General features: G+C 41.6%; 1 long non-coding RNA gene across 1 annotated transcript; it reads right to left on the bottom strand.

Annotated features, from left to right (window-relative positions):
* Positions 1 to 52,140: 52,140 nt before the first annotated feature.
* LOC148002826 (uncharacterized) lies at positions 52,141 to 143,817 on the bottom strand. Its single transcript, XR_015631196.1, has 4 exons — positions 143,671 to 143,817; positions 100,850 to 100,940; positions 67,159 to 67,362; positions 52,141 to 54,213 (listed from the first exon to the last, which is right to left on the bottom strand). It is a non-coding gene; the product is annotated as an uncharacterized LOC148002826 (long non-coding RNA).
* Positions 143,818 to 144,179: the final 362 nt, after the last annotated feature.

Raw genomic sequence — 144,179 nt, 5'->3', positions numbered from 1 at the left:
CCAGTCTCAGGTCCTCCACAAGAGCAATACAAGCTATTAATGGCTGTGCCATCTCTGCAGCATCAAGGAATGTTTTTAATTTATGAATAACATCTGGGTCTGTGTGACGGCATATGTCATGTGTGTGAGCATAACTACGGAAGCCACAAAAGGATGCTGAAACTCCTAGAACTGGAGTCTCAGGTGAATGAGAACTACTGGATGTAGGTGCTAGGAACCGAATTTGGGTCCTCTGCAAGAGCAGCAATTGCTCTTAACCGTGGAGCCATCCCTTCAGCACTTAGCCCAACACACTTCATGTATTTTCAGCTCAATCTTACATGCACGGTAAGAATGTAAATGCTGAGTTGTAGGAAAGGCACACTGTAACTTTACTGGAGGCAGGCAATTGTTTGCCATGTTTCCTGTTTTACTCTCCTGGGGTTAATGACCATGCAAATATTCCAGCTATGGGCAGTGTCAGTCTTTGTAGTTTGAGAATTATGACTCACATTGTAATTGATGACTAACATAACTGTTTGTCTTTGGGGTGCTAATCAGTCATTCAAAAACCTTGAAAATATCATCCTGAGTGAGGCAGCCCAATCACAAAAGAGCTCACATGGTATGCACTCATTGATAAGTGGATATTAGCTCAAAAGCTCAGAATACCCAAGATGCATTTTTACAGACCACATGAAGCTCAAGAAGGAATACCAAAGTGTGGATGCTTCAATCCTTCTTAGATAGGGGAACAAAATACTCACAGGAGGAAATACGAAGACAAAGTGTGGAGCAGAGACTAAAGGAAAGGCCATCCAGAGACTGCCCCACCTGGGGATCCATCCCATTATACAGTCACCAAATCCAGACACTATTGTGGATGCCAAGAAGTGCATGCTAACAGGAGCCTGATATAGCTGTCTCCTGAGAGGCTCTGACAAAGGCTGACAAATACAGAGGCAGATGTTTGCAACCAACCATTGAACTGAGAATGGGGTCCCCAATGGAGGAGTTAGAGAAAGGGCTGAAGGAGCTGAAGGGGTTTGGAGCCCATAGGAAGAACAACAATATCAATCAACCAGACCCCCAGAGCTCCTAGGGACTAAACCACCAACCAAAGAGTTCACACGGAGTGACCCATAGCTCCACCTGCATATGTATGCGTGGATAGCCTTGTTGGGCACCAATGGAAGAAGTTCTTGGTCCTGCCAAGGCTCAATGCCCCAGTGTAGGGGAATGCCAGGGTGGGGAGGTGGGAGTGGGTGGGTGGGAGAGCGCCCTCATAGAAGCAGGGAGAGAGGGGATTGGGATAAGGGATTTGTGGAGGGGAAACCAGGAAGGAGATAACATTTGAAATGTAAATAACGAAAATATCCAATAAAAGGAAGGAAAAATGATAGATATTTGTTTTTTTAAAATGCTTAAGTCTTTTTGTGTTATAAAGTTATGTTTTTAAGGGACCGATCCCAGGGCTTTGTGTGTGAACTTGACAGCTGCTGCAGGGAAAAGTGTCAGTTTTCTTTGATAATGTGAGTCTTGGTGGGCTGACTACAGGCCAGAGCAAGCTATACTCCCAAGACGAACTGGGTAACATACAAACTGGACCCAACACAGAAAGAAAAAAAGGAAAAAACCCCTCAAATCTGGATTGGCAGATGATAGAAAGGGTCTTATGGGAGGAGTCGCAGGTGGATATATTCACAGTGTACTCTATGAAAATTTAAAGAATTAATACAAATATTGTTAATATTTTTAATGAGGTGGGGAGATGTCTTTAGCATTTAGGAGCACTTGTTCATCTTGTAGAGGACATGGCTTCGATTCCTAATATCTACATGGTGGCTCACATCCAGTTCTAAGGTATCCCAAAGCCTTCTCACTTCAGTAGGCACTGTAGGTAGGCAGTGCATATACATGTATTCAGGAAATGCTCTTGTACACATGAAATAAAATAAATAAAAAGCTTTATAAGTTATTTATAACATTTAAAACAAGTTCCTTTCTGAAATGCCGTCAAGCAGATTATCCAGCTTATGACTCTATTGTATGGTTTTATTTCCCTTGAATAAACCTCTTTTTGTTTGTTTGTTTATGAGACAGGGTTTCTCTGTGTAGCCTTGGCTGTCTTGGAACTCTCTCTGTAGATCAGGCTGTCCTTGATCTCAGAGATTCACCTGCCTCTGCCTCCCGGGTGCTGAGATTAAAGATGAGCCCAGCTCAAATATCAGTTGAACTGCAGCTTGTATAAAAGATAAGCTAGAGATTGTAGTGCTTCAGATGAGATGTCTCCCACAGTCTTGGACATTTGAACAAATTGGTTCCAATTGATGGTGTTGTTTGGCAGATGTAGGAGGTGTGTCCTTGTTGGATGAAGAATGTCATTAGAGGTGGGCTTTGACAGTCAACATCCATTTCTGGATCTCACCCTCAGTTTCATGCTTATGGTTTAAGATGTGAGCCCTTGGCTTCCTGCTCCAGCCATCCAGCCATCATGCCTATCACCTGCTGCCTTTCTTCCACTATCATGAACTTTAACCCTCTGAAACCGTAAGCACAAATAAACACTTTCACTTTAAGTTGCTTTGGTCATGGTGTTTTATCACAGCAGTAGAGAGTAGCTACTAGTGATATGGAAGTAGCTCATAATCCCTCCAGAGCTTGCCCACCCTCTCCTCTGAGGTGTGTATGCTATTAGGGGTGCGCTAAGCAACTTTTATAGCTACTGAGCAGGATGATGCTGTGTTGCCTGTAGCGGTAATTTCCATACATCTCTGGTTCAAGAGTCTTGGGGTGGGAGGAGTCCTTTTTAGAAGCACTTGTGTCCTAAACATCATAAGACTGTGACTCTCCCTCTGCTTTCTAGACTTTGGTCAAGTTTTCTGGTTATTCCACTTATGACATGTTATTCCATGAGGAAGAGCTGTTGAGTGAAAAGGTTCAACAGATCCAATCTATTACAACAGCCTAGGCCTGGCTGACTTCTCTTATTCTCACAGAGTTCTCCAGCTTCCAGCAGTCTTGCTTCTTATTCAGATCCATCTCTTCTAGGGATAGATGTAGTTTCACCCATCTGCCCTCACTCAAGAAAGCCCTACTGTGCCTAGGGTGATGCTTGGTGGTAAGCATTTACCTTGTTCCTCTTGAGATGTCAATTGACTCATGGTTTTCTTTGTTTGTCTGTGTGCACTTTATAAGTGACTATAAAGAGAAATGGGTTACTATTTAGATTCAATGTTTTGTTGCCATCAGGATAGCAATTCTGATCTTGCTCATAACAAGGCTCTTGAGTCTGGTTTTGTTGAGTGAGATGATAAATCGCTCCAGCATTTTGTTTATTTAAAAAGGTGATTGATGCTTATCATAATATAATGTGTGTGAGGATGCTTTCTCTCATCCGAGGTGCCCAAAGCCAAGAGTCTTCCAAGACTTTACTTTCCCGCTTCCTTGGAGCAGTAAAATAGAGAAGAAATGGAGGACCCAACTGATAAATAAAGTGGAAAGGTAGTTAATATTCTTGATGCAAAAGGTTGTAGATTGTCCCTTGATACTTAGCTTGGTCCTTCACATACATCAAACTCTCAAAATGTTTATTGGGCATTTACATTGAGGTAAAAAAAAATTGCAGGGAAGGAGTAAGTTTGAATTTCAGGATTGAGAACCCAGCCAGGAAATACACAAAACGAGTAAAAGCCTTTCTGAGGTAGGAGTGGGAAGAAGGAGAAGAGTTAAAGTATTGGAGTTCAAGGTAAATTTGCTCATGATTTGATGTATGGCCAGAACCAGGAAACATGGCATCTGGACCCTTGTGTCAGCCATTTACTTGGATATTTGGTTCTGGTTCTCTGTTCAACAGTGAAACTCTTAGGCATCCTATGGTGGGAATAACAAGCCAAGTACAACCTCACACATGTTTAATTCTTAGCTTCCCTCAGTGTCCTACCACCCTGAATTGGTTTAAATCCATTTCAGCTAGGTTCTCTGGTCTCTTTCCTGGGAAAGGAAATACTGATTTTACACAACAGTGCCCTAAGGTGAAGAGCTGGCTTTCATCCTAGGAACTCAGCTTGACCATGGCCAATGGAATTATGTGGGAGCCACATTGTGCTCTGTGGGACATTTGGAATAATGTTCTCTTAAAGTTATGGTGATGCCTGCCTGATCTTGTCACTCAGCCCTGGTTGCCAGTCTACACAGTGTCACTAACTGCCACACGGTTTTCTCTCCTGCTTCCTTCACTGCTGTCCTCACTTCACCTTCCTCTCTCTTCTTGCCCCACTCTCCAGTCCTGTTTTCCTATCCTCTCTTGATCAGGTTTTTATATCTTCCTTATTTCTCTATTTGATCCTGTTGGTTTTATTAATATTCCTAACTTGGGCTGATTGGTGGGATATTGTCATTACCCTTTTAGGCTTCACATATTGCCCATATATGGTCACAGTCCTTTCAGAGATGTTGATGATGATTGATGATGATGATGATGATGATGATGATGATGATGATGATGATGATGACGACGACGACGACGGTGGTGGTGGTGGTGGTGGTGGTGGTGGTGGTGGTGGTGATGGTGGTGGTGATGGTGATGGTGATGGTGATGGAGCTAATGGTGTATAGGTAATCTTACTTTGTAGGGTGCTATTTTATATAGTCTGCATATATAATTCCCTCATCGTAGCCCAAGAAAGCCTCTGTAAAAACAGGAATTACTTTCATTCCCATTTATTCTCATTTTTACAAATGTGAAGGCTTAGGCAATGAGCATATAAGTAACTTGCTCAAGGTCATTCACGCAATTAATAGTTGAGCCATGGGAAAACCCAGGCAGCCAAGGTCCAAGTGCTGCTGAAAATAATCTCTTACTTAATTCCTTTAATTCTTATCCTGTGAAATGATATGCTGGGTGGTTTTGATTTTCATCTTAATAACACCTAGAGTCGCTTGAGAGGAGGTAATCTCAATTCAGGATGCCTGTGGACATGTCTTTGGGGGAATTGTCTTGATTGTTAATTGATCTAGCCCACTGTGGGTGGCACCTTTCCCTAGGCAGAAGGTCCAGCAGGAAAATAGTTGAGTAGAAGGAAGCAGCAAGGATGGGTTTATTTATCTCTGCTCTTGATTGCGTGTTTTGTCAGATCTGCTTGAGTTCCTGCTTTGATTTCCCCTCAATGATAACCTATGACTTGAAATTGTAAACCAAATAAGTCCCTTCTTCCCCTAAGCTACTTTTTATCAGGATGTTTATCAAAGCAATATAAATCAGAATAGAAGGAAAAAGTTAGGGAAGATGCAATTGTTAGTGCTGTGAGACTGAAGAAACTTAGACCAGAACTGTCCAAAAACACTCCAAAATGACACTAAATCATGTATTAGCCCATAGCTCCCAAATTCCTACAAGTTTATCCTGCCCAAAATGGTTGTGTGTCTTGTTACAGTAATCTTTCAAAATCCTCCACTGACAAGATTTTAGAAGAAAAGGTGTGTGTGTGTGGGGGGGGTGTATCTCAGAACATACTAGTTACAATAGGAGGACAAATCAGAAAGATTCAAACATACATCCAAATGAAAGGGATATTAGAGACCAGGAGCTAAAGGTGGCTCCAGGTACCACCTCTTCTGAGAGTCCACAGATTACTGCACAGCTTGCTACATGAGAATCTCAGACTCATGACCAAGGTGCAGTGATAAAATACCCCTCATTTCTATCATAAGTGGGTGGATTATGAAGGTAGAGGTGATGGCAGTAAATTACAGAACATTTGAATATTCATTTGAAGAAAAGTTTCCTGACTCTGAGGAGAATTCTGCTCTCTCTCTCTCTCTCTCTCTCTCTCTCTCTCTCTCTCTCTCTCTCTCCCCCCCCTCTCTCTTTCATGCGCGCGCGCGCACACACACACACACATACACACACACACACGTGTGTGTGTGTGTGTATGTGTTAGGAAAATAGATGGCTCAGAACAATCTTTTCTTATCTTTATCATATAGAGCCAGTAGACAGTGTATCAGTTGAGCTATTTTGGAGTGCAGGTAACAGAAAGTCTAACTAACACTCGCTACAACTCTATACCCATAGATATGATTAATTTAAAAAATAATTATTTTATTTACTTACTTCCAAAATGTTGCTCTCTATCCTGGGTTCCCTCTTGCAGAATTCTTCTCCTATCCCCTTCACCCCTGAGAGAGCACCCTTTGGCACATTCCCTCCTTTGGGTATCAGATCTCTACAGGATTACAGAATTAGGTACATCCTCTTCCTCTGAGGCCAGACAAGGAAGTCCTCTGTTAATATGTGCTGGCGCCTCAGACAAGCCCATGCTCTTTGGTTGGTGGCTCAGTCTCTGGGAGCTCTCAGGGGTCCAGGTTAGTTGACACTCTTGGTCTTCCTATAGGGTTGCAATCCCCTTCTGTTCCTTCAGTCCTTCCCCTAATTCTCTCAAAGGGGTCCCTGAGCTCAGACCAATGGTTGGCTATAGGAATTCGCATCTGTCCAGTCAGCTGCTGGTATAGCCTCTCAGAAGACAGCCCTGCTAGGCTCCTGTCTGTAAACACAGCATAGCATCAGTAATAGTGTTAGGGTTTGGCACCCACCTATGGGATGAATCCCAAGTTGGGCCGGTCACTGGTCAGCCTTTCCTTCAGTCTCTGCTCCATTTTTGTCCCTGCGTACTTTTTTAGACAGGAACAATTTTGGGTAGACAAAAACCCCCTTGAAGCCCAAGAACCATTGTAGTAGAAGTAGGTGGGGTCTTTGGGAAGAGGCTAAGTCATGACAGATACATCCTCATAAATCAAATAGATAATTTATAAAAGGACTCAGGAAACTAGTTAGGCTGTTGTCTCTATGCAAAGCCAGCAAGATGATGACATCGAGAGTTAACCTTCTCTAAAAAGTGAGTTCTAAAATTTTCAGTCTCCAGAACCAAGAGAAATAAATCCCTGTTGTTTACAGATTACTCACACTCAAGTATTTTACCATCGCACCAATAAGCTGAGAATAACTCACCATAGTGATCAGAACCCAGACCTTCCCATGCTGTTCTTAGCATTTCTGTTTTCCTTCATCATCCGGAGGCCTCATGGAAGCAAAGTAGCTGGCTCAATTGCAGAGCATCACATTTCCTTTCAACCACCTACAAAGACATGGAAACAGACGTAGACATGTTTGGGAAACTACCTCACGTGTGCCTCTTTCTTTTTTCTTTCTTTCCTTACTCATTTCTTTTCTTCTTCTTTCTTCCCGTCCTTCTTTTTCTTCTTTTGTTTGTCTTTTAAGATATAATCTCTCTATGTAGTCCATGTTGGCTTTAAGTTCACAATCCTCCTGCCTCATCCTCTTAAATGCTGGGGCTGCAGGTGTGTGGGGGAGCATACTAGGCTTTCCCTCTTCCTTTTCTTAGAAGTCAATCACATGGATACTTACGATCACAGGGAGGGTTAGAAAAGTACCTGGCAGAAAGATGCTAAGTTTCTCAGGATGGATAGCAGATACAAACATCATCATTTCTTAAGGGTTGTATACTGAGGAACCCAAACAAAATCAGGGCTCTCTCAGTGGTATATTGTAAGCATGGCAATTTACTTGAAATACTTCACTGTAAGTGATGCACATGTATGTATGTAAGTTAACAGTAATCAACACTCTGCCAGTGAGTGCTTAATTAGGATTTCAAGAGGTCTTAGCTGAATCAATACTTTGAGTTAGTTAATTAGCATATGAAATGCTAGAAACCTTTCTTTTAATTGGAGAAATTAGTTGTATTTAAGATCAGCCAGGAATGGGGGAGCAGACACCACGCCCTTGTGTATAAGATAGAGAAAAAATAAGCATGTTTGGCTGTCAATAACAGAAGCAGAAGCGCTCTAACCCACTGGACCTATATCCTCTCATTTTATGGAGCTGCCTAGTGATGAAGCCCTTCCTACTTTAAAGGAATCCATTTTTTGTGCGAGCTAATTCTGCAACAGCTTGTCAGGGGAAAGGAAGGTACAAGGAAGAGCTGTGTAGGTTTCATCAAGATAGAAGTCACTGCATATTTATAAGGATAAGAGAGAACCCTCTGATGGGTGTGAAGAACTGCTCCTGTTATGTCCTTGGATCTGCCCGGACATTCTCTTGCTTTGTTATCTTGGCTTGTATATCATTGTATATTGTCACCTAAGAAATTTCCACTGAAGGTCACAGTTTCTATGCCCAGAAGTCTAGATATAGTTTAACTAGCTTGAGTGTATGTGGGAATTAGTTTGGTTTTGAGTTTCCCAAATTGATTTCCTTATGCTCTACTGGACTGAGGACCTTGGTTCTTGCTATTGGCAGGTAGAAGAATTCTCAGTAAAGACTAGGATTACAGCTTTGTACAGATCTACAAAAGTTACTTTAACTTACAGCACTGGTTTAAAACAAGTAACAGATCTGGCTACTGCCAAGGGGAAGTTTACATGGGGTATGAGTACCAGAGAGTGGAGATCATCTTATTGTTGAATAACCACAACCTCTAACCTCATTTCTATATGTATCTCTCATAGATGTGAGAAGGCTTTGCCAAAACAGCTTTAAAGTAAAATGAGTGTTGAGCAAATATGGCATTCTAGCTTTAATGAACAAAGACACATGGTATAATTCCACTATGAAGAATTTATGTCTCTTTTTCTTTATCCTGTTGAAGAAAAAAAAACACCACAACTCTTATCTCGAAGGAAATAAGAGACATTTTATTCTGGAGTCCAATTTGACTAACCACAGGAAACAAAGAGCTAGGTTGTCCCCAGTGTGCTGGTTTGAATGAGAAGAGCTCCTGTAAGCCCATATGTTTGGATACTGGATCCTCAGTTGGCAGAACTCTTTGGAAAAGATTAGGAGGTGTGACGTTTCTGGAGGAGGAATGGCCTTAAAGGTCTCAAAAGCCCAAGCAATTTCTCCCTGTGTGCCTGATGCTTGTGGATGAAGTGTAAGCCTTCAGCTACTGCTCCAGCACCATGTCTGCCTGCCTGCTGCCAAGCTTTCCACCATGATGGTCATGGACTCTAACCCTCAGGAACTGTGAGTCCCAATAAACTCTTTCTTCATTGAGTTGCCTTGGTCATGGTGTCTTATTGAAGCAATGGAAAATGAAGACACCCAAGTTCCATGTTCCAGTGTGAAAGCAATTTCATGGGGTTTTTGTAGTAACAGAATTAAGGAAGGTATAAATCAAAGTATTTTTAAAATATGTTGGTGGAAACATTAAGTGAGCTGTTAAAACAGACAGAGGAATCTTTACTGTAGGTCTCAAATTCTGTTTGATTCCTAGCCATTCTGTTGGTGGAGAGTAAGATTCTGTAAAATTAATACATTTCAAGGGTATTTTTGAAAGATGTTTATCAGGATGTTAAGTCTGGTAGGAAAGGTTCATCTCTTAGGGGGCTAAAGATTTCACCAAAAAACTTTTAATTAGGCAATATCAGCATTCTAAATTCTACATAGTCACTGAAGTTTCTATCAGTTGATCAGCCCATGTAGACAGTTTCTCTCCAGGAATTCCTATTTATAATCCCAAAGTTGCAGTGTCAACCTAGACTATAGTAATATTTAAAAGAGGCCAGGCATGCTCTGGGTCAAGGGAAGAGCCAAGGAGAGGAGACTTCTAAGCCCACAAACCTCCATGGAACATGGGCTCCATGCTATACCTTGTGCTAGTCACTCCATGGGCATTATGTGGGATCCTCACAACAGATATATGGGAAAATAATTTCGTTAGCTCAATTTTCCAAAGGAAAAACATTAAAGTAACTTGCCAAAAATAGTAGAGTTAGCACTTGAATTGGGGTTTACTTGTCACCAACCCTAGCTTAAAGAAAGCATGGTTGCCTGCACAGTGGAGGCAATGGCAACATCCAAACAGAACCCTATCCACAATCAGAAGTGCTGGGTCTAAGAGTTGCTCAGTCATTCATAAAGTGTGTGAATTAGAGGTTCTTAGCTGGACTCTTTGGACCTCACTGTTTTCATTTGTTGTGGAGAAATTGTAAACAACACTGTTAGCTACATGCAAGCAAAATGAACCTTGATTGACCCTGGCATAAAATCAAAATGAATCATAAGATATATAATGACAAAACTTAATTGAAATGTACTGAAAAGGACAACTTATATTAAAAAAACTTAATAAATTGCTCTTTGCAAGAATTGAGATCTTTTGCATTTTTAAAGAAATTCTGTTAAGAGGATGAAAAGAGAAAGCCAGAATTTGGGAGAAATATTTGTAAGTTAAATATCTGATAACGAAATTGCATGCAGATGCTGTGGAAGGAACCCTAGCTTACTTGTGTTGCAAAGAACCCAGAAAGGTACAAAAGATAGGAATAGACCACTGCCAAAAAAGGTATGGAAACACACACATAAGCAGGTGTTATTGGTCATCACTGGAAATGCAAACCCAAACCACAGTAAGGCATCACTACAATTGCACCATGGCGTCTTCTATGTCTTTGCACCTGTACCATGACCCTTTTAGTAATGATTTCCTTTTTACATTTTACAGATAAGAAGACGTACTTGGCTTTATCAGATGCTGAAGGTTACACAGCTAAGATGTGGACATCAGACTTCAAACCCCAGCAGTCTAATTCCAGCATCCAGATGTCCATGATGACCCTACTAAGCCATTCTTCCATTGGATCTGTGAAGGTAAAGATGTGTTGACCTGTTACTCTGGTGGACCTGCTTGACACATAGTAGGCTTCCAAAAGTTTGTTAGATGAAAGCCATCTGCTTCAGAGTTGGAGCACTGTCAGCAGTTCCTCGTGCTCATACTGAGGTGTGTTTTTTAAGGGGGTGAGTCATAACCTCTAGTGGTTTAGAGTGACTCATTCATGACACCATCTATATGATATTGCTAAATTTTATAACTATTCTTGGGCAGGTGTACTTTCTATCTTTCCGTTACTTCTCTCCTTTGTCCACTTCCTTCTTTCTTTTCTTCTTTTTATTTCTCTCTGGTGGCCTTTACCTCACCTTGTCCATCACAAGAATATACATAAGCAGACTAACCTCCAGGAGGAGCTAGCTTTACCCACTAGGATTGCCCAGACTCCAGGACTCTCCCCCAAGTCTGTAGCAAGCTCTAACACCAAGTGACTTCTGCAAGCCTTTTCCTCATCCAAGGCTACCAGACCGTTGGACAGTTCTCTAAAGATGCTTCTTCCAAAGAGAGAGCCCAGAACATCTAAGAACGGAGCCTGTGGAGGAGGGAGGCACCACGCGCACAGGTGGCTCATTGGGGACTGCTTTCCCCAGGCTGAGAGAAGAGGCAGGCGGGTGGGCAAGTTTGCCTCCATCCTTCTGCTGAGGAGGATGGAGCCGCTATTGCCTTCCACTCTTGGATCAACACTGAGCCCGCCTAGTCTGCCAGGCCATATGGTCTGCAGCGAGGCAGAGTCATCCCAGGCTCTGGCAGATGGAGGGAGCTATGCTGAAAATGACAGAGTCTAGCAACTGGGGAGGCAGTGGCTGGCAGACTAGAACCCAGGGAGAAGGCTAGAGGGAAATAAAAAGGACAGGAGACAAAGCAAAGAAAAATCTTCCAGGAGAGGAGGGGAGAAGAGACATTTGTCCTGGAAAGAGAGTAGCAAGGAGCCTCAAATGAGGCCATACTCTCTGTGTTCACAAGATATTCTTCATCTCTTTATTTTGCCCCATCATTTATTGTGCTACCTACAGTAGTTAATATTTGTTTTCTCTACAGACTTTTGGAAATCATTAATTAGTTTATTTAAGAAGGGATTTTTTTCATGGCCACATGTGGAAATTTTGCCATAGCTAGACAGTTACTATAAATATAAATAAAGGGAAAACAAAACATCGTGTTAAATTCTAAGTAGATGCTACTGTCTGAAGACTCTGGACTTGACCCTACACTTTCATTAACTAACAGAATTAGTGCTTTAAAGACTAACTATCATGAAACCAGGATGTTTTCTGTGACACAATCAGATGGTTTAAAAACAGAACGATTTTTTTCCTCACTGTGTGATTCAGCATTGCTTAATGTAATATGAATCATTGGTACCAGCTTTGTGGGAAACGAGCAAGAATAAACACGGTCCCAGAGGTCAAGAGACAGGGTCACCATCTCTCCCTCTACTTGGACAAAGTTTTTTTATGATGAATCTTGATTTTTCTCATCTGTTGGAAGACATGGAGTGGAGTTGCCTAAAATTGTTGCTATGTTTTGAATTACATATTAAGGATTTTGAAGCTACATTTCAGCTTACTGGGAAAGGACACCATTGATAGATTAGTGATGTCTGCCACAGGTACAGAACTGGGAATGATGAGATGCATGATGACCACATGCCACTGATAGATGAGAAAACCTCTAGGGTACCCTGATTCTGACAGCTCACAATTTACATACTCATCCAACAGTATGTTTGGCTTGATTGTTAATGGCAAGATATGAAAAAAGGATAATCTTTGTAATAGTCAAGCAATCCAGTTGAGACCAAGAAATATTTATTGTATGCCCAACTTGTAGCAACTCCTAATTTGGAAATAGAGAGATTGGTAAAATTCCTTAGTCCACTTTCTTACTTACTTTTCCTGATGCAGTGGTGAAAAAGATCCTGAGAAAAGCAACTTCAGGGAAAAGGGACTAACTTTGCTCTATAGCTGAGGTTAGTTTATTGTGGTGGGGATATTGCAGAGGCAGGGGATGATGTCATCATATCCACAACCAAAAACCAGAGAGTTGTGAACGATTACTGCAACCCAGTCCCCTTCCCTCGCCCATATATTCCAGGATTCCAGTTAGAGAATGGTGCCATCCACCAGTGAATGGGTCTTCCCACTTCAATTAATGTAACTGAGGTAATCCCGATAGGCATGTCCAGCTGCCTATCTCACAGTAAGTCTATGTTCTTTTGGGTTAATGATTATCACTAAACATCACAATCTCTATCCTGGAAGAGCTCACTATTTTCTACAATGTAGGGAACAGACATTTAATGGTACACACATGAGTAGTTTTGAACATGTATTAGAGTGCCTCATTCACAGGGTCTCTGCATTAACATTCTGACCTGGAAGTTCTCAGGAGGCTTTGAAATAGAATGCTTTAGAGTGAATTGTATCCCTCAAAAAGTGCAACCCAGACTCCCATGACTTGTCAATAAAATATCATTTGGATATTGGCATTTTGCAGATTGCTGTGCTGTGATGGCTAATGGTGGTTGTCAATTTGACTGACTCTGGAATCAACTGAAATGCAAGCTGCTGGTCACTTCTGGAAACTTTCTGGATCAGATTATTTCAAGAGGAAAACCCATGCTAAATGCAGGTGGCATCTTCTAGTAGCAGTACAGATAAAGAGACATGGGGGAAAATGTTGCTTTTTGCCTATTTGCCTCCCATTCTTGCTGACAAGTTCATCTGCTCTGTTCCTTCAACATCCTCTCCTGATATTAAAACCAGCTTCTTTGGGTTTCCAACACATACTAAAGACCAACAGCTCTACAGGAACCCTCCAGGCCTTCTGTGGCAGGCTGGAACTGATGAGACATCTGCCTAGTAGAATGAACCTCTCCTAGATGCTTGACTTCTCCAGTAAGACAGCCATTGCTAGTGCTATGGCAAGTTTTATGTCAACTTGACACAAGCTACAGTCATCTGAGAAGAAAGGACCACTTTTAAGAAAATGCCTCAATAAGGTGGGGCTATAGGCAAGCTTGTAGAGCATTTTCTTAATTGGTGATTTATGTGTGAAGGCTCAGCCCAGTGTGGGTAGTGCCACCCCTGAGTTGGTGGTTCTGGGTTCTGTAAGAGAGCAGGCTGAGCAAGCCTTGGGGAACATGCCAGTAAGCAGCACTCCTCTATGGCCTCTGCCTCCAGGTTCCAGCCTTGCTTAATCTCCTGCCCTAACTTCTTTCAGTGATTAACATATGTGGGTGTGTAAGCCAAATAAACCCTTTTCCTCTCCAAGTTGTTTTTGGTCATGGTACTTCTTCACACCAACAATAACCCTAACTAAGATAAGTGAACTACTGGGACCATACAATGTAAGCTAATCTAAAAAATTCCATTATATTTCTATCTACATCTATCATGCTATCAGTTTTGTGTGTGTGTGTGTGTGTGTGTCTGTGTGTGTGTGTCTCTCTGTGTGTGTGTCTGTGTGTGTCTGTGTCTCTGTCTCTCTCTCTCTCTCTCTCTCTCTCTCTCTCTTTCTCTCTCTCTCTCTCTGTGTATGTTGAATCATGACCCTCCCCAGACCAAATATGTTTGATCATTAGCTTCCATGTGGTAAAGTATATACAGAAATAATTAAGTTAAACTGAGTATATTTGGATGAGTCCTGAATTGATGATATCCCTATGATATCCCTAGCACCCTTACAGGAGAGAAATTTCAATAGAGACAGGCACGTGTGCAAAGAAAGAGAATGGAGAGGGGATTGCTATCTTAAGCCAAGGGGAAGCCTGTAGCACATCCTCTTTCATAGCCTTTGGGAGGAACTAGCCCTACTGATGGGTCAAGTGAGAACTTAGTCTCCAGAGCTACTCACAAATCAGTCTTTGCTGTTTAAGTCTCCTAACACATAAAGCTTTGTTATAGCAGCCTCTGAAAACTAGTAGACAGATGTGACTCAGCCAAACTGAAGTCAGAGTGAGTTTGGGCATGAGTGGATTCAATGACAGCTACCCTTATAAAAAGAAGAAACTTGGAAACATCAGGACTCATAAGAGGACAATAAAATGAGTGTCAAACTAAGGATTTCAAGCATCTACTAAAAGCCCTGAGAAAGGTATGTTACTAATCCTCCATTAGAGGCTTCTAGAAGAAACCTGCCTTGCCAACTCCTTAACTCCATGCTTCTTGCCTCCAGAATATTGAGAGAATACAACTTATGTCAAGGAACCACTTAATGGTTGTCATTATAGAGGCTCTAGGCAGCTAATATACTGATTCTTTTATCTTCCCCTCATCTCTCACCCCATCCCACCCCAGAAAAATTCCTATTCCTCCTCCATTGAGAAGCTGCTCCCCCACACAGAAGATCTAGTCTACCAATAGGAATGGCATGTTTATCTGATAAAAAAAAAAGCTTCTGATTTCCCAGTTCTGGCCTGTGGGTTTCTCCTTGTATTTTCTGGAGGCTCTACCTTCCCTCTTGTTCTAGTTTTATTTCTGTTGCTATGACAAACAGCCTTACCAAAAAGGCAACATAAGAAAAGAAATAGTTTATCTGGCTTATAATTCTAGGGCATAGTTCATTCCGCCAGGTGAATCAGAGCAGGAGCTGAAGGTACTCACATCCGAACCACAGCCAAGAGCAAAGAGAAGTGAAGCACCCTTGGTGGATGCTCAGCTCTCATTACTCTAATACAGTTCAGGGCCCAACCCATGAAATGGTGTCGCCCATACTAGGGATAGGTCTTCCCACGTCAGTTATCAATAGAGACAATCTGTCATAGACTGGCCCACAGGTCAATCTGAGGTAGAAAAGTCTTCCATTGAGACTCCCTTCTCAAGTGATTCCAGTTGTGACTTTTGAAACTAACCAGCACATGCGCTCTCTCTCTCTCTCTCTCTCTCTCTCTCTCTCTCTCTCTCTCTCTCTCTCTCTCACACACACACACACACACACACACACACACACACACACACGCTCAGACTCCACACAGTCTTGATTCTTATTGCTTTAAAAAATGAGTAAGTTATGGTCTAGCTTTGGGTGTCTAGAGTGAAGGAGAGGAATCCTGACAGAGACAGACAGAAGAAAAGCAGAGCCTAGATGAGCAAATAACCAAAGACTGGTGAAAACGAGTGCAAGGGAGACAAGCTCTGGCAACAGTCAGTACAGCCCTCTCGAGTCCTATCAACATCCAGGACCACTGCCCTTTACTACTGGTGGCACTGGCTCAAGTGACAGCAATCACATCTAACAGCAGCAGGATGGGACCTGTACAGGGAGATGGGCAAGAAAAGAAACCGAGACTTACCATGTGAGTTTCACTTTAAAATGTCAGAGCAGGCAGACCACCCACCCCCATGTTGAGAAGTTTGGTGGAGATATGAGCCTTCTGCAGGAAAGTGACTCTTCTGTCCTCAAGGGAGACATACACTCCAAACAAAATTTGCATATTCAAGCTCTTATCTTCCCCTGCAAATTTATTGAAGTGTAACATATATGGAAATCAGAAATATACAGCTCAATTAGTATTCACAAAATTAAGTCACCTACCTAACCCAGACCCACAGAAGCTGAACTTTACAGTCACTGAGACTGCTTTATGGTTGCTCTTTCTGGTGTTAACCTCCCCTTCTCCCAAAGGATACCCACTCTCTGCTCTCCAACAGACTTACCTGCATTGTCTGAAGCCTCATACAAATGGCTTTTTTTTTTGTTCAACAGGCTAGTGAGCTGCTCCCACGTTTCTATGCGTAGCTGTAGTTTACTCTGTGTTGTGGCTACAATGATTATTCAGTGAACGAACCAAGATTTAGGTGAGTATATTATTCTAAGCAGACATATGGGATGTTCAGAGTTTAAGGTTATCGTATATAGTCCTTCTAGGAATATACTTGTACACGTAGATGAACATGACAGCGGGGGAATCACAGGACTCTGCAAAGCTTTTCTCTAATCACTTCCTGCTTTAGGTGGCCCAGTCTCCTCTTCCAAAGGACTTTGGGAAATTGGGGACAGCTATGCTTCCACCATTGTACAATATTGGAACTGAAATGTCTTTTAATACTATCTGCGTCATTTCCTATTGTATAGATGAGAAGCTACACCAGCAGAAGAAAGTGAATTTACAAACATCTTCTAGACAGACAGTACTCACAACAGATCTAAGCAGAAGTCTAGTGTGTCTTCTGTGTCCCTGCTGTTTCTCCACTGTAGCTTCCAAGCATCACTACTGGACTCCACAGCGGAGGCTGCCCTTTGAGGGCTGTAATAAATGTGTGCTGCTGGCCAATGTCTACACCACAAACCCACCTCTGTGGCCCGGCCCTTTGGTTGCCAAAGATCATCTGAGCCAAGGGTTTCTAGGTAGTGTGTAAGCGAATTCTCTAGCCTTGCTGTCTGCCTGGGGCTTGAGATGAGATTGTGTTTCAAAGCTTCCAGAAGTTTCCTTAATCCTCATTTCTCATCAGCCTTGGCATCTGTCCTCAAATTCTGTGTCCTAGTTTTTAGACAGAGCCATGGTATTACATTGGAGTGGACTGTAGGGATACTATCTCCGCTCTCCCTCTCCCTGTCCCTGTCCCCCCCTCTCTGTCTCTCTTTCTCTCTCTCTACCTCCCTCTCTCCCTCTCCCTCCATCCCTCCTTCCCTCCCTCCATCTCCTTCCCTCCCTCTCTCTCTCCCTCTCCCTCTCTTTCTCTATTTCTTTCTCCAGGGTTTCATCACTATGTAGTCTAAGATGTCTTTGGACTCATGATTTTTCTGCCTCAGCTCCTGGATGCTGAGGATTATAGGTTTGCACTCTCATCTCTAGCTCCTCTTCTATCTACTATGTCAATAAATGTATTTAATCACTCTTTCTTATATGATAAAATACCTAACTAATGAGTCTCTTCTACATGATATGTATATTTAATGCTTATAACAGTTCATGTGTCCTGTACTACTTATCTATTTATTTATTTAATTCATTAATTTAATGAAGCATGAATTTGTGTATTTTTATTTTCATTGTGTTTTAGTTTTGGTTTTGTGTTTCGTTGGTGCTTTTTGTGTTTTGCTTTGTTTTTTTATTTGTTTTTGTTCTTTTGAAAAAAAAATCATTTGGTCCAAAGATCCATTGGAGGTGAGTAAGTCAAAACTTGGACCAAAAATTCACAGCTACAATCTCTATGCAGGTGCTACAGCTTCTGTTACTGTTAACTATTATCATGGGGTCAAGTAGAGAAGTGCTGGCCTGGGACATGCTTTTCTTTAGGGAAACCACATGAAGGAAAACCTGTAGCCACAAAGCAGATGTTTCCTTTCAGAATGGATGCAGTGTTGTTCAAGTCCAGCCTTCTATCAGAGATGCTGAAGTATTTGTTTTCAGAGAGTTTACTCCTTACCTTGGGGACTCCAGAGAGTCAGGGAGTCTCAATCAGAGTGACTGATAGGAAATGGCTAGTTTCAGTAGTAACTGGGAATCAGAATGAGACAGCTCTTTGGGGACCAGATCAGAGGCCATGGAGGAGCTGTGTGATCACAGACTTTGGAAGAAGGGCATTGTGAGGGGAAAACCTCCATGTGTAAGGGATGTGGGGGAGAGGGAACCAAAGAACACACACCAGAACCAAGAAAGCTTCGTGCATACAAGTGGAGGTGCTCAGGCCATTCTTTTCTCAGAAATTGAAAGGAGTCTGGAAGAATGTCACTGGGAAACAACAGGAAGAAGCTAAGTGTGTATCTGGACTTTATGAACCAGGGTCAAACCAACTCACCCCAAGGAACAACTCTAAGAATGTATGAAAACCATCGCCATTGGGAATGTAAGGTTTAAACATCAAGAAGCCTATTTCCCATGGTTTCCTTATGTTACCTCCCTAATCTCTGCCTAAGACCTTCTACAGGATTCTCTCTGCACATAGACCAAATCACAAAGATACTGTGGGCTTCTACTTCATTCCTTGACCTGTTGCATGAGTCCTTGCCTGACTGTGCCTTCTGATGCTTTCACTATAGAACCTTGGCATTGCTGACAGTCTACAGCCTTGCACCCAGCTTCCTTTGGAGCACTTACCAACATCTCTAGTTACCTTGCTTATGCATCTTTCTAATTGTTTGCTGCATAACATCACCCACTAGTGTTCAAATTCCAAAAGAATTGGCGCACACTTTACTTGCTCTTAAGCTAAGTGCCATCTGCTCCTAAAGCAGTGGCTTTCAGCCTGTAGGTCTCTATCCCCTTTGGGGTCAAATGACTCTTTCACTGGAGTTGCCAAAGACCATCCTCCTATCAGATATTTACATTATAATTCATAACAGTAGCAAAATTATGAAGTATAAAATATAATTTTATACTTGGGGTCACAGTAACAGTAGGATCTGTTTGAAAGGGTTGCAGCATTACGAAGGTTCAGAAGCAGTGTCCTAAAGCAATAGGAAGGATTTCTGCACATTTGACATGAATTTGTTGAACACACAAATGAACAGTTAGATGCCAAAAAATTCAGATTTATAATTTTTACTTAAAAAAGTTTATAAAATAAAAGCTGTTTTTTGAAAAATCAATCTAATCCCAGAGTATCAGATGTTCCAGGTTGAAAACTATCAAGAAAAGCAAAAAAGATAAAAGAAAATACAAGCTGAAAATCAGTCCACGTTGTGGAATTCTACCATAACAGTAAGGCAACTTCATGAAGCTACTACCTGGTGAGACTGGTGGAAATTATTTAAAATGGATGTGTAAAGCCCCGAGTACATCTAGAAATAAGAAAATCTACTCATGAAAAGTAGGAAAAGTGAGATAGATGGACATTAATTTCAAAGATATGCAGAGATGAAATATCGGATCAAGGAAGACACAAAAAATAAACTCAGGCAGTATTTGGGAATGAATGAAAAAAATGACACAAATATGTAAGCACTCAGATGTACTGGATTGGGGCTGAGAGTCAGACGCACAGTCGAAAGGGAGAGAAGAAAATCTCCCGTAAGTAAGCCACCCATCCACTTGAGGCATGAAGGGATAACGGAGCGAGCTAAGCTTCCACACAGCACAGGGAAGAACACAGTGATGTCCAGCGTGGGAATTAATGAAATTGGAAGAGACAAACAACAGAGAGGAAACATAAAGCCAAGAGCGAGTTCTTCGAGAACATCAATTGATAAATTTTTATCTAGGTTGATGTCGGGGTCCGGGAAAGCTCATTACTGGAATGGAAAATGCAGGAAAGGAAACTATCACTAACCTTGGAAATCAAAAGAATTAAGATGAGATCTTATGAATAACTATGTTCTAGTAAATTAGATAAACTTAGATGGAATGGAGACTGTCCTGGAAAGACTGTAATGACATGACTCCCCATCCCCAACCCCCAAAGAGAATTAGTCTGAATAGAATTAGATCTATAGAAAGAAAGGAGAATGAATTAAAATCTACAGAAACTACCACAAAGAAATGCCCAGGTCCAGGTAGCTTCACCAGTAAACTCTACCACATATTTGATGAAGAATCAATTCCACTCCCTTCTAGATCTCAATAATAATAATAATAATAATAATAATAATAATAATAACAATAATAATATAAAAGAAAGAAAGAAAAGAAAAGAAAGCACTTCCTATCTTCTTTTTGAGACCAGAATTACACCCCAATGACAAACATTTATTTGTATGGCAAGAAAGGGAATGATCCTAATGTCACTCGTAAATGCCACAGTGAAATTCTCAACCAGATTCTCACAAACTGGATCCAGCAACAGGTGGAATCCATACAGTCTCATTTTACGTTCAAATAAAATTATTTCCAATTCGGTTCTGCCTCCATCTCAGGTTGACGGGTACACCTGCTGAGAAGGAGGCCTCCCGTGTGCGACCTCCTGCTAGGATGCTTTCAGAGGACAAGTCCTCTGCATGGCCAAAAGACAAGCAAGAACATTTGCCTGAGAAATTCAGAAGAAACCCCCACTGGAATGTGCCTATTCGTCATCCTGGGCAGCTCGGGAAACCTAGTGGAGGCATTGTACATGATACAGAGAAAAGAAACATAAACAAAATAATTAAATTATTTTCTGAGTTCCTCGGACTTTTGGGAGAGAGGATACAGTACTCTAGCCCTCTCCCATCCATATATGGTAAGTGTTCTTAGAATTTCGCAAGCACTCTGGCATGCGCTCACAATTTCACAGCCATAACTTGCAGACAAAATCCAACTTTGCTTTAAAAGAAACTAATGGAAAAAGTTTGTGATAACTAGTTGGTGCAGGGACATGCTAGTTATGGGGCTTTTTGTTAAACTTCAGTCAGGGCATCAGAACAACGGCTAGGGAGATAATAAAGCTATTTATCCCCCATCTCACAGGAAACCCACAATCAGACAGTTCCTGACCTAGTTCTGCAGCTCAGCAATGTCATTAAAATTTTACCCTCTTTCTGTTTAGTCCGTCAGCCTTAACTCTGAGAACGACGCTTCTTGCTCAATACCTCACTCCTATAAAGTGGGTACTATCTATCTCTACACATCTCATCTGTTCTCCGGGAAGAAAGATAAAGGGAAAGGTACCACTATGAGTATTTAACATCTATCTGTGCTTTTCATAAAAAGCGAATTGTTTCTATGACAATCCATTGTGGTTTGTTTATGAAATGTCCACCCCCACTAGCCTCACGTTTGGACACTTAGTCTCCAGCTAGTGGCACTGTTTGGAGAGATTGTGGAACCTCTAGGGAGTGGAGTCACTGGGTAGGAGGGGCTTGAAGGCCTAGAGACAAACTCTAGTTCCTGTTCACACTTTGCTGCCTGCCTGCTGACTTGATATGACACTCAGCCTCAGACTCCTGCCACCACTGCTGTCCCTGCTGTGATGGATCATAACTCCTCTGACTGTGGGCCAAAATAACCTTACCCATTAAGTTGCTTCTGGTCAGATACTTCTTGTGTACTTTGTTACAGCAATGAGATAAGTAATAATTATAGGCCCCAAACAGACTTACTAAAATACACTATTAGTCTGAAGTGGGGCTCACGGAGTCACCTCTGGATAAGAGTGAAGCTAGATGAAAGCAAATTAGTGCATGTGAAAGAGTGCCCGAGTTGTCTTAAAGCAAAGCTGCCTAGGGGTTTTTTTTTCCAGCTTATGCTATTTAAAAGAAAAATCATGATGAAAATTTAAAGGGAACATGGTTCACAGTTCAAAGTTACAGTTCATTATGGCGAAGAAATTACAATAGCAGGCGACTGAGGGCATCTGGTCACGTTGAATGAATGAGTGACGAATGGTGGTGCTCAATTCAGACTCTCCATTTTATACACTCCAAGCCCAGGGAATGATACCGCCCAGAGTGGCCTCTTTCTATCTCATTTAACCCAGTCAAGATAATCCTTCACAAGTATATGCAGGGGCACATCTCCCTGGTGATTCTAGAGCTCATCAACCTCTGGTGTAATTAAGAAATGTGGTAAGCCAAATCAGGATTCTACCAGCAATGAGAGACCTGCAGATGGCTGCTAGGAGCGATCCTAATAAGCATCTATATAATGACATGTAAATATTCTCTTCCTAAATCATTTTCCACTCATTTACTGTACCATCTTCACAGCTTCCCTGGGAGTCAAGAAGGCGCTGTGTGTGACAGAGGTCCAGTAGGTGAGTGGCCCTTCTGCTCTGTAGAGCTTTCTACCATGCCATTCTCAGAGTGACAATAATCCTGGAGATGAGATCTTCTGGAGAAATATTGCATTTGAAACACACTGCCCCACAGAGCATCCTTAAAACACAGAAGTTTCCTGAAAGCCATAGATGTTTCCATCTCATCTTTCAACCAGTCTTCCTTAGATGGGTTGTTTGGAACTCTGAGTATAGTTTTGTTGCTCCCTCTCTATGGTCTCTATTGCCCTCTGCAGGGGACAATTTGGGCAATATATGGAACATTTGGTTGGGACTCATATGGGAACAGCATATTATTTGGATCGAATGAGCAGAGGCCAAGGGTAGTCTGAATATTCTCTAATGCATAGGGCAAGACCCCATCTCCACTCCTGGCCCATAAGAAGGAATTATTCTGCTCTTGGATTTGCTGGTCTCTACTGGTTCCTCTTCCAACTGTCAATAAATTTGGGCATAATTTAATTTTTAATCATTTTTATAGTTTGCATAAAAATGGATTTCATAATGATATTTTCATATATACATATATTATTGTGTTCTGTTTGTGTACATCTCATAACCCTCCCTGCCTGCCCTTTTCTTCTCTCAAATTATTCCCCTCTATGTTCAGTTCCCTCCCTGTACTCCCTCATTGCTCCCTCGCTCACACACACACACACACACACACACACACACACACACACACCTCTAGATTCACATATAAGAGAAAAATATATATACACTGTCTTTCTTGTCTCCCATTAGCCTTTTTGATTCACCCTTGCTTTCTCTTTAGACTTATCCATCCACCTGTTGTCCACCTTCTACTTTTATGTCACACCTAAATCCTACACACAAATGAAAACGCACCATCTGTCTCTTTGAATCTGGCTCAATTCACTTGACATGATGCTCACCAGGTCCATATTCTACAAATAGCATAATTTTATCTTTATTAGATCATTGGTTAGATAAAATCAATTGTCCACATTTTCCTCATCCACTCATCTGTTGATAGGTATCAAGGCAGACTCTGTATCCTGGCAGTTGTGAAAATTACAGCTACAAACACTGTGGTGCAAGCCTTTCTGCAATAATGAGCAATTGTCTATTTTTTTTTTTTTGGCTCCAGAGCAAACTTAGAATTTATTGGGCACAAGCGAGACTCTAAAGTAGGCATGTTTGGAGGACATCTACTCACATCTTAAACCCCATTCCTGAGTGCCCCTGCACAACTTATCGGCAGGTTCTGGCAGCCATGTTTAGACTTTATGACTGTTTTTAGTTGACAGAGGTCAACGGTAAGCCTCATCTCAACTTATTTCTCTACAGGGAACCTAGAATTGTCTTTTCTGTTTCTCTGGACCTGAGGGTTGTTGAACAGCCATCTTGAGCACAGTCAATGATCAACTCGGATGAATGAGGGATAATTAGCCTACTTCAGATAGGCACGGTCACCTGACAGTGCTGTAGGTACAGATGCCAGCCTTGGCTTCCACTGGCTTTGAGTCCACACGAGAAGGTATGTCCCTCTTGTGCTTTGATTTGGGGATTCTTTTCCTGTGTGCCTATAATAAATTCTGTGTTTCATTTTGATCTGATCTAGAGGGTCCCAATTAAAACACAAGCTGGAAGCTGGAAATAGTCTGGTTTTCTTAACCTTTAATTCAAGGTTCTTCCTTCTCCCAAAGCATAAAAGAGAAAATAGAAGCTGTGCCAGAAAGAGCCTATGAGGTGGCCATAGATGGCACCTCTGTCAACCTTCTACAAAGGACAACTGGAAAGGCCTTCCCTATTTTTGGATGATTAGCCAGAAAGGGTGACTAATGCCTGGGGTCTTGCTTTGGACTCTAAACCATATAATGTTGCAGAACCCCAAGTCCTCCTCTCAGTGAAGGACATTAACAATCTGCTTCAGTTTCAACACATCAAAAGAGGTTTGTGGAGACAATTATTTGCTGAAGGGGCAAGTGACCTTGTTGAACTTGACATTTATTTTATCTTCCTTTGAAAACAGTTAAAATTGCACAGTTGATATTTTGTGCTTCTAATCCTTCGCCTCTAGATGATTACCAGAAAGAAATGATAGTAATAAAAAAAGATTAGATCTAGCTTTTGACTTGGGGTAGACTTTGGAATTATTTCTTTCCAAAGAAAAACAAGTACAAGACTCTGCCTACACCACTACCCCCACACGGGAAGAGCTCCTGATGGCCCCTGGTGGTGCCGGCCTGAGGACACAGCAGCTTCAGTGGTTGGTCCCTGGCCAGCTAGCTTCAAGTTCAAATTTTGTGCCTGGCTCCAAGTTGGCTAGAGAATAATGTGTCCGTAGTACTAGTGCTGTCTGCTGTGAGGCAGGCCAGTTCCCTGAAGCGAACCCGCCCCATGCTTGTTCCCTGACCTCCTCCCACAAATCTGGGATGGTTTTCTAGAGAAATAGTTGCTAGAGTCCTCCACCTATTCTGCTTTACACAGCATTGGGGCCAGAGAACACTTGAAGGGTGGATTCCAACACCCTGAGGTCAACACCATTTTCCCTGGCACACTCTGTGCTACTAGAAGGTTTTGAGACACTCTTGTCAACACCAGCCGTTTCTTTCTTTTTTCCTTTTTTTAATTTTACAAAACTGTGTGTGTATTTGTGTATATGTTTGTGTGGATGTGTGTGCATTTGTGTGTTTGTATACATGCTGGTGTGTGTATGTATGTGTATATTTCTATGTATGTATATGTGCTTAAGTGTATGTATTGTATGTATGTGTTTATATGTGTACATGTGTACATGTATGTATGTGTATATGTTGGTGTGTATATGTGTATGTGTATTTATGTGTGTATATGTGTATATATGTGAGTATATATGTGTGTGTGTGTGTGTGTGTGTGTGTGTGTGTGTGTGTGTGTGTGTCCATGGCCTATGTGGAAGCCAGAGGTTTCTTCCTTATTTTTTTGAGACAAAGTCTCTCACTAAGCCTTGAGTTCACCAATTTGACAAAAGTGGCTGTGACATACCCTCCTACCTCTGCCACATGCAGTACTGGGATGGTAGGCATAGATTGCCATGCCTGGCTTTTTTTTTTCACTGCTGGGGAGCTGAGATCAGTCCTGAAATGTTTCTTTATATCTCATGTTAGACCATAGATCGTCACTGGTGGAGCATGCCTGCAAGCTTGCCTAGTTTTCGGTTCTCTCGGCCTCCGATGGCAGAATTAAATTCAACGGAACAGAGAACCTAAAAGACATTATGAAGTTGAGAGTCAAACAGTAAACTCAGGCTCAGAAAAGTCTGTCTGCATGAAGGATTTTTGTGTTTTGTTAAATGAATGGGAAAGTAAAAATGAGGTGCATCCTTGGGTGTAAGGCCAATTACGAATGTCAGGGTTTCTGACTCTCTGGAGGAAAACTCCATGCTGATGTACTCATAGGTTCCCTTCAGAAGCCCATGTGAGAATGTAGGCATTCAGCAGGCGGTGTGAGACTCTGCAATTTTTTTTTCATGGCACTGAAGAGACCACTTAGAAATACTGAACGTCACCAGAACAAACGCAGCAGCCTTCCCTGATGTCATCCTGGCTTATTCTCGTTAAGGATCCAAGTGTGTAGGCGAGCTTTCCTGATGTAGCCTGTGATGGGGGCCTTGAGGACACCACAGGATGTCACTTGCGGGTCCCAGCTCCCTGCTGTGCAACTCTCCAGATGCCTGAGCTTTGATTGAGATGCCCGTTGGAGGCCATGACCTTTGCAGCCCAGCAGATGGCTGATGGTGTCAAACCCCTTCTGATTGGCGATGAAAATACCAGAAACCACACCGCATTGTGTACGATCCGTGAGGCTATTTTTTCATTCCTTTGTACCGCTGGATTCTATTTTGAGAATGGGTCAATCGTTCCTATGCCGAGCCCTAGCTGAATGAGCAATTATGCCAGGTGTGTGTCTGAAGTGTCTACTGCAATCTGTTCAATTTGGAATTAAAAAAAAAAATTAGACTTCAGAATCACACTCTTACGCTCGGGTTTCTTACAGACAGCCCATTAGTTGGAGATGGAAGAAAGAATTCCATTCTTCTTTTTCCAGAAGCCATCAGAGGCCGTCTCAAATTGAAACCCTAATTTAAATTGTTTTGCCCCTATCTGTTCAGAAGAGGTGTTGCTAATGACCCGTCTCTCACAAAACTGGGCTGTGGGGATGACAAAGAGCAGAGAAAACAGCAAAGGTCCAGGGAGACGGAGATGGTGTACTGCTTCAGTGTCTGCCTAGCATACATGAAGCCCTGGGCTCCATCCCGGCACCTTATGAATAAGGCGTAATGATGCAAGCCTGTTATCTGGACACTAAGAAGGTGGAGGTATGAGATATGTTGTCCAAGCTCATCTTTGGCTGAAAAGGAAGTTGGAAGCGTCTCCTAAACTCTGCATGCTCCATCCCTAGGCAACGAGTCCAGGCATTGCTGGAGTTGACTTCGGTTACAGATGCCCCATGGTGGCACTGCATCCATTGGCCCATTACTCTTAAATCTTTGACCATTGGAATCATGTACTTCTATAAAATGTCACCTTCCCAGTCCTCACCCTCAGAGAGTCCATAATCCAACACACATGGGCTAGAGCCAGGAGATCTGCTGCTCGAATACCAACTGTGGCGAATCTAACCTGAGAACAGCACAGGAAGAGGTGGCACTCATAACTGTTAAAGTCACAGAGCCAATGGCAACTCATGTCAGCCTGCTGCTAACCTTGCTGCCTCTGTCTGACCCTCCCGAGCAGTGATTCTCAACCTGTGTGTTGAGAACCCTCTGGGGATCTGAGTAACATTTACAGGGATCTCATAACAGATATTCTGCATATCAGATATTTATGGTCTGATTCAGAAGAGTAGCAAAATCACAGTTGTGTGGTAACAACAAAAATAATTTTGTGGTTAGGGGGATGGCACTGTAACATAAAGAACTGTATTAAAGGGTTGCAGCATTGGGAAGGTTGAGAACCAGTGCTCTTGAGGGTTCTGCTGGATCAGTAAGATCTGTTTCCTAATCCTTCCTCTGTAATTCTTTAGCTGCATGATCCTGAGCAAATGTTTCCAGGAGACTCAGAGCCCCATCCATACAGCAGGGACTGTACAGCCTGCCTCCCTAGCATCTTTAGGCTAAAATTAAGAACTTGCAGGGTATTGCATGTTAGAAGTCACGATTATTTAATCTATCGATGGCCTTCTCATACCCGGAAGCTCCACATCTAAACAGGCTCATTCACTGAGCAGCAGGGAGCATGCTGTGTCTGAGGGGGACTTCTCCACGTGACCACGAGGCTTCAAAGCAACTGTGTGTGGAACAGAGATACCCTTCGGTATCTACTGAATGAGAACTCTGCAGGTGGGGGTGGGAAGCTGCTGGGATAACAGTATCTGAGATCACTGAGCAGAGTAAATGTGCAGAAGTCACTGGGCTTGATTGTCACAGAGTCTAAAGTCCACACCATCCTCTTTCTCACTCTCAGCCACATGTCTTGCCTCCTTCTGGCCAGCCCAACTACATATCCCTGACATCTTGCTTATTGCCCACTGCCCCTACCAAAACTTTCCTTCTCCCTGGTCCTCATTGCTTTTCCCTACATGGAATTCCCAAGAAGGTGTTTGACACAACTCTGAAGCTCTCAAAGTCAGCTTTTTTCTTTTCTCCTTTACATTTGAAGATTTTTATATATTCGTACCGCATGTGTGCTAGACACACAGTACAGTGCAGGTATGGGAGTCAGAGGACAACATCTTAGGGTGGGGGGTCTCTCCTACCTTTGCATGAGTTTGGGGGGTTGAATTCAAGTTATCAGGCTTGCACAGTAGGCATTTTTCCCCCTGAGCCATCTCCCCAGCTTTTTTCTTTTCTTTGTCTTAGTCAGAGTTTTATTGCTGCAAGGAAATGCCATGACCAAAATGCAAGGGGTGTGTGTGTGTGTGTGTGTGTGTGTGTGTGTGTGTGTGTGTGTGTGTGTGTGATACTTTGCTCACACTTCCAGATCACATCCCATCACTGGAGGAAGTCAGGAGAGAAACTCAAGCAGGACTGGAATCCGGAGGCAGGTACTGATGCAAAGGCCATGGAGGGATGCTGCTTACTGACTTCTCCCCCTGACTCTTCAGCCTGCTTTCTTATAGAACCCAGGACCACCAGCTTAGGGATGGCACCATCCATAATGGGGTAGGTCCTCCCCACACTGATCAGTAATGGAGAAAATGCCTTACAACTGGATCTTATGAAAGCATTTCCTCAACTGAGGCTCCCTCTTCTCTGATGACTCAAGTTTGTGTCAAATTGGCACCAAATTAGCAAGTTTGCTTTAAAAATTCTAGTAGAAGAATGCCATCCATCTGGATCAGGTCAGTAAGCAAGGTTAAAGGCAAGAGGCCCTATGCCATTCTGGGCAGCTATCATGATCCAGGCCAGCAGCAAGTCTTTGTCTCCTTCTGTGTTAGCCAGCTTTCTGTCACTGTAAGCAAACACCTAAGATAATCAACTTACGAGGAAGAAAGGTTTGCCTAGTTCTGTAGCTGCAGAAGTCCATGGTTGCTTGCCTCTTATTTGGAGCCTATAGTGGGGCAGAGCATCAGCGTGCTGGGGAGTGGAGAGTAAGGCATCTGGAAGGGGAAGAGAGGAAGTTCCAACATTGCCTTCAAGGATGTACCCTCAAGGACCTACCTTACTTCCTTCTACTCAGCCTCTTTTCCAAAATGCTACACCACTTTTCTAATGGTGACACAGGTTGGGAATCTGGCTGTTAACATGTGAACCTTTGGAAGTGTTTAAGATCCAAACCACAGTGCTTACCTTACTCTAACCCAAGGCAGCAGTGTAGTTTTTCAGTGTAAAGGCCTCTTCCCCTTGGCCCTTTCTTATTTTTATGACCCAGCTGCAGAATATTCAGCTGTGATCTGACAAAGTGGCTGGAGCCTTCCTACTTCAAGGGAGCTCACAGACTCCCTACTGGGCTGGGCCTGCTACATGCACACTTGTTTTTCTGTTTCCTAATTCTAGTGTGATCTTGCCCTCCGAATATGAGAATTCTCTAGGCCAGTGTTTCCCCTAAAGCACCATCAATGTGTTTTGAAGACAGGGTGTGTCTTCAGTATTTTTGAGGAATATTTTTGCTTGGTTTGAGAGATGGTGTTTTGAACAACTTTCTTTTAAATTGAGAGGAAAATTGAAACGGACAGTACATTAAGAAGAGAACTGTGAATGGCAGACTTCGGCGAAAGACCCTTCCGGAAGAGGAAGAGCTATGACCAGCACTCCAGCTAGAAAGATATCCAGTCAAACAGCTAACCGTGGAAGTAAAACTGAGGTAGAACAAAATCTAGATGCTGTTTTATGACATGCTATAAATTATGCAAATGCTGTCAAGACAATAGATTGAAGAGTCTCGATGCAGCTCAGAAACACCCAGAGCAGAAAACGACTACAAAGTGCCTTCTGTTCTTGCAAATAAAGTTTTATTGAGATGGAGTCATATCCATTCATAATCTCAAAAGCTGTTTTTGCCATAAAACAGGAGAGTGGATATACAGAGCTACTATAGACTGCAAAATAAAATATTTCTAGTATCATGCCCTTCCAGGCAAAAGTTCACCAACTCCTATTCTAGAACCTTCTTTTTCACACAAGACACTATTTACAAACTTCTTTCCATAGAAAGAGAATGCATTTTTGTGGAGTCTTCTAAATATAGAAGTTCACACAAAGAATAACCCTAGGGATGATGTGGGGAGGGGCAGAAGCTTCAGAGACGATCACTGCTTTGCTTTTGAGCCCCTCCTTAAGGATGTCTCTGGAAGCCAGCATTCCAAGGTATATAGTTTGGAAATGAGTCCACTACACATGCTTCTTGAGGTCAGGGCACTGTCTTAAGTTCACATGGATATACTTAGTGATTGCCACAGAAAGTATGCTCAAAGCGTGACAGGTACATAAAGGGATGCAGCGCTTCCAGTTAAGACCAAGTCCCCATGGCTGAGCAAAATCCCTCAGGACTTTTGCCATCTCTACCCCCTCCCAGGAGCTGTCTGCAGCCACTGTCACCTCCTCCTCTATCTTTATGCCACTGTTTCCCAATTTCAGCTCCATGTCTCTAACAGAAAGGCATCCTTAAGGTCCACAGTGATAATCTTTATTACAGACCATAGGCACTCTAGGTTATTATCTTCAAGTGATACCTGAGGACTTTCCTGCCTCCTCTTCCTCCTTCTCCCCCTCTCACTTCTTACTCCCTTGACTTTTTTGTTTTATGCTTTTATTTTTTAACAATTGTATAAATTTACGGAGTACATTATAATGTTTTGATATGAATATCACTAGAGAATGGCCAAATCAGATTAATGAACTTACTTGTCACCAGAAGGAAGCATATCTTTGTGGTAAGAATATCTAAAGTAAATTCCTTCACTTATTTTGAAATATACATTGTTGTATTATTTACTGTGGTCACCAGAACCTCTTCATCCTGTGTCATTAAAACTGTGTGCCCTTTAAACCACAAATAGCTCTTCTTTCCCATGCACACACCCTCTGGCCACTGGTTAATATCCAAGATATGAAAGGAACAACTACTCAATAACATGAAATAGATAACTGCTAAAAATCAGCAAAGGGCAGAAAAAATAAACACAAATTGCCAACACATGTATTTTCAACTTAATGTTTAATTTTTTATAGGAGAAAGACTTTATTTAACCTTAGAAGTGCAGAGGCATTAGTGAACATAATGAAAACTACCATTGACACAGACATGAACATACCTGTGAAGTTGGTTACGTGACATTCCAATCCCAGGATTCCTCTGACATGTCCCTATCTTTTTTTCATTAATTTACTTATTTATTCACCTTACATCCTAATATCAGCCCCCCTCACCTCACAGTACCCCTCACACATAGCCTCCCTCCATTCCCCCACCCATTTTCCTCTGAGAAGTGGAGAGCCCCCTGAGTATCACACCCCCAGACCCCCACACCCCAAGCACCTCAAGTCAAGTGCATATACCATGCAGTTTTTACTACTATTATTCTGTAGTACATCTTAAAGTCAGGCATGATGATACCTCCAGAAATCCTTTTAGTGTACAGTATTGTTTTAGTTACCTTGGTTTTTTTGTTTGTTTGTTTGTTTTTTCATACGAGGTTAAAAATTATTCTTTAAGGTCTGTAAAGAACTACAGATTCATCTGTAGGTTGCTTTTAGTAAGGTGGCCATTTTCACTATGTTAATTCTACTGATGAAGGAGCATGGGAGATCTTTCCATCTTCTGAGATCTTCTTCAAATTCTTTCTTCAAAGACTTGAAGTTCTTATCATACAAGTCTTTTGGGTGCTTGGTTAGAGTTACGTCAAGATATTTTAAATTTTCTGTGGCAATTGTGAAGAGTATTGTCACTGTAATTTCTTTCTTAACCCACTTATTGTTTGTATAAAGGAAGGATGATAATTTCTTTGAGTTGATTTTGTATCTAGTCACTTTGTTGAAGATGTTTATCAGCTGTAGGAGTTCTCTGGTACAATTTTGGAGTTCACTTATGTATACAATCATATCATCCATGAATGATACTTTGACTTTTTCCTTTCCAATTTATATCACGTTGATTTCCTTTACTTGGCTTATTGCTGTAGCTAGAACTTTAAGATCTATATTGAAGAGAGAGAGAGAAATGAACAGCCTTGACTTGTCCCTAATTGTAATGCAATTGCTTAAAATTCTGTCCATTTAAATCGATATTGGCTATTGACTTACTATATATTGCTTTTATTGGGTTTAGATATGCTCCTTGTATCCCTGATCTCTCCAAGACTTTTAAGATGAAGTGGTGTTGGATATTGTCAAAGGCCTTTTCAGCATCTAATGAGGTGATCATGCTTTTTTTCTTTTGGTTTGTTTATATGGTGGGTGCTTTCATAAGCATCTCTTGAATGAAGCCTACTTGATCATGGTGGATGCTTTCCATTATGTATTCTTGGATTTGGTTTGCAAGTATTTTTCTAATTATTTTTGCATCAATATTCATAAGGGGAATTGTTCTGAAATTCTCTTTCTTTGTTGAGTGTGTGGTATCAGCAGGACTGTGACCGCATTGAATGAATTTGGCAGTGTTTCTTCTGTTTCTACTTTGTGGAGTAGTTTGAGGAGTATTGGTATTAGTTCTTCTTTAAAAGTCTAGTAGAATTTTGCACTAAAATCATCCTGGCTCTGGCTGGCTGGCTGGCTTTCTTCCTTCCTTTCTTTCTTTCTTTCTTTCTTTCTTTCTTTCTTTCTTTCTTTCTTTTTCTTCTTTTTTTTTCCATTGGGAGACTTTTAATGACTGCTTCTATTTACTTAAGGAGTTATAGGACTATTTAGATAGTTTACCTTATCTTGACCCTAACTTTGGTAAGTGGTATCTGTCTAGAAGTATAGACATCGAGCTGGCATTTGTGATCTCTTAGAGGCTTTAAGACATCTGCCCAGGCCTTTCTGGCTTTTAAAGTTTTGATTTAGAAGTCTGGTATATTTCCAATAGGTTTGCATTTATATGTTACTTGGCCTTTATCCCCAGTGATTTTTAATATTCTTTCTTTGTGTACATTTAGTGTTTTGATTATTATGTGGCAAGAAATTTCTTTTTTGGTACATGCTACTTTGTGTCCTGCAAACTTCTTGTATGCTTTTAAGCATCTCATTCTTTAGCGTAGAGAAATTTTCATCCATGATTTTGTTGAAGTTATTTTCTGGATCTTTGGGCTGCAACTCTTCTCCTTCTTTTATTCCTATTATTCTTAGGTTTGGTTGTTTTTTCTCTTAGTGTCACAGAGATCCTGGACATTTTGTGTCAGGGACATTTTAGATTTAATATTTCCTATTAAATTAGATGTACTGATTTCATCTATTATATTTTTTACATCTGAGAATTTCTTTTCCATCACTTGTATTTTGTTGGTGATTCTTGTGTCTGTAGTTCCTGTTCTCTTCCCTGGGTTGCCTTAGATTGTGTTTTCTTTACTGCTTCTATTTCCATTTTCAGGTCTTGAACAGTTTTATTCACTTCTTTCACCTGTTTGGTTTTTTCTTTTCTGTTTCTTAATATTTATTTATTTCCACTTTAAGGGCCTCTACTTGTTCGTATTTTTCCTGTATTTCTTTAAGGGATTTATCCATTTCCTCTTTAAAGGCCCCTATCATCTTCATAGGTTTAGATTTAAGGCTATTTTCTTGTGATTCAGGTGCGTTAGGATATTCAGACCTTGTAGGATATCTGGGTTCTGGTGGGGTCATACTGCTTTGACTTTTATTAATTGTGTTCTCATGATGGAATTAGCTATCTGGTTGTCCCTAGTGTTAGCAGGCCTTGTAGTCTCTGATGGGAATAGGCCTCTGGGGCTGCAGGTAGAGCTGGTGATCCCTGATGGTGGCAGGCCTCTGTCCTGGGTAGCAGCAGGCTTCCAGGGATGTAGGCAGAATTGTTGTTGGGGAAATGGAGTGCAGAGGTGGGCATGGCAGAGCTCACCACTGCTGGGTTTGGCTGGGAAGGAATAGGGATAGGGTCTCACTGGGTGGTTAGTGATACCTGCAGGTGTTTGAGGTTGTGCTTAGAGGTGTGGACAGGAAGATGGAGTGAAAAGGGAACAGGGCAGACCTTGTGGCTGCTCAGATTGCAGAGGACCCAGCAGACAATAGTTTGGGGCTTGGGAACCCAGAAATATTTTTAAATGCTGAACAATATGAATCATCAGAGAAATGCAAATTAAACCTACTATGAGATAACACCTCACATCTAATAAATTGGCTATTATCAAAGAGATGAAAGTAAGCATTATGAGAATGTGGACAAAAGAGAACTCTTCCATACCGGTGGTGGGATTGCTCTTTAAAATAGACATTTGGAAAAATAGCATGGAGATACCTCTAAAAACAAAAAGCAGAATTGTGTCCGATCCAGTATTTCTGAATATACATCCATGCTGGCTGGTTTTTGTGTCAATTTGACCCAAGCTACAGTCACTTTAGAAGAGGGAACTTTAATTAAGAAAATGTTCCCACCAGATTGGCTTGTAGGCAAGCCTGTGGTACATTTTATGCTTGCTGATTAATGTGGGCAGGCCCATCACACAGAAGCAGTGCTACCCCCTCGATAGACCTGGATGATTTAGGAAGGCAGGCTGTGCAAGCCACAAGGAGCGAGCTAGTAAGCAGCATTCCTCCATGGAACCTGATTTAATTCTTGCCTCTGGGTTCCTGTCTTGCTTGAGTGCCTGCCCTTACTTCCCTCAGTGATAAGACTGTTACCTGGAAGTGTGAGATGAATCCATCCCTGTCATCCTGTTTTATGGTGTTTTATCATATCAATGAAAACTCCAACCAAGATTACACCCAAAGGAACTGCAACCAGTGAGAGAAAGAGAAGCCTACGTTTCCATGTTTTTGACTCCACTCACAATGGTCAAGGCATGGAAGCACCCAAAGTGTGTGCATCAACAAATGAGTGGTACACAGCACACATAAACAGTATACACACAACAGGATACTATTTACTCTGTCAAAACCAGGGAATTCTTATTTTGGAGGCAGACCTAGATGACATGAAGCTAAATATAATGAACCAAAAACAGAGAGACAAACACCAAATGTAGCCCAAGCTAGGCTGGAACTCATGGTATCGCTTGGGCTCTCAAACCTGAGATCCTTCTACCTCTGCCACCTCCCCGTTGGAATTACAGGTGTGAACCCCAGTACTTCACTGCTTTCATTATTTCTTGGTCCCCAGGCCCTTCCACACTTTCTCAACATCTGTCCTGAGGCAGCAGCAGAAGTCTCCTGTGTTTCTGCTGTAGGCCTTCTCTGCTAAGCAGCAACAAAGATTGTGCTGCTTACAACAAATACTAACATACATTCCATGCCTTCCCAGGACACACAAGATAAAGACTCAGCTCTACTAACAACTTACATAGCCTGGTCCCTCTCTCATCATTCATCTCACCATAAACACGCACTACCTGCAGCTACACTGATCTGTTGTGCAAACCCGTCATGCTTCTACTGACCAAAGAGGTTCACACACACAGACACACACACACACACACACACACACACACACACACACACAGAGAGAGAGAGAGAGAGAGAGAGAGACGAGACAGAGACAGAGACAGAGAGACTCATTTTCATCCTACAAATCTTAGATTAAACACCATGTATAACCAAAAATTAGACACACCCATCATGGTATTCCAAAGCACCATGAATGTCTCTCTTCTAATTTGCTGTAACAATCATAACTTTTTTATTGTCACTTGTTATATATCTCTACTCACTAGATTCTAACCTCCAAAGTTTGACTTTTCTCTTCCATGTATGAGATCTGTGTATTCATGGTCTCTATCATAGATCTGGCTCTTGACTATGCAGTAATAGTGGAGGGAGTTAAATTACTTACCTTTTTCAAACTTGTTCCATTTTAATGGACTCATGGAACATGTTCTAGGTCTGTCCCTGCCTCATCCTTAAATTGTCACTCCTAGCATACTAGGTCTGGCCAAATGTTCTGCAAACTCCCTCATCACTTTTTTGCTCTTGGAGCTCTTGTCCTGGGCTCTTGCTACTCCGGAAGTCCAGGCTTCACCCTAAGTTGAATCTACTCCATTTTATACAGTATCTAAAGGATTTGTTCCTTAGCTATTCATAGTCACATAAGCCTATTGTAAATATTTTAGCCCATTTGATCTTTTCCCACCTATTCCATGTGCTTGGCAGCAGGGGTGAGCCCTCGCAGGACCATTTGAGAGCAGGCTACTGCCATCACAGCACTTCACCTCTAACCACATCTTCAGAGGTCGTCTAAGGTCATTCTCGACTATTATAACATGATTATCACACGTAGAAAATTCACCTCACATAAAAGGCCAAGTTCACATTTCCCCAGCCACCCAGTAATGAAATTTACAGTTTTCTGTTTTCTTTTCTCTTTTTTCTCCCTGAGATCGCCTCTTTCCTGCCTACTCCATCCGACGCTGAATCTTGCCTGCTTCCTCTTTATCTTCATTCCACACTGAATTTGGAAAGGACAGAGGTTCCAAGATTACAACTACATCCAAACCTGTTTCGTCTTCATTCTGAGTACACCCCTTCTCTATTAAAGATGACTTTGGGAGTGTGTGGCCAACTTCTCCTGACAATGACGCGTGCCATGGGTGAAGAGAAGTAGGAAATTTTCATATTTGCTTTCCTTTTACCAGCTCAGTATAGACAATGAAGGAAGGCAAGCCTCCAGAGACAAGACAAGCCCTCAGAGAGAAGTTCTGGGTCATCAAGTCACTGAACTGACAAGTCTTAGGTGAAGCAGAACTTACGAGATGGCAAAGCACATACTTCTATCATGTCTGAGCCTTTATGCAGTTGGAATATATTCTGTATTCATTACTTTTCTTGTGGGACTGTAAGAGAATACCGGACAAAAGCAACCGAAGGACGGAAGGGTTTATTTTGGTTCAGTGTTTAAGAAGGGAAGGCATGGTGGCAGGAACATGAAGTGAGTGACCACAACATATTCACAGTCAGGAAACAGGGAGAGGATGGAAGTCTGTGGAAACAGGGAGAGGATGGAAGTCTGTAAAATCCCAAGGCCAGCCTTTGCTAAGCCACTTCTCCAGCCATGTTCTAATTCTTAAAACTTCCACAACCTTTCCAAAACAGCACCACCAACTGGGAAATTAGGTCTCAAACACACGAGCCTGTAGGAGAGGTTTCCTTTCAAAACACAGTAAGTCGCTCTAACATCTGATGCCATGCAATGAGGGCCAAACTGCATCTGTGGGAAAGGCCTTCCTATTGGAACCTTTTCCTTCTGGAGACAGAGAGTGCATCAGAATGCATAGACAGCACTGACTGGGAACCAGTGGTCCTGGGGTTCAGCACTGGAGAAGGAGCAGTGACAGATGTAGACACTTTCTCATAGAATCTACCATCCCATTTGTGGATGTGAGCTTGTGTTCAACCCTGGCTTTGTGCAATGACTCCATTGAACCTTAAGTCATGTCTGAGACACCACGGGCACAGTGACTTTTTACAAATGCAGAGCTAACAAAATAAAAAGAGAAAATCCATAAAAAGTTTGATTAGGCAATCTAAAGTCATATGAATAAATAATTACGGGCATTATGTGAACTCCTCATTCCGTCTAATTACCATGCGGCACAATAATACGATTTGTCAGGAAACATGTCAGATTCATTTTGCTGTTAATTTATTTGATCACAACTTCCACCTCGGTTCTTGAGCGTACAGCCTGCATTGTTTGTTGTTCACACGGCTGCTCGAGGCTTAAAATATTAGAGGGAAATTTACTCACCCAGCCTCTTGTCACGGAAAGATTTATGACGGAGGAAATTTTGAAAGCATTGCATTGGTATCTAAATTTCCTGATTCTTTACAATTTAATCTTTAATCGTGTGTACTCAATTACAGGGAGGGTGGGGAGTCAAAACTGTTGCAGAGACCGAAATCTGGGGCTTTTTATGGGTCCTGTGGAAGTCTTATGGCCTCATTCAGTGTTGCTGGATTAACTAGGACAGATTCTGCTACTCAGAATAGATCTTGACTCCCAAGCCCTGGGCATCTTGGTAATTTTTTAAATACAAGTTATTGAATTGTATATATTACTCACAGTATTGTTTGTGATAGGAAATTTATATTAATATGCTAATGATGCAAAAGTGCTTCAAGAGTTGTTCTGTAGGAGAAGAGATGGGAAATCACAACTCTGACACCACAGGATGCTTACAGAGCAACAGCACAGGACCCCTGTGAACATGTACCATGTGCCAAGTTTGTGCTGTTTGACATCCCAATGGATATTCACAGTCAATCCTCCTGGGAGGGAGCAGGATAGGCTTATGACTTCCTGGCTAATGTTTGAGAGGATTTGGAAGGTTCTGGAAGCTACAATAGCAGGGTAAATGAACCTGTTAGGTGAGGTCATTAGCTACATTTGCTTATTTCCCTCTTGCTGCACTCCCTCTCCTGATACTGTCCTGATGTGTTCCTTGTTTAGGCAAAACTACCAAACAGGAGAATTGATTTGTTTTTCTCTCCCTCTATGTCTCTCTAGACTTGGGGTTGAGTGGGTATGTTCTCAGTGTATCAGTTTGCCACCCAACTACTACATGACTTTTCAAAAATACATACTGCATACATCTACATATAATTTTGATGAGGGCAGCCCCAGACTCAGTGAACAGTGATATAGTTGGAGAAGGCCAAAGAACTCGTAAGCAGTTATGGCACTGTGAGGTGAGTGCTCCAATGGGAAATGTAACCCAACTCCGAAGGGAATTATCAAAGGCTTGCTGAAGGATGAGTTGTCTGTGCTGAGACCCGTGGGACAGAAGGCAAATAACCCAGGAGCAGGGAAGAAAGAAAGGGGGGTAATAAAGGCAGCACAGTAGAGATCGTGAGGAGGCTGTTTACCCCGTAATAGTTCAGGCTATCTTCTGGTGATTCTTTCCAGAAAGCTCTCTGCCTACTGTAGTACCTGACTTTTTCAGTATTGATTCACAGGAAATGTTTTTATTAATACATTTGTAAGATTTATTATTAGGGTTTGGAGAGATGGCTCAGCAGTTAAGAACATGTACTACTCTTCCAGAACATCTACGTTCAGTTCCCAGCTCCCATGTTGGGACGCTCACAACCACTTGTAACTACAATTCTAGGGGATCTGATGATCTCTTCTGGTACCTACATGCATGAGGCATGCAAGTGCATGTACACACACACACACATGCACACGCATATGCACACATACACACACACATACACACATGGAGAGGGGGAGAGAGAGAGAGAGAGAGAGAGAGAGAGAGAGAGAGAGAGAGAGAGAGAGAAAACTAAGTCCTAAGAAGACCCATTGGTAGTTACTGTTCAGAAAACACTTGGTAAGGACTTGTGAATTCAGACTTTGTTTTTTAGTATTTCTGTATGTGCAATATGTCATATTCACATGTGTGTGAATACATGTAACTATGAGGTACATTCAGATCCAAAGGCAAATATTGCCTTCTTTCACTACAACTCCTATTCATTCAGGACAGGGTCTCTCACTAAAACTGGAGCTCTCTGACACAGACCTCTCATCACACACACAGGAATCCTTTCATCTTTCCCTCTATGCACCAGGATTGATGGATGGCACTGCCAAGACTAGCTTTGAACATGGGGTCTGAGGATGCGAACTCAGATCCTCAAAATTGCACAGCAAATATTCTACCCACTGAGTCCTTTCTCCAGACCGAGAGACCTCACTTCCACCTTCACGGAGTGCTCCTGTGGAGTTGGAACATGCTTAGAGAAGCAATGTAAAGAGGAAAATCAATACTGATGACAGCTTTTAAGTCAGAGTAAGAAAAATTCCTGATGTGATCCCCAGGCCTTGAAGTCAGACCCTGGCATCCCCATTCTCACTATACCAGCTTGCACAAATTACTTGACCTTTTTGAAGCTCTGTTCCCCACCTATAAAACTGCAGTAATAAAAGGTCCTTGTCGAGACTGTGGCACGGATTAGCGTGGTAATGCATGTGCAGCATTTAGCATCCTGCTCTGCTTGGCCCAGGGTAGGCGCACAATAAATGGCTTAGCCGTTATATTGTTATAATTAATTCGGAGCATAAATACTCACGTGCCTGTTTCTGTGCTGCCTTTCAAGCATTTGATTTCAGGTTCTTCTGGCTTCCTGCCACACCAGCCATCGCTGTAGCCTCCATTTCTCCCATCCCCCCATTAGAGGCTCTCTTAAGTCAGTGCCTTCTTGGAAAACAAGTGTTAAATCACTGTGCCGTTGGGAAACTGGTTGCTCTGTGTCATAAGTAGGCTTAAGTGTCAGGGTCTCCAGACCACCTAGCTAACTCTCCGTGGCCTATTCATTTCACCACAGCAGGGGGTCTGTCTGTCCTGGATGCCTGCAGCCTTCTGTTATCACTGACATACATGGGAGTTGATTCTGTGACCTGAGTGATATGTTTTTTTTCTATTTTACAATATTTTTCTATCAGCTCTTTATTCTCTTAGCCTCTAATATTTTCTGGGCCCAAAGGCAGCCTGAGTGTAGCAATGGTCTTGTCTTAAAATGTCATAGAGGATTTTTAAGCCTCAGTGATTCATTTTACCCCAAACCATTTCTGGAATACGTGTTCCGAGTCAGTAACCAAAATCATATTTGTGTAAAAATAAGAAAGAAAGAAAAACAAGCGAAGATTGAGTCTGTTTCCCTATTCAAGAAGAAGTCAAAGACTATGGCAACAGCTCAGCAAGTAAAGCACAGGCAGCATAAGCATGAGGTGTTGAGTTCAGAGCCCTAGTAGCCACGTAATAGCTGCAGGCATTTGTAATCCCACTTCTGGAGGTGCTGCCAACAGATAGATCCTAGGGGCTTGCTGGCCATCTAGTACAGTAAAACTGTTGAGCTCTATTCAATAACAGACTTTAACCTCAAAATGTCAACTTCTGACCTTTGGCCTTATATGGCACATGCGCACACACACGCACAGATAAAGATTCCATTATGTAATCACTTCAGAGCATTAACAACTAATATTCACTTCCTATGTATTTACTGAGGGTGGAAACTGAGGGAGTGTCCTATTCTCCGTCCAGCAACTTACGGAAACACTAACACCATTCCAAGAGGCTGGGAAGTGACAAGAGAGAGATGACTGACAGTGCTGTTGGGAAATGGAAGGTTCGAGTCTGTGTGCAGATGAAGGTCTAGGTCATCCATGGATGAGTATACAGGTGACAGTGCTCAGTCACACTGTTGGCAATGGAAGTGAAGAGAAAGGACAGGCACACAGAGATAGGAGCCTTCCTAGAGGAGACAGACCTTTGGTATCTATCTTACTGAAAGGGCAAATGTTTTTAGTATAGTGAGTAGCACAACTCCAAAGGGCTTAGCGTCCGACCTAAAGGGAAAAAACTAACCGAGGCCCAGAGGTCTAGGGCAAGAGTCTGAGCTGCTTACCTTTGAAGTGTTGTATGTATTTTCCATCCCACTCTGAAGTATACAAATAAGATTTTAAATTATCTTTTGCTAGAAACTGACTCAGCAGCATGACAGGAGACATTTAGCTTGTGGCCTAACAAGAACAAATTTCCCTAAGCATGCATGCTAGGAAAAGGGGCTTCTAGTTCATCTTGAGGAAGGAGACATTCAGCATGGAGCAGGTAGTCAATTTTCAATCAGTTCTGTTAGCCAGCTAACAGAGAATGCCCTGGTCTGAGAGGGACATACATGTGATGGTTTGTATAAGAATGATCCTACCAAGTTAGTTTGGTGGCTGAGAGACTATAAGGTTCAGGGATTCCCTGGGTGGCCACGTTGTATGGGATGAATTAAAAGGCATTGGAAGGGATCAGAAGGCAATATAGATTCTGGTAGTGTCAAGGAACAGTAGATTCTAGAAAAACAGGCTTGGTGCAGGAGGGATGCCTCAGGCTGGGCAACCAGAAAATTCCCTGCTTTGGGACTCTGAAAAGCAAGGACCATGGAAAGTTCTAGGCAGGGTTATTGACAAGCTGAGATTTCTCTCATGAGTGGAAACAGCTGTCAAAACTTAGTTCCTAGTGCATCCTTTACTGACAGATTGGGTGTGTTTTTTCCCCTGGTGGGGGTTGGGGGGCATGCTTCTATAGCAGATGAGGAAAGGGAAGCTGGGAGAAGGAAGGGACAGCCAGCTGTCAGCTTCTTTGATATGACTGCAGGACAGCTCCTGCAGATGTGCCCACAGCACCAAAACCCAATTCCCCAAGCCTGGAAGCTAGTCAGCAAATCCAAGAGCCATCAAGTTGTATGTACAAGAGCATCCCAACAGGCTTCGGGACATGGAGCCTAGCTCCATGTGACACAAGCACTCTCCTTGTACCAAATTAAACCCATTTGATCAAAATTTGTAATGCAGAGGAGCGTAATTAAATTGAAGATTTTAATTAGGCATGGTTCTGATGAAACTTAACAGAAGCAGGCAGCGACAGTCTTGCTGTCTATTAAACACAATCCTGTGCAGGGAAGAGCTTGCTAGTTGATGATCTTTAATGGTTACCCAGATCTCAGCTTCTTGCAAGTGTCAGCTTGGAGGAGGGATATAGGAAAGAGGCATGGGAATTAAGGGAGAGGAAAGGGTGAGATTTTCAGGGGAGGGGAGCATGTCTCCATCAAAGGAATACTGATGCTAAGCTTTTGGGGTGCCCAACGAGTTACTTCTTTATCTACCAAAATGGGGAAAGAGTGAAGATCATGTTCAGGGATGCTCACTGTAATGGCTGAGGAAGTAACAGGCAAGGCTCCCTGCAGCCTGAGAGGCTGCTCCAATGGCTCTCTCTGCTGATTGCTTTGAACCTCTCAATTTCACTTCACAAAATTTGAATCTTCCCCTGGTCGTTTAAAAAAGAAGCAGAAAGAAGGCCTCTGGGAGCAGCTACCTGGGAAGAGCCTTCTCTTAGGACTGATGCTGAGGAGGACCCAGGAAGACCAGCTTCTCTAGTGTGGCTGTCAATGTAAAGAAGAGACCCAGAAATAGGGACTGGCTGCACTTATGAAGGAATGGGCAGAACAGTGGATGAGTAAGTGAATACTCTAGAACTCTCCAGATGCATACAGAGTTAAAAGCTATCAACCAGACATGCTGTTCCAGAGAAAGTGTCTTGTTTTGAAAGAGATATCTCACTTCTTTCTTTTCTTCTTTTTTCCTTTTCCCAACTAATGTTTCCTAAAACTTCATAGTATAAGCACAGTACCAGGCACTATGCATTTTGACAAATGTCTAAGAGTTTGAGTTCCTTCCTGCCCTCAAGGGTTTTACAGAGTAATACAAGAGATAGGGCATGTATGTGGGACTTTGAGAAGCTAAGGTAAAGCATAACAAAGAAATCATCCTTTGCCTTAGATAAACAGCAAAGCTCAGTGAACATACCAAGTCTTGCCCATGGTTTGTTTTATAAATAAAGTTTTATTAGAACACATCCATTTCCAACCATTTATATACTACCTACAGAAACTTTTTGCTGCAGTAATATAACTGCAGGGAACTACACAGTTTCCAACAAGTCAAGATATTTTCTATGTGACATTTTATAGAAAGAGTAGTCTGAACTCTGACTTTAGATGGTCAGGGATGGTCTCTTAGAGATAGGACTTAGCTCTGACTTGAAAGGGTGATGATTTAGCTAAGATGGGAGTTCTATATGGTATGTGGGTGCACACAGGGACATGATGAGGATGGATTTAGTGAACAAGAACCTAAGGATCTTGTGATGAAAGAGTGACGCTATAATGACCTGGATAAACAGAAGAGAGGAGAGAGGCATTTAACCCAAAATGTTCTCTTGGGTTCTGGGAAAGGGGTTGACTGTGTTATGAGTATCCTGGAAAACCACTGGAGACTTTTAGACAGGATGATTATATGATGCTTTTGTTAAAGAACACTCTGGCCACAGTGATGAAGGTAGCTTGAGGAAAAATGATCCACATGAATCATAGCAGTTTGGGTCAAGTTGATGTCAGTATAGGCGAAGAATTATGGGTAGATTTGGAATGCTTCTGGGCAATAGAACTGCCAACTGTAGAAAGATGGTAAATGTTAAAGGGAGTGGTTGATAACAAAGAAGATTCAGGAGTGATCGCCCTAATATTTTTGGTCAGAGTGGCAAGGTAGTTGGGGGCCCATCTGCTGAGGTTGGGAGAACAAGAACTGGAAGGCTAGATAGCTGTGTGGATGATTTAAGAGTTCAGCATGGGCTTGGAGTTGTATCTCAGTTGGAGGGAGAGAGTTTGCTTGGCATGCACAATGTCAAAGTTTAATCCTCAGCACTGCGTAAACCAGGGTTGGTGACACACATCTATAGTCCCAACATTTTAGGGTGAGAAGCAGGGGTATTCAAGTTCAAGATCATTTTTAGCTACATAGTAAGTTTAAGACCAATGGAGAAGATGAAGAAAGGAGGAAAGACAGGAAGGAAAAAAGAAGGAAAGAAGGAAGAAAAGAATGATTGAAGGGAGAAAGGGAGGGAGGATTGTTGGAAAGGAGGGAGAGAGGGAAGGAATATTCAATACTGAGGTCCACTCTTGAATGAATGAATAAATAAAAGTTCAGTGCTTTTTGTCCTCATTAAAATTGAGATGCAAGTGATCCTCCAAGTGGAGATGACAGAGAGACAGCAGAATGGATGAATGACCTGAAGCACAGACAAGAGGTTCTGGCTAAAGATAAAATCCTGTGAGTCATGGGGGTATAGATGGCATTTGAGCAAAGGGATAACATGAGCTCCCCTAGGATGAGAGGTAAAGGGAGAGGAAGTAAGAGGCACAGCAGATGACTTCCTGCAGGCTGCTCAGCCCTGGTCTGGCCTGTTACTCATAGCTATTTATCAAAGCATTAGGCAAAGGGTAAAATACTGAAAAGACTTAATTAAGGAATATGTTTTTAAAAATGCAGCAAGTTATTCTTAGAGACTTGCGGTTATTTTGAGATGAGTCTGCCAGAGGTGATATCACATAGATGGTCATGCTCCCTCTCCTATAACAAAAACACGAGTAGCAAATAAATGCATTGGTTGAATGGTCAGGAGGGAGGATTGCTCTCTTGAGCACTTAGTTGACGTCATCCCTTTTCAAGTTGACCGGTAATTGAGTTGCTTAAAGTGCCAGTTCCTGATCACAGCTCTTTAGCAGAGTCATTCTGACCAGCTGAGTAAAAGAAAGAATTACCTGGATCAATCTGAATTAGCCAGGGTTCTCTAGAGGAACAGGACCTATAGAATAGCTGCATACTACAAAAGCAGGTTTCTTAGATTGCCTTATACAACACAGGCTGGGAAAGCTTAACAATGGCTGTCTGGATTCTGGAGGTGCTGAGAGACATTCAGCTCACCAGGCTGTTTGCCTCAGCAGTTATAGTCTGGCCCTGAAGGCCTGGAGGACTCCTGTAGAGTGGCTGGACTTCCGTTCATATTGTCAGGCCAAAGAAGTCAGGTTCTAGTAGCCATGAAGGACAACCACAGTAGTCTCAACAGTAATGAAGATAGACGGGCTCACCAAACAAGTGAGCACCAGCGGCCCACCCTGCTCCGGAAGAGGGCCTGCTTCCTTAGCCAATTCTTCCTGGAAATGCCCTGCAGACCTGCGCTGAGGTATATCTTTGTTCACTCTAGATCCAATCAAGTCGACAAAGATCACAGTCTACCTAGACAGATGGACAAGAGTCTGCAGTAAGATCTTAGGAACTGTGTTTTTAACAAAGGCCCAGAAGATTCTCATCTGCAAAACCCATGGCTTGTCGCTTGCTTGTAATCTGTATCACACAGATAACCTACATCTTCTAAACTGACAAGGGTCTGGATTTGTAAGGTCGGGGTGAGAGACGGGCTTTTGTTTGTTGCTGTAGCCAGAGTGCCATGTCCCCAGGGGCATGTGTGATAACCCCTAATCCCCAGCTGGCTGCTCTTGGAAGGTAGTAACACTTTAAAAGATGGCGCCCAATGGTAGACTTGAAGCACTTGGTGCACCTCTGCTACCCTGTACCCATGTACCCAATACCTTCCTGACCCATCTGCCCATGCTCACTTGATCTGAGGCTCATTTACTCTACAGTTACGGACCAATTCTGATCCTTTAACGCTGAACCAATTTGGATGTTCCCTATGCTCTAAGTCCTTCGCCAGCATCAAAGACACAGCCTGGTGTGTCTTCCTTTCTTCTTGGCGTAGCAATTTGCACAGATCTCTACTGGAACATTTACCATGATGTATTCTAATTATGCGCTTGTTTCTCACGCATCTCCAACCTCTAAGACAAGCTATGATGTCATTCCTTTCTACACCTAGAGTGTCCAGTTCAGTGTCAGACCTATAGTGGATCCTTGATGAGTGTGTCGGGGGGGATTCTAGCTCTTTCTTGCTCCCAAACTCCCAGCAGCTTGTTCCTGGGGTAGTCGGTGGACCTGTATGTAAATAATCTGTCTTTTATTTTCTCTTTTGCCAGATACTGCCAGAGCAAAGAGCTGAGCACATAATCTTGCTGAAAACAAATGCTAATGGGTTTCCAGGTGGCAGCGCAGAGACTGTTGAAATGAAACGCACCAGCTGTAGCGTGCGGTCTTCTTCAGTCTCATGTCTTGCCAAACGAGCTCTGTTAGAGTCTGCTCCTCCAGGCTGCAATGTGCTAACCCCTGGGCAGAACAGAAGTCTGTATTGTGCACACACTAAGTACATTAACGTTGTTACCCGTCACCATTATCAAACACTACGATGGAGCACAGTCTAGATGGGGAGTCGGGAAAGCCATAGTAGGTGTCTGCGAAGGGGCCGGTGCCAACTTGTCAACTTGACAGTATCCAGAATCACCTCAAAGACAAGTGACAGGTACAGCAGTGAGGGGTTATGTAGTCTCAAAGAGTTTCAAAAGGACCCAGCACTCATAAGAGTTAGGAGCCACTAATTTCGAATGAAAGTATCTGTCTTTTTTTTTTTAAGATTTATTTTTATTTTGTTGGGGGTGATGGTATGCGCACATGGGTTGGGTGCCCGAGGAGACCACAGGAGGGCATTGAATATCCTGGAGCCGGAGTCAGTTACACTGTTGAGCAATCCAATGTGAGTGATGGGAAGCAAAATGAGTTCCTCTGCAAGAGCAGTAAGTGCCCTTAACTGCTGAGCCATATCTCTAGCCCCCGTCTTTTGTAGTGTCTGAATTTACAAACTGACATATAACTCTTTTTACACTTATCTTTATTTATTCTTGCATTCATTCTCTCATGGGGGGAGGGAGAGGGCGACAGACAGACAGGCAGACAGACAGGACATTCATATTAAGGCACATACATGGACACATGGATATCTGGGACAGCCAGTGGGAATAACCCAGCTATTCAACCATGTGGGCTCTGGGGATCTAATTGTGGGCTCTGGGCTTGTGGCCAAGGACTTTTACCTAGCAAACTGTCTTGCCCACTCCTTACACGTGAATCTTAAAAAGGTCCTGGGAACATGAATGCTATATGTTAGTTCCCATGTTGACTATCTTTTCAAGAACTCCCATGTTTGTTCTTTTTACCTGCAATGAGCCTCTTTTTAGCCTTGAAGCCAAGAAAAAGTAAGTGGGTCTCATTTCTAATAAATCTTGTAAATAAAACTGGCTCCTGCTGTATTAGAACCCTGTGAAACAATTCCCTGAGGCCTAAGGGGTTAAATAATAGAAGAGAATATTTTGTACTAAGCCACGCAAATGATAGAGACTATTCCTGCTACCATACTTTACACAGATGACTCTGCAACAAATTGGCTGTTTGAGCTGACGGTGTTGATCATTGGGACACAGCATAGATTTTTCCCCTGGCTTTGGAAATTTTGCAGAGGCACCGTGAAGCTCTTGTTACTCACTCACCAGCTTGCCAATGTACCTAAGAAATGCTTGATGCTCTTGAAGCCAGTGTGAGCGTGTTTTGCCTGCAAAGCAGTTGTCTTCAGTCTTTCCTGTCAACCACTAGAAATGGTCAGGGTTCATTTAACGTCCTGTGAGCAATACTGCCACCAGGGGCTGCTGGGAAGGAGACACAAGGTAACATATGATTGAAGGAAGACTTTCTGGCTTCACCTCTCCCAACATCTTTTCCCAACATTTTTCCTCAGGTGCTTCCCTCTCATTGAACGATCCCCATGAAAACAGTGCCTCTCGCTCTCCTATCCCCATCTGTCAGCCCTGCTGACTCACCCCACTTATCTCCTGATGCTTGTCACTCTCCTTTGGTTTGCCCCACTGAAGTTATTCATCTGGATGACATCAGTGACTTCCTAAGTTGTCTTACTTATTCTAGCTTTGTTTGCACTCCAATTTAGTGAATTTTCTTTCAAAATTTTCCATTGATGTTCTTCTGCCTTTTCATCAGTGCCCTGACCCCCCTGCTCCCAAGACAATGTAGAATGAGAATCAGCACAAAGAAGCATCTGGGGATGCCCTTGGTTCTGACCACACTAGGGCTAGTACAATCTATGCCTCGTAGGACTCCTCCCTCCCATGTAGCTGTATTAATTAGCCTTCATTGTCACAAATACTGGAGATAATTAGTTTACCAAAGAAAGATGGCTTGGGGACTTACAACTTTAGATGACTCAGCTCGTAAGATTGGTTTATGAAAGAAATATCATGAGCACTGGTCACCCATTGGCCAGGAAATAGAAATAGAGAAGATGGAAGGAAGCTCCCACAGTCCCCTTGGAGGATGCATATCCCAGTGACCTAAGGCTCCCACTAATGAAGCTATGACCTTCCAATAGCTCCAACCTGGGGACCTTTGTGGGACATTAAAAATTGAACCAGAATAGCTATTTCCCTTCCTCTCTGCCTGTATACTCTAGGTAAACAAGAGCTTGGTTTCATTTACAGATATTACTGCTTTCTACCCAAGTGTGTTGCACAAGGGAAATAATCAGCACACAGAGAATGGATTGATAAACAGCTCATAACTGGAAGACAGCAAAACTGCTTTTTGATTGGCAATGCGGATAATGAAAAAGCAAATGTCTTGCAATGAAAGCAGTATGTATTGACGGGACAGAGATATGTACACATTTCTTTTTGATGTTTACTGATCCTCGTGGAACCTCAAGCATGCTTTCCCTTAGCCCCCGAACAGCATCCAGGACACAGTGGAAACTTCAGACTTCATTTCTCTTTGTAAATTCCTTGGCCTTACCTGACCAAACCATAAGTGTTCATTTGGTAAGTGACAGGGCTATATTGTATCTGATATCTAAAAGACATTTTTCTCATTCCAAAAGAGTGTGATATTGACTAATTATCAATATCATAAGTTGATCCATGCCTAGTTAAGGTTATTATATTAGCTTTAAAGCTCAAATAACCGAACACAAAATACCACTCATTCATATTCATCAAGGGCTGAAAGGAATAATTCAGCATAGCCTGTCTGCCAAGTCTTTCCTGTTCTTGTGCTAAGTACAAAAATGAAGAACTCTTAAATGGCTGGTAATTTCTAGTTCATTATTTTATTCCTGGTGCTTCTGTCCAAATGGTAACAGTTTAATTCTGATAAACAAGTACTTAGTTCCTCTCTAGACCTCTGGATGCCAAGAGCCCATTTACCTACTGGCCACAAGATGGATTGGGGCTATTTAGGCTGTATTATACATAGTTGTCCTTTCTGCCCTTGCCAGCCTTTCATAATTCATTCTGGAATAGAATCCACTTCTCTGATTCACTAAGAGTCTATGGATCCCAAGGCAAGGCCAGCCCTAAACACTCCATTACTGGCTTCTGTGACAGTAAGAGGGTTGGAAGTCAAAAGTTGAGAAAGGCTCTCTGATAGCAATATGGTTTAAGTACTATTCTTGTGCTCCTTTCTGGAGACTTTCACATTCCCGTACCTGGTTGAGATATCAGTCATGGCATCTATATGAGTTGCTTCTCCCATCACTGCGGCAAAGCACTTGACAGAAGTAGTTCAAGGGAGGAAGCATGTGTTTGGGTTTATGGTCTTGTAGAGAATTTGGTCCATCATGATGGAGAAGGCATGGGACTGGGAGAATGGGGCTTGATCCATGGTGACAGGAGCCTGAGAGGATAGGCCTTCCGTGACAGAAAATCAGGAAATAGTAAAGAAGGCATAACCTTCAAAGGTCTGCCACTGGTAATCTACTGCCAACAACCAGGTCCCTGCCTCCTAAAATCTCCACAGGCTTCCAAAATACAGATATGAGATTATGAGAGGCATTTCAGATTCAAACCGTGGCAGTGTCCCAGTTCTACCACAGAACAGAGCTGTGCCTTAAACTGCCCAATCTGTGTCCTTCCTGGGTCACAGGAACTGGTTCAAGTTTAAGCAAAGAACCAAGAAAGACAGTTGGAGAATCCTAACCTTAACCCTTAGCCCAGTGCAAACCACCCTTCTTTTGGGTATACTGTTATAATTTGGATGTCAAGTGTCCCTCAGAAGCTCACGTGTTGAAGACTCATGGTCTATTGGGAAGCCACTGGACTTTTGGGGGTTTGACTAATCTTTTTTTGTGAATTCACAATATTTTGGCATTATTGGAAGGTGGTGGGAAGGAGAACATAGGACCTAATTGGCAGATGTAGGACACTAGAAAATAAGCCTGGTCTTTAGGACCCTCCTTTCTCTGCTCTCTGGCAGCCAGAAACAGGTTTCCTAGGCTACTCTTTTGTGAGGTGACATCTCTGTCACATATAGAAAGCCAGGAAGACAGTCAACTATGTGGACTGACATGTCTGAAACTATGAACCAAGATAAATTTTTCTCCCTTTTAATTGCTGCTGTCAAGTATTGATTGCCATGACAACAAAACCAATTAATGATGATGCCACACTAAAACATTGTAGGTTAGGCTGACATGATAGATCAGGGAGTTAAGGCACTAGCTACCAAACCTGATGGCATGATTGGGTTCCCAGGACACACAAGCTCTATAGGGTGTGCACACTCATACACATCTACACATGCACACACATGAATCAATAGATGCAATAAAAATTTTTGAAGTTGTAGATGCATGCCTGCTGGATGCCCTTTTGCCACCAGGAGAGGGCTGATCTGAAAAATGGTATCAGCAAAGACAAGCAGTAGTGGTCGTGATAGAAAACATTTGTGAAGTATGACTTACGAAGCCAAGAGGTATTCTAGATGACTAATCTATATTAAATAGTTTAATGCTCATAAACTTATAACTACGACCATGAATACCACACCACTGCCATAAGTATAACTTAGGCCTGCACAGCCTGGATTCTCAGCCTCTGCTCTCTAAAGAGGTGCGAGCAGCATCAGAGAGAATGGTGGGAATCACAGATCCTCAAGGCATTGTGGAGCTCTTGGCTTTGGCCCTGTCTGATATCTAGGCTTCTGGGATCTCAGTTATGTGGCTCGGCATCTCATTGTTTGTGGTTTAGCCAAACTAAGCTAGATTTCTATCCTTTCAAACTAGTGTGAAACACTCTACCACTCTCACCACCTTCCATTGTGATTTTCTCTTATTTTTCTACTTTGCTATAACTGATATTATAGAGATTTTTGATTTATTTGGTTTCTGTATGCAATCTAACCATCCTGAGGTAATTATAATTTCTGTTTTCTTCCTGTCTTTTTAATAGATATTTGCATATTATTCACAAACATACTATGAGGTTATATATAGACAATTTCCTAATTTTTGCTGTTTTTGTTGTTGTTGGCTTTTCAAGACAGGGTTTCTTTATGTAGCTCTCACTGTTCTGGAACTCACTCTGTAGACTAGGCTGGCCTTGAATTGAGAGATCTGCCTGCTTCTGTCTCTACCTCTGCCTCCTGAGTGCTGGGACTAAAGGCATGCACTACCAATGTCCAGCCCCCTCTTTCCTCCCTTAAAGAGTATATCATGAACATTTTTTCACTGTTAAATATCCTGAAAATGTAGATAATGACAGCTTCATTTGTGTGTGCATATAAATTGTGTCTGGTCATATGTTTATGTGTAAATATATTTGCTTCTATCTTCTATGAACTTCTTACCACTTGGCCTATTTCTTGATTTAACCTTATCTGGAAACAAAACAGATAACAGAAAACAGCTGTGGACTCTGCCTTTCTGTTCAGGGCATTGGTGATCAGTCCTGTAACCCACATCACCTCCTGCCCTACCTCATTCTCTCAGACAGAATGGCAGAGATCTTAGAGATGGAGGCATCTTGATGGCCCTTGCCCACCCACCTGTGAGCAGAAGTCAGTTGGGCTCTTGAGCCAGCTCTGAGAAAGCGACCAAGCCTTTATCATAGATAGGTGATCATAAAGCCATGATGGCCCAGTGACTCCAGGTGTGATTTATTCCAAGGCATGCAGCATTATCAGTTAGCACAGTGAGAAACCTCTTGCTCCTGCCTTTCTAACTCTGCACATCAATAACAATTTGCTTGGCAAAGCTCTGGGTGCTGGGCCTCAATAGTCGAACCACTCAGGAGGAAATACAAGAATAATGTTGAGAAATTAGGTTGAAATACCAAATAACTCTTTTCGCCATATGCCTCCCAGTTAGCCCGTACAAAAAGGCTCATAGCATTTAGAAAGCATTAAGTGCTACATAAATGGCCAGTTATTGATGTGTAGATGAGGAAAAGAAGTAAATGGAAAGAATGGAAGAATAATACAAAAGCGCACAACACAGATGTCAGGTCCACGTTTGACAAAGCCTGGAATGGGATGGAGAATGAAGACAGCAGACTTCTAAATTCCAACCAGGCACATAAAGGCAATGGTCAAAGGCAGAAGAGAAGCTCGATACTCTATGCTCAAGGAGGACATGAAGCCTGGGAGTTCAGAATGGGGCAGGTATTCCAAGCCAGGAATAATCACAAGAAGAAGCATGCTCCCATATTTTATTCATGCGTTTTTCATTAACTGTCAGCTATACCACTGCTAAATCTATGAATCACGCAGTTTGAGCCTTACGACCAATTACCATCATGGATTCCACCTGAGCGTGAAAGGAGCCAAGTAACTGCAAGAAAGATGTCGCGTACGTAGGCATAACGGGGAAGGAAGAGATTCTTATTCCAGGGCATAGTGGCAGTGTCATGTTTTCCTGTTTAAATGGCACTGACTAGTGGATTGGCTTGAACACACAGGCCAGCCATTATGATCATCGGCACTGTTTTCAAGCTGGCCAGATACAGTCTTAGTTTTTGAGGGTTTCCTGGCCATATAACTAAGCAAGTTGCTGGATCTCTCTGCATCTTAGCATTCTTCTTCATAAAACGGGGCCAAGAATGGCACCCACATCATTACAATGCTACATAGAAAATAATAAAAAAAAATGCATAGCAAGCTTAGCCCAGTTGCCTATGCACAGGCAGGGCTCAAGGTAGCCTTGCTATTGATTTTTTTAAAGAGAATGGACAGATTTACAAGAACAAATTTAACCAGGGTTTGAAAGTCTAGAAATAGTCAAGCTGCAATCAGCCCATCCTGTATTAGAACGTAAAACACAAGCCCACTTCCCACACAGTTCCCCAAATGTCTGTTTTCTGCTTCCAACTTCTATTCACATTTAAAGCACACTATTTTAAAAACTTTAAAGAAAATGCTCTCGACTGTGAGCCGTCACCCACAAACACAGTCCCCCCAGCTCATTTCCTTTTTCATTTCTGTCTAGTCTTTGCTCTGAAGTAGGATTTCACAGAATAGAATAATCTTGAGTTTTTCTATTAATCCGAATAGTCAGGGGATTTCACTTGTTTTATCCCTTCACACACATGTGACTCATTCTCCCTCGCATTCAGTGTTCCTATTGGTCAAAGAGGGATGAAGACAGGTATATCATTTGATCCATGGGTTCACTGAGAAGGACCAGATAAGAAAATAGATATGGTGATGCTGGAGAGAAAGCTCAAAGATTAAGAACCTACAGGGCTCTTACAGAGGACTCAAGTTCAATGTCCAGCACCCATGCTACACAGGTAACAACTGCCTTTAACTCCAGCTCTCCCTGATACCCTCTTCTAGCCTTCACTGGTTCATACACACACACACACGCGCGCGCACACACACACAAACACTCACACACACACCATAAAAGATAAGAAAATAGATATTGAACTGTTAAGCAAAACAGCAATAGCTGTCTTCGTTACTTCTGAGGAGCATTGTCTGCAGAAGCCAGAGTAACAAATGTGAGGGAACTTAAGGAAAGTGGGGTTATTAAACAAGCGGGAAAAAGAAAGTTTGAGATGTGCAGTTTAAAGGAAATGGGGAAATAACTCTCTCAATTGTGGAATAGCTTTGAAGTTTTTCCAAAATTATAGTAAATTTTGCTCAAGTAATTCTCTTCGGTGATTATGGTAAATTGTTGAATTGTCTTGTAGTTTGTGCAATTTTTCCTCCTCTCTGAAAAACAAAACAAAGCAAATTGAAATTATGTTCAATAGCCATTTGTTTACATTCTTAGAAACAATACTTTCCAGAGTCCTTCAATATTTAGAGACCATATTAAACAAAGCCACCTATAAGTTATACTAGGGAATAAAGACAAAAGTAGCAAGCTGGACTGGTGAATAGGGATGGGACAGATGTTTAATCCCCTCACCCTCCTGGAACTTCCCCAAAGGAATTCCCTGCACTGGTGGATTAGCAGAGCATCTCATGAGGGGGATGATAAGAAGTGGTTCCCAACAACTTGGAGTATTTTACATGAACTGATACATATTAGGGCATGCTACAGTAACAACACTCTCCAAAATTTGAAACTGTGAATATCTCACTTACTCTAAATATCCAACATAAGTGGACAGGGCATTGCTCAGGGGGCATATTCATGGGGTGTGATGGTCAGTGTTAACACAGAGCAGAATCTAGAATAATCTAGGAAACATATGTCTGTGAGGGATTACTTAGACTAGACTAGCCTCTCATGGTGCCCATGAGAAATGATTGGGTTCATTCTGGTTAAAGTGGGCAGTCCCATTTCAAGGATCTGGATCCTGAACTGGAGTAAAAAGGAGGAAGCTCTCTGAACATAAGCATTTATGCTCTGTTGCCTGACAGTAGATGAGTGCAACCAGTTGCCCAAGTCTCCTGCTGCCATGCCTTCCCTGGCATGATGGGCTGTACCCTTAAGCGGTGAGCCAAAGCAAACCCTTTCTTCCCTAAATCTCATCTGCCAAAGCGTGTTCTCCCAGCAATGGGAAAAGCAACTGATGAAGAGAGAAAGACTGAGAAGCCTGCCGTCTTGACTTGTGCTCCTATAAGGATCTTGGCAAATGGTGGAAATCAAAGTCCAGAAGTAATAAATTCCTTCTCTCTCACACTGTTACCCAGTGGCAATCACTCTCTCCTGCCCAGGTAGAGGCAAAGTTGTGCATCAGGTGGCAGCCATGCCTACCAAGAACTACTCAGAGATTTCTCCTTCAATGCTTAGAAGACCTAGAACCCAATTTAACTAAATCCACAAGACCTCCAAAAGAGAATAGTTTTCTTTCCCCAACATGGTCAGCTTTAGAGAGAACCATGGCCATGGAAAATGGTTTACTTGGTGAAGCAGAAGCAGTTTGACTCATGGGAACAGTTGGTTTGACTTGCTGGAGGAAGAATTCAGAGACATACATGGAATGGGAGAAACCAGTCCTGCCTCCCATGGGAATGCAGATATGCAGCAAGGAGAATTTAACTCCGTCCTAACACGAGCTTCTCGAAGCATTTAGAAATCTGCCTCTTGCTACTTAACACCAGCTGCTCTCACACCCCAGGATGGGCCCTCTGTGGGACACTTGATTCCTGTTGCAGGTTCGTGGAGATTGTCATTGTTTATTTGCACAAGAGAAGTGGGGACAAGGGTGGACTGCTTGTTTTCACAGAGTAATGCGGTATTACTCTAATGTGTAATACAACACCACTAGTCTTAGCCCTCATTTGTTTAAAGAGGCTTCTGAGAGCATCCTCTGAGACTTGGGAATCAAGAAGCATGAGGCCTGCCTCCTGTAAATGGCCTTGAAGCCATCCCACTTTCTGTGTGTAACTGTGTATGCTTATATGCGTGCAAATGTGTGCACGTGCATGTAGAGGCCAGAGACCAACCTTGAAGATTGTTTATTGGGAATGATCCCTGCTAATTTTAAGTCAAGGTCTCTCACAGGGACCTTAGACAACAGTTAGGCTGGACCAACTAACCAATAAGGTCCATCCATCCTCCTATCTCCACCTTCCAAATCCTGGGAATATAAGGACCACCACACCTGGCTTTTTACATGAATTCTGGAGATGAAACTTAGGTCCTCATGCTTGAATGGCAAGCACATGATAATCTGCCCTCCCCAGGCCCATTCCATTACTTACAGGCTGATTCAAATCTTCTTTCTCCAACCATAACCCTCTCCTACTTCTCCAATGATGTCAATGTCCATGCTCACCATCTTTCTCTTCTACAGTACTTTCCCTATAAGGTGTGTAGACCCCCCATATGAGAGGCAGGATTTAGTACATTGTTACATCTATCATTACTGCATTTAACACTTCTCAGGACTCTAAAGAAGGAAGGTCATTATTTTTTTCTTTTGCAAATGAAAGTGAGACTCAGGCAAACCAAGAGATCATCAGCAGAGTCAAGAATCCAGCTGCCCTGCTTAGCTCGCACTCAGCACAGCCCGGACTCATTTGAGAACGATCCTACCGGAGAATGGCCTAGATAAGCTGGTCTGTGCTCATGCCTATGGTTTTTAGCCTTGTTACTTGATGTAGTAGGGTCAGCCTACTGTGGTGGATGGACACCATTCCTTCTTTAGGAAAGTGATCCTAACCCATATACAAAGCCATCTGAGAGTCTGTCGGTGAGCCAGAAAGCAGCAATCTCTAGAGTTCCTGCCATACTTCGTTGAGTGTAAAGATTCAGGGAGGAGTAGCAAGGCAGCCTGCTTTCAAATTCCTGCTTCAGTTCCTACCTTGACTTCCCTTGACTGTGACCTGGAGTTGTGAGCTAAAATAAATCTCTCCTGCCCTATGTTGCTTTTGGTTAGAATGCTTTCTCACACTACTATGGGGCAGTGGACTGTGCCACTAGACAGAAGAGCTGGTGAGGGTGTAGCAAGTTCAGAACCCTGATCAATCTCATAATTAAGCATGGCAGGAGTTTGAACTAGCTCCTGACCAGGTTCCTGTCCTGGAACACATGACCATGACACGCCACTAGGAGGACCATGACAATCAGTCATGTAGGGACAATACCTGAAGTCCTTCCCCGTGCAAATAGAGCATCCCTAACATCTTAAACTGAGCAAATGGGAAGCATCTACCCTTAGAACCCACCCCACTCCCCAAAATGTTTATAAGGTCCCTGTCCACAAGGAATAATTGTGTATGAATTATTTCACCAAAGATCATCTGAGGTATTGATCTGTAACACTCCAGGGAAGAGTTTTCTCTCCTGAAGCACTTGTCACTGGACCTCAACCCTGCTCAATAATCCAGGTACACACTCAACTCAGCCACTTGCTGCTTGGTGTTTCTTGCTCCGGCTCCTAGCTGCCTGCTGTGTCTTGCTGACTGCAGCCAACTCCAGGGCAAGGAAAAGGTCCAGCAGCCTGCCCTGCTCTGGCTTCCCTCAGAGATCTGTAACACTTTGGTTGCTCTGTCTATGCCAGACCCCTGGGAGACCTTTCATCTGACCATCGAGGCTAAGGATGCCCTACCAGCTGTGCTCTGGTATGCAAACTGGCACAGTAATAGAAAGGAATCTAGAACCATAGCCCAGCTCCAGTGGCGCCCAGGGAACTCTTGCTACCATCCTGCTTGGCACTCAAGTATGCTATTTCCTTCCTAGGAAGTAATGTTAGGCATTGACTAAGCCTTGCTCCATAGTGCTGGCCTCGTGGGAGACTCTATAGAAGCAACACTGTCAAGCAAAGGCTTATAGCCAGATAAAATGTGTTTATGGTCAAAAGAAATGATCTAACTCCCAAGCAGTGTCAGGAAGCAACCTCAGATGAACTCCAAGTGTTTTACATTAAGCATTGCTAGATGTCTTCCAAAAGCCTGGACTGCCTGCGTGAGGGGTTGAGTCTTTTAGGCAAAGACACCTATGGCAGTGCCAAGCCTAGGGACTTAGAAGTCTCTTACCTGAGCCAACTTCACCATCATGACACAAATGCTGGGTCTACACAGACATGTGGACCAAGGGGTTTCTGCAAGGCTAAATTAACAAAGGCATCTAGGGAGCTCTGAGCATGACATAGAAGGCAACAGAAAGCCTCTAGTAAAAATATTATCTTAGAGGATGAGGCATGGAAAATAATTGCTTAATGGATGGAGATTGTCCTTTCAGAGTGATGGAGATGTCTGAGAATTAGAGACACTGGCATTGTATAATACTGCAAATTTACTGAATTCCATTGATGTCATAATTTAAAATTATTTTTTACATTTATATATTTTTGCCTTGATTTAAAACAATAAGGTTAAAAAATTATTACTTCTGCCAAGTCATGGTTCCCAAAGGGCTTTGTTCAAAGTATGGCTGAACACCTCCTGCCAGCCCTGCATCCCACCCTTTGAACCTTCCACCTTTGTTGAAGCCAGGAATAGATACTGGGGTCTTTTCCTGTCTTCCTTGCTTTCCCCTGTGGGGAGAAGGCTGCTTCTAAGGTTGTTGAGGTTGGGAAGGGAAAGAGGCTTTTCTGTCTGTCTATGCACCCCTAGCCGTTAGCTCCAAGTTTCTATTGTTACCAGCTGTGATGTCCCTACAAAAATCTTCTCATAATGAGAGGTCTTCTTATCGGTACCTAGAGCCCCATCCTTCCCTGCTTGCAGCTATGAGCAACTGTATGTTGTCTGATATCAGTACACCTTGCTCTCTCTCTGTTCACACTGTTCTTTGCAGAAAGGAGAGTATGCCTCATTTCTCTACGGAGATCTGTAACAGGCCCCAAGACCTTAGCACAACTGACACCATGTTGGAGATATCATTTAACTATTACAACACAGCACATAGGCCCCAAAACCTCCCCACAGGAACAAAGACCTAATCCAATCAAAGACCTAGTTCATAGTTCCAGATTGCAGGGAAGTCCATAAGTGTACTAAGCTTGCTTTCTACTTCTTACTGTTCTTGCTAACAGAAGTATGTCAACCAGAATAGTGTGTGTGTGTGTGTGTGTGTGTGTGTGTGTGTGTGTGTGTGTGTTTTCCACAAAAACCAAAGAATGGTGAAACTTGAGCCTATATGATTTGGGCAAGTCCCCCATGCTGCTGACAAAAGAGACTTTCTATTTGGCTTTAAAAGTGTGCAGCCACTTGAGGTCATGTTGATGTCTGTGATCCATGCTGCCATGGAGGTGTCATAATGTCCATGGCCCATTATTACCACTGAAGGTCAAGCAGATGTCTGCAATCTGTGGCCGTGTTAATGTCTATGGGCTAGGCTGCTGTCAGAGACCATATTAGTGCCTTTGGACCATGATGTCCTGGAGGCCATGTTCATGTCCTTGGCCTATGCTGCCATTGGGGAATATGATGGTGTGTATGGTCCATGCAGGGGAACATGTTGATATCTGTGGTCTGTAGTGTCATCAGAGGCCATGCTGAGGTACATGACACATGCTGGTACTGGAGATCATGTGGATGTCCAACATCTGTGCTGTCATCCATGACCTGTGCTCCTGGTGACTGTAAATGGCAAGGAAGCTTCTTTTGCAGTGGTATCAATGACTGCAGTCTCAGTTGAGAAAGAGGGACATAGAAGGTTCTTGTGAGAACCCCTATTCAAACCCACAGCCCCTCAAAAGTAACAGGCTAGACAGAAAGCCATCAAAGAAAAACTCTTAAAATTGTGATAAAGATACTGACGTGTAGCCCCCCACAATTGATGGCTTCTGTCGGGAGGTGGGGGGTGTGTGCTCAATTTTTCTTTAGGGGCTGACCACTGGGAGTTTGACTATGCTTCAGTGAGTAAATGGCCAACACAAATTAGACCTCTCCTCCTCCTCCCCTTCCTCCTCCTCTTCTTCCTCCTGTTCCTCCCTCCTTATTTTTATTCTCTTTTTGGGAGTAGTGGGATCAGGAGAGTTGGGAGCAGGTCTGGGAGGACTAGAAAGTAAGTGTGATCAGGGTACATGATGTAAAATTCCCAAACAATCAATAATAAAAATACGCTGGTAAAAAAAAGTTGTGTGCACATGTTCCCTGGTGAAATTACCTCCCAACAAAGCCTTTCTTTGGGAAAACCTTGACCCTTTTCATTCAATTTGAAATTCTTAGTATTTAGCCACCATGATTACCACCACCATCATAAAGAGATCAGGAAGCTCTTTTTGCACCAAAGACCCTTTGCTTGGCTTCCTTTCCATCACTTGCTGTTAAGATTCATGCGCAGCCCTTCCCTCTCCCTGTGGGTCACCAGCTGTTTCAGCCCCCTTTGTCCTTCTAGGCTCATACAGCAAAACTTTAGAAAAAGAAGGAAGGTCACTCTTAGTATGTCTGCACTGTCAGGAATCAGAGAGATCATAGTGAACACATTTCTCTCCTCTCTCTGCTTTAGCTGCTGCTGTGGAGGCTGAGTTCCTAGACTTGATCAGTGAGGTCTGGTCTCTGATTTGCTCAAATAGCCCTCAGGGGTTGCTGTTCCCTCCCCTTCCTCCCTGAAGCTGAAAGTTTGTCCAAAATCATCTGGAAAACTTTCCTCTTCTAGATGACTTTGCCTACGGAGACGTTGTTAATGATCCTAAAAATTGCTTCATATTTCGTAGCCATTTTAGAATGTTTTGAAACCCTCATCATATTAATCAAGTTACATGATTGTCCCAAGTCTCCTGAGAGATGGCTAGAGAGACAACTGAGATTCATTTATTATGATGTGAACTCAGAGAGGGTAAGTAACTCACCCAAAGTCACATAACAAGCCAGGCCAGGATAACCAAGTCTAGAGATATTCTTCCTTACCCTATAGCTTTAGATCATTTGTGTCCTGGATCACGAACCCAGACATCTGCTCCCTTATTCTAAATTAGAAACCTCACCATAAATATCTCAAGAAGTAAACTTCTGCCTCTAAATGGGTTGAGCCCATTCTCCTTATTAGTCTTCCTCACCATCTGCCTGATGTTCGCCAAAATCAGAGGACCCGGGAAATGGGTTGGTGTATCTCCCTTTGATCTGTTTTCAATAAAATCCTATTTACAAGATACACTTCACTTCTTTTGATGTGCAGCTCTTTAATTAGCTCACATCTAAGACCAGGCTCCCTGAGAGAGAGAAAATTAATTAGCTCATTCCATCTCGAAAAGACACAATTCTTGAACTAATCGTGGTATTTGAATGATTAATCTGCTTTAAATACACATGTGTTTAGGAATATGGGAGAGTCCATAATGAGGAAGGAGACAGCAGGCAAAGGAGCATGGGATAAGTTGGGAGTCTGTGGCAAAGACCAAGGAGAAAGTTTAGAATTTCTTTAGTGATGTCACTGGGAATGTTCATTCTGAGGCCTCCTTAAGTCATCTGCTTCATGCTCCTTCTCCAGCAACGTTCACCCTGGTGGCAAATGTTTGTAAAACTAAGCAAGTGATATACATTACCCTACTGCCAGGAAATGGAAAAGGGAAGATGTGTCTACTTTACACTAACATGTTAACAATTGAGGCTATTTCTTTGTATAGCTACTAATCGACTCTTAAAACTCTCTGCCAAAGAAGGCACAAGAAAGGAGAGCAGGGTAAGTGTAAAAGACAGGAGTTTCTAATGCTGGACCATCACCTAAACAAACATCCTACATAAATGGGATTGAAAGAAGGGACTGATGTGTTAGGAGCGTGGTCCCTAGAATTGCATGTTTAGAGGTATGTGAACCTTTAGGAGGTGGGGTTTTGTGGGCGGTCCTTAAGTTATAGGGGGATGCCCCTGTACTCCAGATAAACCTCTCTGCTTCCTGGATGACAAGGGATGTGGTTTAGATCCACCCTGGGCTCTCTCTATGCTGTGCTGCTTCACCAGATGGCTAATGCCATGGGACCACTAGATCGGGGACTGGAAGCCTCAAAACCATGAGCCACATGGACCTTTTCTTTATGTACGTTGATAGTCTCAAGTATTTTGTTGTAGTAATAGAATCCTCACAAATGCATGGTAATCTCATAGTTGAAATTAAGCATGAACTATTTTCACTTATCTTCCAGGCCAAGACTAAATAAGCGAAGTCTTTGGCCATACAGTTACCACATCATTTTAAATCTGGTGCAAATTCATCTGAATGAACAGCATTTCTCCTGGCACTGAAACTTGGGAGAAAATGTGTTGTGTTGTGGCTTATCCTTATTAAAGATCACTGAGCAATATGATAACCAATAACTCTGAAAAGGATTTTTTTAAAAAGATTCTGCAATGTTCATTTTGTGTCTGCTTTTAAGGGACAGCGTGATAACATTAAGACTTAGTCCTGAGATAATATATAAGGAAATAGCAGAACAGGAGGATTGCTGTAAGAAACATCTCCCACCTCATCATGGTGGTTTATAGCCTCCCCTCCTCGGCTCCCATCTTTCTGCCTTTCTGTGGCCTGGGGTGGAGGGAATGTCACACTGTGAGGTGGAGGCTGAACCTTGCACAGTTTCCTCCATTTCAGCTCCATTTGGTAAACTGAAGTATAGTATTATGCAAAGTAGGGACAGGGGATATGCCTTAGCTTTGGTGTACTAGCGGGCCCTTGGAAAAGTCATTTTCCATCTTTCCTTTCTAGAAAAAATAGTGTGTGTGTGTGTGTGTGTGTGTGTGTGTGTGTGTGTGTGTACTTGTGTTGAATTATTAAGGACCTACAAAGTTTCCCCACTTTCTAGAAAATCCATGTCAGACTTTGAAACCCTAATAGTCTCTTCTGCGATGGCTCTGCTCTGTCATTAAAGCACCCACAGGCAGTGGACAAAGGAAGGGGTGCGTCTGTGCTGTAATGTAGCTTTATTTACAAAAGCAGACCAAGGACTGGCTTTGACACATGGGCCACAATCTGTTCACCATTCAATTTGCTGAGAAAACACAGAGTCACGAAATAAACACAAAAATGCAACGTGCATGGGGCGTACACATGACTTTAAAGGCCTGAGCTACAGTAGTCTTTGAAGGGGTTCAGGAGAAGGCTCAGGCGCTCACTGGGTAAGCCTGGAGACCTAGCTCCCACGTATAAAGCTGGGCACCACAACAAACACCTGGAATTCCAGTGCTGGATTTGCTGGCCAGGTAGTCTAGCCACATCCATGAGCTCATTTCAGTGAGAAATACTATCTCAAAAAATAAGATAGAGGGGCTGGAAAGATGGCTTAATGGTTAAGAGTTTTTGTGGAAGACCTAGGTTCCAATCCCAGCACTCACAAGGTTGCTCACAACCACCTGTATCTCGGTGTCCAAGATATCTGATGCCTTCTTCCGACCTCCATGGGAACCAGGCAAGCATATGGTACTCATACATGCATGCAGGCAAAACACTCATTCACTCAACTTTTTTAAAATTTTAAAATAGAGAAAGGTGCAATCAGTGGGCTATAAAAAGGGAAGTTGTGAAGTTGGGAGGTAATGGGTGGATCTAGGAGCAGTTGGGGGAGTGTGTCAGGTGAACATGATCAAAATACATTATATTCATGAATGTGGTTCTCAAAGAATTAATGAAAGTATCATGTGAATAAATTAATTAGGTAACGAGATTGAGGAAGACCAGATATTGACTTCTAATCTCTGCATTTACACATATATAGACAAAGATTTTCTTGAAAAATAGATATAAAAATAGATAATGTATGTTTTAATAATATACATTTTGGCATCGATACAATCCAAATGTTATTTCAACACATAATTAATATGAGACATACTAGCTTGTGCAGTGCAGCCTATATTTCACACACTCACTTGGACCATCCATGTCTAAGTGGTCCCAAAGTTCTGTGGCCGCTACTGGTTTTCAGAGGCTCAGTCCACTCCTCATCTTTGCTGGTCGTCCTGATTTCCATCACAGAAACGTTAACCAAGGAGCTGTGTTTTCGTTTCCTCACTGCAAAGGATGTGGCAACGAATGCTGGGAAACAGAAGTCACTTCCAAAATCTTGCTTACTCGGTCTGCAAATGAGGTCTTCACACAGAAACTTAGCCACTGACTAAGCCACTCTCCTGAAGGCAGGAGAGGCGGGAACACTGCCTCCTAGTGGTGAGTACAGGGCAGAGGCCAGACTGAGACTGGGATGAAAAACACCAAGTCAGACTTACTGGAATGGAAGGTTTCCAGAGGGGAAACCCGGAAAGGGGATAACATTTGAAATGTAAATAAAGGAAATAGCCAATAAAAAAAGAAAAGCATCCATAATGGTAAGATCAAAAATTCTGTCTTCTTCATTAAAAAAAAAAACTTACATAAACATGCATGTCATTCTGATGGGTACTTCAGAGTGTGAGTGTGTGTGTGTGTGTGTGTGTGTGTGTGTGTGTGTGTGTGTGTGTGTGTGTGTGTGTGTGTGTCAATGTAGGTGCTATAAACCAAACCTGGGTCCTCTAGAAGAGCAGCAAGCACTCTTAGCCACTGAGTCACCCATTTCTCCAGTCCATAATCTGAGCATCTTACCAGTGAAAGTATCAGAGCCCCTTCCCGGAACATTCTTCTCTCAACAATGTTGTCCTGTCACCACCAGTCTGTGACCAAAATTCATGATCCGAGAAGATGGTACCCTGGGGAATAACTTTCCTAACTTGATATTAAACAGAAGGCGTTAATGGCAGCTCCAAGACAGCTGTGAAGGACCAGGATGCAGAAATTCCCTGCAGAATTGGCTAGGTGACTCACCCACTCCCTTACAGCAAAAGAAGTAAGAATTGAATGGAGAAGATAAGTGGAGAAAATGTATCCTGGTTAGTTTATGTCAACCTGACACAAACTAGAGTCATCTGAAAGGAGAGAACTTTAGTAGAGAAAAGATCTCCATAAAACTCATTTATAGGGCATTTTTCTTAATTAGTAATTGATGGGGGAGGGCCCAGCCTATTGTGAGTGGTGCTATCCTTGAGCTGGGGCCCTGGGTTCTGAAAGCAGGCTAAGCATTCATGGGAAGCAAGCCAGTAAAAGGTACCCCTCCAAAACTCCTGCAACAGTTCCTGCCTCCAAGGGAGTTCTGTTTGAGTTCCTGTCCTAACTTCTTTCAGCAATGAACAGTGATTTGTAAGTGTAAGCCAAATAAACCTTTTCCTCCCCAAGTTGCAGTCCTCAAGGTGTTTCATCACAGTCATAGTCACCCTGACTAAGACAAAATGTATTTGGAGAGGGCAGTGCTAGGTATTTCTTGCCACTTCACACACCACTTTATTGTGACAAGAGCCTTCAAGCCAGGCAGGTTTTGACAGCTGCACACAAAGACTTGTGAGATCTGATATTGGGAGAAGAAAGAAGAGGGTGATGTACTGAGATTTTCTGGAATGACCAGAAAGTTCTAGAAGACCCCAGAGGCTTTATATGGAGCAGATACAGGTCTAGGAGTGAAAAGGTAGTGGTGGAGATTGGGAAAGATGAGTGGTTCCTAAGCCCCATGCCAAGGCCTAGTTGAGGATGGGTGAATGACAAAGGTGAGTAACAGAAGGAATATTATGCTCTGTGGGTCAAGTGAAACTACTACAGGAGCTGCAGTGACCAGAAAAACAGAGGGAGAGAGGGATGGGGAAGAAGAGAGATGAGAAGCAGGGGGAGAGGGGGAGGAAAGAAAGGATGGGAGAGCGAAGAACTTGATGTGTAGTGCCCTGGTTTGGCACTCAGCATTAATGTTACCTCATACTCTTGACTGACTGTTGCATTAAATAAAGGGTAAGTTACAGAGAAGGAAGCGTGTGTTCTGTAAGCTCCTTCCAGATCCCTTTCATCAGGCTGATAGAGATGGTCTTCTTGACTCATCAGACCACACCAAATTCTCCATGATCTAATCCAGTAGGAAGAAAAGCAATAATAATAACAGATCTGTGATGGAGAGGGATGGCTCAGTGGTTAAGAGCAAGGACTGCTTTTACAGATGTCCTGAATTCAGTTTTCCATCACCCCTATGGGCTTACAACTTTGTAACTCCAGCTCCAGAGAATCTGATGCCCTCTCTGTCCTATGTAGGCACCTGAACACACTTGGCATTTACATATACAGGCATTCACACATGCACACACACACACACACACACACACACACACATCATATAAAAATTTAAAGTACCAGTTAATAGTTTACTGAGGTATCATTATATCCTATGCTCTGGGCTTTTATCTATATAAAATGGGTATCTTTTATTATTCCATTCATTTTTCAATAATTTTAATTTTTAATTTTAGTAGTTCATGCATAAATATAATGTATTATAAATATATTAGCCCTGTTATCCTCTCTTATCCACGCCACATGCCTATAGACGCCCCCTCCTTCCCTCTTTGTCCTCTTCCCACTTTCATGTCTTGTTGACTTGTCCAGGTGGCTGCAGTTGTTTTTTGCTTGGGGTTACAACAGACATGCCATACGCAGCAACCAACATTTCATGCCTCCACACCCTCCAGTGCTTGTGATCTTCCTACCCTCTTTTTCAGTGATAGCCACTGAACCTTGGAGGGGGTGATAAAATTGTCTTATTGGGGGATGGATGTTCAACTTATTCTATTTTGTAGAAGAGAAAAATCTGGGTTTGGAGGAATAAAGTAACTTATTAAAAGTCAGGAGGTAACAAAGACAACATTTGAAATCATGTAAACCACTGCCTTCATTGATGCTTGTTCTCAACCCAGCTGTGGCCTTCAGCCGTTGGCTATCTATTTCTTTTACTCTCACCCCTTCCCTTCTTTCCCTCCTCTTCCTTCCTGCTCCTCCTCTTCTTCTCCCTCCTATTTATTTCCCTATGTGTATCCCTCCTCCTCTCTCCCTCCTGTCTCTCTCTCCTCTGTCCTTAGATTTCATCCTCAGCTAGCCTAGACATTTAGCTAAGACCAATGAAATGAACAGAACTGCCCTGGATACCAATTTTGAGCCAACTAACTTTTTGGCACCAGATATCTAACAAGACTCTTAGCCAAATCCTGCCCATTCCTGGCAGAATAAAGACAACACAGCACATTCCTACTGCTTGGTGCTGTCACGTCTGAGTTCCGTTAACATGGGCTTGGCTGGGGATGAAGATGAATCTGTCATTGGGCATGCAGCAAAAATCATGGCTGCAGTTGTCGTTTGAAAACCAAGTTGCCACAAATCTCATTAAGTCTCCACCCCTATCAGCCATTCTGAGAAAGCACTTAAGTGTCCAGATAGGGAGCTGTTAGTCATTGGAAAGTGGGCCAGCAAACAGAGTGGTGCACACTCACCCAAAGCCCTAGGGGACATTTTCAAAGACGTCCCTTACATACATTCTGTGCAAGGACATTGTTCCTTCATTTTTCTTTCTTTACTTGGGTATTTCCTGTAGGCTTTCATCACACCATATGAAGGGAGAGTTAAGCCTCCTAAGGAGCCAGAGGAGATTGTACTTCTGCCTTTTATGGAATTCTTCTCCAAATCAACTTCTTGACCTGGAACAAGTCAAAAGAGGATTTTTCACCAAGGATTTTGTGTGAACTCTGATATTAGGTGTTAAACTGATAAAGGTTCCTCTCCACGAGGCATTTATCTAGCCCTGGGTTCCAGTATGTTCAATTCTGATAGTCATAAAGATAACTAACAAAGTATGACTTGATTCTGAATATTGGAAGGGAAGGTACAAATTCTATTACAGAAAAAAAGAACAAAAAAGCACACCCAAGACCAGAGAAGAAGAAAAACTCTGCTATAAATTCTTTTATATGTTTATTTAAACAAATATTTAATTGATTCATCCAATTTGGGAGAATCCCAAACTGGTCTCTCTTACACAGATGCTCAATAAGATATCCCCATTACTCCTCTTTCCATTGATGAGAGACAGCATAAAACAACTTCAAGAAGGAAAAGTTTACTTTTTTCATGGTCAATTGGGGCCTGAAGCCCAGAATATGGAGGTAGAGATGACATCGTGAGCAGAATATTACGGAAGCCAGAGAGAGAGAGAGAGAGAGAGAGAGAGAGAGAGAGAGAGAGAGAGAGAGAGAGAGAGAGAAACAAGAAGAAAAAGGAGGAGGAGGAAGAGGAGGAGGAGGAGAAGAAGAAGAAGAAAAGGAGGAGGAGGAGGAGGAGGAGGAGGAGGAGGAGGAGGAGGAGGAGGAGGAGGAGGAGGAGGAGGAGGAGGAGACACCCTGGTCTCTGGTCCTAATATTACATTTGATTGCATGCCTCAAATCACCTAACTTTCTGCCAATAAAACTATAAGCTAAAGAGCGAGGCTTTAGCGTATGGACTTTTGGTAAAGAGTTTTTCAAACCAGACTCCCCAGAAGATGTTAGATGCCATTTACCCTGACTCAATTCTGTCGCTATCCACCTGAGATGGCACCAGAGCCCATTGTATCCTGAAAGACCGCATCCACAGTCTTTTTGAGCTCCTAGATGTGACCTGCGCTATTGGCTGGCCCTAAACTGGAGTTCTAGAAATGCAGCCTCAGGGTTGATTAGAAAGGTTTAGAAAACCTCGCAGAACTCAGGGCGAGTCTTTATGTGAATACATCCACTCATTGGTTACGAAAGGTATTTTAATAATACAAATGAATGAAAAGATACACTTGACATGGTATAAAAGGGTCTCCAATGTAGACTCTTCCATCAACACTGAGTTTGGGTGAACCAGCCTGTTGCTATGTGAGTTTGCTCTTGGTTAAGAGTCTAGATGCTCCCTGAAGTCAGTCCTTTTGAGCTGTGTGCTGGTTCATATTGTCAATTGGTCAGAATTTAGAATCACCTGGGAAATAATCCTGTGGACATGAGTATGAGAGGATTTTGAATATTTGATGGAAGTGGGAAGCCCCACTCTGCAGGGATAGCAATATTCTAGATTGAAAAAAAAGGACAAAGGGAGCTGAGCACCACAAATATTTCTGTGCTTTCTGACAGGAGACACAGCACTACCAGTTGTCTCATACTTTTGTGCCTTCCTCACTATGACAATTGGACTCTTGAACTGTGAGCCAAAAGAAGCTTTTAGTGCCCTAAGTTTTATCAGGAATTCTGTCACCACAACAAGAAAAAATTCTGTTATGGACATTTCTTTATATAGGCATAATTAATTAAATTGTTGGCCATTGTCTATCAATTCAGCCATCATTAATTTAACTTTAAGCCCTGATCCCTATTCAGTGTCAGAAGTGGGGACTAAAGTTTCTAGTTCAACACAGTAGGTCTTCCACCCAGCCCTCAGTCTTATTATTATGCAAAAAGCTCTTACAGGTCCAAAGATTTTAAAAGTTATATACAAGGAACCAGGGCCAAAGACAACATCACAAGAACATAGAGTTTTGGGATATTTTTTAAATGCCAACACGAGTAGCCACAGCAACAGAAATTATTTCTTGTGTATAGGTAACTATGAATTTGATTGAACAACAGCTTCAAATAACAGTTGCACAGGCCACATAGCAATCATATAATGTACATAATATTATTACCCTTATTTGATAATGAAAGTCTTGGAGACTAGAGAGATTAAGGAATATGATTAACATTGTACAGCTGAGGCATGTTGATCCAAGAGAGGAATCCTGCCTCTGGTCTTTATCACTATGAAATTCTGTTCTGAAGGATGGAGGCTTAGATAATGATTGAAAGAAAAGAAGTCAGCCAAGGGGGATAATTACAAATAGACCTTTAACCTCCAGCAATATCTTGGACTATAATCTCAGAGTATTACTGTTTCCATAATCTATTGCTTTAAAATACATCACCCATAATTTATCACATTAAAATATCACTGATTAAATGTCATCATTCTACAGTTTGGCAGGGCTTAGGGGATGGTTCTGCCCACAATTGTGGCTACTTTAGCTGAGCCCTCACAAATAACCCCTCCCTCTTCCAACAGGGTCACACTGGCAGCTTACTAGAAATTTCTTAGGCAGTAGATGTTGGCCAGCTCTCAAAAAAAAAACTATCATGGTTTAGGAAAAGAAAATGTGGATATATTTAATTATCAATAATAATTTTTTAATGAGCATAAGAGAAGGAAATTTCTTTAGCTGAATAAAGGATATCTCCTTCAATCTGGTCCTCCACAGAAATACATTAAAAGATTTTTCACTTGAAAATGTGGAACCAGATGAAATATTTCTACTGACCATTCCTATGGGAAGAAGATCTTAAATTTGAGGTGATGCACAAGATGATTACTCTGGGATGCTCTGGGACTTAGACCCATGCAGAGTGGAGGGGAAGGAAGCTGGCTTGGGCAAAGAGAATTGAGATAAGAAATACCCCCAAAGAAGACCTTCATGGAAGGTCTGCATTTGCTGTGGCCCTTTGGAATTGTACCTCATACAGAGGCAGAAACTACCTTTTTCTGTTATTGGATATTGTTATTGGATGGTTAACCAAGGAGCTCCATCTTGCATGAAACCAGCTTTTCAATCCATGCACTCCCACTGAGGGTTATCCTCTGGTAGTGCTCTCTGCAGCTGGGGGAGATGGTTCATCTTTCCATGGCATCTGGATATACATAATAGCAGCTACAGGAGATGACCTTTCAGTATTGAACATCTATTCAGTACTGTCTGGAAGTCCAACCAATGCAGGAAGACAAGGAAAGTTTATGAGTGATAAAGACTACAAAGACCACTGTCATTATTCACAGAAGAAGATTAATTCAACACTCAGTATACAGGATAATTATTGGGATGAATAAAAAGTGATTAAGAAAGAGGCTAGAAATAAGATTAATGTGTAAAAATCAATTGACTTTCTAAAAGGAAATTGAAACAATTCATGAAGGGCTTTGCATGTGTGCATATGAAGCATGTGGAGAATAGTCATTGCCTCAGTGTTTATAACATCAGTGTTGTAGAAACAACACGTATGACTGTTCAGGAAAAATACATACCTTATTATATGGCCATACATGAGATTGTGTACAGAAGTAGAAATGAATGGCTTATACATATTAAAGCACAGCAACCTACATGAATCTCAAAAATAAAGTTTGGAAAAGAGTTGATGTGGAAGACAATAATAATTTGCCTTCTACGCCATTTTAAAAACAATATACGATTTTTAAAATAAACACAAATTTGCACTATAAAATGCTTTCTAATATAATAAGTTATATATATATAAACACAAAATAGTTTTAAAAGCAGGGAGCTTATAATAAATAAATAAATAGCACATGAATAAAAATTCAACAGTGGTTGATTATATGAAAGAGGAGAAGGAAATTGGGAAAGAACAGATATAGCCTCTTCAGCAGGAAGAGTTCTTTTAAGATGTCTTGGGTTCATGGACATTTGTTTTATAATTGTGCTGTGTATGATACACACACACACACACACACACACACACACACACACACACACACGTGTGTGTGTGTGTATATATATATACTTGTTTATATGTATTAGTATATTATATCACTGTAACATTTATAAATGTATCCATAATTTTGAAGTGTAATATTTATTTTTCTTTTTATGAATAACTATTTGTAGAGCTGTTTAACTGCATGTGTGTTTGTGGCCCACATACATGCAGTACCGGAAAAGACCACAAGAGGGTATCTGATACCCTGGAATTGAAATTGTAAGCTTCCCTGGAGGTGCTGGCAACTGAATCCCGGTCTCTGAAAAAAGCACTAAGTACTTTTACCACTGAGCCGTGTCTCCAGCCCCAATTTTGAAATTTAAAAACATCTTTTTAAGGAATGAAAATCAAGTGTCAGAAGATATAGTGAATTGCATCATTAAATTAAAAAAATGATTCTTATTATAGGGTAAGAAAAATTTTATTGGACTTTATTGTGACAGGCATAGGGACCCCGGAATACAACTTTTACAAGTGAGAAGGAGGCTCAGTTCAACTCAAACTACAGCATGGGCAAGTGAGAATTTATGTCAAGAATTGTGGAATGTATAGGGGGAAACACAGATGGAAATTTAGTAAGAGGAAACTACATACATGAGGGGATTCTATCTAAACTCACTTAGAAGAATAAATGTCTGTCTGTCTGTCTGTGTCTGTATTACATATGAGTGAGAGTACCCATAAATGCCAGAAGAAAGCATCAGATCTCCTGGGACTGGAATTACAGGTAAACCATCTGATGTGGGTGCTGGGAACTGAACTCTTGTACCACAGCAAAATTTCTCTTAACGGCTAGGCCATCTCTCTCATTGCTGACAGCATAGTAGCATAACATAGCACACTTGCAGGGTAGAAGCGGTGAGGCTCTAACAGGAGGAAATAATGAGGGGGTTGGTTGTTGAAGTTGAGGAAGTTCTTGCTACACTGATTCAGTAAGGCTGTTACTCAACCTGCATTTTCCAAGGAACAACAGACAGGTGTAGCAGAAGGTTTGGGGGCCTCTCTGAAGCTTGGTCAAGTAAAGTTTTTTGTCAGTCCTACAGAGAAAAAACTAGGGGAAACCCCAATGGAAATGGTGGCTGAGAGTCTAGCAGGACTTTATAAATAACGAAGCTCATTTGAAAGGCAAAGGTCCCTAGCACCTATCCTAGAGACTTGGCAGAGTTTAAACACTTGAAGGCAAAAGGACAATCTCTTCTGACATGAGAAGAGAACCCACACTTTCATTTGTAAATGGTACAGGGTCTCTAGGACCTACTGGGTGGAGATGGAGAGAAGATGGAGGTTGCACACTATTATGGTTTGCTTTCCACTGCTGTAATAAACACCACAACCAAAAGCAGCAAGAGAAGCAATGGATTTATTTAAGTCTCCAGCTTAGAGACCATCTGGGAATGTCAGAGAAGAAACTAAAGGCAGTAACCTGGAGGCAGGAACTGAAGTAGGAACCATAGAGAAATGTTGCTTCCTGGTCTGTTTCCCATGGATGGCTCAGCTTTCTTTCTGTTTTTATTGTATAGTTTATGTATTTACATTTCAAATGTTGTCCGTTTTCCTGATCCCCCCTCTCCCATCCCACCACCACCCTGCTTCTGTGAGGGTGCTCCCACTCCCACCTACCGCTCCCACCTCAACACACTGGCATTCCCCTACACTGAGGGGAGCCTTCACAGGACCAAGGGCTTCTCCTCCCACTGATGCCTGACAAGGCCATCCTCTGCTACATATGTAGCTGGAGCCATGGTTCCCCCACCCCCACCCCAATGTGTACTCTTTGGTTGGCAGATTAGTCCCAGAGAGCTCTGGGGGTTCTGATTGGTGATATTTTTGTTCTTCCTTTGGGTTTGCAAACTTCTTCAACTCCTTCAGTCCTTTCTCTAAGATCAATCTGCCTGTCTCTGTACCAATACCATACAGTTTTTATGACTATGGCTCTGTAATACTGCTTGAGGTCAGGGATGGTGTTTCACCCAGTAGCTCTTTTATTGTTGAGAATAGTTTCTGCTATTCTGGGTTTTTTGTTATTCCAAATGAATTTGCAAATTGCTCTTTCTAACACTATGAAGAATTGAGTTGGAATTTTGATGGGAATTGCATTGAACCTGTAGTTTGCTTTTGGCAAAATGGCCATTTTTACTATATTAATCCTGCCAATCCATGAGCATGGGAGATCTTTCCATTTTCTGAGATCTTCTTTAATTTCTTTCTTCAGAGACTTGAAGTTCTTGCCATACAGATCTTTAACTTGCCTAGTTAGACAACACCAAGGTATTTTATATTATTTGTGACTATTCTGAAGGGTGTCATTTCCCTAATTTCTTTCTCTGCCTTTGGGTAGAGCAAGGCTACTGATTTGTTTGAGTTAATTTTATACCCAGCCACTTTGCTGAAGTTGTTTATCAGCTTTAAGAGCTCTCTGGTAGAATTTTTGGGGTCACTTAAGTATACTATTATATCATCTGCAAATAGTGATATTTTGACTTCTTCCTTTTCATTTTGTATCCCTTTGGCCTCTTTTTGTTGTCTAATTGCTCTGTCTAGGATTTAAAGTACTATATTGGACAGATAGGGAGAGAGTGGGCAGCCTTGTCTAGTCCCTGATTTTAGTGGGATTGCTTCAAGTTTCTCTCCATTTAGTTTGATGTTGGCTACTGGTTTGCTGTATATGGCTTTTACTGTGTTTAGTTATGGGTCTTGAATTCCTGATCTTTCTGAGACTTTTATCATGAAGGGGTGTTGAATTTTGTCAAATGCTTTTTCAGCATTTAATGAGTTGATCGTGCGGTTTTTTTCTTTGAGTTTGTTTATATAGTGGATTACCTTAATGGATTTCCATATATTGAACCATCCCTGCATCCACGGGATGAAGCCAATTTGATTATGGCAGATGATTGTTTTGATGTGTTCTTGGATTCGGTTTGCAAGAATTTTATTGAGTATTTTTGCATCAATATTCATGAGGGAAATTAGTCTGAAGTTCTCTTTCTTTGTTGGGTCTTTGTGCGGTTTACGTGTAAGTGTAATTGTGGCTTCAATTGGGCAGTGTTCCTTCTGTTTCTATCTTGTGGAATAATATAAAGAGTACTGGTATTAAGTCTTCTTTGAAGGTCTGATAGAATTCTTCAGTATACCTATCTGTTCCTGGGCTTTTTTTGGTTGGGAGACTTCTAATGACTGCTTCTACTTCTTTAGGAGTTATAGAACAGTTTAGATAGTTTATCTGATCCTGATTTAACTTTGGTACCTGATATCTGTAGAAATTGTCCATTTCATCCAGATTTTCCAGTTTTGTTGAGTATAGGCTTTTGTAGTAGGGTCTGATAATTTTTTTAATTTACTGATTCTGTTGTTATATCTCCCTTTTCAGTTCTGATTTTGTAAATTTGGATACTGTCCCTCTGTCTCCTGGTTAGTCTGACTAACGGTTTATATTTTTTTTTCTCAAGGAACCAACTCCTGGTCTTGTTGATTCTTTGTATAGTTATTTTTGTTCTACTTGGTCAATTTCAGCTCTGAGTTGATTATTTCCTGCTGCCTACTCCTCTTTGCTGTATTTGCCTATTTTACTTCTAGAGCTTTCAGGTGTGCTGTCAAGCTGTTAGTGCATCCTCTCTCCAGTTTCTCTTATGAGGCACTCAGAGCTATGAGTTTTCCTCTTAGCACTGCTTTCATTGTGTCCCATAAGTTTGGGTATGTTGTACCTCCATTTTCATTAAATTCTAAGAAGTCTTTAATTTCTTTCTTTATTTCTTCCTTGACCGAGTTATCAGTGAGTAGAGCATTGTTCAGCTTCCATGTTTATGTGGGCTTTCTGTCATTTTTTGTTGTTATTGAAGACCAGATTATTGTGATATGATAGGATACATGGGATTATTTCAATCTCCTTGTATCTATTGGGGCCTGTTTTGTGACTGATTATATGGTCAGTTTTGGAGAAGGTACCATGAGGTGCTAAGAAGAAGGTATATTCTTTTGTTTTAGGATGAAATACTCTATAGATATCTGTTAAATGCATTTGGTTCATAACTTCTACTAGTTTCACTGTGTCTCTGTTTAGTTTCTGTTTTCCATGATCTGTCCATTGATGAGAGTGGGGTGTTGAAGTCTCCTACTATTATTGTGTGGGGTTCAATGTATGCCTTGAGCTTTAGTAAAGTTTCTTTATGAATGTGTGTGCCCTTGCATTTGGAGCATAGATGTTCAGAACTGAGAGTTCATCTTGGTGGATTTTTTTCCTTTGATGAGTATTAAGTGTCTTTCCTTATCTTTTTTTGACAACTTCTGGTTGAAAGTCAACTTTATTCGATATTAAAATGGCTATTTCAGCTTGTTTCTTTGGATCATTTGCTTGGGAAATTTTTTTCCAGCCTTTTATTCTGAGGTAACGTCTGTCTTTGTCACTGAGTTGCATTTCCTGGGTGCAAAATGCTGGGTCCTCTTTACCTATCCAGTCTGTTAGTCTGTGTCTTTTTATTGGGGAACTGAGTCCATTGATGTTAAGAGTTATTAAGGAATTGTGATTGTTGTTTCCTGTTATTTTTGTTGTTGGAGGTGGAATTATGTTTAAATGGATATCTTCTTTTGAGTGTCTTGAAAGATTAATTTCTTGCATTTTCTAGGGTGTAGTTTCCCTCCTTGTATTGGAGTTTTCCATCCATTATCTTTTGTAGGGCTGGATTTTGGAAAGATATTGTAAAATTTGGTTTTGTTACGGAATATCTTAGTTTCTCCATTTATGGTAATTGAGAGTTTTGCTGGATATAGTAGGCTGGGCTGGCATTTGTGTTCTCTTAGGGTCTGTACGATATCTGTCCAGGATATTCTAGCTTTCATAGTCTCAGTTGAGAAGTCTGGAGTAATTCTGATACGTCTGCCTTTATATGTTACTTGACCTTTTTCCCTTAATGCTTTTAATATCCTCTCTTTGTTTTGTGCATTTGGTGTTTTTACTATTATGTGATGGAGGAATTTCTTTTCTGGTCCAATTTTTTTGGCATTCTGTAGTCTTCTTGTATGTTTATGGGCATCTTTTTCTTTAGGTTAGGAAAGTTTTCCTTTATAATTTTGTTGAAAATATTTCCTGGCCCTTCAAGCTGTGAATCTTCACTCACTTCTATACCTATTATCCTTAGGTTTGGTCTTTTCATTGTGTCCTGGATTTCCTGGATGTTTTGGGAAGGAGCTTTTTGCATTTTGCATTCTTTTTTTTTACTATTGTGCAAATGTTTTCTAAGGTATCTTCTGCCCCTGAGATTCTCTCTTCTATCTCTTATGTTCTATTGGTGATGCTTGCATCTATGACTCCGGTATGATGGGTTATCCAGTATTTGCTATGGTGAGAGAACTGGGTTCCGATGATGCCAAGTTGCCTTGGTTTCTGTTGCTAAGTTTCTTCAGCCTCTTTCTTATACACCTCAGGACCAACTGTTTAGGGTTGATACCACCAACAGTGGGCTGGGCTCCATTGTATTAATCATCAATCAAGAAAATTCCCTAAAGATTTGCCTATAGGACAATTATATGGAGGTATTTTCTCAATTGAGGTTCCTTCTTCCCAGAAAACTCTAACATTTTTTTGTCAAACTAACAAAAACATAATCAAACAACAATAACAAAGCAACGACAGTAACAACAAAAACTAGTCAGCACATACAGACTGACAATGCTAATATATTAGACCCTTCCCAGTCCCAAGACCTAGAATTTGGTTGGGACAAAACTCTAGCGATATGGGGAGCATGAACAAAGCCTAGTTCTTCAGGTTTAAGGTGGTATCACACATAACTCGTAATAAATGAATTTTTATTGGTTTTGCCCACCTAATAATATCCCTGTACTTTTCTTCAACATGCTATACCCAATTTTTTTATATAATACTATCTTATCAACTGCTGGTCTCCTTTATATAGCCTCTTCTGTCACTTCTTCCTGGGTAGCAGTTAACTGAAGTCTGGAAAATCAATCTATTTCTATCCAGTTGGCCATAGTGAAGGCTCAGGATTGAGCACATCATGGATGTCAGACTAAACAGACACAACCCCAGGATTTTATTAGACTCATAGGAAGGGAAGCATTTCTCCTATTGAGTGGCAGAAGGGACAGGATCTGTGTCTGGCACTGATGGCAGCCATCTTGCCACCATGAAGCATTTTCTGTGAACAGAGCTGTGAGCAGAGCCAACAGAGAGAGAGAGAGAGAGGCATAGCTTGATGCTAGCAACATTGCCATCCACACTGAAATAGATTAGAAAAAGCAGTGTGGGGAAGTACTCAAGGACATCACTCAGATCTTCCTTTACTACAAACACACTGTAGGGCTTTGGAAAATATGTTTAACCCACTAGAGTCTAAAATTCCTCATCATTAAGGTAGAGACTAATAACAGGGCTGTCATATATTTTCATGATTAAATATGAAGACACAGTGCCCCAGATAAATAAGTCCCCCAATAAAAATTATTTATTATCCCTCTATTTTTTTTATTAACTTGAGTATTTCTTATATACATTTCGAGTGTTATTCCCTTTCCCGGTATCCAGGCAAAAATCCCCCTCCCCCCTCCCCTTCCTTATGGGTATTCCCCTCCCAACCCTCCCCCCATTGCCGCCCTCCCCCCATAGTCTAGTTCACTGGGGGTTCAGTCTTAGCAGGACCCAGGGCTTCCCCTTCCACTGGTGCTCTTACTAGGATATTCATTGCTACCTATGAGGTCAGAGTCCAGGGTCAGTCCATGTATAGTCTTTAGGTAGTGGCTTAGTCCCTGGAAGCTCTGGTTGCTTGGCATTGTTGTACATATGGGGTCTCGAGCCCCTTCAAGCTCTTCCAGTTCTTTCTCTGATTCCTTCAACGGGGGTTCTATTCTCAGTTCAGTGGTTTGCTGCTGGCATTCGCCTCTGTATTTGCTGTATTCTGGCTGTGTCTCTCAGAAGCGATCTACATCCGGCTCCTGTCGGTCTGCACTTCTTTGCTTCATCCATCTTGTCTAATTGGGTGGCTGTATATGTATGGGCCACATGTGGGGCAGGCTCTGAATGGGTGTTACTTCAGTCTCTGTTTTAATCTTTGCTTCTCTCTTCCCTGCCAAGGGTATTCTTGTTCCCCATTTAAAGAAGGCGTGAAACATTCACATTTTGATCATCCGTCTTGAGTTTCATTTGTTCTAGGCATCTAGGGTAATTCAAGCATTTGGGCTAATAGCCACTTATCAATGAATGCATACCATGTATGTCTTTCTGTGATTGGGTTAGCTCACTCAGAATGATATTTTCCAGTTCCAACCATTTGCCTACGAATTTCATAAACTCGTTGTTTTTGATAGCTGAGTAATATTCCATTGTGTAGATGTAACACATTTTCTGTATCCATTCCTCTGTTGAAGGGCATCTGGTTCTCTCCAGCTTCTGGCTATTATAAATAAGGCTGCGATGAACATAGTGGAGCACGTGTCTTTTTTATATGTTGGGGCATCTTTTGGGTATATGCCCAAAAGAGGTATAGCTGGATCCTCAGGCAGTTCAATGTCCAATTTTCTGAGGAACCTCCAGACTGATTTCCAGAATGGTTGTACCAGTCTGCAATCCCACCAACAATGGAGGAGTGTTCCTCTTTCTCCACATCCTCGCCAGCATCTGCTGTCACCTGAGTTTTTGATCTTAGCCATTCTCACTGGTGTGAGGTGAAATCTCAGGGTTGTTTTGATTTGCATTTCCCTTATGACTAAAGATGTTGAACATTTCTTTAGGTGTTTCTCAGCCATTCGGCATTCCTCAGCTGTGAATTCTTTGTTTAGCTCTGAACCCCATTTTTTAATAGGGTTATTTGTCTCCCTGCGGTCTAACTTCTTGAGTTCTTTGTATATTTTGGATATAAGGCCTCTATCTGTTGTAGGATTGGTAAAGATCTTTTCCCAATCTGTTGGTTGCCGTTTTGTCCTAACCACAGTGTCCTTTGCCTTACAGAAGCTTTGCAGTTTTATGAGATCTCATTTGTTGATTCTTGATCTTAGAGCATAAGCCATTGGTGTTTTGTTCAGGAAATTTTTTCCAGTGCCCATGTGTTCCAGATGCTTCCCTAGTTTTTCTTCTATTAGTTTGAGTGTGTCTGGTTTGATGTGGAGGTCCTTGATCCACTTGGACTTAAGCTTTGTACAGGGTGATAAGCATGGATCGATCTGCATTCTTCTACATGTTGCCCTCCAGTTGAACCAGCACCATTTGCTGAAAATGCTATCTTTTTTCCATTGGATGGTTTTGGCTCCTTTGTCAAAAATCAAGTGACCATAGGTGTGTGGGTTCATTTCTGGGTTTTCAATTCTATTCCATTGGTCTATCTGTCTGTCTCTGTACCAATACCATGCAGTTTTTATCACTATTGCTCTGTAATACTGCTTGAGTTCAGGGATAGTGATTCCCCCTGACGTCCTTTTATTGTTGAGGATAGTTTTAGCTATCCTGGGTTTTTTGTTATTCCAGATGAATTTGCAAATTGTTCTGTCTAACTCTTTGAAGAATTGGATTGGTATTTTGATGGGGATTGCATTGAATCTGTAGATCGCTTTTGGTAAAATGGCCATTTTTACTATATTGATCCTGCCAATCCATGAGCATGGGAGATCTTTCCATCTTCTAAGGTCTTCTTCAATTTCTTTCTTCAGTGTCTTGAAGTTCTTATTGTACAGATCTTTTACTTGCTTGGTTAAAGTCACACCGAGGTACTTTATATTATTTGGGTCTATTATGAATGGTGTCATTTCCCTAATTTCTTTCTCGGCTTGTTTCTCTTTTGTGTAGAGGAAGGCTACTGATTTATTTGAATTAATTTTATACCCAGCCACTTTGCTGAAGTTGTTTATCAGCTTTAGTAGTTCTCTGGTGGAACTTTTGGGATCACTTAAATATACTTTCATATCATCTGCAAATAGTGATATTTTGACTTCTTCTTTTCCGATCTGTATCCCCTTGACCTCCTTTTGTTGTCTGATTGCTCTGGCTAGAACTTCAAGAAGTATATTGAATAAGTAGGGAGAGAGTGGGCAGCCTTGTCTAGTCCCTGATTTTAGTGGGATTGCTTCAAGTTTCTCTCCATTTAGTTTAATGTTAGCAACTGGTTTGCTGTATATGGCTTTTACTATGTTTATGTATGGGCCTTGAATACCTATTCTTTCCAGGACTTTTATCATGAAGGGGTGTTGAATTTTGTCAAATGCTTTCTCAGCATCTAATGAAATGATCATGTGGTTTTGTTCTTTCAGTTTGTTTATATAATGGATCACGTTAATGGTTTTCCGTATGTTAAACCATCCCTGCATGCCTGGGATGAAGCCTACTTGATCATGGTGGATGATTGTTTTGATGTGCTCTTGTATTATCCCTCTATTTACAGTCCCCTACACACGCCCCTCTATAATCTCTGCCACTGTGACATTTTCTCTACTTTCTTCTCCCTATCAAACGTGATTTATTTCAGATCTACTGACGAGGAAAGACACACACAGAAAGACACAGGCTCACAGATTGGGATTATTGATCCAGCCTCTATGACAAATAAAAGCAATTTAAGCCTGAAACTAGACACACACACAAAAAGGAGCTTCTTGTCCAGGAAGATGTTGAGCACAGACTGCTGAAGAGGCTGTTCCCGTAGGCATCTTTTGACAGTGTCAGCCGCACTTTACTTAGGAGTAATCTGATTGTTCTGACCCCAGAGAACTTGTCAAGAAGTTGGACAGGATTAACAAAAAACAATCCCTCATGGTCTCGCAGCTTGAACACCTAAAACTAATCACACATCTGATGTGTCCAGACACTCAATATCTCCTGAATCCTAATGTGTTCTGATGAAGCCAGAGTTTGGGGTCTCTGGGACCCAAACATGCCCCTTTGTCTTAAAAGTAGCCATTAACTTCTAAAATCTAGAAATTGACCTTGAGGCCTCGGGGAGTTTGCCTACAAACCAGCACTCAAAATAGGTTGAGGTGCATCTGTAGGATGTACCAGAGACCCGGGATGGAGGAGGCTTTAGGTAATCTATGGGGGTGACACCAGCTGACACTTCTAGCACTAGGGAATATGGAATCTGAAGTGGCCACCTCCTATTGTCTATAGTCAAGCAAGACTCCAGTGGAAGGAGTAAGGATACCAATCTACCCACAAAACCTCCCACCCATTCATCCTGTCTACAAGAAGTGCACAAAGATAGAACAGAGACCGAGGGAATGTCTGACTAATGACTAAGCCCAACTTGAGACTCATCCCGTGGGCAAGAACCAAGCCCTATTAATGATACTCTCTTATTCTTGCAAACAGAGGCCTAGCATAACTGTCCTCTGAGAGTCTCTACCCAGCAGCTAACCAAAACAGATGGAAAGACCTACATTCAAACATTTGATGGAGTATGGGAAGCCTCGTGGAATACCAACAGTCAACTAACCTGGATCCTTGGGGGCTCCCAGAGACTGGAAGACCAACCAACCAGAGGCTGGACCCAGGCCTACCACACATATGTAGCACACATGCAGCTTGATCTCCATGAGTATCTCCCAACAACTGGAGCAGGGGCTTATCCTGACTCTGTTGCCTGCCTATGGATCCTGTTCCCCTAACTCAGTTGCCTTGTCTGGCCTCAGTGGGAGAGGGTGTGCCTAGTCCTGCAGTGCCTTGATGTGCCAAGCACATCCAGTGGGATCTTTGCTTTCTCAGAAGGGTGGGGGGGTAGGGAGAGGGGCTATGAGAGAAGGACTCAGAGGAGGCAGGTTGAAATCAGGTTGGTACATGGATAAATAAATAAATTAATGGGGAAAAAAAGCAGGTAACCTTCCGAAGGTCCCTTATCTGTTTTAAATTACAAACCTCTTTTTATTACTTTTCTCTACTCGAATCAAGAGGAAATTTGAGCTCAGGATGGCAAAAGAGATTTCAGCTCCCATGCCAATTCCAATCAAATGCACCAAGCTGGGAGAGCTCCCCAGTCTGGTCTCAAAGGGAAACAGTGCTATAATCAATTAGTGACATCTGCCAGGGACAGAGGCCGGGAGTGGGAGGCCAGACTAGCACAGGTCTGTAAGTGGTTTGAGCAGGAATAGGAGAATAATGTAAAGTGTTGAGTTATCACCTGGATTCTCTGACCTTCTTTTCAGAAGGCCTGGAATATTTATTTTTCCCACCATTTGTTTTTCACACAGTAGACATAGAACAGTAGCAAAGTATTGCTCTGTCCTTAAAAAGATCAGACATAAATTGCCACGCTGGGCTCTGGGCCAGCCAGGTTTCTTTTTTCCTCTCTTCTTGTGGCATCCAATCCTCTGACCAAGCATCTTCTTCCCAGTATAAGACCAGTCTGGCTTTAAAATCCTATAATTATTTTCCTTGATTTTATTTAAAAATAAAAATGTCACAGCCTCTTCAACATGAGAGACTTGCATTTATATAGGGAAATATGGTATGTGTGTGTGTGTTGTGTGTGTGCGTGCACGCTTACACGCATGTGTGTGTGCGTGTGTAAGAGACAGAGACACAGAGATCTTCCATTTATCTAGGAATGTGTGAATATTCATAATTCATGTGCACAGGTACATGCGGGTACACATATATGCACATGTGCATATGGAGAGTAGAGGTTGATGTTTCTCAAACTCTGCCTCATTTTTATCTTTGTTTTATTTTTTAACTCTCCTTGAGTTTGTTGTTTGGCAATTTCATACATGCATAACTTCTGTGTGTCTCTACTCCTAGGAGAAGAGAACAAGTGTGTAGTCATCCTAGATAGGGAACTAACAACATCTGAAGTAGGGATATCATCAAATTCCAACTTGGTGAGCCAATTTACTATTGTCATTTAGAAGAATGTGAGTGACAGGTTACTTACAAGAGTAGGAATGACTCAAAGGCAGCTGCATCACCAAAGCCTACCCCAGAGTGAGTGACAGTTCATGAAAGCTGGAGACCTGGAGCTTACTCCACAACCTAAAGGCAGCCCAGAGAGCATCATCTAGGCAGCCTTATCTAAGAAGCTCATCTGCTCTCTGACTTCTTAGCTGTCCTCCCTGTTTATATAACCCTGAAGAGGGAGTAGAGTTGTGCATCTAGTCAGTTTTAGGAACTTCCTGAGACTTCTGATATGTTTATTTCTTATATTTTAAGTGAACAACTAGCTTTGAAGGAAACTGCTAAAGAGTAATGGCCTTCACTCTATTATTAAAGCCCCAATCTCCCTCCCACTCCTATTTTCTTCCCCTCCTTCCCACAAGTTCCCTTCATACATTCATTCATTTTCTCTTTTAGAGACAGGGTTTCTTGCTGGACCTGGAGATTGATGATTGACTAGACTTGTTAACCAATGAATATTGAGAATCTGCCTGTCTCTACCACAACCCTCTAACACTGTAATTTCAGATGTGCACTACACTGGAAAACATTTTAATGAGTGCTGGGAATTCTAACTCTGGTTCTCATACTTGTGTGGCAAGCATTTTACTTGCTGAGCCATCTCTCCAGCATGAGATCTGCTGTGACAGATGAGAAAACTGAGGCACAAAGGAGGGAAGTGGCTTGTCTGAGGTGGCAGAGGGAAACTCTATCCACCACTCTTTCCATAACACTTCATTTTTTGTTTTATTCTTTCTCTGTTTCTTACCTCCTATGACAATCAAACTTCTCACCAGGAATATCATGAAAATATAATAGTTTAATCAGTGTCCTACTGAAATGTTAGCAGAGAAAAGGCAAGGTAAATCCAAAGTGACAAGAACTAGGTAAGTGACAGAAAGTGACAGGAAGATTTGGAATGGTGGTTGGGATGTTGTTTCACTAAAGAGCATTTGCATTTCCCAATCATGTCAAGAATCACATCTGAGATCCTTTCCTAAGGCCCCAAAGTGACAAACGTTTTAGTTTTAATTTCCTCTAAAAACAATATGTAGCTGCTGGCTGCCTTGCATTTTGATAGTTTTAGAAGTTTAGTATTTCTGTTGAGACCCTAATGGGATCAGGCTTATTCCCAGGTAAGGTCTAGGTGATTAAGTAAAGTCCTAGTTTGGGAATCTCACACTGTAGCAAAAATAATCATATATGGTGCAATATAAATGGAATTATAAATGTGTACATAAAATATAGAAGAGGAGAGATTAACTTGTGTTGGAAACAACAGTCAGTGAAAGTCTCACACACAGTCACTGGAGGAATCTTAGGAAGCATGAATAAAACTTCAAATCCTTGACTAGAGTAGTCAAGGATTGACTTCTTGACTAGCCAAGAAGAAAAAATGTGTGTCATCAAAATCAGATATGAGAAGATGGACCCATCAGTTCTAAAAAGTAAAGGGGATCCCTCAGCTACCTTTAGGCCAGCATGCAAACAATTTATATGACGCAGAAAATTTATTACACCTAAGAAATGTATTTTAGAAGCTTTCCCCCAAACAGTATGAAACCCTAACAAGTAAAGTGACTGAATTCATAACTAAATCTTCAGTAGTCCCACTGATGAATTATAGCATTAAAAAATATCAACCAAACAAAAGCAATTATTTACAGAGCCTTCCAGAAAAATGTAGGGTAAGAAGATACTTCTTAACTCATTGTTTGAAGCTAAGGCCAAAGGCATCACACAAGAAGACTACTGACAAACACCTCTCATACATATGCATAAAAATCTTCCACAAAAACATTAGCAAACCAAATCCAGCATTGCATATATTATATATCATAACCAAATGAAATTTCTCTCAGTAACATCAGGGAAGCTGGTTTATTTTGCTGCGAACTTGTGCCCTTCACAGCGCTCTTTCTTATATTTTTATTAATGTTTGTTTTTATTGATCTTGGCTTGGCTGCACAATTTTCCTCCACGAAGATAAATAGCATAGAAATACATGTAGGGTGTATATGGTCCCATTTCTTCTTACACAAAAGTTATGGATCCCATTCTGTGTCTTGCTACTTTCTCACGAGAATGGCAGATTTGCATTCTGAAAAGATCACTCTCACACAGAGGAAAGGTTAGAAATGGCTAGAAACAAGATAGCCAAACATAGACACAGTGTGGTTATTTGAACAATTGATGTCAGTGATGGCTGGGTCTAGGGTAGTGACAAGTGGCAATATAGAGGAGCAGACAGAATAGCAATAAGCCACAGAGGTCAAAGGGACAGAACTTGGAGGTTAAGTGGTACCCACAACCTTGGTCACAGTAATATTTCCAGTGTAAGGAAGTTTTCTACAGAATAGAAGACTAGACTATATTTATAGTGTTTCCTTTTTGTAAAAGAATTATAGGCACTTTTTTAAGTCTCTTAAATTTCAGTTCAGCAATACATTTTCTATTTCGACATACCTTTTATATGTCATTGTTTAAATTTCTTACCAAATAGTTATTTCTTCTGCATGCTCTGTAAAGAGACTTTAATTACTAAAATTTTCAAAATTGTAATTGCTGTATCGTGAAACACAACTGAGTTTCAAGTACTGATTAAACCTTCCAAATTTGCTTAACTCTTTAATTAACTCTGTTAGTATTTTGTGGACTTGGGAGGTTTTCTGAATATAAGATCACATCATCTGAGAATAAGGAAAAGCTTATTACTTTCTGTGCAATTTGAATTTATGTATGTATGTATTTATGCAATTTATCAATCATGTCTAGAACATCCAGTATTGGAACACTAGCAGTGGGTAGAAACATCCATATCGTATTGCCATGAGTAAGTGAATGTTATATTTTATTGTTATTTTTTTCTAAATTAATTTCATTGTAGTTAGATAATTTGTATGGGATGATATATATCTTTTGAATTTTACTGGGACTTCATTCACCTTATAACATGTGAACAGCTTTGAAGAGTGTCATATGTGTAGTTGCAAGGAAGTAAGACACAGAAGAATATAATGACCACCCAACATATATATCATAGAGATCCAACAATTATCAATCCGTGACCTCTCTGGTTATATCGATTTTCCTAATTGTTTCCATTTATTTTCCCTATTAGGTCTGGGGTTCTGGGATCCCTCAACATCTTATCTGTCCGTATTGTTCAGCACTTTGGAGAGGTACTCTTACCTAAACCCCACTGTGGTTTCTCTTGATTCTTGCCAAACTGCTGACTCATGAAAGCTCATTCCTTTATTGGAGGCTTTGGTACCTTTAAAAATTCATCATGGCTTACGCCTCAGAGGGACATTCCCTGAACAATTTAATTTAAGATGTAAAATCCATTTGTTTGTCCAGAAGTGGAGGAAAAGGTCAGATATAGAGATGCTGTGTTGTTTTATTGGACCCTAAATCTGGATTTTCAACTTCCCCATGAAAACAATGGGTTGTGGGTCACACTGGGGAGCACCTTGCCAGAAACACTTACAGCATGGAGGGCAGAGAGTAGAGAGAAGAGGCAGAAAGTACCTTACTCTTTACAGAAAAGTTTCCAAGTGATAGCAGCCACTGGGTCATCTATCCATGGTTTTCTGAAGAGTCATGACTGGGAAATAACTTCTCATGTCCCAGAGACTTGGATGTTGTGACCCAGCCCATATATTTGCATGTATGGAAGGCTTTTCACTTTGACCTATTCATCATCACTTCGGTCTGAAGCTCTCTTGACTTTTCTCAGTTTTTGTCACTGATTTCTGCTCTCGGAGCACAGATGCCTGTAGAGGGTCTGGTACCAAGTACTCAGCAATGGGAGTTTTCTTAGCATCCCTAATATAACTTCTTCCCCATCTCTAGAGTGGAGTTTGTTTCACTACCTGCTTCAGACCATCAATGTGATGATTAAATGAAAATCACTTAGTGCTTTCACCCTGGCATGCTGTTATTACTGTATATGCCAGATTTAGCTCATTGATTCAGTCTTCCCAGTTAGTCACATATTCTGGATGATCCTTCCATTCTGGCCACTAGATAATGATGATGATGACAATGACAATGAGGACGATGATGACAGCAATGATGATGATGAGGAGGAGGAGGAGGAGGATTATGATGAAGATGATGATGGTGATGATGATGGTGATGGTGATGATTGATGGGTAGGAGGAGAAGGAGGAAAAGGAATGAGTAGGAAAAGAAAGAGAGAAGAGAAGAAAGAAGTAGCAGAAAAGAAAAAAAAGAGGAGTAAAGACTGAATTTCAAATTCTTACACGTAAAGTGAGATTTTAATGTGTTTTCTGAAAAGATGCTTGTTAACCAAACAGAAAAATGGCTATAAAAGTGGCCCCCACAGTACCAGGTAACATAAACAAAAACTTGGGTAACGACAAGAAGTAGAATCCAGTCATTCTTTGGAGTAGAGGTGTCTTTTAGACAAAGTGAAGAGATTTAGGTGTTATCCCTGAGGTGGGCAGAGAGGAACAGGGACGCTGTGTGTGTCATAAGACATGTCTGATGTCACAGTCTGTCAATCGTGGCTATCATCCTTGAAGATTATTTGGACCAAAACATTGAATCCTCCAGACATGAAGTTATTTGAGCTAAAGTGAATCCTTCATATGTCCCCTAAATTTCCAGCACTCTTAAGGGAGGTATTCCCATTACATACCAGTTCCGGTTGTAATATCACTATACGATGCTGTCCAGCTAGCTAGGAGATTAATCCATTTAGATAAATGAATACAGGTCCAGAACCGGGTAGCCTTTGTGCTACTAAAACCCAGCTGAACAGGCCTCCTGGGACAGTGGGTGGGAAGGAGACAGCACCATAGTGGAAAAAGTTGCTTTAATTTTAACTTTTATTCTGCATTAACCATTTTCCCACACTATTTTGTAACTCACAGTAAGGAACAAGAACAAAGCAATAAAAGCAAAATATATTCGAAGAAAGCCCCACAGTGCTGTATAGTAGTAGGTGGTGCTGTCCTTGGGGGCTCATTTTTTTTTAACTGCCTCATTTGTTTCTGAATTTGAAATTTCAAAAAGCAGAAGAAAAATCTCAGTTTTTGACTCATGCTCTAAAAAGTAAAAGTTTGGATTGTCTTTGAATTCATGAATAAAAACATGGCTTTCGAATGTCCCTTTCCCTTCGTGATACCATCCTGATGATGTCATCCATTTGTGAGTAATTTACAAGGAAGGCATTGGTATTTTCTCAGGCTGTCACTCTACCTCTGTACACAATAGAGTTGTATCGTATATACAATGAACTGTGCATTTAGCAAAAAGAGGAGAGAGCTAGAGAGAACTAGGGAAGCACAAAGGACTCCACTTAATACCCCACTAGCCCACAGGCGACTGCTTGTGTGTCTCAGAAGATTCTCTAATTAGAAACATACTTGTCCAGGTCAAGTGCAAACCTAAGTGTTCAAAATTCAAGTTTTAGTGATCAAAGAAAGAACATCACCATCTTCAAACCCTGCAGGAAAACTAAGTCATTCAAGGGTGGTTTCTATGGTATGTACCATCTTCAAGCCAACTTCTTCCCTTTCTCCACAAAGATGTGACTTTTGTTCAGGCCAGATGCAGGAGACAAGAATTGGGATAGCTGCCCAGATCACAGGGGTTGTCTCCATGGCACCTTCTGTCCTGTCTCTGTACTAAATGCTTCTGGAGCAGAGACATCTGACCCAAGCCAAGGAAATCAGATTCAGCCTTTCAGGAAGCTGTGACCTCAGTAGAAAAATGCAGACAGGGATGTTTGTGTGTGCACTGAGTGGCATTTCCAGCAACCCTCTAGGCTGAAGTCAAACTGTCCATGTTCCTTATTTTTATCAAATCCTAATTGCTCAATAACTTACTTAACCCAATAAGTTTTCATACCATCACCAGATTAACTAAAGTGAGGTTTGGTTTCTTGGGGAGGATTGCAAAGAACTTAAGAAATATATTGGGTTATCATCCCCTTATGTTAAGATTCTTAGAATTATAACTGACTAATTAATGAATCCTCAAAGAGCCCAGAGGGTGCCTGCTCTAGGAACAGCTCTGGGTATCACAAAAGGAAGATAACAAAGGCAAGAATCAGAGTGGTGCCCACAGTGAGTGTCATGGAACCTGCATCCTACAAGACGACCTGATCTTAAAACGTTCTAATATCAATAAAGTTCTAAGTTAGTGAAGAGAGAGAGTATACCTTAATGCTTACACAGGAGGTCCTTCACAAAAGCCCTCCAGATGCACACAAATACTCACAGGAAAGACATTTAACATGTTTAAGTGAGAATTTCTGGAACATATTTCAAATAGCTTCTAGTTTCTCTTCCCTACTTCCATCTCTGTCCCAGTTTATTTTCTGTGACTGTAATAAAATACTGACCAGAAGCAACTTGTGGAGGAAAGGGTTTATTTTAGCTTACAAGTCCCTTTTCAAAGGAAACCAGAGTAGGAGCTCAAGGCAGAGGCTCGAAGCAAAAACCTGTGGAGAAATACTGCTTATTGGCTTGCTCCCAGACTCATCACTCAGCTACCTTGCTTGTACAGCCTGGACCTGCCTACCTAGGGCAGGTACCACCCACAGTGGACTGGGCTGACATCAATTAGCAATCCAAAAATTATCCCACAGTTATTCTAGCATGTCAATCTGATGGATATAATTCTTCAACCTAAGTTCCCTCTTCCAACGTGACACGGGGCTTCTGTAAAGTTGACAACTAAAGCTAACTGTGACAACCACCCTACTCACAATTACTCTATTGCCAACTCTTTGGGAAGCATGACCAGAAATAGGTGGACAAAACTTCTAGTAGCTTTGTCTGTATACCTACAACTCTAGTACAGAAGTTTGCTCTTCTTCCCTATATATTTTCAGGTAACTATGGAGTCTGATCCCATGCGGAATGCACTAGGGTTTGCTAGGACGTTGTAAGGAGAATACAGAGACTTGATTACAGTTCCAGGTTCAACCTGGATCTCAAAACGGACTTATTACTGTAGATCTTCCCCCATCAGACAGGGTTAATGACACCAATCTCACCTCAGCCCTGAACGGTAAAACAAATTGAAGAAGTTAATGGATAGGAGAACACTTTGTGAACTCCAAGGCATTAAATTAACATTAGCTTTTAAAAAGAATAAATAACTTATAAGATGATATCAGATTCCGATATTAAGATTCATCTTCCTTGCAATCTTGACTGGATTTGGAATCACCTAGGAGACACATCTTGAGGCATGTCTCCCAATCACAGGATTGTCTTTCTAGAGAACTAAAAGTAAGGAAGAAAGATACTCTCTGGCTGTGGATGGCATTAACCTATGGACTGCCTATCAAGAGGACAAAGAATGAAGAAGTCAGTTTAGAACTAGTAGTCTTTTCTCTGCTTCCTGGTTGCAGATTCAATTTGACCAACTGCCCTATATACCTGTTTCCACAGGTTGTGCCACTCTTGCTGACAGACCCTCCCTGCCATGATGTACCCTTGAATTGTGGGACAAAATAAGCCCTTCTTTTCTTTCTTTTTTTTTTATTAACTTGAGTATTTCTTATATACATTTCAAGTGTTATTCCCTTTCCCGGTTTCCGGGCAAACATCCTCCTCCCCTCTCCCCTTCCTTATGGGTGTTCCCCTCCCAACCCTCCCCCCCCATTGCCGCCCTCCCCCCATAGTCTAGTTCACTGGGGGTTCAGTCTTAGCAGGACCCAGGGCTTCCCCTTCCACTGGTGCTCTTACTAGGATATTCATTGCTACCTATGGGGTCAGAGTCCAGGGTCAGTCCATATATAGTCTTTAGGTAGTGGCTTAGTCCCTGGAAGCTCTGGTTGCTTGGCATTGTTGTACTTTTGGGGTCTCGAGCCCCTTCAAGCTCTTCCAGTTCTTTCTCTGATTCCTTCAACGGGGGTTCTATTCTCAGTTCAGTGGTTTGCTGCTGGCATTCGCCTCTGTATTTGCTGTATTCTGGCTGTGTCTCTCAGGAGCGATCTACATCCAGCTCCTGTCGGTCTGCACTTCTTTGCTTCATCCATCTTGTCTAATTGGGTGGCTGTATATGTATGGGCCACATGTGGGGCAGGCTCTGAATGGGTGTTCCTTCAGTCTCTGTTTTAATCTTTGCCTCTCCCTTCCCTGCCAAGGGTATTCTTTTTCCTCATTTAAAGAAGGAGTGAAGCATTCACATTTTGATCATCCGTCTTGAGTTTCCTTTGTTCTAGGGATCTAGGGTAATTCAAGCATTTGGGCTAATAGCCACTTATCAATGAGTGCATACCATGTATGTCTTTCTGTGATTGGGTTAGCTCACTCAGGATGATATTTTCCAGTTCCAACCATTTGCCTACGAATTTCATAAACTCGTTGTTTTTGATAGCTGAGTAATATTCCATTGTGTAGATGTACCACATTTTCTGTATCCATTCCTCTGTTGAAGGGCATCTGGGTTCTTTCCATTTTCTGGCTATTATAAATAAGGCTGCGATGAACATAGTGGAGCACGTGTCTCTTTTATATGTTGAGGCATCTTTTGGGTATATGCCCAAGAGAGGTATAGCTGGATCCTCAGGCAGTTCAATGTCCAATTTTCTGAGGAACCTCCAGACTGATTTCCAGAATGGTTTTACCAGTCTGCAATCCCACCAACAATGGAGGAGTGTTCCTCTTTCTCCACATCCTCGCCAGCATCTGCTGTCACCTGAGTTTTTGATCTTAGCCATTCTCACTGGTGTGAGGTGAAATCTCAGGGTTGTTTTGATTTGCATTTCCCTTATGACTAAAGATGTTGAACATTTCTTTAGGTGTTTCTCAGCCATTCGGCATTCCTCAGCTGTGAATTCTTTTTTCAGCTCTGAACCCCATTTTTTAATAGGGTTATTTGTTTCCCTGCGGTCTAACTTCTTGAGTTCTTTGTATATTTTGGATATAAGGCCTCTATCTGTTGTAGGATTGGTAAAGATCTTTTCCCAATCTGTTGGTTGCCGTTTTGTCCTAACCACAGTGTCCTTTGCTTTACAGAAGCTTTGCAGTTTTATGAGATCCCATTTGTCGATTCTTGATCTTAGAGCATAAGCCATTGGTGTTTTGTTCAGGAAATTTTTTCCAGTGCCCATGTGTTCCAGATGCTTCCCTAGTTTTTCTTCTATTAGTTTGAGTGTGTCTGGTTTGATGTGGAGGTAAGCCCTTCTTTTCTTAAGTTGCTTTTGCCTACTGTTTTGTTATAGTAACAAGTAATAAATACACACAGAAATAGGCAGGAAGCCTTAATTACACAGCTTTGTGTGTTATGATTTTTAATACAATTACTGTTTTCATATCAAAGATGAGTACTGAGTGCTTCCAAATGAACTTCTCTTTTTATCTCTGTCTTAAAATAACTTAGTTATTTTAGGAAAACAACTCATTACAAAACCCAGGGTCATATTTATTCATCAACAGCTACTTCTTCATCATGTGTCTTCAGGTTGGTTCTGGCTCTGTGAATTGGTGAAGGTATGCTTCATTTAGACCCGTAGTAACAGCAATAGTAGAGGTTCCACGGACACAGTCAAACGCACAAACACTTTGCACTTTTTTAAGTCCAAGTTCAGTCAAAGTCTTGCCCATTATCATCCCATTGGCCAGAGCAAGTCACAAGACAAGACTCAAACTGAATGGATGGAGGAAGAAGACTCAGCCTTTGGACATAGAGTGCAGAGAGGCAGAGAACATTCACTATCAATAATTCTCCTGCCAACCTCCAGGCTGGGTTCTTCTGCCACTGTCAGCAAAGACTCAGAAGGAACTGCCTCCATGGGCACTGTTTTCTTCACAAATGGAAGAAAATAGAAATTACCTGAAAACAGCAATGTTCCCTACTGTTTATGAAATCCCAAGGAGGACACTACTGTTAAGGTCAACTGAAAGTAAATGCATGGTTTTGAAGTTAACCAGAGGAGAAAAAAAGGAGAGTTCACAAAGATTGAAAATTGTTAGTCACTCAGATGAGGAGATCATCTTCTAACACAGCTGTTAAGTGCATTGCAGCTCGGTCACGGATTAACAATCATCATCATATGACATCATCATCATCATCATCATCATCATCACCATCACCATCATCATCATCAGCCCAGTGAGATGGCTCTATAGCTAAAGGTGTTTGAAGACCCAAGTTCAAGGATCTCACATGGTGGGAAGAGAATCAACTTCCACAAATTGGCCTCTGACTTCCACAGGTGAGCCCTCAAAAATGCCTGTGTGCATACGCACACAGGCACACATGTAGATGTTTACATAAAATAAACAAACAAAATATTTTTTAAATAAAAGAAAAAATTACCTTTCCCCAGATGAACCTTAAAATAGAACTCATTACCTATCTTAACTACTGAGCTCCAAACCATGGGCACATGACTGGCCAATGCATTAGCCTGGAGTTTAAAGTCTTCTTCCTACCCTTTGGATGGTACCACTGACTCCTTGATTGACAAAGAATTCTGGGGAGATGACAGACCCTATAACAACTGAGGGTGAACTACCTATTGATTTGACATTCTCAAGCCAATGAAGTTTTACATTTAAAAAGAGAGGGATGCTGCATGCTATATTCTTGCATTTATGACCCAACATGAGTAACTGCTACATGGACTATAATTTCATTTTGTTTTATTTCTGTTACTATAAATTATGTTATGGCTTGGGGGGGGCAGTCCTCATATGTAGCAATGTAAATTCCGAAAGTCTAGTTAAATTCACTGTGTAACTCAGGCTGGTCATCCTCCTGCCTCAGCCTCCAGAATAGCTGGGATTATAAATGCACACCAACACGCTTGACATTAAAGCTTTATATTGTTGTTCTTGATGGTGATGTTGTTGTTATTTAATCAGTAGAGGACAACTGGACAACCTAGCCATTTTGACCTCCTCTGCATATGAGCCCTGAGGTTATGCTGAAGTTAAAATGAAAAAGGTGGAAGCAGAGCTCCCAGGGGGAACTTCTGGGGGACGCTAAGTCCTTCAGTCTCTAGTGAGCCAAGGACTTCGCCCACAGTGTCTCTGCTGAGAATCCATATGAGGGGAGAAGAGCAGGAGGAACTGTCACGTCCAGCCCACTTCTCTGACCTTACATCTTAATTTTAGATGCTTTCCACAATTTTCTGAACATAACTGGGTAATCTAATAAAGGTAGATTAAATTACAGCCGAGTATTTTCAGATCTGAACATGGGAAAAATGTATCTTGTTTCAAAAAAAAAATGATAAACTGTTCCACACTCATTTGGTTTTTCTGTTATCTGGGAACTGGTTGAACAGGAACTTGGGTTGTTGTATGTAAAAGCCCTCACAGCTGTGTTGGTTTTTCCTAATTTGAAAATGAAAAAAATAAAAGCAATCTTTAACTCCACAAAATAGTATTTTATCATATATCAACAACGTGAGGGAACTTTACAAATATATTTCATTTAGTAATAGAAACTATTTTCTGTACACACACACACACACACACACACACACACACACACACACACACACAAACACCTGAAAACTCTCTAAGTAAGAAATGCTGGCTACCAAATCACTTAGGTAATTCTGTGAAGGAGGGGGGAAAACATGGATTTAAACCAAATGAAATATTGGTCCTGTTCTGGTTCAGCTGGCAGCATGCTTAGACACAGGGATTTTGATCAAGCTTAATAGGTTTAGAACATTAGTGTGGAGAACCCCATCTTTTATTCACAGTGGAGGCTTACTTCCATGAGAGAAGGCGAGGTACTTTCCTAATTGGCATATTTAAGAAACTTTTAATTTCCCCTCATTTATTATTGGGCAATGTTATTGTCTGCTCTAACATATAGTAGTGTAGCATATCTCCAGTAGTTTTGCTTCAAATTTGTGCGTATTTCTTGACCATTTTCTCATGAGCAGTAGGATGTATATAACTCATGGCAAGGCACACAGGCTAAGGTTGACCAGATGGCCATTGGAAGAGCAGTCTAATAACATTTGGCTCTCTTCCAGAAGTTTCCAGAGGTTTTTTTGCTGCAGCAAATGGACTTGGAGAGTCCCAGAAGTCTGAAGACCCAAAGGAGATGCTGAGATCTCCAGGGAGTACAAGTGATTTTCCTAGTTTGTATAACACACATCCACACCCAGTTGAATGATGCAGATGTGTGAATTGCATGCTATAGAAATAGAGTATTTAAAACAGAGTGAGAACACACACATTCAGGAAAAGGAGAGGAAGAAAGGAAGGAAGGAAGAAAAAGGAAGGGAGGGAGGGAGGGAGGGAGGAAGGGAGGGAATTATCCCTTTGTTCAGTCTATTCATTACAAAGAATTCTAAGCTATTTACTCTTAAAGCATCAGATGCCCTGGAACTGGAGTAACAGATGGTTGAGAGCCACTTTGTAGGTGCTTAGAATGAAGCACAAGTCTTCTGCAATAGCAATAAGTGACTTAACTTCTGACCTACCTCTCCAGACCCTTTCCAAATCATTTAAAAAGAAATAGTCAAACCCTTTCTTTGCACCACCATTCCACATATACACTGTTGCCTTCAAGTGTATTGGGAGATGTGTTGGGTTTGTTCATATAGTCAATCTAATATTCTAAAATTTTTACATTTAAATTTAACCATTTTGAATTATACAGGGCTACAGCCCTTGATGTTGAAGATGAGTGTCAGAGGAAAAGGTGATGTGGTTTACCCGAAGTTCAAGATTCACAGAAGCAGGATCAAATATTAAAGACCCTGTTCATGAGTCAGAGCATAAATGGAATTGAAGCACTTAACATTTGCTTCAAAGATTTTCAAAATGTGGGCATCTGTCTATTCTGTCCTTTTGAGGCAAGAAAAAGAACCTGGTTGCTCTGGGAAAATGTTGAATAATCCCAGGACTGGAACAAAAGCATTCTTGCCTGTGGAGGTTAATCCCAGGAGGAGGTCCAGAATTACCCTGAATGAAAAGATCGTCTGAGCATGTCTGTGTGAATTCTCTCTATTAAAGTAAGTGGGGTGGCCAGACCATTTATACATGGATGAGTGATTCCCTGAGCTAGAATCCTGGATTATGGAAAAATGAAAAAGGCACAAACACCCATTGCTCTCTTCTTCCTGTCTAAGGTTGCAATGTGGCCAGCTGCTTCCAGTTCCTGCTTCTTTCAGTCCATGATGAAGTGTACCCCAGCAATATGAGCCAACCCTTCTCTCCTGAAACTGCTTTTGTTGTGGCATTTTATCATAGAACTAGAAAAATAGCTAAGGCATTGGCTGCCTCATCCTTAGTTACAAAATTTCTGAGACAGGTCCACTTCCTTTGTGGTGTGTGTGTGTGTGTGTGTGTGTGTGTGTGTGTGTGTGTGTGTTTGTGTGCGCACATGCGCACTTACATTGGACATACCCTCTTCTCTGTATCAAGGGGGATGTTTTGTTAACTCAGACTAAAATTATGGAGTTTTCTCAGCTTCCCTCTGCGGGTCCTGACATTTGAAGTACAGCTATTAATTATTATGGGATGCTTAACCAACAGTTTACCATCTCTTTCCCTCCTACTCCTCAAAGAGAACAAGATTGCCCAGATTCCACTCTTCCTTTAGAACAGCAAACCCTGAATTGATAAAAATTAAAAGAAAGCAAACATCCCTGTATTAATAAGTATTGTGACCTATCAGCCTGTCCATGCTAATAAAGTATAAGATATCTCTCTATTCATCATCTTTATTTCCTCAGAGACACCAGGAGACAATATTCCTCCAAAAAGAGAAGTGCATCTGGTAAAGGCAGAGGCTCAGCAGATCGCACCTCCCCAATTTGTCACATTACCAGGAATAAAATGAGGGGGTGGGGACATACAATGCAAAGTGTCTTGGTGACCTTTTGTCTATCAACCACTGTCATCAGCCAGATTAGCATCCCAGGCAGAGAGTGGAAGGGTCTGACCGCTCTGTGCTTTTGCTGAGACTAATTTCCTTTCCAGCATTCAAGGCCTCAGCCACTGGGCCTTCCTGGCAGTTCTGACTCCTTTGCCAAAGCAAGGATGTTAGGGCTTTCTTGTTTGGGAAGAGAATAAGCTACTTTCCTGGAAGGCAGCAGCTTCCAAGGGACACAAACCGTGTGTTAGAGCTTCAGGTACAGATGGTCATCATGAGCTAACCAACAAGACATCATGATAAGCCCTTTAACCATGGTATACACTTAAGCAAGACTTTCTTCCTTTGAAACAAAGAATTAGGTTGAGAGAGAATTCCAGAAAGAGAAATGCAGGAGGGAAGCAAAGGCAATCTTGAAATCTGGACACTGATAAGTCTGTTGGGAGCCTGGGAAGAGCTTCAAACCCTAGCATGGCTGACCTGACTCACCTTCTGGTTATCCTGTTATATTTCCTAGCGCCTGTCACCCCACGCAGTGAGATCTTATTTCAGGGTTAAGTTCTCTACCCACCAAGGGGTTATACACAGGGGGATTTGCTTCTCCAACATCTCCAATCTTACAAATAATTATTCTCCAGTAGCTAGCACTACTCAACACTCAGGCGTGGCTCAGAAAAATCAAAAACACGTCCAGGGTTTTTTTCTCTGGGCAGGCCCACTGCATAATAAGATACCAGCTTCTCTTGGAATTCTACATTTATTTGTGGGATCATTTAATGATGCCTTTCCTTGTGATGGTAATCTCCTTGAAGCTAGCTTCTGCTTCTCATTTCCATGCTACCAGCAGCACCCAGAGCACTTGACAATACTTAGGAGAAATGACTAAGTAGGTACCAATGAAATCAAGCCATGGGATGATAAGCCCAAGTTTAACTAACAGTGGAGTAGAGGCTACAATCAGGCTGCCTACCTTCTTATACCATTCTTACTACAGATAGACGTAGACAGCCCAGAAAGCCTGGGCTTTAATCTTTACTCACCCCATTCACTTGCCCTATAAACTTGGCCAAGTTACATGACCATCTTTATCCTCATTTTCTTCTTATGCAAAATGGAGATAAATCACACACTTCTGTCATTATTATAATTAATACAATAATTATCAACTAGTATCATTCTAAGAATACCCTTGTCCTGATTAGGTTCCTATTGCTATGGTAAATATTGTGACTAAAATCAACCAGGAGAGGAAAGGGTTTCTTTCACTTCCCAAGATAACAGTCCACAATGAAGGAAAGTTGGGTTAGGAATTGAAGGCAGGAAGCTGGAGGCAGGAACTGAAGCAGAGGCCATGAAGGAATGCTGCTTACTGGCTTGCTCCCCATGACCTGCTTAGCCTAATTTCTTATATATTCAAGGACCATTTGCCTGTTGGTAGCATCATTCACAGTGAGCTAAGCTTTTTTACAACAATTCCTAATTAAGAAAATGACCCCATAGACTTGCCTTTAGGCCAATATGATAGTCATTTTCTCAATCGAGATTTCCCCTTCCCAATGACTCTACTTCCTGTTAAGTTGACAATGAATGAATGAATGAATGAACGAACGAACTAACCAGCATAAAGTCACTCCACACTCCCAAATCCAGACATTAAAATTTTGTAATAATTTAGATAAAAATGTGGCTGTTACTGACTTGGAGAATTCTAAACGCCTAAGAGTTTTCAGGACTTTAATGAGGGAACGGGGTTTGGGGGGGGGGGATGAAGGCTAAGAACGCATACAGAAGGTCCTAGCATTTTGGAGAGAGTGTCTCTAAGCTGACTAAGAGAACAAACTGTTTTTAAAATGTCAATTTGGGCATTTTTAGAAGCATTTATTTACAGACAATCCTGTTATGATAATTACAAGTGTTCTCTATTCATCAAAATACATTCCCTAGGGCTTTCTCCCTACAGATATTTATTAACCTTCTTCCAATTAACATTGCTACTTAAAAGGAGCAAAGCTGCATTTCCCTTAAAATATTTCATAATTGATCATTTACTGGTTCCAGCAAGTCCATCAATCCTGCCCCCTTTGGTGCCACGCCCAGAGCAAGGTCCTGCTTGCTTGCAAACTTTACGATTCCCACTCCTTCTGAGGGAACACTTCCTTGCCTCCCTTATCTGTGGAACAATTCTTTGTCACAGCTCAAGAGCAGGTTCAGTCCTTAGGAAGAATACTTCTGAAAGAGTCCTCTCTACTTTATGTGACCTTACATGGTTTGATTTAAGTTCCTTTAGGATATCTACCACAGTCGGGAGCTACAGTGGACCCCTGTGGTCTTATTTAATGCTCATCTCTGACATCTAGGCCCAGGGCTTCCCCAAAGGCATGGTTTCTCTTCTTCTGCCACACATTAAGGGCTCATGTTATTTACTGAATGGAGAGTGTGTTCTCCAGACCAATTTGACTGGGTTAGAAAGAGCTGCTTAGAGAGTTATGCCTGCTAGACTCAACCAAATGAACAGGGAGTCTGTAAGCCCCTTAGCAGGAAAAATCTCTCTCTTCTAGAAGTAGCATACAGTTTGAGAATCTTCACAGAAAACAATCTTCATTATTGGCAAACTTCTGGTTGTCAGGGAGATGAAAACTATTTAAATGGTTAAGATTGACTCATCCTTTAATGAAGCAATGCACAATAAAAACCTTCACATTCTCCCCCTCCCACCTCTCCCACACAAGCCCACCAACCTTAACAGAGGCGTACCAAGAACCTTGTTTTGTGAAATTAATATAAGCCAGAAGAAGGCAGCAATGATGTTGGTTGTGTGCCAGAAATTCTAGCCTCAATAACATTAAATTAATCATCCAAGAAAACTAATAGAAACAGTACAGTGCTGTTGACTAATTTATTTATTTAAGGATCTCCCTCTGATTATGCTCAGAGGAGTCCCTTGGAAAATTCATTATTTGGGATAACCCTGTACTGATGAAGAAAGTTACTGACCCACAAGGATTACACTTCCTCCTGCTTCTGCCACCTGTTTACCTCTCTGCACCGTTGCCCCAGGTTTTTCCCTTCCTTATTCCAGGTAGGACCTTAGGTCTAAGCTTCCCACTCTATCCATGCCCACAGCCTGCCTCTGGCTCTTTTCCAAAACTAGAGACCCTAGACTCTTACCACCAACTCCACCCACCCCTCTGAGCTACCTGATGATTATAGGTCCTGTCTCTGGGGTTCCTTTCCTGGTAGGTACCCTAGACTCTTGCCTCCAACTCCACCCTTCGCATTTTTAAATTTTTCTCTCCTTTTTCATCTCTATTTCTCCTTTCCCCCTTCTTGACTTCCTTCAAACGCAGCTCCCAATTATTGCCTTTATATTGGGGTTATCAGGGGGAAAATGGTGTGCCAATTCTAAAAATATAAATGAAGGCTTCCAAGTTCAGGTGCCTTTAGGGGCTGGAGAGAGGACTTAAGTTAATGACATGGACAATGGTGAGCACTGTGGTAATCGGAAGTGGCGTGGGCCTCCTCTTGAGCAGCTATACTCGGGTAGCTGCTATTCAGCTCCCACCATTGTTGCCAGGAGAAAATTTTGCACTCAGACCAGATCTTTCAAGCAAGGAACGCTGTCTTTTGAAGCCATTCCTTATATCTGAAAAGCCAGTCTAGAGAGATGTCTCAGTAGTTAAGAGATTCTGCTCTTCTTGCAGAAGACCAGAGTTTGGTTAATGTTTGACTGGATTCAGCCTAGAAGCTGGCCTTCTGCCTGCACTCATGCTAATGTCCCTGGATCACAGTCCTTTTCCATAGCTGAACACCCCCCACTCCCATGTTCCTAAATCTCACTTCCCTTTGCAGTTATTCTTTCTTATTTTTCTTCTTCTCTTCCCCTCTTCTTACCTCCTGTACCCCTTTCCTCTGCTTCCACTCCTTCCTCTCTTTCTCTTCCTCTTCCTTCTTCCCCTTCTGATATCTTCAGATTCCAGTTTTCCTGCAAGGTTAACCCAGACATTAACAGCATAGACCAGTAGAAGAAGAAAGATGGTGTTAGAAGGGCTAAGACTCAAACCTCGGGTCAAGCGAGGTGGGCAGGGTAAGCAGCAGGAATCATGGAGTGTGGGTAGCCCCCTATGCTCTTCTGAGATGCAGTTCAGAAGAGTGTGGAGATATCAGGGGCCATTAGCAATATTTCAGCAGCTTGCCTCTCACCTGCCTTCAGCTTCTTTAGTCCATCACAGCACATGGGGCTTCGGATGGCTTTCCCAAGAACAACTAACATTGAAGAGGGGAAAACTACAATGCTTTCCAAAGCAGTACTATAAGCCAAGGTTGTCAGGCTGGAAGCAATTCCAGCCACTCCCATCTTAATGGGAAACATCAGCAAACTGTAGGGTCCAAGGTGATGACTGAAACAGGAGCATGGACCATAGCTGTCCACCTGAGCAGGGCATCCCAAGGCCCCATTGTGAGTTTGACTTCTTGGAGTAAAGGGACAGGAGATGTAGAGGTGGCAGTCTCCAATGAATAGCTGTCAAGTGCTTTGTGTGAATTGTGTCATTTTGCTTTCACGTGACTTTTCGAGATAGGAGCTGCATTGATCTCTGCTTTACAGATGAGGAAACTGATGATAGACAGATAGTTCACTTGACAATATATTCAAGGTCACAAGCACACTTTTCTCCAGCTAACTGTGGGAATTAAGTGCGGAAATTAATGTACTAAAGTTTCAGCACCACTGGATTAATAAGAGGTGCGTTTTCATTTTAAACAAGTTTTCACAAAGCTATTAACAGGGGGAAAATATGCTAATATATTACACTTCCCATGAGACTCATTCATTCATTAAATTTTGATTGAATATTCACTATATATATATAAAAGGGTGCATATGGAAGGTTCTAGAATCATGAAGTCATGCAATATAGCATCATTACTGATGCCTCCTTCCATATATCTCTGGATTTACCATATCACTTGGTCTGGTTTTAAAAGCTGTAGCACACCTTCCCATTGAAGGAATGCCTGGGGTCAAGATGGCCCAGGCTATCTGCCAACTCCTTATCTTCCTCTGGAGTGATGACAACTCTGCAGGCCCATGTGGTAGTCAACATCACCTTGCTGCCTCTGCCTTTCCCTGAATCAAGGCTCTAGTAAGTCTCCTTCCTCCCTCCTACCCAGGCTCCTCTCCCTTCTCTCATTCTGCACCATGGCATGAAATCTAAGAACATGTCACTTTGACTTGACCACTTAAGTGACAAGTTCCAAGAGAGACCCTAGATGGACGCTTTCCTTCTCTTCCCATGAGGCAACTCTTCTTTGCCACTCTGAGTCCTATCAACCAGGAATATGGTGCTGTGACAGTTCATGTGAAAGATACTGGGACTTAGGCAGGCTAGGGCTTGTCACATGGGAAAATGGCTTGGGAGGAGGATCATTCATTTCCTGCATTAACAAACTGGCAAGTGTTACAGGTCCCATTATGTTGTTTTAATAAACTTGGACACTCAGACCAAAGAGACCTTAGGGTACTCTAAGCAAAGCCAGACTTTCCCATGGGCAGGGTGGGCCACCATCTCTATCAATTAATGTCCACCCTTCTCTGGAAACCTTTCTCAGAAAGCAAAAACTCTCTTGTATTATCATGTGAGTAAAGTTAATTCCCGTTAGAACACAATGCCATTTCAAAACCTTAGCTTAAAGGACCCTTAGCTCAAGGGGGGAGTGACTCTTGGGATTTAACAGGAAACAGTTCTCCGTGACATGAAGCCAGCAATTGCTGGGGGCTGTAAATAAGATAGAGCACTTGGGAGCAAGGAGAAAACATTGGATTAAGTCTCCTGGGGGAGGCACGGCATTTATCTAGTTCATTGATGTGTCCCTCAGATAGTCATAGTCCTCTTCCGTTTCTGAGCCCATTTTCTCTGCTTGACAAACAAGCAAATGAGGGCCAACCATAGCTTCAGGTGCTGGGAAGTGAAAAGAAGGATTGGGATGCACCTTAGGCATCCCAGAAAAGATAGAAGAGAATCTATTCATGATGACCTAAGCATGCATAGATATTGTAGGCCTACAGCTGGGAAGGAAAAGTCATATTCACACACCTGGAAGAGAGTGCAGTTACAGAGTCAACCATTTTTGTCAGTTTCTACTCTTCTGCAAGTGTTTACCCTGGGAAGACACCAGCTAAGTGAGGCCACCTACTTAGTGGCTATGAGCAGAAGAAGAACTGACCCAGTACTATTGTTTACCAGCCTTGTGGTCTTGAGCACATGACTTTATCCTCCATGATTCAATTCCCAATATATTAAGGTAGAATTATAATAGGTAGTCCATGGGGCACGCCAGCTTAGAGCAATTGTGTTTGAAGAACACACAGCTCAGTGCTCAGCACTGAACAATAGCGTGAACAGAAATGATGATGCAGATGGTGAAGCAAAGGCAGATTAACAGATGATTGTAAGGAGCTGGGTTTGTACAAGTGCCACTGTCATTTGGTGTGTTAGGGAGAGAAATCAGTCACACCATGTGATCTAACACAAAGGCTCAGGACTCTGGGCTGGTTACAGATCATTTCCATACCTTGATTTCCTCTTCCGTCAAGTGAATATAATGATCAGACTTAACCTCGTGGAATTTGTAGGAGGATGCATTTATTCATCAAATATTTATTAAGTAATTATTTTGTGCCAGAAATTACTCTGTGCTCTTGGGATAGATCTGTGATCAAAAATAGACAAAGATGCTAATTGAATGAGCCAATATACAAGCCTTTGGGAACAACACTTGTCACTAGGAAGCCCCCAGGAAAAGAAAAGTAAGGTATCAGAGAGGGAGTCACAGCTCTGCAGTTCAGTACAGTTACATAAACCCAGGTCCCAGCCCCAACACTGCAGCTTTGTGAGTAGGAAAAAAGCCTTAACCTCTCTAGTTCTCATTCTTTCTGTGAGGGTCAAACAGCACTGTCAGAAGACTGGATTTAGAGTCACCTAGGAGACACACCTCAAAGTGTGTCTGTAAGGGCACTTCCTGGTAGGTTTAACTAAGGCGAGAAGACCTATGTTAACACCACCATAAACTAGGCTGTGTACCATAAACTAAGCTCGAGTGACATAGTCAATTAAGAGGGGGAAAGAGGAGACCAAGCGGGCACCAAAATTCATCTCTCTCTACTTCCAGACTGCAGACACAATGTGGCCCAACACCTTGGGCTCCCATGCTGGGCCTCCTGTGCCACGGGGTAGCATTACTTCTCAGACTGTGATCCAAAAGAAACCCTGCCTTTCTTCAGTTGTTTTTTTCCCCAGCAAAAAGCAAAAACAAAATAAGCAAGCAAACAAATAGACAAAACCAAGTAACATTCTTTCCTATCTATGTAAAGGGACCTTCCTTCCTTCCTTCCTTGGGGGTTACTTCAGAGCAGAAGCAGAGCACCTGTTCTGTGCAAGGCCATCTGTGCATGTTGCTTCTTATTTTAGTTTCCCAGGACTATCATGACACACTCGGTCGCTTAAAACAGCAGAAATGTATTCTGTCGCAGTCGCAGATCTGGAGGCTAAGTCTGCAGTCAAGGTGTCATGAGGATTAGTTCCTTCTGGAGGCTCTGAGGGAAAAATCTGTTCACTCCTCTCTCCTAGCTTCTGGCGGTTGTGAGTAGTCCTTAATGTACCTTGGCTAGTAGACACCTCCCAGCAGTCACTGCCTCTGTTTCTACCTGGTGGTCTAGTCTGTGGCTGCTTGCTTGCCCTGCTCTATTCTTATGAGGATTCTTGAAGCTAGGGCCCATTGAAAATCCAGTGTAAAGTCATCTTAACTAAATTACATCTCTAGGGGCCGTCATTCTATTCTGACTGTTTGGAGGACATGGATTTGCATAGATACCGTTCTGTCCATTCATTATCATTCCCTTTAACCTTGCTCCTTATTGCAATCTTCCTGCTCTACTCATTCCAACCCCCAAATGCACAAAGGCCTTGTTGTCTCTTAGTAAGTAGTTGCTGGGTTATCACACGGGATGCTTAGGAGGCCAGTAGCACTGAGCTATCTCAGCAACAGAGGCAAGTCTGAGAGTCTTCCTAAACATCTGCACAGCATTGCTCACTTGCAAAATGAGTGCATTTTTCTCGAGCTACTTGGTGATTAAACCCCCCTAGTGAAGTAACCCAAGTACTAATGAATCAATTAAAACCCCTCAGTTCTACTGCTAAGAAGAGACCAGGTGTCTTAAGGAGGCTTAAGTCATGGAATCGGCCTTAACTATGTAAGTATCTGGTGGGTCTCTATGGAAATGAATTTGGAGAAGGGCAGGATTTGCTGGTTATCCTATGCTACTCTGCTAGCCTTCTTTCTATTTATTTATTTATTTAAGTATTTGTATATTTGGTGGGTTGTTATGGGAATGTATTAGGAGAAGGGTAGGAGTTGTGGTCTATCTATCTATCTCTCTATCTCTCTATCTATCTATCTATCCCTCTATCTACTTATCTATCTATCCATCTATCTACATCCCAATCACTGTTCCCCTTCCCAGTCCACTCACCTTGAGTAGCTCACAAGCTGGGCTGTGACTTGAACACCTACATAGAAATCATGATGAGTAGTCTCCAATGCCTGCCTGTTAGAAGTTCACAGTACAGTAACTGCTCAGAAATTTGGGTAAAATAAGACCAACTAGGAGAGATGTTATGAAAAAGACAGGAAGGACATATGTGGGAGAGGCAGCGATAGATCTGGGCAGCAATACAGTGAGACAGTGAGTTGAAAATCTTTGTAGAATGGCAGATCTTAAGGGAGTGGTTCAACAAGTGGAGGTGCACGCCAGGTAGAGGACCCAGACGAAATATAATCACAGAGGTGGGAACATCCTACTGCTGCATTCTGAGGATCTGCTCCATCACATGACTGTCAGATTGTCTTGTAAGAATCTGTGAGTGGTGGAGACTCCAGAATTCAGCCACATCTTGATGGCAGAGGACCTGATCTGCCAGGATAAGGCCATATTGGGGTTGTTTTGATGCTAACAGCAGATGGGCGGATGCAGGAGACCACCCTACTTAATAGCACTGATCTACCTGGCATCCCGCCACTGCTCTTGCTTCAGACATCCCATAATTTGTTTAACTTGTCTAAAGACTTGTCTATAAAATGTAGATGAGTTGTGGGCGTGGTTTCGAAGCAGGACATTTCCTTGGCATATCAAAGATCTTAGGCTCCATCCCTAGCATTGCAAGGGGGAAAAAAGTCAATATCAGTTCTGCTAGACAGCATCCTGGAGAATATGCAGTGAGATGGTACATTCAACTGTATTGACCCAAACTTATTACTTGCTTTGAAGGTTTTGAAGGGACCATGCTAAAATTGAATGTCTTTTCTTGAGAAGGGGTGAATGGAGGGAGGGAGAGAGAGGGGGAGGGAGGGAGAGAGAGAGGGAGGGAGGGAGAGAGAGAGAGGGAGGGAGGAGGAGGAAGAGGAGGAGGAGGAGGGAGGCTAGCTAGGGATGTTACTTTAGAAAGCTAGCTGGGCACCTTGAAGGGAACTGAGAGACAGCTACAAGAGAGCCTGGGTTAGAGTTTGAAGAGAATGATGGGACATCTTCATCTGAGAAGAGCTCTGAGAATTCTTGGTCTTGTCCCCAAAGGATGGACAGCTCACTCTGCTTGTCCCAGAGGAAGCAGGTCCTCTTATCAAGGAAGAGTAGAACAGAACTCAGAGTCTCTGGGAGTCTTTGGGAGATTATTAATTGAAGGGGTCGCTGGAAAAGATAGCACCATAGACAAGGACCAGTGGATAGTACATGGATCAACCAAGTGCATCCTCAGCAAAGACCAAACTTCCCTTGTGATGCCCCGGTGCCAACACTAAAGCTTCCTGGAGGTAGACATGAGCTCTTGGCATCTTATGCCCATCTCATTTTTTACTAGAGCCTGCAGTGTCCCTCGTTTCCTCACTTTTGTATTCTCAGCACCCTTCATGGCCTCTGCTTAAGTCTCATGGCCTCTGCTTAAGGCCTTTCCCAAGGCCTAGCATAAGACAATCTACCCCTTCCCTGAGCCCTAGAAGTACTGGCGATAGCTCACCCTGCTTAGTAGCTGGTGGTTCTTTAAATTTCATAGCAGGGGGCATTGCACAGAGGTATCTCGTGCAAATGAAGCAGCCCTTGCAATACATCAGCACCCACTGGCAATGCTCCTGCTGCTTGTTTTCCTCTTGCTTCACAGGGATATTATTATCATTGTTTGGACACATATGGTGGATGGCATCATTGGGAACAACACAGTCCTTGAAACAGGGTTGTGTGGGCATTAGCTGTTATGCCAACCTTTCTTCTCCCACTCGGAAAAACATCCTGGAGAAGCAATTGAATGAATATGATATTAATATTAAGATAACCTTGAATCTACTCTAATTCATGTTTATTTTTTTTAATCATCCGAGAACACTGGTACTTTAACTATATGAGTCACAAATTCCTTGGGGCACACTTCATAACAATATTGTGACTCACTAGCAGGCTGTAGCCCTGAAGGTATGAATTTCTCTGGCATTAGCCTATGTGAGCGCTGCCTTCCCAGTTATACAGCAGACTTAGTGAGGGGCAGCCCCCAACTTATTCCCCTCCTCACAAGGGCATCCAGCACTTTCGAGAGAATTTCCTGATGATGAAGCCAAGAGGAGCTGGTGTATGGTGATGTTTAGGCAGTGGTTCTCAACCTTCCTAGTGCTAAAACCGTTTAATATAGTTTCCCGTGTTGTGGTGATCCCCAACCATAAAATTATTTTCATTTCTACTTCAGAACTGTAATTTTACTACTGTTATGAATCATAATGTAAATATAAATTTTTTGGAGTTAGAGGTTTCTCAAAGGGTTAATGACCCACAGGTTGAGAACTACTGGCTTAGCAGACTTTATGCTAAATGAAGTTTTCAGTGTTCTATCTACCACCATCCAATACCTATAAACATCTCTAAGAAAGGGGGAATTTTCACAAAAATTATTTGGCATAGTTTTCCGGACTTTTGTCGACTGCCAGGGACAGAAAGCTGGCTCAAATGCAGACATCGTTAATGGGAAAATAGTCAAGCAAGTGGGCATAATGGCACATGCCTGAAATCCTAGGGCTCGGGAGGCCTGGGGGGAAAGATTGAAAGTTCCAGGCTGCCCTAGGCTATGTAGCAACACCCTGCTTCACAATTCTTTCTTTCACATGTTTGAAAAGTCCAAAGACACACTTAATTTTGGCAAAGGCCAGATCTAGGTGCCGACCTTCTCCCAAGCATATCAAACATGAACTCACTTTTCAGACTACCTCAGTTCTTTGCCCTTTTGATCCTTTATTCTAGCATGTTCGGTGCTGATGTGGTAAGGACGGGTGCCAGAAACTTCAGATTCACATTCCATTGGCTAGACAATGGCCAGCAATTCCTGTCACTCTTCTGATCATATTAGAAAGAGCCAAGAGATGACACTTGGGGCCCTGCAATGAGCTACAGAATCATTCCTAGGCAACCCTGTGTGACTTAGAAGGGTGGCATGCTCAGCTTGGACTGGGGTGGGAGAGACACAAGAGTCTAAAGTAAGCATTTCGGGGTATCAGAGAAGGTAGGCTTCCCCAAAGATAATACCAGTGCTGTTACTAGGGCTAATAGGGAAGAAGGACAAGAAAGCAAATGTTTCTGACAAGCCTGAGCGAGACATAATGGTTATGCATAGAAGGCAGGAACAACAGTTTCCATGTCAACTGCTGTCACCATGGTAAGGATGACACCAATCCACTGTGTCATTTTTGGACATAAGGGGCCCTGATGTTGGCGCCAGCAGCATGGCATCGTCATCACAGGCAGACGTAGACTCATCATAATGAAGAGATGAGTATGGTATCTTCTAAGGCTACATGGAGAAGGGCCTGTGTGTGACAATTATTAGTATAAGGGAACCTATGGAAATAGCTGCTAGCCATAACAGAAAAGCAAATGCCTTTTGTTTGGAGGTGATGGTTCTGCCTCAGAACTTGTTTTCTCGTGCGGTCCCCAAGCAGACGGCAGCTCTACATACATCCTATCCCTTGTTGAAGTTCTATTGCATACTGCTTCCCACTCACTGTAAACAAGAGCTGACCCAGGCTAGGATCACAGCTGCTATGTAGATGTGTGCTAGCTTGACAAGCAGCTTCCACATCATAGGGAATGTTTTCCTTGACCAATGTATTTTCAAAAAAAGCAAACACACACACACACACACACACACACACACACACACACACACACACACACACAACACAGACATGTACCCTCACACACAGAGACGTATAAATTCACTCATTAGGAGCTGAGGAGGTTTTCAATCCCATAGGAAGAACAACAATATCAACCAACCAGAACCCCCAGAACTCCCACAGACTGAACCACCAACCATAGAATACACATGGAGGGACGCACGGCTCCAACTGCATATGTAGCAGAGGATGGCTTTGTCGGGCATCAATGGGAGGAGAAACCCTTGGTCCTGTGAAGGCTCAATGCGCCCATGTAGGGGAAAGCCAGGGTGGGAGATGGGAGGGAGTGGGTGGGGGAATAGTCTTATAGAGGCAGGGGGAAGGGGAAAGGATAGGGGGACTCCAGAGAGGAAATCAGGAAAGGGGATAACATTTGAAATGTAAGTAAAGAAAATACCCAATAAAAAGAAGAAAATAAATTCACTCATAGACGCACACACATATAATCAACACTCGCACAAACAAGAGTCTCACACACATACATACAGACACATTCACACAGAGATACATACTCACACATACAACCATACACCCTCAAACACACACACACACACACACACACATTTATATACATTTACATGCAAAAATCACATACCGTCACATAAAGTGACACACACACACACACTCACACATGAATGAAAGATAAGTGTTACGTTCATGGAGATGCTGTTTCATTGGTTTGGTTGGCTTTTGTGTTATTGTTGTTATTGTTGTTTGCTAGAGAACTCGATTTAGTAGTCTCAACTGACATCAAGGCTCAGGTGGTTTTATTTCTCTTACCATAACTGACTGCCATGGAGTGGTTAGTTTTAAAGTATCAGATATCACAAGTTCTAGATGCTGGGCACCTTACGAGCACAGTGCCAGCATCCTTTCAGCTTCTGGTTAAGTCTTTCTGTCTGCATCATCGATGGTGGAGACCATCGCCTGTTGAGACATCAGCATGAAAGACAGAGCTTTTTATAACTTTTATAAGCAAGTCACTCATGGTAACCCATTTATGCTTGTTTAAATAAATCTATTGTTGAGGGCAGAGTCCTCAAGGCCCTATCACCTCCCAGAAATCCCTCTTGTCCACACTGCTGCATTGGAGAAACAAGCTTCCACCCTCTAAAATTGTAGGGACTCATTAAAATGATACCATGACTATTTTACAATAACCAATTAACATCAAGGATTATGTATAGAGGCAGGAATGAATGTAAAGGGCACCAGAGAAGTTTTGAATTACAAGACAAGTGAACTCATTAACTCTTCCAACTCTAGAACTTGAGGTTCTCTCATTCCTCATTGAATGTCTTGGTCACTACTATATACTGGGTACAGGCAAACTATTTAACAAAATGTACCTCCTGACTGTTTATGGCAGACATTATAATCAATGAGCAACTCCTCTCAATTGATTGAGGGCATGGCCTCAGACTTATTCTCATCATAGAATCTTAAGGATGTAAGATAATATCACCAAATGATACCACCACATAAACCAAGATTGAATTGTCCCTCCTGACAAGGTGGTTGTCCAAGGGTCTGAAGGAGAAATCATTTCTCTTCAAACATGTAGCTTCTACATAGTAGGAAGCCGATGTGTTAGCCATTTTCTGCCATTCCGAATGGTGAGTTCTTTGGGCTTTGATGTTAACAATTCCATTTTACAGCCTTTGCATCATTTCTCAGGAAATAGAAAGTTTTAAATTTAGGTGCTGAGCAAATGTCCCCAGGAGTTCTTTTTCCTTTCTTTGGTGTTAGCCATTTAGCATTTCACGTGGTGGAAAAATGTCATGGGGAATGAACTGCTCACCCAGGCTAGACACCCCCTTTCCTTCAGTCTTTAACCTAAGTGCCATTAGGAAGTAGTCAATCGTGGACAATTTGATCTCCTGAAAATAACTGTAGAAGTTAAAGTGACTTTGTATATAAGAGGAGCCTGGCCCTGGAAAACCTCTTTCCAAGTCAACCCATTGTATAGAGCCATGGGCACAGCCAGCAAGATCATTAACAAGCTAGTCAAATTACTGTGGTGATAGGAATAAAAAGGAAGGATTGGATCACTTGGCTAATTAGAGCTGTAGATGATCAAAAACCCTTTTGTTGAATTGGACTAATAGGCTCCCAGATTGGCATCAGTCCCAGTAAACAAGGATTGTATTAGCAAAGCAAAGATATTTATTAGCAATAAAACCACACTTTTAATGCCCCACAGTTAAATTCAAGAGACTAGAAAGAAATGGTCATTTCAAGCCAGGTTGACTGGAAAGCTATTAAGTAATTCCACAAAGAAGTAAGTAGAGTCCAGTAGTTTAGAGGCCCCCTCAACACCACTGCACTCTGGGGGCCTAATCAGCCATTCTCTGCTACCTGCTGGGAGTCAGTGAAAGCTTCTGACCCCTGTCTTGTTCCTCGGTGTTGTTAGAATAATCTAGTAATTGAATATTTTTCCAGCAATGGACCCCAAAAGCAAGTTTCTGAATCAGGTTCTCCATGCACCTTTGCACTTCCTTTGACAGGAAGACAGAATTCTCCTTCATGTCTACCTTAGCAATACCTGTATTATGGCAATGTTGGGAAGAAACAACTGAGAAGATGGACCCCAGGACTTTGTGGGAGAAGGAAGAAAGGGAGAGGGAGGGAGAATCATGGGGGAAAGCTAGAGGGAAAGGGTAATGGGAAGGGGAGAGAGAAAGAGAGAGAGGATTAGCTTCTGAAGCCAGCATCATGAGCAGAATTAACTCTACTATGGTTCTAAGGAAGAGGCATGGGTGAATCACTGAGAGGGGTCAATAGTTTGATCTGGATGCATGTCTTGTGTCTGCATTCCAAACATCAAAATGTTTGGAATAACGTTAAAACAGTACTTAGGAAGAAAGGGAGAAATGTGACAACTCAGGGCCTACAGTGTCAGAAAAAGATAAGAGGTATCAAATCAATAATGTCAGTTTCCACATTAAAAAAAAAGAAATGAGTATACTAATAACATAGAAAATAGGGAATTAACAGAGGAAATCATTAGCAGAGGAAATCATTAGCATCAAAACCCCGTTCTTGAGATGAGTGAAACAGATAAACTACTAGCCAAACTGAGCAGGAAGCAAGAAAGAGCATATAAGTTACCTAATATCAATAGTAGATAATAGAATGGCACCATGGGCTGTGTGGACATCTGTGCTGAATGAAAAGACAATGTCATGAGTAGCCTTCATCTATAAAATAGCACGTTTAGAGGCTGGGGAGACAGCACAATGCTTACGGAGCTTGCCACCCAGCATCACAGTCCGCATCAAAGTAAAGCAAACCTGGCATTTGTGCATTATCCCACCACTTAGAAGATGGAGACAAGGCATTCCAGGTAATCTGGTAACTAGACTAGCTGAACCATGAAGCTGAGTTCATGACTCAATAAATGAAAGAAGAGAGTGATTAAGGAAGATGTTCAGGTCACTGTTGGGCCTCCATATGTACTTACACATACATGTGTGTGTGTCTAACTACATACATGGAAACACATAGGTACACATACCGTACATACAAACGCAAGTACAAATGCAAAAAATAAAATGACTGCATGTAGGCTTGACAACCTAAATAATTAGACAATTTTTTTGAAAGGTACAATCGGGATTCATAATATACAAACTTGTGTTAATTATTCTGTATAAGATATATATGACTTGTTTATAAAAATTTAACTGACACTTCACCAAAGATGCATGGATGGCAAATCAGCACATTATGTAAATGCTCAACATCATTATCATAAATTACATGCAAATAAGATGAGAAGTTACCACTGCACACCTGTCAAAATGACTCCATTAAAAATATTGACCATATTAAGCATTGTCAAGGGCATAAAGTAATTGAAGAGCTGATAAGTTTCTAGAAAATGACATGGTCACATTAGAAACCATTAAAAAATAGTTGGGAATTCTCACATAAATGTGTCCAAGTAAAGATGCATACATAAATCATAAATGTTGGCAGTCGTTATCTTTATCTTTCCAGCTTAAAACTGGAAACACCAGGAGCCATACAGATGGATTAATGGATAAGAATACTTGATGTGCTTGCTAAGGACTCAGGCTTAGTTCCCAGCCCTGACAACCATCCCCACAACATCAGTTCTGGGGTAATTAATGCCTTGTTCTGGCTTCTGAAGGCAATAGGTATGCACATAGTGCACACACGTACATGTAAGCAAAACGATGTCCTTGTTTGTTTGTTTGTTTGTTCGTTTGGTTGGTTGGTTGGCTGGCTGGCTGGCTGGCTGGCTGGCTGACTGGCTGGCTGGTTGGTTGGCTAGTTGGTTGGGTGAGTTTATTAGTTTGGTCAACTTGACATGAGTTAGAGGCACCTGGGAAGAGGAATCTCTGTTAAGAACATGCTTCACTGAGCATGATGCAGGGCAAGATTGCGGGGTATTTTCTAGATTAATGATTGATGGGAAGGGCCTTCCTCACTGGGTGTGGTGCCACTCCTGATCAAGTGCTCTCAGGTTGCATAAGAAAAGCAGATGAGCACACCATGGAGAGCAAGCCACTCATCAGTGTTCTTTCATGGCCTTAATTCAGTTCCTTCCTTTAGGTTCCTGCCTGGAGTTCCTGTCTGGACTTCCTTCCATGGTGGAGTATAATGTGAAATGAACTTTTTCCTTCCCAAGTTGCTTTGCGCATGGTCTTTATCTCAGCAATAGAAACCCTACCTGGGACATACTCGTACACATAAAATGAAAATGAATAATTTTTTTAAAAAAAATGGGAGACAACCTAAGTCATCAGTAATAAGGGAATAAATCAGGAGGCGTTCAAGGTTATCCTCAGCTATATAATGAGTTCAAGGTCAGCCTGGGCTAGTTAAGACCCTGCCTCAAATAAACAAGCAAAGAATGTGTTAATGAATGTCAAAATCTTTGCACTCACTGAAAGAAACCAAACTCAAAAGGCGTTCTTATGACTTGGCTTATATAAAACTTTAAACAATAGAAACTACCCTATAGTAATATGCAGTAGAATAGTGGTTGTTTATGAATAAGAGAGAGACTGGGGGAGGTAAGACATAGAAATAATAAAACACACAGATAGACTTCTAGTGGTAATAGGTATGACCATAATCTTGCAGTAACTGTTTCCCAGGTGTGCACATGTCAAAACTTGTCAGATTATACGTATCAAGCATATACAATTGATTCTATGTCAATTAGTTCTCAGTAGTTCTATTTTACTTTCACTTCGTGTATTTCACACATGTGGATTTATGCATATGTACACATGTAAATGGAAGTCAGAGGGCAACCTCAAGCAGCATTCCTAATGTCCTTTCCAACTTTCATAAGAGACATGAGGTCTCTTATGGGCCTGGAACTTTGCCAAGTAAGTTAGGCTAAATAACCAGAGGGAACCATAAATCTACTATCTCTGTCTCCCATCTCACTACTGCCTGGATTTTTAAATATATGTCTGACTTTGGTTAGTGGGTTCTGGCATCCAAAGTTGGTACTTTACTGACAGATCTCCCAAGACCCTCATTTTCATCTGTAAATGTTAAGCATATGGTAAGAGGTCTTTTCTTTTCTATTGTCTCTTTTTCTTTCCATGTGGAAAGGTTTAATGAGAGAAGAAGAGTAGAAGAGGAGAGGAGTAGAGGCCGGCCATGAGCACGTGGAGGGGACAGGGGAGGAGGATGGGGAGAGAAGGGACAGAGGGGAAGAGGGGAAAAGTAAAAGAACAAGGAGCAAGAGTCCTATTGTCTCTTAACTGGGCCTCTTTTTCCTGTTGTTTGGTTTCTTCCTGATAAATCTGTTTTAGTGCCTTTTCTCACTGTTGTGACTAAATACTCAGCAAAAAAGCAATTAAGGGAGGAAGGGTTTGCTTAAAGCTCCTAGTTTAAGCAATACAGTCCATCCTGATTCAATAGGAAAGGCATGGGTATAGGAGCAGTTCTCAGCTCTGGTGGCAAGAGTGATGAGGCAGCTTGCTCTCATCTGAGCAGATCAGGGGAGAGGGAAATGCTGGCACTCACTCAGCCTCCTCATATTTTCCCTCCTTCATTCAGCCTGGGTCCCTAGCTCCCAACATAGGCTTTGCTCTTCATAGATATACCTAGAAGTCTTTTATGAGACTAAATCTAGTCAAGTTGGCAAAGAAAGTTAAACATCACTATCTCCCAAGCAGTTTAACTTTGATTTCTTAGGACGAACTCTGATTCACCAGGAATGGCTATCTAGTGTATTAAAGGCAGGATATCTGCCCCACTGATGTCCATATCCAACTCCTCTATCCTATTGCATTATTGTCGCTATAACGAAACATCCCAGGCTAAGTGATGTATAAAAAGCAGAAGTGTACTTAGTGTGTAGTCAGGATGCTGTGAAGTCTAAAAGCACGGAGGACAGAATCTGAAGAGGGCTTATTACTGCAACATAACATAAAACAGTACCTACAAGGTCCTAGTTTGGGTCTCTGTTTATTCTGATAAAAACCATTAGTGCTATTGCAGTGGCCCCATATCATAAACTCCTTTAATCTTAATTGCCTTTTAAAGGATCTACTTACAAATGCCATTAACATAAGAATTTATGGATTAAGTTTAACTCAAAGTTTGAGGGAAGAACTTCAAGCCATATAATAATGCTAAATCATACATGTAGTTTACATGGTGAAAGGGACTTTGTAGATGTGATTAAGTTTATGTGTCTGCAGGTAGAAATATAATCTACTGGGAGATAATCCGATAGACACTGCTAATGTTATGGGTCCTTAACAACAAAGAACATCTCCTGGCTGTAGTCAGAGAGATTCAACAACATAGGAAAGATGCAACACTCTGTGACATATTGGAGACTATGTGCATGGCCTGGACAGAGGCTTTTGGAAGCTTGAAAAGAGAAATAATGGCTTCTTTCATTGAGGTTCAAAATAAAAAGAAAAGAAGAAAAGATGGTAATTATAATGATTTTTTAATGTAGTAAACAATAACAATGGTGTCTATATCACCTTTTATGTTTAATCTGAGCATGTGTGATTGACAGTAAGACAGTTTTTAATGTAATGGGAAAAAATTATAAAGACATGAAAAAATCACTACTTCCCCAGTGTTTAGTACTAAATTAATTTTTTTTGTTTCAGATGTGTAGTAAGTTTTCTTTTTTATTAATTAATCTAATCAATTATTTCATTTCTTTACAATTTAATACATATATAGATATAGCTAGAGATAGAGATGTATAATACATTATGATTGTTCTCTCACCTAAAACTTATCTCCTGCCTTCTTTTGTCTATCTGCCCCCTCTCCTAATCCCCACTAATGTCTATCCTATATTCATGTATTTTTTTATTGTTTGTGTTCCTCTGAATTTGACCAGATCCCTCTGTATGGCCATGGGATTGGAACTGTCCACCGAAGCCCAGAAGATTCACCAGCAAGTAAATAACTGAAGAGAATGAATACCCTTTTCCCAGAGTCCATCAGTAGCCAACAGTTCAATTGTAAGAGACAGGATCCATTAGACTGTTCCTCACCCATAGTTGGACTTTTGAGAGGATCTATCTTGTGCAAGTCCAGTGTAGGTAACCATAACTGCTATTAGCACATGATTACAGTTTGTGCTAGTTAACTATTTTGTCAAATTGACACAGGTAGGGTCATCTGAGAAGAGACAACCTCATCTGAAAAATAACGCTTCTATCAGATTAACATTTAGAAAAGTCTATCAGCAGTGCTACTCTTGGGCAGGTACTCCTGGATGTATAAGAAAGCATGTTGCACAAGCCATGAGAAAAGTCAACAAGATATAATGCTCCTCTATAGCTCCTGCCACTACTTCTGTTAGAGTTTTTAACCCAACTTCCTTTCATGGTAAGTTATAAGCTGCAACATGAAATATAACCTTTCTGCCCCAAGTTGCTTTTGATCATTGTGCCCACCACAGCGCTAGAGAGCAAACTGGGACACACTGGCTGTACCATATCTAAGGAATGAGACTCTGCTGCTTTTCTCTCTGTCTTCCAGCTCTTATATTTTTTCCTTTCCTCTCTTCAGCTATATCCCCTGAGCCTTAGAAGAGTTGTATAAATGGCTTGTTTATGTCTGAAGTCTTATCTGTTCTTCATTCTAAGTGTCCTGGGTAAACATGAATTCTCTCATTCACAGACATTCACTGCAAAGAGATGTCTCTGATTAGGATTTCTATAAAGGCATGAAAATAGATATTTAGAAGACAATTTGACATTTTGTCTATTTTGATGAACGTCAATAGCCATTTCCCTTGGAGAGCCTGTGACCTCCACAGGCTTAAGTTTTTAACCAGGTTTACAGTACCAAGCTTGGTTTCCTTTCTGTGGAGTGAGCTTCAAATCCAACAGGAAATGGGTTGGTAATCCTAATAACAGTTATGACACTGATGTATATGTGATAACAAATTGTTTGAATGTTTGCTAATGCTAGTAGGGTCCACTGTTTGGCAAGCTCATTGGTGTCTTTTCTCTCTTAACAGGCTACATAGCACCTTCCAACACTTTAAAATCTAACTAGAATAAAGAAGGTTTCCAATTGAATTCAAACTTAATTTCTCTGTGTCTTGCAATGACACATATTGACTTTTAGTTACTAAGGGTTGTTTTATATCTATACAGCTATAAGAAAGTAAAGTTGTTTTCTTACAAATTGCTAAGTTTAACATGTTTTGCGGCAGCAGCACTAGGATGAATCCAAAAGGAAAAGAATATTCTGATCAATTAGTGATCTACAAATAGGAAAATAATCATACAGGAAAGAATGTATGCCTAATATCTGCTTTTTTGACTCCCACTTTGAAGGTGTCCTGGAAATGATAGGTGGGAGAGACATCTTTGTTGTGGCCACTATATGCCAAAGTCTACATGAAGCTCTTTAGAAATGTACTCTCTGGAAACTACACACCGGTCCTTTGAGGAGATAAATAGGGTTCCCCTTTTGACCAATAGAGTTGGAGAATTAAAATCTTATCTAAAATCTGAGCTGTAAATTCTGGGTTTTTTATTGCCTCCAATTAAAACTCTGAGAACCAAGGCAACCTAGGTGAAGTAGGTTTCAAGTGTTGACAGAAAACAAGAACAAACACAGATGAAGAGCCTTTGTCTTGGAACAGAAGTTCTTGCCTTCGAAGTGCTTCGTGTAGCATTATTAGCACAGCTGGAGGTCCTTGAAGAATCTCAGAAGAAGAGAAAGAACAATAAACTTCTAATATTTAGTAATTATCATGAAAAGTACTTGTTTCTTGTTTACACTTAAACTTCATCACAGAGTCATGCCATGTTCTGTCTCAATACAATGTGTATGATATGTATCTAGCCAACTGCCTCACTGGCCTCCTGGCTCCTTCTGAGAGAACGGACTTGTTTATGCCTCTGACAAAGGCACTGTACAGCCACACATCCTTCCTGTCCTTGTCCCATCCTTCCCAGAATGCTTCAAGTAACTGACTGTTCCTTGACCACTGCTGGATTCTCTATTTGTTGGCATAAGGGACTGGGTAAGACGTCAGTCCAAACAGAGCTGTGGAGGTAGGCCAATTCAAGGCCACTTGCCACTACATCATCTTTAGAAGAAAGTTTACAAGTTATAGAAACAGAAGGATGAGTACCTGGGTTCAACAATGAATAATTGTTGAATAAAATAAAACAAAAAACAAGCCTTTTTTTTCTTCCTATAAGAAGAATAACAACAGAATCTTCAGGCCATGCTTGCCAAAAGCCTAGTAGGCTGTGCAGAGACACTCTCCTGTCTCTCAGTTCCCCCAGATCCAATCCCATATTCTCTTCCCTAGTGCTGCAGTAGAACACCAGCTGCAGCCTTCCCTCTGCCCACATCTTCTGCAGATCCCCAGACCATTCCCTGCTAACTTCCCTCCCCTAACTCATTGCTACATCTCAGACCTTCAGTGCCTGCTAATCCAAGGGTCACACCTCTCAAGCCAACAACTAGCTGAAGGCAGACCCATACCTCTCCCACTGTTCCTGAGATCCAACCACCCCAGTATCATTCCTAACTCTGCTGTTGGAAACCTATTGTGCTCTCCCTACCCCCTGACCCTATGACCAATGGATTACAAAGACCTTCTCCTCTAACTTATCCCAGTGATCCAGCCTCTAACACCAGCAAGAATTCCTTATCAACACACCAGTCGAACAGATCAGCAAAACAGCACACAATTATTATACCCTCCAAAGATTCAGAAAGGCAACAGAAACTAAAGAACAAAATACCCACCCAACAGAAAAAAGCCAGAAATCAGCACCAACACCTTTAAAAGTTCTAAACCCAATGCCAAGATGGCAGCATAAAGTCATAGTCAGGAACAGCCAGCTCTCTACTACAGCCCAGCTATTCTACCACAGAAAGCCTGGAATAGTCCAACATACATGAAACACAAGAAAAAGACTTTGAAATAACATTTATAAATAGAATAAAGATCCTTAAAGACAAAATAAATAAATCCCTCAAAGAAATCCAGGAGAGCACAGTGTAAGGAAATAAATTAAACTTTTCAAGACCTTAAATTAGAATCAACAAAGAAGCTCCTACACAGAGCACCTTCAAGGACAGCCTCCAGAAGGACACCCAAAAGCAAGGACCCCAGTCTAGACCAGTGGGAGCTCAACAAGACGGCCAGCAAGCCTGTAAAGTGTGTGATAAACCCCCAATCTTTCCAGGCTCTGGTCTCACGAATGTTTGCCAATCTGACTCTTCTAAATATTCCAGACTCAAGTCAACTAATTACATCCAGCAGTGGTGATCCAGAGATGAACTCCAAGACCTGATGATACCACAAAGCAAAAGCAAAACCCAAAAAACAATCAATGGAACCACACACACAAAAAAACAAAAAAACAAAAAAAAACAAAAAAACAAAAAAAAAAAACAAAAAAACAAAAAAAAAAAACAAAAGAAACAACAAACAACAACAACAAAAGACAGCAACCACATTTTCTTTCCACGCAGCAATCTTTCTAATCCAAAAAGCCAGTTGTGTTTGGAAAGGAGGCTAGCTGGGATTAAAATGTGATCTGGAGGCGAATACCAGCAGCATACCACTGAACTGAGAATAGAACCCCCGTTGAAGGAATCAGAGAAAGAACTGGAAGAGCTTGAAGGGGCTGGAGACCCCATATGTACAACAATGCCAAGCAACCAGAGCTTCCAGGGACTAAGCCACTAACTAAAGACTATACATGGACTGACCCTGCACTCTGACCTCATAGGTAGCAATGAATATCCTAGTAAGAGCACCAGTGGAAGGGGAAGCCCTGGGTCCTGCTAAGACTGAACCCCCAGTGAACTAGACTGGTGGGGGGAGGGCGGCAATGGGGGGAGGGTTGGGAGGGGAACACCCATAAGGAAGGGGAGGGGGGAGGGGGATGTTTGCCCGGATACCGGGAAAGGGAATAACACTTGAAATGTATATAAGAAATACTCAAGTTAATAAAAAAATATATTAAAAAAATAAAAAATAAAAAAAAAATAAAACAAAAGGATACACTTTCTTCTCAGCACCTCATGGTACCTTCTCTAAAATTGACTGTATAATTGGTCACAAAAAAAAAAAAAATGTGATCTGGAGAGAACCAAGAGACTGGTTAGTGAGTGCAGGATGAGGGAGGAGGGCGGAAGGACCCACAGTGGAGGTGGATAGAAGAGCAGCCCATGCTGTTGCCAAGCCTAGGAAGAACATGGTCTGGAAACCCCACCCCCCCCATGCCTACCCCAAGCTTGCGCCTCCTACAACTGTTGCTGTTCCTTATCCTGATGATAGGCTCCACGGCTTGCTAATGAGCATCACTAGAATGGGGTCCATGCTTATTGAGATACAGCCTGAGAAGGGAGGGTCTGAGACACACTTAGGCAGCAGCAGAATCGGGGGTGGGGGGCAGGGCCTTATATAATCCCGGGCCCATACTAGGTATTGAGCTGTTAAAACAGGTGATGCAGGAGGGGACTGAAAGAATCCAGAAAAGAGAGAAGCTTCACCCACAGAATGCAAGAATGGAAGAAAGAATCTCAAGCATTGAAAACATGATAGAAGGAATGGATACACCAAAGAAAACGTTAAATCTAGATTCCCCTGACATGACTTGTTAAAAAAATCTAGGATGCTATAAAAAAAACCCAAAAATAATAGAATAGAGGAAGGGGAAGAAATCTAGTTCAAAGGCCAAGAAAATTTTTCAACAAAACATAAAAGAAAGATGGAGATTACTATGTAGTACAAGAAACATACAGAATACCTAATAGATTGGACCAGAAGACAAAGTCCCCTTGGCACTTAATAATACAAAAAAATAAACATATAGAACAAAGAAAGAATATTAAAAGCTCCAAGGGGGAAAGACCACATATATATTCATATACATTTATAATTTATATATAATTCATATATATATGTGTGTGTGTGTGGGTATATATATATGTGTGTATATATATATGTATATATATAGAATAAATTATACCCAGCTTCCTAATAGAAACTCTAAAATCTGGACAGATATGCTGCAGACTCTAAGATACCACAGATGCCAGCCTAGACTACTTACACCCAGCAAAACTTTCAATTACTAAAGATAGAGAAAATAAGATATTCAATGACAATGCCAAACTTAAACACTGTCTCTCTAAAATCCAGACCTACAGAAGATGATAGAAGAACGACAACCTAGGGAGTTAACTACAAACATTAAAACATAAAAAATAAACAATTTCAAACAAAGCAAAAAGAAGGGATGTATGCTTACATACATGTATACACACACACACACACACACACACACACACACATATGCACACACAACACCAACACCACCCCCAACAACAAAATAACAGGAATCAACAATCATTGGTTATTGATATCTCTCAATATTAATGGTCTCAATTCCTCAATACAAAGACACATGCCAGCAGAATGGATTAAAAAACAGGACCCATCCTTCTGCTGGATCTAAGAAACACACCTTAAAATCAAGGATAGACATTACCTCAAGGTGAAGAGTTGGAAAAGTTATTCTAAGTAAATGGACCTAAGAAACAAGCTGATGTAGCCATTTTAATATCTAACAAAATAAACTCCAAACCAAAACTAATCAAGAGAGATTGGGAAGGACACTGTATACTCACAAAGAAAAAATACACCAAGATGAAATTTCTATTCTTAAACTCAAAGGTACCCAAGTTTGAGAAAGAAACACTTCAACAACTTAACCACCATATGGACCCTCATACATTAATAATGGCAGACTTCAATATCCCACTCTCACCAATGCATAGGTTATCCAGACCAAAACTAAACAGAGAAGCACTAGAGCAAACAGATGGTATAAATCAAATGGACCTAACAGATATTTATGGAAAATTTCACCCAAGCACACACAAAAGAAGATTCACTCTACTCTGTACCTCATAGAACTTTCTCCATAATTTACCACATACTTGGACACAAAACAAGTCTCAGCAGATACAAGAAATTGAAAGAAGTCCCTGCATCTCATTAGGCCACCATGGATTAAAGCTGGATATGAACAACCTCAGAAATCTTACAACCTCCTGAAAACTGAACAACTGTCTACCAAATGAAAAGTGGTTCAGGACAGAATTTTAAAAAGAAATGAAAGACTTTTCTAGAAGTCAATGAAAATAAATAAATTATGGGACACAATGAAAGCAGTACTAACAGGAAAGTTTACAGCACTAAGTGCCAACATAAAATGAACATGGAGAGATCTCATGTTAACAACTTAACAGCACATCTGAAAGCTCTCACACCCAAGGGGTGACATCAATAAAATAGAAACAAAGAGAACAATATAAATAATCAATGAAACAAAAAGTTTATTCTCTGAGAAAAAATCAACAAGATAGACAAACCCTTATCCAAATTAATGAAAAGGCAGGAGAAGAATAACCAAACAACAAGTTCAGAAAGGAAAGGCTGGACAAAGCAAGAGACACTGAAGAAATAAGTAGGTACCATTATCACGGTTAAATCAAGATCAGATAAACGATTTAAATAGACATAAAACTCCTAGTGAAATAGAGGCAGTCATTAAAAATCTCTCAACAAAAAGAAAAAAGAAAAACAAAAAAACCTGATGTCAGGGCCAGATGATTTCAGCACAGAATTCTACCAGAATTTCAAAAAACATAATAATCTTCAAATTATTTCACAAAAGAGAAACAGAAAGAACATGAACCAGTTCATTTTATGAGGCCACAGTTGCCCTGATATACAAACCACATAAAGACTGAACAAAGAGACTGACTTACAAACCAATTTTCCTTATGAACATGGATTAAAAAAATACTAAATAAAATACTTAAAAACTGAATCCAAGAATTTATCAAAAAGATCGTCCACCATTGCCAAGTAGGCTTCATTCCAGAGATGCAGAGATGATTGAGTATAATAAAATCACTCAATGTAATCCACCATTCAAACAAACAAACCAAAAAAAAAAAAAAAAAAAAAAAAACCCCACATGTTCATCTGCATTTCTTTCAATACAGAAAAGGCCTTCGACAAAAACAACACTACTGTAAGGATACAAGGGACATATGTAAACATATAAAAGGAGATTTACAACAAGCCTATAACCAAGTTCAAATTGAATGAAGAGAAACTCAAAGCAATTACACTGAAATAAAGAGCAAGACAAGGACATCCACTCTCTCCCTACCTGTTCAATACAGTAATTGGAGTTTTAGGTAGAGCAATAAGACAACTGAAAGAGATTAAAGAGATAAAAATTTGAAAAGAAACCAAAATATCATTATTTGCAGATGATATTATAGCATACATAAGCAACCCCAAAAATCCTACAAGGGAACCCCTACAGCTGACAAACATAATCAGCAAAGTGGCTAGATACAAGATTAACTCAAAAAATCAGTAGCCTTTCTATATATAAATGACAAGCAGAGGGAGAAAGAAATCAGGGAAACAACACCTTTCAAAACAAGTTCAAATAATATAAAATATCTTGAGGCAAATCTGACCAAGCAAGTAAAAGACTTGCATTATAAAAACTTCAAGTCACTGAAGAAAGAAATTGAAGAAGATATTAGAAAATGGAAGATTTAACATAATAAACATGGTCATTCTACCAAAAGCAATCGATAGAATCAATGTAATCCCATTCAAAATTCCAACACAATTCTTGGAAGACTTTGAAAAGACAATTCTGAACCTCCTGTGGAAAAATGAAAAACAATCTTGAATGGTAAAAGAATTTCTGGAGGCATCACAATTCCTAAATTGAGCTATAGTAATTAAAAAAAACACATTGTATTGGCATAAGAACAGACATGTAAATCAATAGAATCAAACTAAAGGCCCAAACATAAATCCAACCACATATGGACCCCTAGGCTTTTTTTTATAAAGAATCCAGAAATACATACTTGAAAAAAAATAGTATCTTCAACAAACTGTGCTGGTCAAATTGGATGTCTGCATGTAAAAGAATGCAAATACATCCATATCTATATCATCCTGTACAGAAGTCAAGTAGATCAACATGAAGTCAGATAGACTGAACCTGATAGGAGAGAATGTCCATCAGGAACAGGTTTGAACACACTGGCACAGGAGACAACTTTCTGAACAACACCACCAACAAAAACCAATAGTTCAGGAACTAAGATCAACTCAACAAGTCAGAAATGGGGCCTCATGAAAAGCTTCTCTATGGCAAAGGACACTGTCCATAGGACAAAACAGTAGCCTACAAGATGGGAAAAGATCTTCACCAACTCCACCTCCAATAGTGGTCTAATATCCAAAATATATAAAGAACTAAAGAAACTAGATATCAAAAACCAAGTGATCCAATTAAAATGGGCAACCGATTGAAACATAATTCTCAATGGTGGAATCTCTACTAGCTGAGAAACACTTAAAGAAATATGCAACAGATTTAGTCATCATGGAATTGCAAATTAAAACTACCTCAACCTACCAAAATGGCTAAGATCAATGACAAGGTGACAATTTATATTGATGAAAATAGGGAGTGAGGGGAACACTCCTCCATTGCTGATGGGAAGGCAAACTTGTACCACCCTTATGAAAACCAATATGGCAGTTCCTCAGGAAGTTTGAAATCTATCTATCTCAACGCAGATATTCTACTTTGGGGCATATACCCAAAGAACATGCCATCCTTCCACAACAACACTCGCTCAGTCATGTTCACTGCAGCTTTATTCATAACAGCCAACCCAAATGAAACAACCCAAATGTTCTTCAACAACAAAAAAAATGAATGAAGAAAACATGACACTAGTTCTATATCTGATAGAGGGCTAATATGCAAAATATATAAAGAATTCAAGAAGTTAAACTCCAAAAAAAAAAAAAAAAAAAAACAAATAACAAATAACCCAATTAAAAATGGAGTACAAAGCTAAAACAGGGAATTTACAACAGAAGTATTTCGAATGCCCAGAAGCACTTAAAGAAATCTTCGAAGTCTTTAGTCAATTGGAGAAATGCAAATCAAAACAACCCTGAGATTCAATGTCACATCAATCAGAATGGCTAAGATAGAAGCCTCAAGTGATAGCACATGCTGGCGAGGATGTGGAGAAAGAAGAACACTCCTTCATTGCTGGTGGGATTGCACGCTGGTACAACCACTCTGGAAATCAATCTGGTGGGTCCTCAGAAAATTGGAAATAGTGCTACCTGAAGGCCCAGGTAGAACTCTTGGGCATATAACCAAAAGGCACCCCACCGTTCATAGCAGCCTTATTTGTAATAACTAGTAGCTGGAAACAAACCAGATGTCCCTTAAACAAAAGAATGGATACAGAAAATGTGGTTCATTTATACAATGGAATACTATGCAGCTATTAAAAATGAGCATACCATTAATTTTGCAGGCAAATGGATGAAACTAGAAAATGTCACCCTGAGTGAGGTAACTCAAACCCAAAAGGAGGTACATGGTTTTTATTCACTGATTAGTGGATATTAGCCAAAAATTACAGAATGCCTAGGATACAACCCATATAAAGTGTAGCAAACAGAAAGGCCCAAGTGAGGATGCTTGAATTCCAAGGGGAAAGGAACTAATCACAGGAGGCAGAGGGAGGGAGGGACCTGGATGGGAGAGCAGAAAGGGAAGGGAAAGAGGGAATGATATGGTGGGGAAGAGACGGGAGAGGAACCTAGAGGGCCAAGAGAATGAATGGAGATAAGCAGCATTTGGGGGGTGAGAGATGGGGGACTCGAAGAACTCAGTGGGGGTGACCTTAGCCAAAATGTCCAACATTGGAGAGAAGGAACTGGAAGAGTCCACCTCCAGTAGATAGACAATGCCTCAAGTGGAGGGAAAGGGTTACTAACCTACAGTCAAAATTTCTGACCCAGAACTGTTCCTGTTTAAAAGAACTGCAGGGACAAAACAGAGGAGACTGAAGGAAAAGTGGTTCAATGACCAGCTCATTGATCTCATGGGAGGGCACGAAGGCTCCTCTTTTTACTTATCTATGACAAAACAAAACATAGACATAGGAAATATTCTCAAACTAATATAGAGCACGATAAGACATACACCACAGTAGTAGTCACCACCAGCTCAAAAAACAGAATTCCCAGGCCATCAGCAAGCATCAAATAACAACATCAAAGTAACTTTGACTTGAATTTAAATAACTTTATTGGATTTTTGTTTTCATTTCAGTACCCAATGCTATCCCCAGAATCTAGAGTTTATTCTTATTTCTAAGAGCTACAGACTTCGTATATCCCTACCTCCTGCCTTGAACCTTTCTTGCTATCTACCTAGCTTAGCTTTTGAGATATTCCCTCATTCATCTCTCTACCACCCTACAACTTTTAGCTGGATGTGCTGCTTTTACTCAGCTATGATGTCAATATCTTGTTCTATTTTTATTCTATACTAAGCAATTTCTCCTCTGTATAGGACCCTTTCGGGGGGAGGGGGAGGGAAAACTCAGGTAGTCAGTCTTGGGAGTTTAAAGGAGCTCAATGTTCCAACTCTTCCACAATCTTCCTAGATGCCCCATACACCTCCACTGTTGACTTGTACAGAATCAACCTCCCTCTCATGTGGACTCTTGATCTTCAGTGCCCATAGTAGGCCTGGACTCTCAGGTCTACATAAACCCCTTTACTTGCCTTCCATCCTCAGGCACAGACAGGCCATGTGAGACCTGAAGAGCCTGCTGCCCTCTTCCTACCACTTGTATTGTGATGTTAGTGGGAGTATCTTGCCACCTGAGTTAGCTTTTTCTGCCTCCCTTTTAAAATATTTACTTCTTTATTTACTGTGTTTGGACATATGCACACCCAGCATGGCCCACACATGGAGAAGTCCATTCTCTCCTTCCAGCCTTGACAGCGAATACCCTTACCTACTGAGCTAACCTGACAGCCTATTATTCTATTTCTATGTGGCCGCTAGGGTAAACTCAAAAATGATGTCACCACCATTCCCACCTTTCAAAATCCTCTACAACTCTGGACCCTTTCACAGTGGAGTCCTAGCCTCTTGCACCTCTTATTCCTGATGGCCAGTGTATTTACTCAACTCAACTGTCCGTCTCCAATGGTGGAAGCAATCAACGCTTTCTGACAAGATGATCTTGTGACTTTACGGTAGAATTCCCTTCAGCAGAACAGTTCAGTCCATCACTATACTGGAGAGCTTCTAGCAGAGAGGTCAAGCATTGCAGCTTGAGGAAGCTAGACTAGATTGAAAACCCCCATCTCTAACATCTTGGGGTTTCTGTAGAAAAAGAAAGCCAAAGACCTCCATCTTTCTTTAATAGTCTTATCTAGAGATGCATGTATTGCTGGACATTTAAGACATCTCACTTTTTGAATGGAAGATATATCTAAAAGTCACCAAAGTAAGACTAGATTCCTTCACTTTTATTTTTTATTTCAAGTGTGCGAATAGTTTTACGAAAGAAATCTCTCTCCCTTTGAGGGGGTACTAACTGTATTAGGAAGTTGCCAGAAGGCCCAACATTGCTCTTGCTTTTAGGGAACTCATACTCTGGGTGAGCATCAAGCATTGCCCTGATTTTAGGCTTAGTTCTTCTAGTATCTGTAAGCAGTCCTCTCATTTGACTCAAGGAGAAAATATCTTCCTTTTTTATAGTTTGTGAGAATGGTTTGTTAATAACTTTCTATCTTTAAAAGGAGGAAAAGGGGGAAAGTCCTGCGTACACAATTAAGAGCTTTCAGGGTTTTGGGTCTGTCTTTATAGATACTTCTCAGCAGCTATTATTTGGTAAAAAACAAACAAAAAATAGTCAGACATTTTCAGAAGTCTGGTGTTGGGGAGGAAAAGAGAAAGACTCAGCTTCTTTCTCCTGACCATGTCTTCTTTATACTTTTGCAGGGAAGAAGACTCTTCTGATAGATTTCACTTAAAGATGCTGTTTGGATCCTGTTAATACAAGATCATTGTAGAAGCCATATTTTGTGGCAGCAAAAAACAAGGGCCAAAGCACTAGAATGTTCTAAAATGTTTCCCATTTTCCTCTATTAATAGTTTTCAACTGCATCCTGAGAACCAAGGAGATCTAAAGGATCTCAGAGGTCCTAAAAATATACCTCAAATTTTTCTTGAAAATATATATAAATCACTTTAAAATTTCTAATATAAGACATATCCCCACATGTATTACACACCATTTTTCAATCCTTTTAGTCAAACACCTAAACTAACTTGCCCAACACGTTAATGTGTGCCTGCAAATCCTAGAAAAAGCTTTCTGCTATCTTGCCTGATTTTACATGACAAAGTCCATCAAAACTAGTATTACTCTCAACTGCTTACCTCAGTCTCATTTCCTTATTATTGGATTGATCAGAAACATTTTCATCATAGGAGACAGAATTCCAAACCAAACTGGCTCCAAATGCCAAAGGGGTGTTGCTTACATAAAAAACAGAGGCTAGCATGGCCTTGTTGAGCATCCATGGGAGAAGAGGCCCTTGGTCCTATGAAGGCTCGATGCCCCAGTGTAGAAAGAATGCCAGGGCAGGGAGATTGGAGGGAGTGGGTGAGTGGCTGAGTGGGGTAGGTGGGTGCGTGGGTGGGGGAGCACCCTCATAGAAGCAGGGGTGGGGATGGGATAGGGGGTTTCTGGAGGGGAAACTGGGAAAGGGGATAGCATTTGAAATGTAAATAAAGAATATATCCAATTAAAAAAAAAAGACTGAGGCTGAGGGTTGACCACTTCTAGGACAGAATGAAAAGACAGGAAATGTTGTGAACAGGAGAAGGAAAAGGAGCCCCTCACCTCAGAGTCTAGCTGAAGCCTCTCTCCAGCTGAGAATCGAGAATCGCAACATATTTGCTTAGGGTCCTCCTTTCCTCTCATTCGTCTTCTGGAACTCTCACACAGTAAAAGCCCCTATATCTTAATTTACCCATAGGTGCTCCTGGTTTTAGCTAATCAGAGAATGATCCGATCTAAGGTGCCTAGAGAGCCACTTTTTAATCTCACTTATTAAAAAAGAAGTGAAAGGTTTCTTAGAAACTCTTTGAGCTGTAACTTGAGAGCCACCAGAACACTACATGTGGCTAATGCTAAGACAATTGAGTGTGCTTCTGCTCTTAAGCTCAGAGCTATCCAATGTGCTTTTATTATCTCCCTGGCTGTCTTTTGTCTTTTTTTCTTCCTTCTTTCCTTCCTTCCTCCTACCTCTAATCCCCTCCTCCTCTCTCTTTTTGTATGGTATACACATGGGGTTGAGGGTGCAGAAACCCGCAAAAGGCAGAGATCAATACCAAGTGCCTTTCTCAATTATTCTCCACCTTATTTTTCTGAGACAGGGTCTCTTCCTGAACATGGAGTTAGTCAATTTGGCTAGAATGGCTGACCTAGAACCCACCAGGAATCCACTTGTCTACACATATTGCCTCTGAAAATTCTGGGACTGTAGACACACATCCTTAAAATTGGCTTATACACATGTATGGGGTTCTGAACTCAGCTTCTCATGCCTACACAGCAGACACTTTGCTAACTAAGCTAGCTGGACAGCCCCTTTCTGTTTTTAGTAAACTCCAGCTCTACTTTGAACTGTCATATCCTTCTTTTCGGTGTCAAAGTCAAGGATTTGATTTTATCTAAATAAAAGATTAACAGCACTCCTCAGGACGCTGTGGTTGACATCACGGAGCTGTGCTTCTGCCCTTGCTGATGGTGACATCTTCATGATGTGCTGTAATGACCCTCAGCAGCTCCAGGCCAATAGCTCTCCAGCTCCAAGGACTGGCTGCCATCTCCAACTCCTACTTTAGACTGGGGTAGGAACAGAAGCTCACCTGGAGCTACCTGAGCAGGGGATGTAGTGGAAAATGAGGAGTAAGGACTAAGTAGTGACACAACAGAAGTTTCAACAAAGCACCAACACATCGGCACACCTAAAAGGTCTTAAGATGGTAATTCTGTAATAGGCACATATCAAACTTTTGAATCTAAAGAGTAAACAAATGGTGTCATAGTTTAAATGTCTGGGTGTCTATATAAGATTTGTCAAGAAAGGATGGAGTTAGCATTTTATGAAAGTTGAGACTCCTCCCTGTCTATATTCCATGTGCCAGGGGAGAGCAAGCAACAGAAGCCTCCTGGCTATAGGAGCTCCGGATCTCCATCACTGGTGAGCATCTCATTCAGTCATCTTTTGACCTAGGAAACTGGGTAACAAAGTGGCCAGGGCCTTATCATGAGAAATTTAAGCCAGGCTTCACTCCTCCTCTTACCTCCAAGCTCACCAGCAAGAGCAGAAGGACTAGATTCTTTCTCAGAATGCTGACTGCTCACCCCAGTTCTCAGTGTCCACTGAGTTTGATTGATTGCCTTACACCATCCCTCCAAGGATCAGACTCACCCGACATGGCCTTTCTCTCGATGTCTACTGGGTCTCCAGTGGTGTCCTCTATTTGTTGATCTTGGATCGCAGGCCTTTCTTGGATTTACTTCCAAGAAAAAAAAAAGATATATTCTGGGAGATGATATATGTGCTGTGACAGGAGAGTTGGGAGAGGAGAAAGCCACCTCAAGACTAACATTAGAAAAAAAGCCAGTTAGCAGAGAAAAACTGAAACCCCTTCCCCACCTGGGCTACATACAAGGAACAAATAGAGCATCCTCGGAGAAGAAGAAGGAGAAGGAGGAGGAGGAGGAGGAGGAGGAGGAGGAGGAGGAGGAGGAGGAGGAGGAGGAGGAGGAGAGAAGAAGAAGAAGAAGAAGAAGAAGAAGAAGAAGAAGAAGAAGAAGAAGAAGAAGAAGAAGAAGAAGAAGAAGAAGAAGAAGAAGAAAAGACCAGTGATATACACACATAGGAGAGATGGGAGAGACAGGTGCTGTGTAAATGACGTTTAAAGGATTCTGAGACTCAGATTCTAGATTTTTTACAGTGTAGGACTTTCCCTGATGCTTAACTCACTCTTTCTTAAAAAGCACCTATTTCAATTTCTAACTATGTGTTCCTGGTCCACTTCCTTGTCCTGATGCACAAGAACTTAAACATTAGATGACACCATGAAACTCAGATTCATGACCACAATAGTGTTGGCATATCAGTTTGATTCCTGAGAAATGACCAACTGTCAGTTATCTCATATGTATCCATTGTAAATAAATGGGGCAAAGAGTTGCTTTCCAAAGGTCTTAGGAATCCAGCATTGTCCCAGAGTTGTTTGGCTTCACTTTTCACTCCAGGCTTCTGGCCTCAATGTTGAGCAGTCCTGTTCTCCATGCCCAGGGCAATTCTCAACAGGGTGCCTTGCAAGGGCCTGAACTTTCTTGTTAGTACAGGAGAAACTGAGGAACTGTTCCTCGGTTCCATCCCCTCCATATGGGGAACTATTTTTGGTCTACGAACAAGTCATATGTTTTCTTTTGATGAAGGCATTACTGGAATATTTTGACCTATGACTTTGGCCATAGTTCCTTATGAAAACCTGATCTGTCTGAGGTTGGCTGGGACTCAGAAATAGACACTATTTGTTAATGGTTAAGAAGAAGGATTGTGGGCTAGTGAGACAGCTCAGTCAATGAAATGTTTGCTGTGCAAGCATGAAGACCTGAGCTCAATACCAGAAACTGGGTAAAGAAGCTCCTGGGGCAGCAGAGACAGGAATATCCCTGGGGTTTGCTGGACAGAGAGTCTGCTCAAATTAGGAAAGGCCAGATGTGGTGAGAGACCCAAGCTCAAAAAGGTAAGATGGATGATGATTGGAAAAGATACCTGGCATCAATCTCTGGCCTACACACACACACACACACACACACACACACACACACACACACACACACAGGCAAAGAGAGAACAATCATCAAGCTGACCCCCACTTTCTCACCCCAACTCCTCCATGATTTCAACCGGAAAGCCACAACCCACGTCTTTCTTTTTGCTCTGCACCAGCCCATTCCTCTCCTTCAGGAAGAATTTCTTGATTCTGGATTCATGGTAATATCCCTCTTTCATGAGTAATTAAGGAGCTACAGCATTTGGTTGTACAATTAGTGATTTAACACAAAGCTAACTGAGTGTGCACATGAGCTAGGCTCAACCCTCAGTGCTTAGACTCTTTCAGAGATAACAAAACCATAGCAAGGACATATTCAGAAGGCAATCCTAACTTTGAAAACTGGGATAACAGAACAGGGCATGGAATGATGAGGCTAAAGGAGAAATGTTCTGAAAAGGTGAGGTTTACCTGGAAAGGGTCCAGTCTTTTCTTTGAAGTATGACTGGCCTGGGGTAAGAGCTGTCACTATAAACACTGTATGGCAAAAGCTACTCAGTAAAGTAGGAGATACGCCATTTTAGCTGGAGTGGATCTGAGAGGATACTGGTCTAGTGTAGGGATGGAGAGGAAATGTGGGCCTACCAAGTTGACCAGGGTTTGAGTTTCATTCTAAATGCAGCTGAAGCATCAGAGAATTGTAATATAGAAATGCTATCAGAGCAACGTTTATCAGAAATGACTTTGCTACATGAGGGCTGAGTTGATGATGGGGAGGTAACAGTTATTATTTGCAAAATAGGAATTTAGACAAAGATAGAGAAAAAGTTATAATTTTTCACCAGTTCTTTTTCCCTCCATGTGATAATCTTTCTTTATCTAAGTCTCTTTACTTGTAAACCTGGGCTCGGTCTTGTACTTTATTCATCAGAATAGGATGTGGTAGGTACTTAGATAACTGTTTTAGTTAGGGTTTCCATCCTTTGAAGAGACACCATAACCAAGGCAATTCCTATAAAGGACAACATTTCATTGGGGCTGGCTTACAGGTTCAGAGGGCCAGCCCACTGTCATCAAGGCAGGAGCATGGCAATGTCCAAGCAGGCCTGGTGCTGGAGGAGCCGAGAGTTCTATATCTCCATTGAAAGGAAGCCGGGAGCAGACTGCTTTCAGGCAGTTAGGAAGAGGGTCTCAAAGCCCACCCCGACAGACAGAAACATGCTTCCTCCAATAAGGCCACACCTTCTAATAGTGCCAAGCATATCCAAACTACCACAATAACCTACCAGTTAGCTCTGTTTAGTTTTATTGCTAGATGTTTATATTCAACGCCTGTAAACTCTCTTCTCTTTAAGCTACAGTTAAAATGAATTATGTTTAAATAGCAGCATAATATGTAGGAGGGCTGGGGAAATAAATAGCTCAGTTGGAAAGTGGTTGCTTTGCATCAGAAGAATCTGAGCTTGATCCTCAGAAACCATGTAAAAAAGCCAGAGAGAATGATGTGCATTTATTACACCAGCACAAGAAGACCCTTGGGCTTACCAGTGAGCCAGCTTGGTCTCCCTGGAACAGACCAAAACAGTGAGAGATCCTGCCTCACAAAACAGGTGGACATCACCTGAGGAACAACACCCAAGGTTGTTCTCAGGCCTCTACATGCACATGCACATATGTACACTTGCATACTCATGTACACACAGATTAGGTAGATGATAAATAGGTAGGTAGGTAGGTAGGTAGGTAGGTAGATAGATAGATAGATAGATAGATAGATAGATAGATAGATAGATAGATAGATGATAGATAGATAGACAGACAGATACATACATACATACATACATACATACATACATACATACATACACACAGAGACAGAGAAAGATTTCAGGATGCTGCAGTGGATAAAGAACTTGCCATGCAAGGAACTGAACCAGAGTTCAGATCACCAACATCCACATAAAATTTAGTCAGGCATGGCAGTCACCTGCAATCTCAGGACTCAAATGGCAGAGGCAGATCCAAGAGACAAGAAAGCTAGCAAAGATTGCCAGAATGGGAAAGCTTCAGGCCCCGTGAGGTGCCTTGCCTCAATCAGATAAGGGAAACATAACCCAGGAAGATATGTGGACATCAACTTCAGGCCTCCATGTGCATGTACACACATGCACACCAAAAGAAAAATACTAAAACATACTGCCTAGGAAATCTTCCTACACTAACCTACCAGATGGTTCCACATCAGAAATGCCCACCACCCTGATATCTCAGAGGGCTGCTCATCTGAAAGCATACAATCTGTCATACGTAAGCCCTTAGGTGTGATGTCTGTCTCTCCCAGCCACTCACAGCCCTAATTAATATAATTGGTCACTTGAATATTGTTCAGCATGCCTCCATCATCCTGCATTCTGTGAAAAAAAATCAGTAGCATATGGCCGGCAGTTTCTGGGGACCTGCCAGACATTGTTCCCAGGCTTTCACACATTCATACAACAGCAGTGATACCTGGGAAGACTGGGGGTATTTCTGCCACCTCCTCTTCAGCTTTCTGCTCCCCCACTGTCAGAGCTCACATTGAACCAGCAGAGCTTGTGATTCAAAGTGGCTGAGTTCCTCCAGGTGATGTGAGAAAGGCTTGACCCTTCCCTGCGCATCGCTCTTTCTACACACTTAAATGGTACTGCTAGTGGGCGAGAGTGAAATGCCGAGGCTACTTGGTTTCTACGGATTCCTTAGGTTGATTCAAGCCAGTCTTCTTTATGCCCCAGGTACTTGACTAGGTCAAAAAATGCAAGCTAAATGAAGCTGCTGCTAAACTTGTCGTTTCCTCTAAAGCCAGAGGGTCCTTTTGGGTAAGGGACTATTTGATTCTTCAGAGTAAGACTTTTTGAAATGAGACTTGGGAGCCAGCATGTCATGCAGGCATTGGGCAGAAGTAAAATGTGAAGGAGAAAGTTCAGTTAAACTCCTGGGATCATGGTGTTGTGTTTTTTTAGCCCCTAGGGAAAGCAGTCTTGCACCATCCCATTAATCCCAAGGTATCCAGGTCTGGATTAACAGATGGTACTTTTAGATACCATGTTTCCCCTATACACGTGTATCCATGATGTAAATTTAATTAACAAACTGGGCACAGCAAGAGATTGATATTAACCATGACACAGTAGATTCATGACAATAACAAAGTGTAATAAAATGCAGTGAATGTGATCTCTCCACATTAAAATATTTTATCATGTTCCACTCACCGTCTTTCCTCTTGTGATGGCAGACAGTACTCAGGCTAAGCACTTTATGATTTTTTTCTTGGCATATTCGAATTCCCATCATCCCTATCCTTGTACTGTGAGGCCATCATTAAGTACAATACGGTAGAATAAGGGTTACTTGTGTGTAAGCACAGAGTCCCTCAGATATTGAGCTGAGGAAAGAGACAACCACTAAGTCACTCATGGACCAGTACTTGTAGGGCATGGGTGTGCTGGAGAGAGGGCTGAATCCCACCCTAAGCAGTTGGAGCAGGATAAAGCAGGATTCCACCAAGCTCCTCAGAATGGCATGCAATTTAAAACCAATGAATTATTGATTCCTTGGATATTCTGTCTGATATTTTAACTTGATTTTTAAGTTAGCCCAAAAATAATGAGTTTCATTATGACATCTTCGTACATGTACATTGTGCCTTGCTCATATTTAAAATCCAGTTCTTTCTGCTAATCTCCTCCCAAAATGTCCTCTCCTCTCTCTGTCTCTCTCTATCTCTCTCTGTCTCTCTCTCTATCTCGCCCTCTGTGGGGAATATTTATACATATACGTTTAAATGTATATAAATCTAGATTCACTTATAAGAAAAATCTGGGTGTGTTGTCTCTTCTCCCACTACTCTCTTGTCCCCTCTCCTCCCTTGAGACTTCCTCCTCACTCATAGATTCCCTCCTATTTTCAGACCATACATAGGCTTCAATGTTCCACAGGTACTCAGCTCTCATCAACTAATGACCCTCCCTGGATCATCAGGCAAGAGAACCCATTACACATGTGTATAAATGTAAGACTAAAGTAACTTGCCCAAAGTTTCACAATCTTTTCATGATGTTGAAGATCCTGTGACTATCTGTAAATCTTAAGTTTCATCGCCCTATACTGGAGTGCATCTTTCCTTCATATAGATGTTGAGAAATCTTGACTCAAAAGAAAAAAAGAAAGGAAGAAAAGAAAGGAAATAAAAAAAGAGAAGAAAAGAAAAGAAAAGCATAATTCTGTGGTGCAAATTGGATCCTGACACCAGCATCCTCTGCCATGAGAAGGCAAGACCTCAAACCTCAGATTCACTCATCCGATAGTTCAGTAAGCATTAGACTGAGCTGTACCTACTTCCAGAAGGACAGCTACAGCTACCCACAAAAATATTGTCTGAGAAAGTTGTGTGATATGTGTTTGTCTGTTACACAGTGTGGTAGTAAAGCACTAGGAACATAGGCAAGATCTACACACAGGCCTATCTGTCTTGAAATGTGATGGTCTTCTCCCATCATGCATTGCTATCTGTTCATGGATGTCTGTCTTACCCTCTGTCATCTGAGATTACTTTTCCAAACCTGTGTCTTAAAACTCTCCTCTCTAGGACCCAAGGAATGTCCTTTCTACCATTTCCTTCAACGTCAATGTTTCAGTACCCACTGATGCTCAGCTGTCAGCAACTGATGCGCTTTCCTGGACCTTGAAGCAAGAGAGGCCATTGTACACAAACCCCGTAATATTCCTTTCTACATTTCACGTTGTCCTGTACCAGCACCTCATTTTCTCTCTGCCTCACAACTCCCTAAAGAGATTGACTTATCTCCTAGCCCAGATAGACACATCAGATCTTCTCCTAACCTTTCTTCAGAGTTCCATTCTAATAAATGGATATGTTTTCTTGCTTTCTTTATTCATCTCCCCTGTTTTCTAAAATAAAAAAATACCAATGTCTACTTTGGTTTTCTCTTCTCCTGTTACTTTCTTCTAATTTCTCACTTTCCTTTGACACCAAATATTCTACTACGTCAATTCCCTCACACATACCACTTCCTCCACATATGTGGCTGCATCTACTCACAGATCTCTAGGTTCTTTCCACATTCCTGCTCTGGCATAGAACCTCTACGACTCTCCAATGTCAAGGATTTCTGGTAAGTATCTGGGCAACTTGCAAATTTGGCAGATAAAACACAATATTCCAGTTATATTCAATGTTTGGAAAAGATGGGTGGATATAGATAAATAGATAGATAGATGATAGATAACATAATGACAGACTGATGATAGAAAATAGATATATAATTACAGATGACAGATAGATGATAGATAGGTGATAAATAGATGATACATAGACAATAAATAATGATAGACAGATGATGGAGAGACAATATATAATGATAGATGATAGATAATAAATTGATAAATTATAGATAGATAAATAGATGATAGAAAGATAGATGATAGATAACAGATGATTTGATTTTATCAGAAATTCAAATTTAACTATATTTTAGCACATTATATCTGACTACCCAATCCCCTTGCATTTCTTTCACTTTTAATCTCAGTGGAACTTTTTCTTTCTTGAAATCTTCGGTGTCCTCAAACCACAATTCCATATTTTTTTCCTGATCAATGAACACTCTTCTTCTGTCTCTACGAATGGTCTCTTATTTCTATCTAGGCTGTACATGCTTGTATTCCTAAGCTTGTATTATTGGTTTCTTTCTCATTCTCTGAGACTTAATCAACACTCCATTTTCTTTATGCAGACTCCCAAATATCTATTGTTGATGCTTGATGCCATTTTGACTTTGGTGTATGAAATGACAACTTACTGGTCATCTCCACTTATTTTGATCTCACACAATAGTCTGAACCTCAGGAGAAGCCACACCATCTCCTATCTGGAACGTTACCCCTGTTACAATGTCTACCTCAATTAACACTAAGCCCAGAAATGACACTGGTCATTTCTGACCATTGACACCACACACACACACACACACACACACACACACACACACACACACACATACACAAACCATTTTTAGGTATCTTGTGGGTTTAATTCCTTGTACTTTGCCCCCTATTCTACACCATGGTCAATTGTCTAGTTCATGCCCTCCTCTCTGCTCAACAATCCAATGGTGGCTTCTTTCTGCCCAGCTCCTGCTCTGTTGTCTTGAGACGTCTACTGGTCATGCTCTTCAGTGTAACTATGACAATCTCTAGCTTCCAATTCATCCCACTCTCGGGTAATGAGGAGATCTGCTCCCTGATATTCAAAGCACAAGTTCAAATTCCTTAACATGACACTCGAGAGTTTGAAAATATCTGGCAGCTTTTCATCCTTTCCACTTTCCTCCTTGACACATCTGTTCATGATTTGACATCCCTTAATCACAAGCCAGTCTTCATTTACATCACTGCTTCAATACCTTAACCATTTTCTACTTCAGACTAGTTCTCCTATCAATGAATGGGTGCATCTTATTACATTCATATTCATCTAAAAGAATCAGACACTACTGTAGACTTGTCTCTTGCTACCTGAAGTTAGACAATGAAGTCACGTTCAAGTGTGCACCAAAGTGGGATCAGGAACAGTGGAGACAGAATGAAGACAGGACAATCGGCTAGTCAGAGTCACCTTTGGCTACATGTTGAGTTCAGTGCTGGCCTTGGCTATATAGACCTCTGTAAGGTGGGTGTGTTACAGGAGTGGGTGAGTAGCAAAATAGGAAGAAGAGGGGAAGAGTTTAACATCAAGTGATTAGTCTGTATCCTGTCTTGCCAACTAGCTGCATTGACTTAGTATCCCTTTCAAGACTGCTCTACCCCCAAGCTTCCATTTGCCCAAAGAAATCAGCCACCCTGAGATAAAAGACAATGTAGAGAGTAAGTGGACCTCATTCATGAGATAATTGCTTAAACAGTCAGCAATGCCCACTTCTGATGTAGCATCGAGACACACTGATGGGCTGTGCCTGATATGGAAAACAAGGAGTTCTCATGACCTGATTTTGCCACGGTTGTCAGAGGTATTTGCATAGCTACCCTCCCAGTTTATAACCACCCAACAAGCTTCCACTGCTGCTCCCAATGGGAAGCGGGCTGCCTTGCCTAAAGTCCTAGGTGGTATTTACATTTCCTTTTTAAAATTAGAGTCTGTCGCTCTGAGGAGGAATATTTAATCAGAATATTTAACTTAAAGAAAACCAACAAATATTTTTGAACATACAATACTAGTCAGAGAAGCATGAAATATAGTCTCTGTATTTAAGGAATTTACACTCTGGGTAGAAGACAAGCCACAAACTCATTAGAGATTTTTTTCTTTTAATTATGAGAGTCAAAACAATACAAATAAAAATGCAAACTCCATCACCGTCTCTGAGTGGTTAATTGCCAAATGAGCACTCTGAATTACAGTGATGGAGGGAGAAGGAAGGTATTCATTGCAGTCTTCCTGTCAAGTAGAGAAAATGAGGGTGAGTTTGGGTCCCTGCCAGAAAACCATATGCTTTAAGATATACACATAGCCATGAGATGGGAGCATGTTATCAAAGCGGGGACCATTAGGAGAAAAGAAAGCATTTGCTCAAATAGACAGCTCCTTTCTGATAGGACACTTAGATTCTGTTTTCTTAAGAGTTCATTGGTCTGTCTTCCTAGCAGAAGCTTAAATACATGCACTTAATTTTCTTGTATGGATCTGTAATGGCTTGCTAGCTCTTACTCCGAAAACCATGTTCTAACCCACACAGAACCAGCCCTATTCCTTGACTTCCATGTTTATTTCAGAAAAAAAAAATGTGACTCACAGAAAGGAATCAAGCTCAGATCCCGTCATTGAGAGACCAGGAAGAAAGAGGTCCTATGCTTCTCTGTGAGGCTTGCCTGTGGAGGGTGAGCCTGGCACAACTACTTTGTTTATATGTAGGAGCTACGAAATGGAGGAGAGGCATGATGCTGAGTCCAGAGACAGAATCCTGACAGGATCATTTGTGGAATTTGGTTGTGCCAGAAGCAAAATCCAATTTTGATTTTGCCTGGTATATATACCAACCAAGTCCCTTTCTTGCTTAACCCAGTGTGGATTCAGTTCCTGTCATGTGTCAACAAACTGTATGACTTCTGCCACCTGTGAGTCCTTAGTGTTTAAAATCCTTCATCTCATCTCACTACAGTGTCTTCATATAACAGATAACAGACTTTTCAAATGACACTGTACACCACAACCTTTTATTAATCCTTCCAAGGCTTTCCCATCAGTTCAGTTTCTGGATTCCCTCTGTAGTTTTCTGAAATAAAACAGGTAAAATAATACAAGTCCAAGTTGATAGTTTCATTGACCAGAACCCAGGAGAGCAGCATTATTAAGGATCCTGATAGGAGCCCACAAATTAAAATCAGAAACCCAAACTGACAAGATAGTTCAGCACATAAAACGCTTGTGGCAAAACCTGGTGATTTGAGTCTGATCCTTGGAAGCCACATAAAGGCAGGAGAGGAACGATTCCACACAGTTCTCATCTGACCTCCACAAACACATGCTCTCACTCCACATATACTTCATACATGCAAAAACAAGCAATTTGTGTGACTTATTTAATTTACAAATCAAATCCCACACTCCCTATATGAGATATACCAGGCTTCTGATTCTCAGCCCGATTCTTTCACCAAATATCTATACCAGTTTTCCCCACAGACTACATCTGCACCTGTCAGCGCGGAGGCACCAGAACTGTGACTACTTCTTTGACTTTGACAGAACAGATGCATCCTCCCTGCTAAAACTGCAAACAAACAAGCAAACACTCCTTACGAAGGCTACTGCAGAACCAAGAACATTTTGTTGATTAGGGCTTCTCTGTTCAGAAAATTGCATCTATTAAAGGATAATTGCAAATGATCTGATGGGGCTTAATCTGACTGGTGGTGATGCTGCTGGTGATACTGATGACAATGATACTGAGTCAGTGTAAAGAACGCTCTGAAGGTACAGCAGAGCCTAAGGAAGCAAGACACAGACGTTGACCATCTATGTGCACAATCTGCCATGTGTACCCAACAATTCCTCGCCCTTAGCCACGTTGGCCCATGGCAGTCACACTTATGCTAAATGAAGATGTTCTCGGAGGGAGTGATGGCAGATAGCCTCACAGGCTATCAGATCCCCAGGTGCTAGAAGCCACTACGGCCTGGCACATAGGCGGGGCGATTTGACAGTACAACATCCCCCTTGGGAGTACACTGGCAGAGGAATAAATGAATTTGACAGTGTGTGCTAAGAGGGAAAGAAAAACATTTCCCATAAGCAATTATTTGCAAGCCTGGAAGAGAATTCTGCGCTCCTGATAAAGGGTCCCTAGTGACAGTCAGAACTTGGGGTGAATCTCCTTAAGTAGATCTTAGATGACAGGATATAGAATGAACCATGACCCAGAATTCTCTACTGCCATCAAGAGCTGATGTACCACAAAGACAAATGTAGCCACGACACCTTACACTTACCCTTCTTCCACTCTCCAGAAAGCTTCTCACCAGGTAGTTCAGTCTGGGCTTCTTGGGAATCTTCGTTCAGGTACTTAGAAGTACCTTCACACTATGTCCCTCCCCTCCAAAATCTTCAAGAAATAATATTTACTGTCCCAAAAGGGACTGATATCCCATAACTTACCAAAGTGATTTCAATATTTTTAACCCTAGCTCGTGCTCAACTTCAAATCGGAGGTGTATTTTATTCATTCATTCCTTTCACACAAATATGCTTATCATCAGAGTTTCAGAATTCAAGCTATGTCAAGTCTTACATCATTTCATGGCACCTCATCTGTGACTTGGCACATGGATCCTTCAATAAAAGGATCACTAATTTATGACTCACTCTAAAATGTTATGAGCCCTGAGATCAAAGTTTTGGCTAGAGTACACTATGTGTTAGCTTTCAAAAGGTTAAAATACAGAGTAGTTTTGCTTAGTGTCTAAATAATAAGGTCCACTGAGGATGTAAAGACTGGAAAAATTAGAAATAACCACAAGGGGAAGAGATCTTGAAGGCCCCAGGAAGGAGTTTGAGAAGGATTTATGGGAAACTGGAACCCATGTGAGACTTGGCCAGCATGGGATCAAAGCTTGGAGACATGGATCGGAAGAATCCATCTTTCAATGTCTAACATGGCATAACTTTCTGAATAGAAAGGAAATGAGGCTAAAAGCAAAACTTAAAACTGTTTAGGACTTCCTTATCCACCGTCCTTGCTGTTTTCAATACCATTTACTGGGTTCCTCCAAGATGCCAGGCCCTTTCCCTGGGTGATAGGGGCACTGGGTTGAACAAAGTGGACAAATACTATGGCCTCATGGAGTCTCTCTTATAAAGTCAGTGACTGTAAGGGAGTTTCACTGTGCTCAGTACTGCTGAGGAAAAAAAATAGGGGCAGATGTTCAGAGTTCACTAGGGCGGCCATTTTAAATCAATTGGTCAGGAAAGGAATGCAATATTTAAATGATGACCCAAAATCATGGAGAAAGTAAGACCCATCCCTGAGCACCAAGTGACCTTGAAGGACATAGTCTAGAGGTGGGATATGCCTCATAGGCCTGAGGACAGCAGAAACTGGCCTGCTGGACCTGAAGAAGACAGAGAACAAGAAGCTAACGGGGCCAGACTAGAGGACTCTTAATTGTTGTTAATTTTGAATTTCTACTGACTTGCAAGCTACCAGTCCTCCACTGTCTTACACAGGGCATGGAACTCGAGAGATGAGTTAGCTTGCAAGGTGATACAGATGACAGGTAGGAGAGCTGGGGTAAAGCCAAGCCTAGTTAGCTCTTCTATGTCACGTGACACCACTCTCCCTCTCTGCTCATGTCCTTATATCCACCCCTGTCCTCAGTCTTCTGGCACAGTGCACAGTCCTGCTCAGGGCCCACACACTCTTTCCTCCAACATGATCCTTCCTGCCAGTGACCCCTGTTAAGACACCTCAGTGAGACCTACCTGGACCCTCTCCTCTAATTCACATCTCCTCACTCAATCTTTCTTACAAGACTGCAGTACCTCCTTACCATGGTAACTGCATATCAGTTTAGCATCTTCCCTCCCTCTATCCCTCAACTGTGTGTCTAAGCAGCACCTACATAACCCAGTACCTGGCACAGAGGAAGCTCTCAGCAGAAACACTGTAGAAGGAACCCAGAGAGGTCTGCAGGCCACACAGGATCTGCTGTGGACACCAGTGGCTGTACGAGAGAGATCTGGGGTGATCTGTTCTCTGCTTAGTTGTAGCATGAAACACTGTCTGTCTCTGGCTGTTCCACCATCTAAGACATCTATCATGTGACTCACCATCCCGCCCCTCCTCCAGCAGCCTCTGGAATGAATGTTATTTGGAATAATTGGCCAAACACTTAGGAAATGCTCGGGCTTTATTTTTAAATATGATTAGGACCTGTCTCCTTCGCACATGTGTTCTTCAGAAACACAAAATAAAAACACAACCTGAAAAAACTAATTTTTTAATCTCATCTTCAGGATTCACTGGGTTGGTTTGGGTAAAGCACATATCCCCATTTGGTTGGTAGAAAAACTGAGACCAGAGTAAAATGAAGTGCACTGACAAGGGCCAGTTATATAAATGAGGGCAGATACTCTCTTTGCT

The sequence above is a fragment of the Rattus norvegicus genome, chromosome 10 (genome assembly GCF_021556685.1).
Source record: "Rattus norvegicus strain SHRSP/BbbUtx chromosome 10, alternate assembly SHRSP_T2T, whole genome shotgun sequence".
In the NCBI taxonomy this organism is placed as follows: Eukaryota; Metazoa; Chordata; class Mammalia; order Rodentia; family Muridae; genus Rattus; species Rattus norvegicus.
Note: the sequence above shows the minus strand (reverse complement) of the source record. Positions and strands in the feature narration are given on the sequence as shown.